General features: G+C 40.1%; 7 protein-coding genes and 2 long non-coding RNA genes across 18 annotated transcripts in view; 3 read left to right on the forward strand and 6 right to left on the reverse strand.

Moving 5' to 3' along the window:
* Positions 1 to 37,666: 37,666 nt before the first annotated feature.
* ccdc125 (coiled-coil domain containing 125) lies at positions 37,667 to 52,941 on the reverse strand. Of its 2 annotated transcripts, none has more exons than XM_037778509.1 (12): positions 52,676 to 52,941; positions 49,151 to 49,391; positions 47,484 to 47,542; positions 47,316 to 47,402; positions 45,219 to 45,296; positions 43,821 to 43,906; positions 43,643 to 43,725; positions 43,243 to 43,355; positions 41,875 to 41,979; positions 40,691 to 40,841; positions 40,064 to 40,170; positions 37,667 to 38,332 (listed from the first exon to the last, which is right to left on the reverse strand). In XM_037778509.1, exons 2-12 carry the CDS (start codon positions 49,389 to 49,391, stop codon positions 37,952 to 37,954), a joined length of 1,491 nt encoding a protein of 496 aa, XP_037634437.1. In that variant the 5' UTR covers positions 52,676 to 52,941; the 3' UTR covers positions 37,667 to 37,951. The 2 variants fall into 2 exon arrangements, with proteins under 2 accessions (XP_037634437.1, XP_037634436.1); XM_037778508.1 differs by having other exon boundaries at positions 47,484 to 47,545.
* A 300-nt stretch (positions 52,942 to 53,241) lies between these two features.
* On the reverse strand, positions 53,242 to 64,439 carry rad17 (RAD17 checkpoint clamp loader component). 4 transcript variants are annotated; one of them, XM_037778505.1, is made up of 17 exons: positions 64,249 to 64,438; positions 62,205 to 62,345; positions 61,648 to 61,881; positions 61,148 to 61,222; positions 60,688 to 60,826; positions 60,248 to 60,384; positions 59,968 to 60,020; positions 59,485 to 59,610; positions 59,137 to 59,206; positions 58,942 to 59,056; positions 58,559 to 58,756; positions 57,664 to 57,767; positions 57,399 to 57,545; positions 56,698 to 56,826; positions 55,932 to 56,052; positions 55,666 to 55,723; positions 53,242 to 54,533 (listed from the first exon to the last, which is right to left on the reverse strand). In XM_037778505.1, the coding sequence occupies exons 2-17, from the start codon at positions 62,244 to 62,246 to the stop codon at positions 54,353 to 54,355; spliced, it is 1,929 nt and encodes a 642-aa protein (XP_037634433.1). In that variant the 5' UTR covers positions 62,247 to 62,345; positions 64,249 to 64,438; the 3' UTR covers positions 53,242 to 54,352. The 4 variants fall into 4 exon arrangements, with proteins under 4 accessions (XP_037634433.1, XP_037634431.1, XP_037634434.1 ...); XM_037778503.1 differs by having other exon boundaries at positions 62,205 to 62,349; XM_037778506.1 differs by having other exon boundaries at positions 58,942 to 59,053; positions 62,205 to 62,349; positions 64,249 to 64,437.
* A 618-nt stretch (positions 64,440 to 65,057) lies between these two features.
* ak6 (adenylate kinase 6) lies at positions 65,058 to 68,835 on the forward strand. Its single transcript, XM_037778562.1, has 6 exons — positions 65,058 to 65,217; positions 65,301 to 65,377; positions 66,113 to 66,205; positions 66,423 to 66,481; positions 66,990 to 67,135; positions 67,719 to 68,835. Exons 1-6 carry the CDS (start codon positions 65,078 to 65,080, stop codon positions 67,906 to 67,908), a joined length of 705 nt encoding a protein of 234 aa, XP_037634490.1. The 5' UTR covers positions 65,058 to 65,077; the 3' UTR covers positions 67,909 to 68,835.
* Positions 66,594 to 66,979, reverse strand: LOC119493354. Its single transcript, XR_005207946.1, has 2 exons — positions 66,797 to 66,979; positions 66,594 to 66,705 (listed from the first exon to the last, which is right to left on the reverse strand). It is a non-coding gene; the product is annotated as an uncharacterized LOC119493354 (long non-coding RNA).
* Positions 68,836 to 71,760: 2,925 nt separating the features above from the next.
* Positions 71,761 to 81,282, forward strand: ydjc (YdjC chitooligosaccharide deacetylase homolog). Its single transcript, XM_037776814.1, has 6 exons — positions 71,761 to 72,078; positions 74,448 to 74,623; positions 75,558 to 75,717; positions 78,005 to 78,104; positions 78,731 to 78,908; positions 80,104 to 81,282. Exons 2-6 carry the CDS (start codon positions 74,460 to 74,462, stop codon positions 80,438 to 80,440), a joined length of 939 nt encoding a protein of 312 aa, XP_037632742.1. The 5' UTR covers positions 71,761 to 72,078; positions 74,448 to 74,459; the 3' UTR covers positions 80,441 to 81,282.
* LOC119492400 lies at positions 75,091 to 77,998 on the reverse strand. Its single transcript, XR_005207769.1, has 2 exons — positions 77,028 to 77,998; positions 75,091 to 75,760 (listed from the first exon to the last, which is right to left on the reverse strand). It is a non-coding gene; the product is annotated as an uncharacterized LOC119492400 (long non-coding RNA).
* Positions 81,283 to 83,693: 2,411 nt separating the features above from the next.
* Positions 83,694 to 93,700, reverse strand: ube2l3b (ubiquitin-conjugating enzyme E2L 3b). 2 transcript variants are annotated; one of them, XM_037776816.1, is made up of 4 exons: positions 93,611 to 93,700; positions 88,932 to 89,027; positions 88,663 to 88,849; positions 83,694 to 85,370 (listed from the first exon to the last, which is right to left on the reverse strand). In XM_037776816.1, the coding sequence occupies exons 2-4, from the start codon at positions 88,998 to 89,000 to the stop codon at positions 85,216 to 85,218; spliced, it is 411 nt and encodes a 136-aa protein (XP_037632744.1). In that variant the 5' UTR covers positions 89,001 to 89,027; positions 93,611 to 93,700; the 3' UTR covers positions 83,694 to 85,215. The 2 variants fall into 2 exon arrangements, with proteins under 2 accessions (XP_037632744.1, XP_037632743.1); XM_037776815.1 differs by lacking the exon at positions 93,611 to 93,700 and adding an exon at positions 91,072 to 91,193.
* pias2 (protein inhibitor of activated STAT, 2) lies at positions 93,630 to 106,397 on the forward strand. 3 transcript variants are annotated; one of them, XM_037776810.1, is made up of 14 exons: positions 93,630 to 93,808; positions 96,095 to 96,279; positions 96,887 to 96,974; positions 97,063 to 97,113; positions 97,491 to 97,581; positions 97,678 to 97,812; positions 97,953 to 98,058; positions 98,533 to 98,606; positions 99,535 to 99,695; positions 100,985 to 101,118; positions 101,349 to 101,535; positions 101,771 to 101,907; positions 101,989 to 102,026; positions 102,622 to 106,397. In XM_037776810.1, the coding sequence occupies exons 1-14, from the start codon at positions 93,768 to 93,770 to the stop codon at positions 102,838 to 102,840; spliced, it is 1,647 nt and encodes a 548-aa protein (XP_037632738.1). In that variant the 5' UTR covers positions 93,630 to 93,767; the 3' UTR covers positions 102,841 to 106,397. The 3 variants fall into 3 exon arrangements, with proteins under 3 accessions (XP_037632738.1, XP_037632739.1, XP_037632741.1); XM_037776811.1 differs by lacking the exon at positions 93,630 to 93,808 and adding an exon at positions 93,849 to 94,085; XM_037776813.1 differs by lacking the exon at positions 93,630 to 93,808 and adding an exon at positions 94,111 to 94,386.
* A 14,693-nt stretch (positions 106,398 to 121,090) lies between these two features.
* Positions 121,091 to 144,179, reverse strand: part of arid3c (AT rich interactive domain 3C (BRIGHT-like)) — an 87,499-nt gene continuing 64,410 nt past the window's right edge. Inside the window, exons 4-8 of one of the 3 annotated variants that reach the window (XM_037778070.1) lie at positions 138,795 to 138,978; positions 136,586 to 136,830; positions 132,804 to 133,109; positions 130,995 to 131,084; positions 121,091 to 129,491 (exon numbers count right to left, since the gene is read on the reverse strand). In XM_037778070.1, coding sequence (XP_037633998.1) covers positions 129,319 to 129,491; positions 130,995 to 131,084; positions 132,804 to 133,109; positions 136,586 to 136,830; positions 138,795 to 138,978 — 998 coding nt within the window. In that variant the 3' untranslated portion in view covers positions 121,091 to 129,318. The remainder of the gene's footprint in view (positions 129,492 to 130,994; positions 131,085 to 132,803; positions 133,110 to 136,585; positions 136,831 to 138,794; positions 138,979 to 144,179) is intronic. The other 2 variants (XM_037778071.1, XM_037778072.1) reach the window with 2 other exon arrangements.

Raw genomic sequence — 144,179 nt, forward strand, 5'->3', positions numbered from 1 at the left:
GGGTCAGGCTGTAAATAGTGCACAGACTCAAACCCTGAAGTAACTTAGCATATAAAAGTACTGAAGAAAAAAAAAAAAGAATCACAAACATGGGTACACATTAAGTGAGAAACAAATCTCCTTAACTGAATAGAGCTACAAAAATACTGAAGAAAGAGTTTGACATTTGGGGAAACAAGTTTGTTGAGATGCCAGAAAGAGTAAGATGAGAAGACTGATTTAGAAAATTGTATAGTAAAGAGAGTTTTCATTATGCTGTTTAGCCTAGTTTAGCATACGTATATATATTTTCCCCTATACGTAAGTATAGTTGGTAGTTAATTTCAACCTGAATACGTAAGTATAGGGGAAAACTGTCGCCTATATCAAGTGAAAAAATACAACTTCCAATGCCTCTAAGATTGTGTCTATACATCATAATATTAATATTAATATTCTATGTAAAAGATTTGTATTTTTCATAAAAAATAGTTGAGTGTGCTGAGGCTCTACTTACTGCCTTCCACAGAGGCACACTCCCGCATACACACCACTATGCCCACTGCCTGTCACTTAGTGTACAGAGCCCTGCAGTAGTCCATCTGACAGTTATATGTTGCTTGCCATGACATCTAATTTATCCTCTGCAATCATAATTCCTTTTTACACAGCCTTCCCTTATGCAGGTTCACCCATCCCCCACCTCTTTCCACTGGCACCCCTCCATCTCTCTAATCCTTCCATTCCTGTCATGTTAGATCTTAGTGGACGCCACGGGTCAGTGCCTCACTTTCTGAAGAGACTCCACCATTCATAGGGGAGCATAGTGGGAATTTACATCTCATGGCAGCGTTTTCCCCTCCATTTGTTATAATGTCAGGTCACTGCACTGCTCGGCTAGCAGAGTGGGAAAGATAATGGCTTCAGCACACTCCCTCCCGATTTATTACACACTCACTGGCTCTGACCTTGTCTGCAGCTTGGGATGCATTCAGATTTTTTTTTGTCAGCCTGCACTACTTTGACTTGCCAGTTAGCTGGCTAGCTAACAGTGATGCCAATCACAGATGCTTTCTGTCATCCTCTGCCTCTGTCATCCCTTGGCACTGGAGTGATATTAATTCAGCCTCCCCGTGCTATTTCAGATGAGCATAAATAGTATTGGGTGGACCTACTGCATATTTAGCTGTAACAAAACCAATAAGCTTAATTATACAGGCATGCTTTGATTTAAACAGGGTTCCTGCACATCCTGGTTGGTGAAACCAGGAATTCTGTAACATAGTTTTCCAACCAAGGAAGACCTCTCGTAAAAGTATCAATAGATTGACAGTATGTTGACCTGGAAACATTTTTGTTCTACAATGAAATTCCCATGACAGATTGCTACATGCACCGTCATAAGAATCACAAGCCCCACATCAATCCATCCATACTCTGCTGCCTATCGTGGTCCTGATTGTGGTAGCAGCAAAAGCTAGGTATGCCAGACATCCCTTTCCTCAGCCACACCCTCCAGCTCCCCCTGGGGGATCCCGAGGCAATCCCCAGACCAGATAGGATATATTATATCCGCATGTTCTGGGTTTGCCCCAAGGCCTCCTCCCAGTTTGATGCACCAGGAAAACCTCTAGAAGGAGGTGCCTGCACCACCTCAACTGGCTCCTTTCAATGCAAAGAAGCAGTGCCTCGAACCAGAGCTCATCCCAGATGTCTGAGCTCCTCAACCTGTCTCTAGAGATGAGCCAAGCCAACCTGCAAAGGAAACTCATTTGGCTCAATTTTAGCTGTGATCCATCATCACCCAAAGCCCAAGATTATAGGTGAGGGTTGGAATGTAGATCGACTGGTAAATCAAGAGCTTCACCTTCAGTCTCAACTTCACCACATCAGTCCGGTACAACACCTGCATCAGTGCAGATGCTGTACCACTCCGCCTGTTCATCTCACAAGCCCATCTTGCGCGCATCCATGAAGAAGAACCCCAAATACTTAATCTCCTTTACTTGGAGCAGGTCAAGGATGGGATAGGCCTTATCTGGAAGGAAGAGCAAGAAATTTGTTCTGTCACCTGGGGTTCAGACGAGGGAAAAGACAGAATCAGTTGAGTGTCATCTGCATAGCTGTGGTAGGAAAAGCCATGTGAGTGGATAACAGAGCCAAGTGACTTGTTGTAGAAAGAAAAGAGGAGTGGACCCAGAACCGAACCCTGAGGGATCCCAGTAGTGAGGCTACAATGTCTAGACTTAGATTCTCTCCACATTGCCTGTTAGTGCTGTCCTTGAGGTGGGATGTGAACAGGTAGAATGCTGAGCCTGAGACACACAGTTCTTGGAGGGTGGAGAGGAGGACCTGGTGGTTCATCGTATCAGACGTTGCTGAAAGGTCCAGCAGGATGACGACAGAGGAGACGGAGGCTGCTCTAGCAGTGTGGAGTTCCTCTCTTGACGGCAAGGAGGGCAGTACCAGTTGACTGATCTACCTTGAAAACAGACTGGTGGAGGTCAAGAAGGTTGTTCTGGTGGACATCATAAAGTTGAGCAACGACAGCACATTCATGAGTTTTAGAAAGAAATGGGAGAAAAGAGACAGGTCTGTAATTCTTTACAACAGAAGGGTTGAGTGTGGGTTTTCTTTAAAAGAGGGTTCTGCTTTAAGAGAGTTGGGAAAACAGTCAAAGAGGTGTTGATGAGTGTGGTGGGTGAGGAAAGGAAGGAGGTCAGGAGCAATAGACTAGAGAAGGTGAGAGGGGATAGGGTCAAGAGGGCAGGTGGTTGGGCGGTGGGATGTGACCAGGGTTAGTACCTCATTGGGAGAGAGGGGTGAAAAGAAAGTAAGAGTTGAGGAGAGGAAGAGGTGGATATAGGACATGTGGTGTCAGCAGATGGACGAGAAAATGAGGAGCGTGTCTTCTATCTTTTTCACAAAGTAGTAAAGAAAGACGCTCAACAGAAAAGAGAAGGGGGGGAGTGAGGGGGATCAAGGAGGGTAGAGAAGATAAAAAGGATTTTTCGGGAGTTGAAGAAGGAAGATTGAATTTTGGATTAGATTGAACTCCATGGACTTCCCTTGACCTTTAAATTTGAGCTCCACAGCTGGTTCCGCTCTAAAATTTGCTAAACTGTAAGAATGTTGTTGGTTTTATCCAAGGCCATCACAGTAACAAAGCTTTAGTAAAACATAAAATGTCACTGCTACTGCCGTGCATATCCATTAGCAACCAATGACAAAAGAATGAACAAAACCTCTGTTGTGAAAACAACATGGCATCATGGGAAAAAGATCAAACTAGAGGCTCTATCAGTATCTTACAGGTTGTCTCTTGGGGTGTTTGGTTCATTCCATTAGGGACAGCGGCTGCTGCTGTTTAGGAAATTATCCAGTCCCTTTGAATCCAGTCTATCCCGTATGTCTGCTTTTTTTTCTCCTAAATGATTGTGATTGAGAGTTCTGTGTGGAGGTAGACAGGGCCCCCTCGGAAAGGGTCTACGTGATTAATGACCTGGAAATGCCTTATCTTTTCATCTGATTAAATAAAATTGAATGGATTTTTACATTTTATAATAAAGTGACTCCACGGGGCTAAGATGACATTGTGACATGCTTGAGAAACTCTGGGGCGGGTGTGTGGGCGGGTGGGTGTGAAAGGGACTGCAAATTAGTGCAAAGTGTGTGCATGTGCATGCATGTGTACACCCATGTACGCATGAACAACTCCATGTATTCTCATGTATTTGTGAAGGGCGTGTGTGCGTATGCGCTTCAGTATGTGTGTGTGTGTGTTATTACTAGATGAAAGTCTGAAAATGCTTCAGGCTGCTGGTGTTGTGAAGCAGAAAACAACAGTTTGTCACCATCCAGTGACACTACCTGCCACAACCATGTGAATGCCAACAAGGCCTGCTGGCAGCACAACCAAAGTTTCTTTTCAATTTCCTGAGAGTCTAATTGGGCACTGGAGCATTCTTGTGTGACACTCCATCCCCAGACTGCGTGTGTGTGTGTGTGTGTGTGTGTGTGTGTATGTGTGTGCATGTGTGTGTGTGTGTGTGTGCTTACATAAGGATGTCGGAATATTTTGTTCATTATACATCTGCCAAAGTGACAAATCACTGTGCTTTTGTTCATGATAGAATTTAAATTCTGGCTCTGTCACAGTTCAAGCCTATTGCTTATTTAATATTCTAGTAGTAAGGGGCACAGCAGACATTGAAAGAAAAAGACAGTACTTTCACACGTGAACCCAATGTGTGTTTTGTCTTAGAAATGTACAGAGCTGCATGTGAGTTCATTTTTTCGTCTGAACTGTGGAAAAACTTTGATGTCCAATTTTAAGAACTGTGATGACTTTGATAGCTTGGATACCTCAAAACTAGGGATGCCACGATACCAGAAATCTAGTCGTCAATATCAATACCAGTGAATTTCCAAGATTTTTGATACCCAATTCGATACCACAGTAAAAAAACAACAACAATAAATCCCACAAACCCGCACTCTCCATATTAAAAACATTTGAACATTACAAAAAACAGAGGCATGTAGCCTTAAAGTAATAAATAAAAATAATTGACCCATTTAGCATTTGGTATATCAGCGGCATGTTATCAACCGATATTCAGACGATGGACACTACATACTGACCGTGAATGCCTCTGGTCCGTCTGCTCAGAGAAGCAGGTCTCATATTTCACAAACGTGGGACGAGAGAGAGTTGACAGACCGAGAAATGACAGAGGATTTGTTGTCGAAGCGAAAAGCAAACGCACCTATTTGGCAATATTTCACGTTTAATCCCAATGCTACAAAGGAACCATAACGTTAATGACATAATCGCTGCGAGGTGGATGGAGCTGTCACAGCCGGTTCGCACGGAGCAGCGGCGCCAGGTAGACCCCCGCAGCGGAGCCCCGCAGCAAATGCGCTACCGGAGAGGCCAGACACACCGCCACCCGACAGAAAAAGATCAGAGTCAGCGCTCTGCACATGTTGACGTCATGTTTTCTTGTAAAATGTCTGACGTAATCGGTGACAACGGTGTTGTCACAAGTTCATTAACCGGTGGGGAAATTTTCCTCACCGTCACATCCCTACCAACGACCATTACAGGCACCGTACTGTACCTTCAGTACTGTAGAAAAAGAGTACCGTCTCATTTTTAGAATTTTGGCATCAACTTGGTACCGAAGTATCGGTTCTCGTGACATCCCTACTTAAAACATGGCAAAAGGCATTACAGAGAAATTGAAACTTCATCGGTGCAGTGTTGTCAGTAATGCAAGCATTGCATCTGACTGTGTGCGCGTGTGTGTCAAACCATAAAGCCGAAGGTCATGATGTACGAGTTGACTGAAGGTCCGTGGCCTGGATAAGTGGCAGAAAAAGGATGGATGGACAGATGGATTTGTGAAACCTTATTTCAAGCTCCCTTCTCACAGTCAAAACTAGAAAGACATATTCCGAAAACCTGACCTTGTTTTCCATGGGCCTGGGTCAACTTTAGCCACATTATGACAAGCCAAGCCGTGATGACATGCGTTTCCACTACAGCAGAGCACAAAGCAGTCTTATTAGCAAATTAAGACGCAAGAATACGAGTTGGAGTTGAGAGACGACGTCTACGACCGGATTGTTTCACAAGTAGTTCGTTTACAAGCTAATTTCAAGCGAATAAAAAGCTAAATCATCATCAGACGATAGCCAGTGGGTTCCCAGATTGTATTTCAGCTAATGTGATCTGCGTCCTTTGCTCTCCACATGGACTGTTTCCCAGCGTTCAACCAAAGCGTGATTGGTCAATACTTCTTGAACTACAAACAGAAACCAGAACACTTCCAATACCAAAATCTTGTCCCCTTGCCTACAGATTCTGCATTCACATGCAGATATCTGTTCATAGATATTACAACCCCTCCCACTCTTCAAGGCATGACTTGGAGCTACTTCCCCTCCATAATGGAAAAACCCTATAACTTTCTCTCTCTACAGACTAATTAGGCTTTAGAATCTTTGTTTTAGAGGCACTGACCCAGTCCTCCACATGACATTGAAGAGGCGTGTCAGCCAAGACAGCCCAGCCTTCAGCATCTGAGGGCGAATCTCATCCACGCCTGGCGCCTTGCCACTGAGGAGCTTCTTAAGGGGAGACACCACAGGTCTTTTTGAGATTTTTGAAAGAATGATTGAAAGATTGAGAAAATCCAAATCCAAAATACACATTTAAGTGTGTATTTTACTACAAGTTGTCTATTTGCGTAAATAATGCCTCATTTACATATTTAAACATTAAATTTCATAAAACTTGTAATACAATTGTAAATGCAAACTTTTCAGTTTCAGTCCTACCTACAACCTTCTGACCACAACAGCGAGCTGCAGCCTCCACTGTAAATGTCATCATAACAAGCTTTTGTACAGAATTTTAAAATATGAATTTGTACTGTATACAATGGCTGATATATAATATGGTGGATGTCTATGGGATTGGTTTTAAAATTCAATTACACAGAAAGCATAAAGTATCGATACATTAGAAGTATTTATAGTTTAAACTGTGTTTGAGGGGAAAAAAGCACAGAAGAAGATCAATGAGAAAAACTATGCGAGACAATGTGAGTTGGGGCAACATAACATGCTGCCGAACAGCAGTCACACTAATTATTGATTTTACATGATTTCTCAAAAATAAAATGTATAATTGCAGCTGTAGAATTTACTCTCAGCGAATCAAAGCTGATATGCTGTTGAGCAAAAAAGTTCAGCAAGAGAATCCCTGCCTCTGCTTCAGCATATTCATTACCAGCATCATTATCTGCTGGAGTGGAAAAATGAAGCACAGAAGACAACTTTGTTCTCTATCTTTGTGGAAGAGTAAGGATTCCATCTTTTCCACCGCTTTCCGCCGGTGCAATAACTACCGACCTTCCTGGAAGTATCGATCAAACACTGCGCATCACTGCACTTTGAAAAGAAGGTCTCTCTTCATCAACATCAAACCCATTTGAGCAGAAAAACTGCAGTGTCCAAATGATGTTTACACTTCTGCTCTGATGTCCCTACTTAGTGATATAGCTGCTCTACCCGCCGTATTTCCCTCAGCCAGCCTGCACAGGAAAGATTAATGATCCTGTGCTGCCAGAGCCCAATAACATTATGTGACATTTACAGAAGGCTAAAAAGCAAAGGCTTAAACACAGCAATTTTCAAAGGTCAGCCATTTGTGAGTTTAGAGGGAACACAGCTTGGTGAGAGAAAGAAAAAAAAAAAAAACAGCATTCAAAGGCTTACAATTGTCTTCACTTGTCAGTGGAGAGACTTTGGTAAAGAAGCAATATAGATCCCGCGATAGGCATTTCATTCACTCAGTATTAATCATTCAGTGCGTGTTGTTCTTAACTCATATCCTGATACACCAAGCAGAATTTAACAAATAATGTATTTTAATTTTATTTTACTGACCTTTACAATAACTTCCATTTGATGAGATTAAGGTATATTTTAAAATGTGTGGGGAAAAAAAGATATTTTGGATGAATAGTAGCATACTGGAAAGATGTTGTAATTTATCTTGTGCTCATAACAAGGAGAATGACTTGTGATGCTTAAGCACCACTAATGTTTGGCTAATTTCGTTTTCACTGTGCCAGTTTGGTCTCATCATAGCATGCAATGACACAGACCAGGAGCACGTCAGAGGGGACTATCAATGCATAACATTTGACACAGTGCAATTTTACAACTCAAAAATAAGTTTGCGACTCCACGCTACTGAAGACACCACAGGTGTAGTGGTGCGGATACACAGGTATACAGTACGACATAAAGGCTACCCACCACTGGGCAAGGGGATATACTGTATATCGTATACTTATCCATAAACAGCCACATACATATATGGATCAGTAGGCCTATGTCTTCCATGTAAGCGTTATCATTGGCGTCTTTGTGTAAATGACCTCTTCTTCACCTGTTTGTTTTGTTCCGGTTTTGCGCCAGCCGCATGGAGATGTCATCCACACACCCACTTGCTCACTGTGAATCCTCCGGATAATGAGCGGCTCTATTCACACACGGGCTCAATTGGACATTGCACAGACTTTGTAGTCTACTTGGGAGCTTTACCCATAAAGTCTGTTTAATGTCCGATCCGAATGATTAGGACATTTGCGTTCTCACATCCAGCTCCTCTATTGTCTTCATTTTGTCACTTTTGGGATTGGAATATTGAAACCATCAGCAAGCATTGTTTTCCTATTTTGTAGAGAAGAGAAAATGCCAAAGTGCATCAGTCCATAAGGTTTTTTTTTTTTTTGGTTTTTTTACCCTTCTAGCACAGCACACAAGGGTTTAAAGTGACCAAACGTGTGTTGGTAATCTTGCCTTTGGACACATTTAGTACATATTTATGACATGTTTTACACATTTGAGCATGTAGTGGCTGAGTGGTGGGATTGTTGTCAGAGGGGACAGACTGAAGCATTTAGTTTAAGGTGCTATGCAACCTGCTGGCTTAATGGCATCCTGACAAACAGCTGCTCGTCCTCTGTCAAATATTGGTTCACTCTCGCTATCTGCCATCATGTCCCCGTATCATTATTCAAACAGCTTATATAAACACCTTTAGTATGACCCACAAGCTGACCAGGCCATTGAGGATGACTTGTTCCAAGCTTCCACGCTTAATGGGGCCAGATACTTTTAACACCACGTGGGCAGGTCAGATAGCACCATGGGTTCATAACAGCCGTGCAGAGTGCATGATACCCTGAATGAACTTGAGGCTATAATTCATTCACAGCCAGTGATGGAGTAGGAAATGAAAAGAAGATGATCTATTCCTATTTTATGGTGTTTTAATATTCCTAAGTCTATATGCCTGTTTTTTATATATGTTTATATGTTGCTAGCCTTAAGCACTTTGTGGTATGCTGCTCGTGAAAGGTGCTATAGACAAAGTGACTGTGAACTCCAGCCTCTAAGTGTCATGAGATAAACAATGATCAGCGCTGATGAAAAAAAATTATTCTATAATTTATAATTCTGTAATATAGAAAACTGTGTGTTAAAATGTTGGATCCTCTTAGTGCCTCTTTAATAATATTACTTAAAGATACATATTTTTCATAGTGCTCAGTCACATCCTCATATCTCCAAAGTTCCCCTCAGTTCACTGAAAGGTGAATTTTAAAACACCAATGGTCAAAGTATTTTGGGCCTCTCTACATTTTGCCTTCACGTGTGCATTTCAGTCGCTCCGTTGTGTCTGCCCTGTATAAACAATCATAATCTGCAGCCCAGTTCAGGAATTATCAACAGGTCAGAGTCTTATGACGGAGCAGTATGGAATCAGAATCAGAAATAATGTATTGAACACTGGGGAAAAATTGGGTTAGATTACATTACATTACATTTACATTAGAGGCATTTGTTTTATGTTTGTTATTGATTTATTTTTATTGACAGTATGCCAGTATTTGAGCACCTTAAAGGCAGGGTCGGTGATCTTGAGAAACTAGCAAAAGAACACTATATTTTTAAAAATGATCCAATCGAGTCCAGTGTTGCCAACTCTTTTCCAATGAAAGTAGCCAGCAGCACTAGCTCCAAAAGTCCCTATAAATCTAGCAAGAAAGTAGAAAAGTCGGCAACCCTGACAGTCCATCGCTTCAGCCCTCCCTCCAAAGCCACTCCCCCAAAATTATCACTACAAACATAAATATATCATTATGAACATGAACGGCGAACATGGCTATTGTTAGTACTCACAGCTGTCAAGCTAGCAGCTTGTGGAAGACTCCGGTGATGCGCAATGAGTTCACGGGCAGAGTGCACGCAGGCAGACAGGTATGGAGTGTAATTAGTGTCAAAATGGTCACAAATGTGTATTACATGATCTACGAATGAAAGATAAGATTTACAAATCTGTACAACGATTTATGCATAATTTGGGGTACTCACAAATGCATGTTCCAGTCCATCATTTTGAACACACTATGAATGCATTTGTGATTTCTCATTGTAGAAGCCAGAAGACAGAAATGTCCTTTTTTACTACCTCTGTTTCATGAGACCTAAACAAGCCTTTTGAACTTGATGATTCCAAGAGGTGTGGTGAGGCACAGAGACCAGGAAAACATTATGTAGCCTGTAAACATATTATGTTCAATCTCTATCAGCAGTATAGTCCATTCTGTCTCATATTGTGGGCTGGTGGATATTTTGCCCTGCTCATTTTGCACTAACTGTGCAGTATGAGAAGTTTACCTGATTAAAATCAGTTTAGCTTTAATCCTGTATCATCCACACAGCAAAGCTCTGCAGTTAGGAGAACAGCCATCTGTTCCAAAGAAATCTGACCTGGACAAGATGACCTGGTACCCTAGTCCCTCAGGTCATGACTCAAAGCTGCCTCCATGTTCCAAGGCTAATTTATGAAAACGATGGAAATACTGGGCTCTGCTAAAGCCTATTTCTTGAGGTATCTTTATTCCTATGTTTTATAATAGTTTATTAAATGTATTTATATCAGGGACTATGTACATTAATCTCAAAAGAGAGAAAAGGTGCTTTGCACCAGATTTAGCTTCTAGTTCATTTCCATCTGCGGTCCCAGGGCAGGTGAAAGGAAACTTTACAACACAGAGCAGAACCAATCATCTCCATTACAAATGGACCAACAAACTATTGATGCCATGCAGGAGTACAGTGATACACACACACACACACACACACACACACTTCATAGGAATAAATTGAAAACAGAATACAAAATATGTCTACATATGTACAGTATGTTAAGTAAGTTATGACAACAGGTCTTCAAAATGTCAGATGTCAAATGTCAAAAAAGTTATAAAAACAGGTATTGTATTTCAAATGAATGCTGACAAACTTAAAACTTAAAATCAATTTTTCTTCACAGGAAAAAAACACTTAAATCTGTGCAGGTTTTCAGATTGACTGGGATCTTATTCTATTCTTTAAACAGATTGTGCGAAGGTAAAGCTTCATTTAGGGACGCTACAATCTTCCCCTTGAGGCTGACCTTGACGCTCTGCACATTTGCTCAGAGCGGAGCTGAACAAAGCTCTTCAACGGTAGAGGTGCAGCATTATGAATTATCTTAAACCGGACATCTGAATACAACATTTTTATGTTAAATATTTTAATGATGCAAATGTACATAATGCAATGGAATGACAAGCATATGGCTTAAACATGTCATCACGTCCTTAGCACATTAACATATATAATGATGTGTGCTCCATGCCTATGAATCCTGCAGATCTGCCGCTGTACACATCAAATCCAGCTTGACCTTTCCTCTCTCCCATTTTAACCTGCACATCTTCCAGCCATCAGCAACAGATGCTGCTCCACTGTCAAATGGCCTACAAAGCAAACTGCACTACTTTAATCCTATGTGTAGCCAGCATTAAAAATTGGATTGAGACGGATAAGATTAGATTAGGCCTGCAGGATTTGAGAAAATGTAAAAGCCTCATTTAGGCTTTAACATAATCTCCTTTCACTCCCAGCAAGCATCAAGCCTCCCAGCAGATGCCAGATACACTTTGTATAGTTGTCTTATTTTATTTTATCCTCTTCTTCTTGGATTTGGTCCCTTTTTTTTTATTATTATGAGTACTGTACCTTTGCTTTTTCATGGGGATTGTGCAGTTTCATATCGTGAAAAGCTTTGGGGTGTTCAGACAGCAAAGCTCGCCGGATGTTTGGCCTCCGCAGTGCAGCTTCATCGGCTGAAGCTGGTAGCTTTTACACTGATTTCTATTTCTTCACAGCTAGAAATCTGATTCACATCAAGCACGGCGACATCGCCTGTAACCAAATCAAATTGAGTGCTTTTAGGAAAATTGCCTTCTTCTCCATCTGAAAGCAGTCTGCTTTGTGTCTGACTACAATATTAGGTCTGCTTCCACAGATCCACATTGTTTAGATGCATGGAAATCCTAAAAAAATGGAGATGTCAATATGTTAAATAAACATATTAAGGTTGAAAAAGTTAAAGATATGAAATGAATATGTTGAAGCTTAAATATATTTTGAAAAAAATATATAAAAACATATTCTCTGTTGTTAAATAAAGATGAAACATCACCATTAAAATCATATTAGATCACATTGAATAGAATGATAAACAAAAAATCACTTCACAAAAAATGTTAATGATGTCAAATAAACAAGTTTAAAACCCTTTCAGACCCATCATCCATTGTGATGGACACCAAATATGTATCAGTGTCAGCCAATGACAATGCACCGTATTAGATTGTAACGAATGACAGCATGCCAGACAAAGAAAACAGGAGGTGGAGGATGTTCGCATTTTCACGTTTTAAATATTAATGTATATACATGCAGACCTCGCTGTCTTCAAACTGGATGAATTATTAACATCCATCATATTAAATGTTAATTTAAAGATGTCCTCAATATGAAGAATACAGGATTGTTCCTACATTGAATGTCAGCGGACATCAGGTCTTTGATGATGTAAGAAGGTGGCTGATTACATCATTAATCTGATGGTTTATGAAGTTACAGGGCAATCATTTCAGTCATGTAACATGTTCTATTAAAACAACAAAGAGTGATTTTAGATTATATGAAGTGAATTCCAAATATTATTTCACTTTCAGAGTAGCATACAGCAACAGAGATTTCAGTCATGTCTACATCATTTGGGATGCCTCCAGATGAAGTCATTCAACATCTGAGCCTATGTGAGTATACAGTATAGGATGCGTCAGCTGGTATTTTTAACCTATAGTGGCAGACATGACCAACACATCTGCTCTATTGACATTAAATATAATATATTTAGTCTAATTTCTACATGGAACAAGTGAAAGAAAAAAAAATGCATAAAGATGTATGCAAGTTTTTACAACTACAGTATAGTTATTTTGTCATTTCGCATGCATTTTCCTACGAAATGTCCAGCAGCATGAGTGATCAGTGCGGCCTGCACAAGCTCCTGCAGTGTTTAGGCAACAAAAGTACTTGGTTAGGTTTAGGAAAAGATTGTGGTTTTGATTAAAATATCGATGGAAGTTGCGTGACAAATAATTTAACACTGACTTCTGGTTTCACAAGGGACAAGAACAGCGGTCTCCTGGGTGAAAGTCCTGTGTTTTTAAACCCGGCCCACCTTCTCCCTATGCAGACTTTTTCACTCATTATACTACGTCACCTGTCCTCCTGGCTCAGGATCATGTAGATTACATGCAAAGTGATTATGTGGGTTATATATACGAATTATAGTACATTCGTATAGGTACAAATGTGTGTGAATGGGTGGATGGATGGGTCCAACAAACACAGGACTTTCACCCAGGACACTCTTGTTCAGGACCCATGTGAAACCAAATGTCAGTGTCGACATATTTTATCTTACTTTTGTTACGTAATTAACGGCACCTACGTAAGTTACGTAAAACAAATGTGACTATTTTACGTAACAAACAGTTATTTTAACCTTAAAACCACGATCTTTTCCTAAACCTAACCAAGTAATTGTGTTGCCTAAACAAAATGGCGCACTGATCACTCGTCTTGTTGGACGTTGGTAAGAGAACGCACGAAAAAACTAGAAATAACTTTTCATAAGATGTCATACGAGCCGTGGTATGAGGATACGTTGACCTATGACTTGATCCCCACAGTATATACACCCAGTTGCCAGTTTATTAGGTACACCTTGCTAAAACTAATGCCGTCTAATACAACATTCCTGTAATACATCCTCCTTCTAATGTTCAGGGTGTGTCGATGCTGTTTTAGAGAGGTGTTGATATGATAATTTAAGAAGATGTAGTTGAACTGTATTGTGTTGTACAGAGAGGTGTTTATTTAGCCTACCCTCATTGATATTTGGGGTGTGCAAAACACTAGAAACACTTGTCAGTAGTTTTAGCTAGGCGTGCCTAATAAACTGGTGTGTATATCCGTGTGGGTTTGTGTTCTTTCTGCAACATGTTGGTTGAACAGCAGATTACAGAGCTGCTTCCATTCCCATGGCAGATCTTAAGCAGCTATAAGAGGCCCCGGCAGCTCTAAGTAGGACCCTGTTAAAGTGGCCTGCTGGTAATGCAGTCAGTATACAGTAGGACAAAATCTCTCTATCTCTCCCTCCCTCACACACACACATACACACACTCACACACACAATCATACACACGCCACACAACGGGCAGCCATTTGTTGTTTAGGCTGTAGCCGGTGCTCTTGGGTAACATCTTTATCCTTCCAGCTCAATCTGGCCTGCATCTGCCGGGTAGGAATTACACTGATCTGCTGTGACACAGTCCCCTTTTCCACCCACTACACCCACCCTCATCTCCCACACCCACCCACACCTCCCACCCCTTCCCCTGCTATTATAGCCATAGAAATGCACTACGTAGAAGAGGCAGAAAAGTCACGAACATGCTGAATCGCAATATACAATCAAATTAAGTTTTAATGATACCCATGGGAAAAAAAAAATCATGACACAAATTACAAAAAACAGGCTTCAGTGTAGATTTCAAGATTATTAGTAACAATACAGCCCAACTCTACGCATTCACTTAACAAAAAAATATTTATATTATTATATTATATTAATATATTTATTATCTCAGGATTTTAAGAAAAGTTTTCATGGGAAAAAAGAATCTGCTCTCCATCCATCATCTGCAACCGCTTATCCCATTAGGGGTCGCGGTTGCAAATCTGCTCTGTTTTTCTAAATTAATTAAAAAAATTAACACTAAATTTAAATCAATTTTAATAAATAAATATGCCTATGAAATAAATAAATATGTCAATGAAACAAATCCTGAAATAAATAAATGAGGCGATAATATCTAAATAAATGTAAATTTAAATTTATATATAATATAGTTCAATAAATAAAAAATAAAAAATATATTTTTTCTTTTTTTTTTTAAAAAGGACATTTGGCAAAACATTTATTTATTTCAGGGGACTTTTATTTCATAATTCCACTTTTTTTTTTTTTCCATCTGTTTTGTTTAAATGTATGGGGCATGGTTATCTCACAGATTCAGACCAACGCAACAGCACAAGAATCAGCTACCTAGCATAGGCCTACCCCCGGTCCCTCCGCTAACTGAAGGTCCGTCTCCGGAACTGCCGTCCGTTCTCCTCTGAGCAAAGTAGTCTCCTACAGCAGCTCGCTAGCTATAGCTGATTATTGTTTAATTTGTGGACTGATAAACAGTAAATTCATCAAATTCAGTGCCCCATATCGCTATTTTTCAAGCTACTGTAGCGGTCATATTTCGTGGAGACGGAGTTTCAGTTAGCAGTTGTAGCAACTGGAATTCAGCCAGACCCAGTGGCGGGAGTCACAGCGGGCCAGCGCTGGGTCTAACCTGTGTAATGCAATAACAGAAAGTTTGCTGATCCAGCGGGGAGTCGGGGCAGTCCGGGATTAGTGCTGGGTCTTTTGCCTTGATGAAACATTATGTTCAGAAAACATAAAGAATGAGAGAATATATGCAAACTGCTGTCTGACTCTGATTCCAGCATGATTGATCCTTGGCATCCTACATATTATATTATATTTCACTTCTACCAGCACAGAAATGATCACAGAATCCTGGTTAAAGTGACAACCTCCAAATATTGAGCAATGGGGAGAAGGGGATGCAAAATTACGGAAAAACTTAATAGAGAGATGGGCTCTTCTTGCATAGTCATATGTCAATGGCTCCTTGGTGTGAAAATGCAAAGCCGCCGTAACGATGGATCTTCTTTACGGCAGTAATATTGTGGAATCTCTGTTGTGTGAAAGGGGCTTATAGGTCAAATGAATACTTCCTGCTATGTGTTGAGAAGTAAAAAAAAACTGAAAGTTTATTTCTGATGACAGAATGAATTATTCATTATTCCATGCTGGTCCTCATGGAGCCATCTGATCTCTGAGGGATTGGGGTTATTTTTGAGGAGCTTTCCTTGCTGCTCGCTATGAGCCGGGGATAAACACATCCACACTTTCCCTCTTCGTCTCAGGCTGCTAATCCACCAGCAGCTCAGCCATTTAGCAGTGGCACAGGACCTCTCAACCTGAAGAGCAGCATGCTGCGAGGCAACGGGTGGGGGGGAGCAAAATGTGTGTGTGTGTGTGGGGTGGGGGGTGTTAATAGTTGAACAGCTGCTTGTGGAACAAGACTCCGCACACACATGTAGACTCACACACACACACACACACACACCACCCCCATATGGCAGGGGCCCAGATGACAAAACCTCAGCTAGGGTCACAGTGGGTACTGACTGATCTGCTTTCAGGGGTCCACTCACCAGAGGATTAAGACCACACTGTTTATGTTTTTGTATGAGAGTGTTTTTTTCAGTTTTTGTTTTCCTCTTGCGGTGGGGTATAAAATTAAAATAAAATGGAAATCCTGAATGAACAAATGCAATAATAACTGTTATTCTGTTGCTATTAGGAGTGGATGATATATAAAAAATCACTGGTATATGTCACATTCTATCATAATATCGATAAACAGTATATGGTGATATAGTAGATATTCTGGAAAATGACTTAAAAATTCATACAATAGCTACAGAACATGTGTGTTTTGGGCCAGTCCAGGAAATAAGATATCAAATCAATCTACTTCAATACAGGAATTCAAAAAAAAAAAAAACCTATACAAATTTCCAAATTTGCCATACAGCAGTATGTTGATTGCTTACCTGTTGATCGTGGTATATGTGTTAAAGCAAAACTGTCTCCCAGAATTATAACTAATTTGTAACAGCAAATACATTTTTGGAAAAAAAGTATTGCAGGCCGGATTATGTCTTTTATTAACATGATGATGAAATGTTGTTAATTACTGTAACAGAGACCCACATAGACCCACTTTTTTAGGTTTGGAACCGGGCATCTTCAGGTAAGCAGTATACTGTATGTCACATAGAAAACATCATCTGAAAGCTGGAAACTTGAAGATTAATTTGAGATGCACTTGGAGATTTCTGTAAGAATTGCTATTTTTGGCGATTGGATGGCGAGCACTTCTGTTGTGTAAACTGCTCAGAAACCCCCTTATTGTCAATCTACCTATTAAAGCCATCCATCCTCTGAATGCTCTAGGTCTCTAGTTTGTGGCTGTAAAGTCTCATGAGGCTGTGATTATCCTAGAGGTCACCACAGGTCATTTTATACAGAGAGGTCAAGTTTCAAAAAATGGTCTCACTATATGAAATGGCTACTATGGGGACTAACACCATCACACATGAATACAGTTGGGCTCTTTGAGTTGACAAGAGTCTCAGCTTTACATTGATACCTGATTTTATTCAATTGGATTATCACAAAGTGGGCATGTTTCTATAGGGGAGACCCATGTGTAAAGAAAAGGCGATGCCAGTTTTTCTCTTGTCCAAGTAAAAATAACTTTGGAGCGTTGTTTAGCGTCCTTCCCAACATGGTTGGTAACAATTCCTTAGGTCCTCTAGTTTCATATGATCTTCACTCTAGCTTTAAGACTGAGCCCGCTACAGCCTCTTAATGACAGTAATGTCAGTCGATCCCGCGGGTCTCAGAGGGTTTTACATATCTCAAATAATTGTTTAAATATATTGTACTCAATGTCCAAGCTTTTTGTGTGTAACACATTTTTCGTCTTGCACATAAAAAAAAAAATGCGTACAAATTATTGTGACTTAGTGTGTAAATGCATTTAGCCAAACCAGTAAATGAGGCTAAATGTGTGAAGATTGGAAACACATAAAACTTAAGGCTGTCAAAGTTAACGCGATAATAACGCGTTAACGCAAATATGTTTTAACGCCACTAATTTCTTAAACGCATTGACGCAATCGATCTTTCGGAGGTTGTAGCGGGTTAAGTTTTACAGCTGGAGAAAAACTATAGAAAAAAGGAATGCATTGCTACCAACCATGTCATACTAGGGGAGGTTAAATAACGCTCCAGACGTACACTATATTTTGGCAAGGAAAAACTGGCATGGCCATTTTCAAAGGGATCCCTTGACCTCTGACCTCAAGATATGTGAATGAAAATGGGTTCAATGGGTACCAACGAGTCAACCCTTTACAGACAAGCCCACTTTATGATAATCACATGCAGTTTAGGGCATGTCAGGATTTGAGAATTTTTTTTATGCTAAATGCAGTACCTGAGAGGGCTTCTGGACAATATTTGTCATTGTTTTGTGTTAATTGATTTCCAATAATAAATATATACATATATTTGCATAAAGCAGCATATTTGTCCACTCCTATGTTGATAAGAGTATAAAATACTTGAAAAATCTGCCTTTGAGGTACATATTGGAAAATAAAAAAAATGTGATTAATTTGCGATTAATCGCGATTAAATATTTTAATCGATTCATCCACTTAAAAGCCTGTGGTCTGCTGTGGAAAACGGTTGGAAAGGGTTGTATTTAAAGGAGAATTACAGCTTAGTCTTATTTTCGTAGTTTTGATCATCATTTTTATCAGTTAATAACATTGCATTCACCAAAGTAATAGCTGAGATGAGATCTTCAAAAAACATTCTAAACACACACCTGGTATTTTTGGGAAAGGGTAGGTGAAACATTGATATTTAAGGTCTTTTTTTGCTGTTATTTGACATTTTTCATTTTCATTCATCATTTTGACTGTCCATCTGTCCATCAAGAAAGCCACAACTTTGTCATCTATCTTCTCAATCTGATTTTATTTTGTTTTACCTTCCTCTGAATTCTTCCCAAATATGATTTTGAGTAGTATTTTGTTATGTTTTTGGAATATCAAGTTCTAATTTGTAGATATGAAATGTATGCACAATGATCCTAAACGTAATGAAATGTAATCCTGATATGTATATCGTCAATCGCATTTTATACCTTGATTATGAAGATCACAGAGTGTTATAAAATGATGGTGAAACATTTGGCTCCTTCCTGCCATGATGCCACTTCACTCTGCTGTTTTCACTACTGTGAAAATTAAATTTTTTTGTGTGTAAGCAGAATCTTTGTCGGCGCATACACATGTAACAGAATACTGCAGGGATACAGGCTGTGATCCCTGTTTTACCCAGTGTAAGCCTGATGTCATCCATAGAGATATCAAACAAGCTACTCAGATTAATAACAACCTGTCAGTGTGACCAGATCCTGGATTTATGGGATGGAGGTAGAGATGTTGCCTGTGGGCAGCAGTGCACTGGGATCGCTGCCATTACTTTGAAGTCGATCTTGCACAGAGATTAGTCCTGGACAAAGACCAGCGACCAACAGCGATGCGTCCCACCGCTGCCTCAGTTGTGACAGGCAGATTTCTCCTGTGATTAATCACTCCCTGTTAGCTGCTTGAATGGCCTGACAGACAGGCCCCGCGTGTCTCTGTGCAGGATACTGTATATAGATTATATCTGTAATAATGAGAGCTACACACACTGTCCCCCAGAGACACTGGGCGGGCACTCAAGTTGCTGATATTGTAGCAATATTCAATACTATTAAATGTAATCATTTTCATGGCAAAAAGTATTTCTACCAGAGCTGGAGCAGCATAATAGGAAACAAAAACCTTCTATTGAAAAAGACTAAGGACATTTTTGTCCTCCATGAGTGACACCCTACTCCAACCCTGTTGCCAGGCAGAACCTTAAGATCCAAAAATTCTGCAAAACCCTTCATTCACATTAATACATTAATACATTTTTACTGCATATTTAAAATTCTCGCTGGCTACAATATCTGAACTTGGCAACTAGTTTGAAGTTAAGGAAAGATTGTGGTTATGATTTTTTTTTTGATGCAGAAGATGCAAACTCCAGCTTCCTGTATGAAGCCACTGAACAAATCATGAGGTGCAGAATAGTCTAATATGAATGTAGGTTCTAGGGATACACGGCTGGGGAACTCTGGGACATGTTATGCCTTTAGATAAATATTACTGCAACTAGAAAGAAACATTGATTGATTGATTGATTGATTGATATGAAGAATCTAAATCTAATTTACAATCTATCTAAAGTCTAACTTACTGCTAGCCTGCTGTAGTCAAGGCTGTAAGGCTGCATGCTGTTCTCATATTTACCTACGAAAAGTAATGCACTATAATTTGTATATAACCCACATAATCAATTCGTATGTAATCAATGTAATCGTGAGCCAGGACGGGTGACGTAGTGAAAAGAGCAGCAAGTCTGCGTAGGGAGGAGGTCTGGGTGGACAGGTGGGTCTAAAACACCGGACTTTCACCCAGGAGACCGCTGTTTGTGTCCCGTGTGAAACCGGAAGTCAACATTGACTTATTTGTCACGGAACTTCCTTAATTAAGTAACGCCACTTCCGTTGTTAATTAACCCAAAAGTTGATTTATTTGTTACGTAACTTAAATTCTTAAAGGATAATTTAGGTATTTTTTTAATCTGGACCCTATTTTCCCATATTTTTGTGTCTGAGTAATGGGGACAACACTTTTTGAAATTGGTCTAGTATTTAGGGTAGAACGCTGCAGCCGCCAGCCGCTAAACGAGCTGTAATGTAATCGCTTGGGGCAACCTTGCATTGTCAGTTTAAGTCCACTGAAAGTGCTTGTTTTTATCACTGACAGGCTCAGATTCTTATTAGTGTGTCTGACAACATTATGGAAAGAACCCTACAGAGAAATAAAATGTTTTTCTTCATCTTTCACTTGATTTGTTTGTTTCTGTGTGTCTCGCTCTGAGAAGTGAAACCTTGTGTCACATCCACATTTGTGGCGGGTGTGGTATGACAGCCTAGTATGGGAGGTTTGGTATGACTTGGAAAGGATCAGCCCCCTCCTAAGGCTGTGGTTTCAGCCCAATTTAGTGACACCTGAAAAAAACCCTAATCTTCAAAACAGGGTTAAGATAAGAAAACTTGATATGGACCTCACTAGCCCTCCCAGTAGACCAGTCAGAGTTACTTTGACTGACAGGATCAGATAATGCAATATCAGCCCAAAAGTGACGCGTGTCATAGCGGAATACAGCCACCGCAGCATCTGGGATCACAGAACTCCTTTCAATTGTTTGTCATGGAGAGGAAAAAAATAAATGAGGTTCGATTTAATTTCAGTGTACCTCTCATCATGTGTCTATCACCTTTGGGTCAGGAGCATTCTACCAAATGAATCACAGGTGTGATGCATCTGCACACACTCACCTGATTTCTACTGACTGGGAAGGACACAGTCCACCTTTGCTATCCAGTGACCATGAATGATTCCAGCTTCACTTTCATTCACAAAACTCTGATTACACACAGAAACTTTTTCTGTGCCTGGCACCTTGCTGATCACCTCTATACAGCAAGCTATGATTGGTAGTCTGTCGTGTCTCTGAGCAAAGTCAGGGCAAGAATTTATGACTCTATCGTCACCTCATCTGACACGGTAAGCATCTAAAAAAAAAAACGTAGTCTGATCCCTGCATTAGACTGAATGAAAGACTAAAGGGGTTTATCTTCTGGGATGCTCAGATGTGCTCAGTAAATTTCATTATGATGTATCCAGTGTGAAAATGAAATGTTTGTCCTGAAGGTGCATGAAAGGTCAGGGGATCGGCACGCCATCAGGATTCATCCACTGGGAACAACGAATATCACAGAAAATGCCATGGCAAACCAGAGCATCCTGAGGGACAGACACCACCCAGCTCACTCTCTGTTCAGGTGGAGGGAATCAGGACACAACCTGAGGCACCACAGGCCAGAGAGTATCTCCACTCACAGAGCACGCTTTCACAACAGCTTCTTCCCAGCTACAATAAGACTGGTGGCAAATGACGTTAAAGAGGGACACAAATACCCCACACCTCACCTCCATACCATTATTGACACACAGTACACCTGAACTGAATGGACTGTAATGTTGTGCAACATGCTGCCTTCCACTGTGGAATTGTCTGAAATATATTAATTATTTTTTTTTTTAAATATTTTTGAGAGTTAGATGTTCTTTTAACATGGTCATGGAGCATATATAATATATTCTGTATATTTGTATTCTGGGGGTATCGTTACTATGCAGAGGGTAGTTTAGTTTATTTATTGACTACACTGAGGGTGCTTTATATTTTAATAATTTATTTATTTATTGTGTTGAGTTGAATGTGATACTTATTTTGTACTGTAATTACCTTGTGCCTTTTCTACCTTTTTTTCCTGTCTTAAATTTGACTCGGTGTAAACTGCTCAGAATTCCAATGTACTTAGGTGCAAATGGCAAATACAACTCTTGAATCTTGAATCTTGAAACCAGGCCAATATTTTATTAAGATGAATTATCATCGACCAATGCATGGGTTCTGATCTGACGGGGGCACTAAAAGAAAAGTGACGGGTCAATGTAATCACTAAACTTCATCCTTTTGGGACTATGAGTATCCAAAACCAATTTCAAGTCTGCTAGTTTAGAATATATCTCACTCTGGACAAAAACGTCAGACAGACAGAGAGACTGATGGCCTGCTATGAGTGGGGCTAAACCACTCCTGAATTATTACTTCCAAAAAATGAATAAGATATTAAATGCATACATTATACATACAAAAATATCCAGACTTCATCAGCCAGTGTGGTCAGACAGGAACATCCAGCTCGTCAGAGGGAAAAACTTGATTGGCCAGCCCCAACTTCTATATCAGCACTGTGCTGGAGTGTCTGCTGGTCAGATCAATAATCACATCCACCCAGCTGGAAAATTCACTCATGCCATATTCAGACAGGGCTCCAGACTGCCTTGACTAACTTGTCATTTCAATTTAATCTTATTCTGAAATTCACAGACACATGGCTACTGCACAATTATCCCCATGGTGAATGGTGAACATCGGTCACATATGCATGTTTTTTTGGGGGGGTTTAGTTTAGTTATGCGTCTATATCTGCTCTCTGAATGTAGCCAAACCCACACAAATCGCTGACTTTATTTGTTAACACTATCCTTTCCAGAAAAACAACAGCATTGATTAGGTTATTTGAAGCATTGTAAAACAACCACAATAAAAAAGCCATGGTCAGAACATCCAAATTACAAAACCAACCAAAATGACAAATTAAAAAGGAAAAGCTAAATTCCACTGACCTCCATTGTATTGGGGTGGCGTCAGAAATCTCAGAGATATAGCTCAGAGTTATATCGAAATTTGAAAACATAACATCCAAATTTTATGCGTGCCACTAGAAGGAAGAAAGAACATGTTTTTTATTATTTGGGTGATTGTTTATGTTATACCGACCATTATACCGACGGAGCAGCAAAGCGAAGCACTGCTCCTGGCCAGAGGAGGAGCCGCTGCTGCCGTGCACGGAGCTCTCCTCCTCCCGCCGGAGCTGCGACTGCAGGTCGAAGGCGGACGCAAAGCCGGATCTGAGTCTGTCCACAGTGGGCTGGTTGCTGCTGGATTGACCTGAAGGAGTTTCTGGTGAACCTGCATGATTTCTTCTGATTTCACATGGAATCATTTAGTGCAAAATATTTTGGCAAGAGCGGATCTTGAATGTGGGTACATCTTTGGACATCCATATGCAGCCCAAAATGTACGATCGCATGGATCAAATGTAGTACGAACAGTCCACTTTTCCTTGTCCGTTTAGAAATACAAGTGCAGTGCCCGTTCAAAACAGGCCTGTTGGGAACAGGCCCCAATCATCAGAAAAATGTATCATTGGACTGAAAGCCCATTTGTCCGACAGCCCGTTGTCCCGAAAACAAAACTCCCTGCAACAAACAGAAGCACATGGCTAATTATTATGCAGGATGACATTATTGGACCTTCCCGTTGACAATATTTTTTGCACACGCGGAGACGTTAGTCTCCAGGGCCGCCAGAAAGTTTCTATTTTAACCCAAACCATGTTCTTTTCCTAAACCTAACCAAGTCATTTTGTTGCGTTAATCTAAGGAAATTTCTGGCAGAACCCTGGAGGCTGACTTTTCCTATGTGCGAAAAAAAAATAGTTTGTCAGTCTGCATAATAATACGTCATGTGCTTCTGTTTGTGGCACAAAGTTTGTATTTTCGGAGCAATGGGCCTTCAGAACAATGGCCATTTGTTTTTGGGGACAACGATCTGTTGGACAAATGGGCTTTCGGTCCAATGGGACATTTTTCTGACTATTGGGGTTTTGAAATACTGGGCTGTCGGAACAATGGTCAGCTCCTCCGATTGCTTGGCCTCCGGTATTGCTGTTTTCAGCTTTCACGAGAACCTCCTTGGGTCCTGAGCAATACAACCACGACATAGTTGCATCCCCTAGCAACGCTAGAGTATACGCGTCATTTGAGGGAAATCAGCTCACACGAACATTGATGGTGCGTGAGCATGCCGTTCAGCGGTATAACTATTATTGTAGCGAGCGAGGTCCCCTCTCAATACACTACACAGTAATGCACTGCCAATAAATATGTCCCATAGATCTCAAGAGCTCGCACTCGACACTGCACTTCCTTGGGTCGATCCAATGAATGGTTGATGAGAAAAATGAAGGACAGACATACATACATACATACATTAATACATACATACAGAGACTCTTTCTATTTTAGTTAGCTATCAGGGCCTTTAGAGAGGCTTCAGGACAGGAACAGTTGCTTCTGCAGGCTGCACTGATGTGGCCTATACCTGTTGCAACTGTCAGTGCTGCCAATTTAATTATTTAAAATGCCTTACATTTTCCTTTAACTGTATTTAGGTCTCTTTGTATTTGCCTCTTCATTGTTATCCTCATCCTCCAAATGTTACTCCATGTTAATTATTAACATCAATGCAGTTGATTTACAGACAAATTGCTTTCAGTTTTACCACCTTTCCATCACACTGCACCATTTTGCTGGTTGTGTTTACGCGTGATGATAGTGGAAAGAGCCTTGATGTGTGCTGTCAAAGTGACATCCAGTAAATCATTGTTGACCTTTATGTTTACCTGTGTTTTATCCGAAGCTTTTAGTACGGTGCTATAGTCCAAGGAGTAGAGTCTTGATTGATGCCATTACTGAAACAGTCAGTACTGAGTCTTTCAGAGAGCTGTTCTGGACACAATGCTGGAAGCTTCTGGAAGCTGTCCAACCAACCAGCTTATTGATGTGAGAAAAATGAAAACTTACAAATTAGTATTCAACTTGCCTTAGAGGGCCATACCTGTGTTTCTCCTTTATGCATGTAAGTTAAATTAAAATATACAGTACACCTACAGCACTGTTAAAATGTAATAAACAATAAGCAATGAAAAAACTGCACAGCAAGATGCATCAGTGTTACTGAGTTTCTGTTATAATGTACAAGCATATAAATATGGAGTATGAGTGGGAACAAATATATTCAAATAGACAGCCTTTCAATCCAGTTTACAGCTTTGCCAATTTGAAATACTGTATTTAAAATAGTTACCATACAAATGATGACAGGCTCGGTTAACTATCAAATCTGCCCACGGTGATAAACATCTCGAAACAGAAGTTCAAATAATAGGAAAAATAAGGAAAAGAGCGTAACGCAATACAAAGACAATATTGCAAGAAAAGCATGAAATATATCAAATATATAGTTGTAAGCAACATGAAAAGAAAGATTTAGAATATCGAGCATCACAGAAAACATGCATACTTTAAAATTCATGAGATTTTTGTACTTCTGACTAAGTTTTTAATTGCATATTACTTTAATTGTTATTTGTTTTTAGATGTCTCACCCCATTGTTACATGTGTGTCATAAATGTATGGTATCTAAACACTTTGACCTGGCGAAGAACCAACTGGGATGAAAATGTTGTCTGTTTAAATAAATGTGTGGCTTGAAGTCAGAGTGCAGGTGTCACACTTTACTTGTTCAAGTCATTCTTTATTCTTGCCTACCTTTGTCTCTTGTAAATTCTACCACTGTGTGCATACATGAATGTGTGTCTGTGTGTGTGTGTGTCTGTGTGTGTGTGTGTGTGTGTGTGTGTACAATTCCCCTTCATTACCCCAGAAGCTGCTGCAGGGAGGAATCATCTCATCCTTTCCCTACATGGAGGACGACATTCAAAAGAGAGATGCCTCCAAGGGATATGTTTGAAATCCACTCAAACATCCTGCGATACATTAGGCGATAAACATGTGGCAACCATCTCTGTTCCCTCACCTCAGTACACAGTTCTCTGTGGGACACGAGCCCCTCCGAGGCGTGGGGTGCTACTGCCCCCTCCTGGCTAAAGGTGGCACTATACAACCAACACTTCCTGCAAAAAAGGTGAGCAATTTGCTGATGAACAAACAGCATGGTCACAAATTACAGCCTCCCCGTATACATGTGACATTTGGTTTCTCTAATTACTCTGTTTATTAGTTGTCTCGCTTCAGCTCATCTGAAAGCTTCATCAACAGCAGGACATGTCAAGGAAGGCACAGCCCAATCACAAAACACCAACTCCATTAAATGAATAACCAATGGAGCGTCTGAGCTCAGTAATGAGGGGCACAGGTATATGCAGGAGGGCACTGTGTGTGTGTGTGTGTTGTGTTCTTAATTGATCAGTGGTCCATTCAGAGTATTTACCAGCTCAGCCCTGTTGGGGATGATGTTTTATTTGAGGTGTGTCTATTAAAATAATGTCATGAAGACATTTATAAAAAAAAAAATACATATTCGTTCTGATATGGATTTTTAAAAAAAGGTTTATCATAAGCTATAGGCATACATGTGTCTGTATCTGTGATAAAATAGCATTTGTTTGTTTCTCCTTGTTTGTTATAATTATCGTTCACATATTGCACACAAATTCATTATTTTAAAGGGATACAAACGCACTCAAAAACCGAATGCAACGCTGTCGCGGCGCGCATTTATTGTGTCACGCCTATTTTAAAGCGCACCACAGGTCATGTGACAACAATTAACCAGTCTGTTCCACAGTACTTTCTTCACCCTTTCCGTCCAAGGACAACTGGTTGAAAGGTCAGCTTTGCTGAGTTTAGTCGGTAATGGTATGTATCCACCGGGGGTTTTTTTTATTGCGAGGGCACGCGCTGCTTCCCCAGCTTTGGTCGCTTGGTGGGCCGCCACTAGACACAACACACTCGGCGCCTGATTGGATGAACGCTTTCCCTCCGTGGGCTGCTGCTCCCAGCTTTCAAACCGGAAACAGCATGGAGGCTCGTTTGGAAACTTTCTTCTCTTATTTCGCGAAAATAGTTCACTGAAATGTGTTTCGGAAAACATTTGACGAGAGAAATAAGCCACGCAGTTGCTGAATCTGTCTTTATTTTTGGATCGACAACGTTTATTTTAAACGATTCTCGGGAGTTTTGAGAGGCGGCGAGTCGCGTCGGACGCCCGTGATTTTCATAAAGCATACTAGACCTCAACTTTATACAAATAAGGAAACAGCCGTCGTGACGCTCCGTCTCTCGAATCGCGCTGCCATGCTACCAGAATGCATTGACAATTAGACAATAGACAATGAATGGAAAGCGTGGAAAGGACGGATCCTGTGGACACGTACCATAAGGCTTACGCCTGGGCCACACTGGATGCAGCTTGTGACGGCTACCTCGCTGAACTACTGCGTCTCTCACGTGTCTGGTGTCCGCAGCGACGGCGTGTCTGCTGTTGCTGTGCTGCTTCTGCCAGCCCTTTCTTTCTACATTTTGCCTTTCATATTTCATACCCCCGACTACGTTATCGCTGGGGTATAATTATAGATATAAGTGATATAAATGAGATATAAAGGCCAGTCAAACAAAGTCAAAGCTGATTAAAAATTCTGTGAATCAAGTATCAGAGCTGTTTGTAAGTCTTTTGGGGGCTATACCAAGTCAATTAAGACAAGTGTAAGCAAGTCAAACCTCAAGTCTTTCAAATCTGAGTCAACTCAGGTGAAAAACAGCAATAAGAAATATTTTCAAAGTAGTCCGTTGGGAAGGATCTCCCAATGCTGCATCAGCCTCGACCTAGATTTCACTTATATCTGTTTTGAACATTTCTTTAAACAAGATAAACATGACCAGAACATGTGTGAAAGGCTTGCCAGACAATTGATTACCCCTATTATAGTCTGGCTTAACACTGCCATAGATTTTGAGACAGCATACTAGTACTCTTTAACCCTCTGACAATCCCATTGACCTGTGTTAGCAAATCAGATGTCTGAGCCTGATAATGGCCAGTATGCACAATGAGAGGCTGCATCTCTGTGGTTGAGAGAAGAAGGGAAGAGAAAGATACAGAGAATGAGAGAGAGAGAGCATGTGTGTGTGTGTGTGTGTGTTTAGCATTTCTGACATGTGGCGGCAACTTCTCCCGCCGCTCACCCACCTCTCATTCCTTCAAAGAGAAATCAGGACTCTCTGTGGAACTGTTTGATTCACTGGGCCTCTCTCCAGCTCTTATTGATTTATTAATCACTCCACCAATGAACTAACAGATACTGACCTTTTCATAGTCCCTGAACAGCACACCCACCCCCACCCCCAACTCCACTCCCCCCAAACCAGCTGAATCGATCATTTAATGGAACATCAAGGCCACACAGATTATTTGTCAGCGTTTTGTCATGCATGCTCCCATATCCAGATAGGTCAATACATTGACCTTCCCTAAGAAGAGTGTAAACAACAACAGACAGGACTGAATGCCATTATTAACCTCTGTCATCACATTTAAGAGCTATTTAGACTGCAGGCTAATGAGGACAGACTGGGGGTCGCTGCTCCATTACTGTGCTGTTGCTGTGGCTTTTCGTGAATATGGAAAACAGTCAGTCGTGAGCAAACATGTAACACCGGGCAAAGGCTTGTTTGTTTGGCTCGTGACATCATGAACATAAAACGACATAAAAACATTTTACTTTAATTTTTATTTTGGGTCCCTTCTCTAATCCCTCCTTCTTTTACAACAATTCCTTCTTTGATTGTACCCCACAGCTCTGTATTAGAGCCATTGCTTTTCTTATTGTGTATGTTTCCACTTGGCAACATGTTTATTTACTGTCTGATAACTCTCTCCATCTAAAGAAACACAATATATATATATATATACATATATATAAATATATATGTATATATATATATGATGATGATGGTAACACTTCATTTTACAGGTCCGTAAATTTCATGGTAATTAGGTGATAATTAGCAAGTAACCTATTTGAAATTTCTTTGGAATTACTGCCAAATTACCCCAATATTTACCTCAAAAATGACTTTATTATAAACATGATTTAATAATTATATGCTAAAATAGCATATAATGGTTAAAATAGGGCCCTTGGGCTTGAGAAGTGGCTGTGCGCTGCTCCTCATCGGAGGTGGAAAACCAAAACTAATAGAAGACACTTCTGATCAGGCACAAATCTCACCATTGTGTGACTTATTGTCTACACAAATGTAACCTGGTAGCTGATGTCATGATTCAGGAGTTTTTTTAAGAAATTTCAAATAAGTCATTTGCTAATTATTATCTATTTATCAGTAGAAATGGAAATAAAACATATCAATTAACTTTGTATTCTTTTCCTGGAAATGTATTAAAAAAATTACCAGCTATTGGGAAATAGTGGAATATAATTATTAAATAATGTTTATAATAAAGTAATTTTAAGGTAAATATTGGGGTAATTTGGCAGTAATTCCAAAGAAATTTCAAACAGGTTACTTATTAATTATCACCTAATTACCATGCAAGTGTTACCATAGTATATATACAGTATATATATGTATATATATATATATATATACTCTGTTGGATGATATATATGTTATATATCATCCATCAGAGTCAGATGTAGAAATTCTCATTCATGTATTTCCCTCTGGAAATGAACACTACTGTCTCAGAACGGTGCTTCTGTTTTGATATGACTATAGTCTCAAATGACATGACAAGTCCTTTCCAGGTGACTATTAAAGAAATACCAATACCCTACCAATAATTCATATACGTCAATGCTTTTGCATTTCCCCAGTTTCAGTTGAACTTGTGCAACAACTTAAATATAAGTATATCTGGCTCATATTACTCACTAAACATGACATAAAGAGTCTAAAGTAAATCCTTCTCATGGAGGTAACCCAAGTCCATATAGTGTCCTAAAAAAACAAAGTGGAAACAGGCCAGCTGGAGCTTACTGTAGAGCACAATGGCTGCTGTGAGGGCTTGGAGGTTGCAGTATTGTCCCCCGATTACTGCAGGCATGAACTCAACTGGATGCACAAGAAAAAGAGAAGGGGAGGGTGGGGGGTGGTGGGGGCTGAAAACAAAACAACAATGTGGCTACATCCCAGTCCAAGCATGCCACGCTGGCCCTATCAGCCGGCCAGTGTGAGAGAGCATTGGCTTTCTCAATGGATGTCAGTCACTGCTCCACTAATGGCGGATGACATGGAACATAATGCACCAACTAGATCCCGGGCCGGCAGGAGTAATGGCTCATAAATTTAGCAGCCCTGGAGCAGGGATCTGTCAAAACCCAGCAGTGCATTGTGGGTTAATGTTTTTCATACACCTCCCCTCACCCAGCAGTCACTGCAGTGTGCCAATCAGCTCGTGTGTGTGCGTGTGTGTGTGTGTGTGAACAGGTATGAATGTGTATACCGCCCCTTCCCCCTCTCTCTCTCTCACTGCTGCTGCCACTCTCCATGCAGCCAGCCATACTAAAAACCATTTTCTTTTTAATTAATCACGCCAATACTGTAGAGCAGCTTTAGTCAGGGTCCAGTCGCGTAGCTTAAGCTCCAATCAATGGCACAGGGTCAAGAGCTCAGGGAGTGTCAATATTTTCCGCGGTACAAAAAAATAAAAGTCCTGGAGGCTCAGGCCGCCCCATTTAAAGTGCCCTGAGGATGCAGGCGGCCCAAAAAAAAGCCCCCAACTGCAGCCTACATGCATCTCTGCCACTTGAGTGTAGAGGAGGAGAGAGGCTGTGACCCACAGAGCTGGGTCAGGACTGCCTGTGGCATGCCATTCAGCATGGCACACTTCATTTGACACAAAAGAACATGACAGAAGTCACACAGTTATTCACTTTCATTTGACGATGATGTGGTGTAATATAACATTTAACAGAAATTAGACGTTAAACTCTCAACCATTAGTGAACATTTACAATACAACCGATTCAACATAAAGAAATGCAGCCTTAACTTCCTAGAATCTGTCGCACCCATCTGTGAGTCCATCATTAAAAAACATATGTTGGATGGGCAGCGTTCCAAAATGGAAAGAATACAGAAAGAGGTTGGCACTACCTACAGTCCAGCCACAAAGTGATTTGCAATGAAACACTGGCTGTTCCACATAAAAAAAAGTCACTAAACACTCAGCCCTTTTCCCATTGGACTTGATATTACTTGTACTGAGCATAAATTGCCATTTTAGAATGTGTTTGGTCATTGGCATAAGCTGCTATTGCAATTCAATTCTTATTTTGTCCATTCGCTCGCTGTCAGTCCCATTCCCAAAATGCCTGCAATCATTGATGCTTAGCGCTTCGAGGACCTACAGATGCAAATGGCTCAAATGGCTCGTGGGCCATCCCAAGTGTGAAAAGCTTTGCCATTATCTGAAGCTAATGGGGCAGATGTGGGCAGTGAAAATGATACAGTGGCTCTGGTAATGCAGTTCAATTCCTGGGTATCAATTAGGGAACTATGTAGCCACAAGCTGATAAAAGGAATCCAGTCGTTTGCTGTTGTGACTGATGACTTGTGATGACTGATTCTCTTACTGGCTTCACTTGCTGTAGCAACAGCTGTGACAGCAGAGTAAAGTACATAATCTAGATCAAGTTTAAATTATTACTGGTTGGATTACCAAAAATAACATTATTAGTTTGTTAATCTGTACATTCAAATGTTTAGTTGGGGTGGACTGATGGGGCGATAGAGCATTTAATGTGACCTCAATATGCGTCGACATACAGCCGCTTGAATTTGCAAACTTTCTCTCTGCTTCAGCCCTCCTACCAGAGAGAGAAACAACTAAATCACTGTTTTAGACTTGTTTCATTGTCTGACAACAGAAAGAGGAAAACAAATATGCAAATGAGAAGAATTATGGTGAACTTGGCGGCACATTAAAACACAGTGAAGGTGACCACAGAGAGCAGGATCAACAGGCGGCGACTCAGCTGAGTGACCAGTTGTGTGTAAAGCTGTCCAGTCACAGACGTCTGTGTGGCAGCAAAGTTAAAGGACCAGAGTGTAACAATTTAGGGGGATCTATTGGCAGAAATGGAATATAATATTAATAAGAATGTTTTCTTTAGTGTTTAATCACCTGAAAATAAGAGTTGTTGTGTTTTTGTTACCTTAGAATGAGCCGTTTATATCTACATATAGGCAGCGGGTCCTCTTCACAGAGTTGCCATGTTACCCAGAAAGGACAAACCGAACTCTGTTAACTTTTCCTGCTTGAGCCGTAGTCGATAACGTTACTCACTGCTGCCATCGCCACCACTCTCTCTCTCTCTTGCTTCACCACTCACTTCCCACACACACACACACACACATTAAGCACTAGCTCTGCTCCAAATGACCTACGTTACTCTTACAACAACTGGCTCTAGAGAGGGCCATTCGCGTTTTCATGTCAGCTACCGTAGTTCTTCTACACGCTTGGCACACGAGAGAGGCTTCAGTTGGTTGCAATCTACAACTAAGATACTGCCAGATCCTACACACTGCTCCTTTAAGAAGAAAACTTTCTCTGTCATCAGGCATTTTAAATATCTAGCAGATCACACAGCAGAACGGTTGTAAGTAACCTGTTAACTATTAACTGCTGATGCAGTTTTGTTGTTTGCCAACTGAAAAGGCGTGAAGGAAAAGAGATCTAGGTGTATTTATGTTGTTCAGGTGTTTCACTGTGGACAGAGGTCTCTACAAAACCTGGAAACAATATAAGTTTTTCCTGTAATCAGGTCAAGTCTGATAGGGCCCTTAAAATAAGCCATGAGATAGTTATCACCTCAATCACTTCCATGGATAAGAATTCCACTTCCTGATCCTGTAACCCATCTCAAAGTGTTTTTCTGAATGTATTGACATTGGTAATTTATGCAAGATGTGCAGGGTGCTGTTTTACACACTGTAACAGATATCAAAGGATGAATAAAAATGAGCTAAAGGTTGATATGCACAGATGTGCACAATCTTATTTACACTTAATATGATTATCTAAACATTAACACTGCATTTAATCTCTGGAAGTCTTCAGAGAGTCTGATGCGAGGCCTCTTGCAGACTTTCCGAGAACATGTCCACACAGCAGTCGACAGGCATGTAAATGTGAAAAGTCCAGACATTTGGGTTCACCAGCTTATTTAGTATGTAGTACTTTCGAGTTCAGACAGAGGTAAATGAGCAGGCTAGGATAGCATTCAAATCAGTGTTTTCACCAGCATAAAGCAAACTGGACTAAAAGATCAAACACACCAGAGTTTCATTAAACTGCACCAAAACTAATATTAAAGGTCCCATATTATAAAAAAGTGTGATTTTCATGTTTTTTTTATTATAAAGCAGGCTTAAGTCCTATATTAATACTGTGAAAGTATCGAAACACTCAATCCAAAGGGAAATACACACAGCCCGTATTCAGAAACTCTGCGATGTCACGAATATACAATATTTAGACCCTTCACATAATTTTAAACGTAAACATTCTAAATGTGTCCCAGTTTATTCCTGGTTCCAGTGTATGTGAATGTCATCAGCTGACAGGAAGTACACATGGACCCAAGCTGTTGCCTAGCAACGCAATTCTGTTGCAATTCTGTTGCAATTCTGTTGCAATTCTGTCAAAATGCGCTAAAACAGAGCGTTTCAGACAGAGGGTAAATACAGGCATATTCAGCCTGACAGTATGAGGAAAATAACATTTTTTTTTAACATTAAAGCATGTAAACATGTTCTAGTAGAAACACAAAATACAAGTATGAACCTGAAAATGAGCATAATATGGGACCTTTAAAATAATATTTTTTTTTTTTAAATGGCTGGTATCTCTTGACTATATGCCCTAAAGATCGGTTTGCTAACATCAGACTCTTACACTGTCATAATTATACAGCACTGTAAGCCCTTCCCCAAAACTATTCTTTCACACACATTTCCACTTTTAGGCGTTGCGTCGGCTGTATTTAGCTCAATATACTGGCAGTAGCCAAACAAAGACACCTGTTTTTCTTTTTCTTTCTTTTTTTTTTTCTCCATGTGGCCTTTCCTGTTGAGCTATTGACCAGCTACAGTCTGAGCAGCTGACCCAGATTGATTTTTAGCTCAGTTTTCTTCTGGGCACCACTGGCCACTGTGGGACTAGAGGGCCCAAACACTCTGATCAATGCTCGCCCAACCCAAAGAGGTCAAGAGAAACAAGATGACAGACTGTGTGAGCCCTTGAACTGGCCAAACACGCAGCCAACACACATGTTTCATGTATCACTCCACTTGGGAGGGTTATCTTCAAACTCTATCCTCAAACTCGAACCATAACAATCTGCTTATACCCACCTAAAGGCAAGGCAAGGCTGCTTTATTTATACAGCACATTTCAAATACAGAGGCAATTCAAGGTGATTTACATGGACAAGTAAAAGCATTAGAGAGACATTTAAAAACAATAAGCAATAAATACCAGAATAAAATCAATTAAGATAGATCGATTTTGAAAAGTAGATTAGATTAAATAAAATAGATAAAATGAAATACAGATACAAATGGAACAAAAGTTACAGTTAGAGTGGACTAATAAGTTGCCCTGAATGCACCAAAGGAAATAAAAGTGCAGTAGAGATACCAATCAATCAAAGGCAAAGGAGAACAACAGAGTATAATGGAATATGGAATAATGCATCATATTGGACGTTAAGTGTGATCAGTGATAATGAGCCTGGAATTAACTCTCAGAGTTGTTATTCTATTGATGCAGGGAGCCGGACACAACACAAAGCTATACATGAATGGATCAGAGTTATGAATGCACTGTGATGGATTATACCATACGTGCACCGAGAGCAGCCGTTCTGATTCTGAGAGGGATATGTGTAGACAAACACTGCCCTCAGCTGGTCACGTCTTGTGCAACATCCTGTCATTCAACCAAACCGTCATTTGTAGGAAAATAACAGGAGCTCCAAGCCATTCTAAGGAGAGAGAGAGTAGGGGGGCCTCTGTTAGGAGCCAGAGCCTGTGTTTGAAGTAATATACCAAACACATCACCACATTTTTTACAACAACCTCTCTACATTTTGCACTTAGCAACAACATGTTACAGTAATCTACATAAATGAGAAAATGAACAAGTCAAAGACCACACATTATCATGTTTGGCTATTTTATTTTCTGAATGTGCTGTAGGTTCCAGTCCAGTATCAGCAAATAAGTAGTTGAAAAAAACATGTGTGTGCATATGTGAAGAACCTCCATAAACAAATATATTATTATTCACCCACACTCTAATTATCCTGTTTGATCACGTATGCTGCCTAATGTTTGCACATACTGATGCTTATGTGTTCATTTAGTTGTAATTAAGTTTTTGTTTAGACCAACTGGATGATTAGGCTTTCTATATGAAAAGGTGCACTTCTTTTTATGTATTATCATCACGTGACTACAACATAATTATCTCCTCCCAGCTCCCTGTCCAAAATGTGTAATAGCAGGATTAGATATCATCTTGAGAGGCTTGATTATTATTATAGAAGCTGCTGTGTCTAGCAGATTGCACAATAACTTAAATATTAAAACATCATGGAATATGTTAAAAGTATTTGCAGCACAGAATGGGCGTCCGTCTTTTGGATTTAGAACCACGCTGGCCATTTTTAAGGCTTCTAAAATCTGCATTTCAGAATAAAAGCAGAAGATATAATTCTTTAAAAAAAATAAGTTAGGAGAAAAAAAAAAGTACAGGCTGATAAGTGGTTCCAGGAAAATAGTGAAAATAGTATAATAACATGCTGAAAACAAGAAAGTCACAGCATGTTAGCTATGGTGAAATTCCTCTTTGATTGTTAAAGTACAAGTAGTTAGCCTATATATCAACATATCAACATCAACAATCAAATATGGCTTGCACAGTGTCTAAGTTATACATTGGTGATTGGTGGGCATTCTGTTATGTGTAGCGTACAGCAGAGGACATGTCAGTGTGTGGATGGCCAATGTGATAATTAAGGGGAAACCACAATGCATGTGTGACTGGTTGGAGTTAGGTATGGGTTAGGAAAGGATCAATCAAGTCATGTCAAATTTTATTAACCCATCCACCTGCCCGTCCTTACGGAAGTCCAGAGAGGCAAGTGAGAAGAAAAGAATTCTTTCCTGTGTTTATGACTTAAAACATCTGTGAAGCAGGTGGAAAAAAAGTGTTTTGCCAAGATCATTTTTGTAAGTAATTTTTTTTTCATCTGCAAAAACAGGTGAAAAAAAAATTGTTTTGTCAGGATCATTTTTCTAAGTGTTTGTTGTTTTAACACTCATTTCGAGCACAAGAGGCTGAAGTGCACCACTACACCATCTTCTAAATACTAAAGACTAAAAGCATTCCCGTTTTCCCTTACAGCAGATTAAAATACATTTCTAGCCGAAAGAAAGACATGGCAGTATTACTAATACAATATATGTAGTGTTTAGAGTGCATGGAGAAATTAAAATCATCTGGAAGAACACATGAATGTTTTTAGTTAGATCTTCGGGTGGTGGTGGTGGACTTCTTTTCCATCTATTCTTAAGTCATAAACACAACGGAGAGAAATCCATTTAGACAAGACATTTTTTTTTTCTCACTTCCATCGCCTCTTCGGGCTTACGTACACCCTCCTCCCTAGAACATTCTTAGAACGTCACACTACTTCCCACTTTAATAAACAGCAAGTTATTATTAAACTTTGTTTGTCAAAGAGTCACAAACCAGTGATTTCTCTCACTATGTTCTGGTAAGGCATGAAAGCCATTTGCATGGAGGACAGGGACTCTTCCTACTCCTACACTAGTCACTCATGACTGGACAAACTGTCACTGGTCTTCGCTTTTGATTTTCAAAGCAAAAAACATGGAAACTGTTGACAATTTCCTTCTAAACTATTCCAGCAAAAAAAAATGTTTTCACTTCAAAGCCTGAACAGAACCTGGCTTCATTTTATACCAATAACAGTTCAAAAACGTTTTTGAAAAAGTTTGGGATAATGAACTTTCATATCTTCATATGCTTGGAGGTCGTGTTGTTCGGGCTCTATCTAGTTGGCATGGAGAGGAGGTCGTGTTGCTCAGGCTCTATCTGGTTGGCTTGGAGAGGAGGTCGTGTTGCTCGGGCTCTATCTGGTTGGCGTGGAGAGGAGGTCGTGTTGCTCAGGCTCTATCTGGTTGGCGTAGAGAGGAGGTCGTGTTGCTCGGGCTCTATCTGGCGTGGAGAGGAGGTCGTGTTGCTCAGGCTCTATCTGGTTGGCGTGTAGAGGAGGTCGTGTTGCTCGGGCTCTATCTGGCGTGGAGAGGAGGTCGTGTTGCTCGGGCTCTATATGGTTGGCGTGGAGAGGAGGTTGTGTTGCTCTGGCTCTCTCCGGTTGGCGTGGAGAGGAGGTTGTGTTGCTCTGGCTCTTTCTGTTTGGCGACGCCGGGGAGCTGCTTGACATCCTCCTGGATCCACCTTCTCACATATAATCACATTATATGCATTCATTTTTGTCATATGGATTGTCTATGTTGTATTTTCATTAGGTTGTTACTCTGTACACACGACATCTATTGCACGTCTGTCCATCCTGGAAGGGGGATTTGGGTGTTTTGACTCCAGCAGTGAGTGGTCAAATCATACGCTTTCATACCATTCCTTCAGATAAAGCCCCTGTGTGACATCAGAGATGCTACATCCAACGTCTTCCTATACGCTCTTTCAGAATCAAACCCCTGACTGCTGCGTCTGTGGCTGAGGCATAGAGTCTGGTAGATCCTGTGTGTGGATCAGGACTCCGGTTGGTTTGATTGTTGGATTTCAGGCGTGTGGCTCTTGTGGTTAGACAGTGGCTGGATGTTTGACTGTGACTGTGAGTCTGACAGCTCCCGTGGTTCAGTCCTGGACTCTGACAGACGTGGTGGTTGTCCTAGCTGAAGGTGGGAATCCGGCAGCTCTAGTTGTTGCTGTTCTTGGGTGTTGGACTCTGATAGGACTTGTGGTTGGATCTTAGACTCCGATGTATCAGATGTTTGCTGAGGCTGGCTCTGGTTCTCTGATGGGCAGCAATGTGAATCTAGATGCAACTGTCTCTGCAGCTCCTCGGCACTGTGGGCTAACATGATGCTCACCTTCCTCTGGTGGGCCAGGGCCTCGTCCTTGTCGTTCAGCTACAGCAGGAAACACAGCATTAGTAACTAAGGAGACAAATCCTTCCCTCTGGAGAGATTAAAAAGTCTTAATAATGATGACTTCTTACACGATGACCTTTTATGAGCTTTAGCTCCACCAACTCCACACACTAAACTTTACTGCAGAACAGCAATGGTCAGTCTAAAAGGTGGTTTAGAGTTTAAGCTTGAAAGTAGGAAAGAATGTTTTAGATCACGAACAGATGACTGAAGAACAAGTAACTGACACATTCAAGAATTCAAGAAGTGCTGTAATAGGATTTACTATTGGCAGAAATGGAATATAATATTAATAAGTATGCATTCTTTAGTGCATAATCACCTGAAAATAAGAATGGCTGTGTTTTCGTTACCTTAGAATGAGCCATTTATATCTACATAGGGAGCGGGTCCTCTCCACAGAGCAGGCCATCATGTTTCTACAGTAGCCCAGAAGGGACAAACCACTGCGTTAACTTTTCCTGCTTGGGCCGGAGTCGATAACGTTACTCGCTCCCGTCGTCGCCACTCTCCCTCTCTTGCTTCACCACTCACTTCCCACATACACACACACACACACACATACTGTACCTTATGCACTCCAAAGGACCTACGTTACTCTTACAACAACTGGCTCTAGAGAGGGCCATTTGCGTTTTCGGGTCGGCTTGACACACGTGAGAGGCTTCAGTTAGTTACAATCTGCAACCTCGACGCTAGATACCACCATCCTACGCATTGCTCCTTTAAAGATGAGCACGGATGCTAGGGATTGTTGAAATAACAACCAATGGCTGACTTTAAAACTTTATTACATTTTTCCAGCAGTTTTTCAACTTCTTCTTTAATTAAATGTTTTTCCTCGTACTACATGTTTTAAATCCATTATACCTTTGCCTACCTGCAAAAAATATTGGAAGAGGCTGACAAGAAGAAGAAAAGTCTTAATACTGAGGACTGACTCCCACTCCCCAACTTTAAACTGTACGCTTGGAGTTCAGTTTTAAGGTCATTGTTGATACGGATTCTCCCTCATCATTCCTCATCATGGTGCACCGTGGAGCTCAACATTACCTATCCGTACCGGCTGGAGGCTTTAACACTTGCTAATGTTCCTTTACTGCAAGGGATAAATTAGGTCCCATTATTTCTTATTTGTTAGATACTTTATACTCAGTTAACAACCTTCTAAAATTAAAACCCAAATGGTTTTTGAACTCACCTACCATAAAACTGCAATTAATACCCCGGGCTTTTATTTGCTTCAGTCACTTAAACTCAACCGGCGTCTATATGGGACAGGCCTTTAACTCCTTTCGCACAAAACTCAGCAAAGATGGGAAATACTATCAAGTTGTTTATTTAAACCAGAATAAATATTACTTGTATAAAAATAAGACTCAAATTCAAGTACAAATCTATATTACGAGGCTATATTTAAGCAAAAAAACAAAGGTAAATGCCGCAGTTAGGCAACAAAACCACTTAGGTTTAGGAAAAACATCATGGTTGGGCTTAAAGTAAGTACGTAAACTAAGTAACATAAGTACAGAAAACACAACACAAACGTCACTAACGTCACTAACGTAACTTAAAAATCAACACTTTGGGACACGAACACCGGTCTCCTGGTTGAAAGTCCTGTGTTTGATTGACTCATTCAACTCCCATCTCACCCACCGTAAGCAGTCTTACTCACTTTTTATTCTAAATGTTAGAGGAGATACTAACCAAGTCCAGCAGTCTGTAGAGAGTCTCTAAAAGATCATCAGGCATCTTGGAAGGCAGCAATCCTCTCAACCTCTGGCTTACACTGATTAAAGGACTCCAGTTAGCACCTGGAAGGAAAAGGCAGACGCTTTTCTGATGGTCCAATAAATGGGAACTAATGAGGCACTGAAATCAAGGATTATTTAGAGCTCCATGGAGAAATCAGTGACGGTGTTAAACAAAATCATAGTAAATCCCTGGCTTTGACAGGGGAAACCTCGACTCTCATTTGAGAAGCACCCCTATCCAAGAAAAAAGCTCACCAGAATCTCTCTTCCTGTGTGTATAATTATTTTAGTGACATATTTCTGTGATCCATTCACATTTGGGGGCAAGAGATTTTTTCTGTACACCAGAATCAATTTGTAAATTCCATTTAATGCTAACAACTTGAGTTCCAAGTGTGTGTCAGGTTGTAGTAAGTCTGTCATTGAATTCATATAGAAATCACAGCCTTTTTTTCTTTCACCTTGAACATAGTTGGTTAGTCTAATAATTCTTGAAGTATTCCAAAATTCACTTCGTACCATGTGAATACTGAACCGGTTTGATCTAACTGTGTAACTACTGTGCTGATGGCAGACTTGCCTTCAGCCTTGCAGTGATGGGATTTCAGGATGTTGGCATCAGCCAGCAGCAGGAAGTGCTCACTTCGTTTCCTCAGCTGCTGTTCAAAGGCGATGCGAAAAGCGTCTGCAACCATCGACGCCTCGTCTCTCCTCAAGTGCTGAGCATCCAGCTAGAAAACACACACACACACACACACACATACTTACTTCATGGTTAACATAAATTTACACAGCCAAGCCAAAGCCTACTAATTTAACAAAAAATAAATAAAACAATTTATATTTATATATATATATATATAAATGTTATTTAAAAAAATAATACTAAAAATATAATTAGCTTACATGATATGCTGATTAATTAATCGCAACTAATTGCATATATCAATATTTGCTCGGAAAAGCCACCAAATGAAGATATTTCAACTCAAAAACATTAAAATATTGTGGCGCATGAGTGAAGCATTGAATAGAAATATTGAAAAAGGGCATTAGAAATAAAAAAAAATGTTTTATTTCCAATCATTATTCCAAATACAGTATATGTTTTTTTGTCATGAAACATAAGCCTATCACTTAGCCTAAAATGTGGACATAACGGGGTTTTTTTAAAAGTGATTAACATAAGCTTATCAGGCACTAATGTCACCATAACAGTCTTTTTTTTTAACTATTTAACATGCGCAACAAACACACTGATGAAGTCGCAGAAGGTGTCATTTTTTTTAGGTTAGGTTACAACCTGTTCACACATTGACAAAAAAAAAAATATTATTATCATTTATATGTGTAAAAACTTACATACAGTCCCTTTAACGGTAACATTGGTCCATAAATTAATTAACATAAACATTCAATAATATTATATGCATTCATTTGTGTTCATTTTTAACTCGTTATTATTTCAATTTTAATTATTAATATTATCTTCTTTTTCTTTTTTTTTTTTCTTTTCAGTCTGCACTTTCCCAGTGCCAGTGAAGTTAACATTGCCAAAAGTTGAATCACAACTTTGGTTATTCACACATTCTTTTATAAGTTGTAAGGACAAAATAGTTTCTATTAAAACAGACAGAGCAAGAAGAGCAGATCAGAAAGGACTGATGTTACTGTGCTATCTTATGGACCAAAAATAGAGGTTTGTGAGCAAAAAGAAGAAAAAGATGGAGCTTGGCACCGGTGAGGTGGTTCGATGTAGTTTACCTCCTGTTGTAGCTGGACGAGCTGCTTCCTGCTGGCGGCAGCAGTCCGACTGCACGGACAAGCTTCAGCAACACCAGGACACCGGCAGGCCCCCAAAACTGCCAGCTGGAAAACACAGAGAAGATGTAGACTAGTACTCAGTGAACAGTAAACTCAGTAAAACAAAACATTTGAGTTATAAAACTTCATTATTAAAGATTAAACTTGTTTCTTTTTTTTCCTTTGCTTGTGACCTCTTACAAAAAAAAATGGTGTATAGTTGTGTCTCCTCGTCATGTTTCGGATGTCTATGAGTTGTTTGCAGTTCAACTTAAGAGACATTTCCCCTCTAAACTTCTCACATGGTGTCATTTAAAGGATTTATCTGGTGACCCTTTGGAGGGGCCTGACCCCTAGGTTGGGAACCACTGGACTAAACAAGCTAACTGTAAAGTAGCTCCACCTGGATTAACTACAACAGTAACATGTTGCTCAGTGTTAAATGGACAATGTGTAGGATGTGGTAGCATCTAGTGGTGTGGTTGCAGATTGAGTACTCCTCCGCTCACTCCTCCCTTTCCAAGACTGCGGTAACATGAGCCGTCAAGTGTAAAACGTGGTAACGATGTTAACGCCTCGCTCAGAGGCCATCCTTACCATAACAACACTACTTTAGGGGCAACGGAAGTCAGGCGGCAGCTGGCGCTACCACGGTTTTGATACTTTTGTACTTTTACTTAAATAGGATTTTGAATGCAGGACTTTTACTTGTAATGGAGTATTTTTACCTTGTTATATTGGTACTTTTAATTAAAGGTCCCATATCGTGCTCATTTTCAGGTTCATACTTGTATTTTGTGTTTCTACTAGAACATGTTTACATGCTGTAATGTTAAAAAAAAAGCTTTATTTTCTACCTGAATATGCCTGTATTTACCCTCCGTCTGAAACGCTCCGTTTTAGCGCATTTTGACGGAATTGCAACAAAATTGCGTTGCTAGGCTACAGCTTGGGTCCATGTGTACTTCCTGTCAACTGTTGACATTCACATACACAGCAACCAGGAATAAACTGGGACACCTTTAGAATGTTTACGTTTAAATCTGTGGAAAGGGTCTAAATATTGTATATTTGTGACATCACAAATGGGCAGAAATCCTGACAGCTTGTTTCAAATGCAGAGTTTCTGAATACGGGCTGTGTGTATTTCCCTGTGGATTGAGCGTTTCGATACTTTCACAGTATTTATATAGGACTTAAGCCTGCTTTATAATAAAAATCGCACCTTTTTATAATATGGGACCTTTAATTCTTGACCCGACTGTAATTATCCTATCCTCCTCTCTCTCTCTGTGTGTGTGTGTGTAAAGTTGATTGGTGCTCTCTCACCTCCAGAACAGTTGCGTCTCTCTCTGGGCTGTACTGAGGTTTGGTTTCTTGGTAAGCTCTCTGCTCCTTCACACTCAACATGGAGAGAAGCTCCAGGTACTGCCGACTACGAGCTGCAAACACACACACACACATAATGTTCGTGATGACAACTAAATCAATTTGATTTGCTGATGAAGACCACAAAATGTGGTTGAAAAGCTCAGAAAAAAACACTCATAAGTGGATTATTTAGATGCCAGTTTTGAGTGTTGGTGAGTTGGAGTCGTACAGGGTTGGGAGGTGCATGAGGTTTGGTGACTCCACACACTGATTTCCAGACAGATCCACTTCCCTTCACAGATGGAGATAATCTGTGCAGACATGGCTAGTTCATGATTCTACAGTATTCAGGATTTACCAGAATGTTCTGCCCGGAGCTGCTGGATCTCACTCTCTCTTTTCTCCCATCTGTCAGTCAGAATCTTGTTCTCACTCGAAATTCTGATAACAACAACAACAATAATAGTCACAATATGAACCAATGAAAGTACCACAGACATGAGTGTGTGTGTGTGTGTGTGTGGAGTAAATCCAACCTGTTGTATTTCTCCTCCCAGGATTGCTGAGACTTCTTCATCTGGACCTGGGTGAAGCTGAGTTCCCACTGCAAGCTGTTCACCTCCTGCAAGAATTGGAAGCAACAGATCGTCCTCATTTACACCTGGCATTAAAATGTGTTTTGGGTGATCAGATTGCAATCAGATAGTGTTTGACCACATGAAAGTTCAGGTGTAAATTAACCCAAAACGCATTCAGGACGGATTGTGATCAGATCGGCAGTGGTCAGGGACACATTGTGACCACATTGAACATCAGTGTAAATGCAATTGGTTTTCAATCCACATACAACAACTACATGGGCGGAAATACGTAACCAGCAAGGAAATAGCTATTTGTCAGTTAACTAGCTAAGTACAGTTTTGCAAACAAGAGGAGGATGTGATGCTTGGTTGTTTGAGCTGGACAGAGCCATCGGATCTCAATCAGATCTCAATGTGGACACTGGACACACATATTAATACCAGGTGTAAATGTAATCAGGTTAAATCACTGGGCCACATTTTAATCCAAGGTGCAAAGGGGGTAATCATGATTCATATATTTTAATATGTTTTACTTTAATTATTACATAACACTGGGCCACATGCATCTCGTTTTATATATAAGGTTATATACACAGCCTTTAAGTCCCATGACTTTACTATGACGACATATTTTTATGGCCATATACACTACGTTCTTCCTTCCTGGCCCCAGTTTTCCAAGCATTAATCCAGACTAACATCGTGTTACTCAGTTCAAAGTATCCGGTTAACTCTCATGAAGCCAACTTAGTTTTTCACATACAAAAACAGAGGATTCATTTTCTGTTATCCTGAATAACCGACCAAGAGATTAGTAACTTCAATGACCCGTAATTTATCAAACTGAGTCACATTTAATTGAAACAAATTGATTGTTTCAATCCAGGTGTATTCACTGCAGCTATACCATTCAAGTGCATTTCATATGTCCAATCATTCATATAGGCTACTATACCTTTAGATACATTATGCATTTTCAATTTTGCTCAGGATATCCCTAACCTAATTTGAATTGGTCTTTTTTATAAATTGTATTTCATTGTATAGCCTATTTCATCAACTTTTTATAGTGAAAGTTGGGATACTTACACTGAGACATCTGAAAAATGCGTCCCTTATACTCATCTAAAAGCATAATTATATCAACATTTTCCTTTTTCCAATCACAGTGTAACTGTAAACAGAGAAATGTCTCTTTATACCACCGTGTCTCGTCATTACACTCGTGCTTCCTTTTGTCTTCGATAAACAAGAAAACGTAGCAGTTAGTTCCTGACTGCTGAGTAGAAACCTGCTACAGAATGTTAAAGCAAACAGACCAAGCCCTTATTTGAGCAGTCTTGCACTTACCTTCTCCAGAGCTTTGGCCTTCGCCTCACTTTTCTGCAGCAGACTTTGAGTGTGGCTCGTGGCTTTGTCAAGAATGGCCTGTGTGAAGAAGAGCAGTTTTTATTTATCAGCTGAACAGTTAAGACTCTGCAGGTTTTTATCTCAATCTATTACTTCCTTCTCTCTGACTGAAGGAAACTGCTTCAATACTTCAGAGACAAAGGACTTGTCTACACGATCCAGTCTTACTTTGCCTTTGTCACAGCATGTTGTTCACATATAATACGACGCTGGACTAGCAGATGTGTAGAACTGTCCAAAGGCGACTATTTTACAAAATTGCCTAAACTCTATAAAGGACTGGAAGGCATATCATTTGGAGCAACTTTATACTGATTAACCCTAAATTGTTACTAAGGTGAAGGAAAGTGTTGTGTTCTCATCTTTCATGAACTAATCTAACCTCTGGAATGCTGAACTGGAAAGTTTCCATCCATTTTATATCCATGTATATTGCTGCAAACAGTCAGGATATGATACTGACAACATGGATAAGATGTCCTTTAAGTGCTCAGGAAAAAAAATTGCATTTGAACATCTTCATTTTCATGACAACTGGGCAACTTCATCTGCTGAAGAAGAAATGCCAACATGATATTTTGCACGCTAAAACATTATGTGAGATTTTTTAGCATGTCCGAAACCTTAGTATGAAACCACTAGTACGCAAATTGCATTCTATTTAATAATAATTGCAATACTGGACACTACGGCGGCATAAATATCCCATAATGCAATGCGGTAGTAACAACAACGTTCATAGCAGACAATGGCGGACAGCTCTGTAACATCACTAACGCCTCAATTTCAGTATAAGATTCCACTTTGCTATAGAAGAAATCTAATTTTTAAATTAGTTCAGACTTTATGATTCTCACATGTCATCATTTGGTCACATGAGGTAGGCATGGGTTGCCGTGGTTACACATCTCGAACTGGCAAGGAGGCTCTGAGGAAGTGATGTGGTAATTGCAGAGTATGTTGAAGGATAACACACACATTGAGTATGTAGTGCATAGTACAGTATGTGTTATGGTTGATCATATTATATGATCCAAAGCTCCAGAACATCTAGCCTGATATATCTCCTTCCTCTAAAAACTCTCTAAAAACTATTAAAACACATAAATGAGCCATTACTGAACCTTTTTAAATTTTTTTTTTTTTTTAAACTATATATTTGTGAGCATTTTTTTAAAGATATACGCCTTCAGTATGGAACCAGTTGGCTTGGAGCTGAGAGCCACAGACAGGGTAGGAAAGTCAGGCAGTGTCCACCCATTCATTTGAGTGGGGGTAGTGCATTTGGGATGCAGAAAAAGTTGAACAGAATCAACTTTTGGGGAAACGCAGCCCAACAGTCACGTAACCGGTGACCCAGAGCTGTACAACCCAGCCATGAGGGAACAAAAGACGTAAATCGTCGTGCAGTTGCTTGGTGTGAATGGGCCGTACACTCCAACAACCCTGCACAACCCTGCAGTGAATTGCCGCTACGTCCGTTTATGCAGGTTTTTTTAAACGCGGGAAAAACCTCCTAAAACTAGGCAAAAACAGACCTCCTTTCCTATTTCAAGTAAACGAGTATGCCTTTCTGTTTATTTCCCTGGTGTGTCATGTTCGACGTCATGAACGCGCCGGAAAACAAGGTTAGTAAACAGTGAAAATGTTACGGTGGTCTTATTGTTTCTTCAAACTCTGTGCCGACTAATTTGGAACGATATTCCAGTGCCGCTTGGACGAAGACGAGTGAAATTTGAGGCTGTGATGACGAAGAAAGCGCCATAAAAATGGGTGAAAACTGGTGTGTTCACCTGGCTGTCATGTTTCCATCACTGCCGATTTTAACCTTTCCCACTGAAGACAGATGTTGGTGGGTGTTAGTGGGGGTTTTTGTCTAGTGGAAAAGAGGCTTTAGAGACCACTAGGTGGTACCAAGGGTGCCCGCTAAGCAGCATTCTTGATGGATACTTCATCTGCTGTCTGGGCACTCTTGTGATTCCAACTGAACTACAGAACAGATGCAGTACTTCAGTATGTGTGTGTGTGTTGCTCTACCTTCCCCTGCAAGATCTTCAGAGCTTCATATTTGCCTTCAAGGTAACGATGTGCCACCTCCAGCTCACAGCATAACATGTCTATCACCTGTCAACACAGCAGAACCATCAGCTACATTTAGCCAGGCTGGAGTCAAGTGGACAAAGTTATAGTTTGTCATTGTCCTACCTCAGTTGCTTCCTGTAGTCTGTCTTTCAGCTCCTCTTTGGACAGGTCAACCAGGGAGCCTGCTGATTCACAAAAAGTGTACTCGCACATTAGAGGTTTTAGAAAATGTGTGTGTGTGTGTGTGTGTGTGTGCGTGTGTGCGTGTGTGTGTGTGTGTGTGTGTGTGTGACACACACTACCGTTCTCTTGCACATAAAGCTTGATTGTGTCCAGTCAGGTGTGTAAGAGGACTACTCTATACAAAACGCTGTACAATGGTTCAACCAGACTGACGGTTGAGAGGGGCAGAACGAGACAAATATCCCTCTGAGCAACAGTTGAATAAGAATAGAAGAAATCACCCCTCATTTGTAAAAGAAACTGGAAGCTGAGCATCAAATTGTGTGCAGATTTAAACAGGAACAGGTTCCTGTTTCAGTGTCAAGGTCACGCTAATGTAGCCTATAGAACAAGCTGGAATTAAACATGTTGCTTTAGCCAAGCTCTTCTTCAGACTTCACAATAGAAATAGAAGGTTAATCTATGGTTATTGGAATATCAGCTGAACATACTATGGACTGACAAATCACAGTTTAAACCTCTTCAATCTAACGACTGAGTAGACTGCAGAGGGCCCAAAGAAAAATAGACAAACTAAATATTTAGAGCCCAGTTGACCTGTTGTGGTTCAATAATGGTCGAGGGTCACTGATGCTTTTCTGGACTGGAAAAGTAATTCAACATCCAAGTTTCAACAATATTCTCCACTGTCATGTGACACTTGACAAGTTTGAATCATTTCATTCTTCTTCTTTTGGGGACAAAACTATTTCAAACGTAAATAATACATTTGGTATATGTACATATGAATGTGTGTGTAGATATAGACATATGTATATACTGTATGTATATGTATCTATATATGAGGTTGGTTGTATGTATATGAATATGAACTTACCTCTTGACACTGCACTATTACAATGGGTAGCACTTTTGTTTTTTTTCCTTTCTTTTTTTTATGTTTTTTGTTTAAATATGTTGTTGCTGCTGTCTGTATGTCCCTTTACAAGAATGTGTATGTATTCCTTTAACCTTAAATAAAAATACAAAAATAATAATAATACATTTGGTGTCTGAATTATACTGTTTTATCTCTGATAAAATAGTTATTATTGAAGGAAAGAAGAAAAACATCAATATAACAGCTGATTACTAGCTTTTGAACAGTACAGTTCGGAAATTATTGTAGCAGAAAAAACCTCCTTATGGGTTCAAAGCCAAGTTTCAAAATTAGCAATTAACATTATAGAAACCGCAATGATCAGAACAACCTACCTATGAAATATTTCCCAAAATTGCAATCTTACTGAACTTAACTGTACGCTAATTGTCCAATTTGGGCTAGAGTCAGTTTAAAACATGTTTCCTGATGGAACACGATACAAATTATTTCCTGGTTTAAGACCAAAATACAAAATTGCTAGAAAATATATTTTTTTTATATCCACAACTTCATAGTATTGTGTATTCCTTTATCAACACATATATGTTTTGATTTATGTGAAATGATAGATGAAGTGCTGTCTGCTATTTCAATCGAAGATGAAATGAAATCATTTGACGGTATCTGATTCTTGTTTGTCTCCTGTGTTACAGTAAAGGGTCAGGTAGGTCACAGGTGTTCTTACTGGAGTGAGGCAGCGTCCACTTCCAGCGGGCTCTCTGCTGTGTCTCTGCGGCCTTCGGTCCGGGGTTGCTGCTGCACCTGAGCAGCTCCGTTGTGGACAGCAGGGTGTCTGTGAGACCAGCAAAGCTTTGGCTCTTCTTCCTGGTGGAGCTGGGCACTGCTCTGACTCTCATCCCGTCACCCAGGTCTCCATCCACCATGTCATCCTCCACCGGGCTGCAGGCCTCACTGACCTCCTGCATCTGCACCGAGAGAAACCTTACATTACATTCACCACAGTATGGATCTATTAAACCTGCCAAACCAAATATTGATTAGCTCAAACTTCAATGGTTAACCCAAAACTTACCACGAGTGTTATTGCAATCCATCAATCGGCAGAGATTTTAAACATTAAAGGTCCAATATTGTAAAAAGTGAGATTGTCATGTCTGTTATAGTATAAAGCAGGTTTAAGTGCTATATAAATACTGTAAAAGTATTGAAACGTTCAATATACAAAGAAATACGCATAGCCCATATTCAGAAATTGCGCGTTTGAAACAAGCCATCAGGATTTCTGTCCATTTGTGATGTCACAAATATACAATATTTAGGCTATTAAACGGTTTTAAACGTAAACATTCTTAATGTGTCCCAGTTTATTTCCAGTTGCAGTGTATGTTAATGACATCAGCTGACAGGAAGTAAACATGGACCCAAACTGTTGCCTAGCAACACAATTCCGTTGCAATTCCGTTGAAATTAGCTAAAACGGAGCGTTGAAGACAGAGGATAAATATAAGCATATTCAGGCAGACAGTATGAGGAAAATAAAGTTTTTTTTTAACATTACAGCATGTAAACATGTTCTAGTACAAACACAAAATACAAGTATGAACCGGACAATGAGCATGATATGGGACCTTTAAGATAATATTTACACCCAAGTAGCTATCTCTTAAATATCTCTGGTTGTATTAGGCCAGAGTGGATAGGACTTCTTTATGGTCATATTGGATTCTTTTTTTGCATCAATGTGAAATTCCTTTGATTTGTATTCTTTTTATTTTTCGCTTCATTGCCAATAAGTCGCCCCTTATCCTTTAAATGTCACAGAATCAAAACAGATCAAACTTAATTAGAATCATCATAAACATACAGGCACATACGTGCGATTTGACCTCTGCATTTAACCCATCCTAAGCATTTAGGAGGAGTGGGCTGCTGTGAAGCGTGCCGGGTAGAAACGTGGGGTTCAGTGTCTCACTCAAGGACACTTCGACATGCAGAGGAGGAAGAACCGGGGATCGAACCACCAACCCTCTAGTTAAAGGACTACCTGCTCAACCAACTGACCTATAGCCACCCAAAGCTCAAATGTCCATTTCCTATTCAGCAGTCCCTCCAAGTCCTCATAACTAAAAATGTTCCCAGGTATAGAAATAGGTATTTAATTTGCTGGATTAGCCCAAAAACAGACATTTCAATACCCACAAGACCTAACTGACTGCTGTGGTAAAGGTTACTGCTACCGATTGAGCTGCATGTGCTCAGTTAACCGGAGCGGTCAGTTGTATATTAACATAATAGCATGAGGGGAAAAAGTTGTGTAAATTCCCAAGATGAGTGTCTCATACAAATTAACTTAAATGCTGAAAATGTTCACAGATTAGATATTGTACAATACCACTGTGTTTTCTGCCTCCTGACTGTGTTGTAGGCCTACACTACAGTATGGAAAGGTTGAATCTACCGTACAGTATTTTCCATTTGAAGTCATCACGTGGATGGTAATTGGGTTTCAGCCATCACTTTTAGATTTGAAATCTTTAAAGGGGAACTACGTCCATTTTCAAAATTCATACATGTTATTCCTATATGGTCTAACACAGTCTAAAAATATTAGTAAACATGAACAACTCTCTCAAATCCAAACATTAGAGTTCTAAAACTCAAATTTGTGATGTCATCAAATAGAAAGAGTGGAACTGCTCCATAGACAATGAATTGGGAGAGATGTTCTAGAGACACTGAGAGCAGCCAGGGGAATGATCTGAGTATATGGGAACATTTTCTGTTTCACAACTGACAACACTACAGTAGAATAAAGCTCATTCGGGTATAAAAAAAGTAAGCAAACATTCTGTGGGTCCACAAAATCAGCCTCCAATTCATCATCTATGGAGCAGCTCCAGATGTTATACCTTATGACATCACAAGTTTGAGAATTACTTCTCTTGTTTCTGGCTTCTGAGAATGAGATGTTTTCAGCTGTTTTAAAAAATGTCAGATTGACAACTAGCATGAGGTTACATACATATGGTCTTACTTTAACTTATGTCAAATTTATTTTATTAAGTAACGTGTACTTGTACTCAGGAGTTGAGTGAGTACTAGTCTTCATCTAAACCAGTGTTCCAACCTTTTTGGCCTGTGAACCTTTGAAACCAAACAGTCTACTTTTAACCTCATTACAGGATATGATTGTCTTTACACCGATCAGCCACAACATTAGGACACCCTGTCCGGTCTGCGGCTACGCAGCCCCATACGCAACAAACTGCAATATACTGTGTGTCCTGTCACCTTTCTATCGGAACCAGCATTAACTTTTTCAGCAGTACAGTAGCTCTTCTATTGGATCGGACAACACGGCCCAGCCTTCGCTCCCCACCTGCATCAATTAGTCTCGGGTCTTACCCTGTCACCCTGTACACCGGTTTTCCTTCCTTGGACCACTGCAGACCGGGAACATCCCACAAGAGCTGCAGTTTTGGAGATGCTCTGACCGAGTCGTCTAGCCATCACAATTTGGCCCTTGTCAAAGTCGCTCACATCCTTACACTGGCCCATTTTTTTCTGCTTCCAACACAAAGTTCAAAATGTTCACTTGCTGTCTAATATATCCCACCCACTGCCAGGTGCCATTGTAACAAGATAATCCACGTTATTGCACTTCACCTGTCAGTGGTCTGAATGTTATGGCTGATCAGTGTATATTATTTTGATTAATTTTAAATAAACATTTCCCAACTTCTATTGAAAATTCTTATTCATACAGTGATAATGATTTCAGTCATAGCCTGCTATCCAGCTCTGCCTATTATTGACTATAGCATAGATGGTAAATGGACTTGCATTTGTATAGCTCCTTTCTAGTCTTCTGACCACTCAAAGCGCTTTATACACTACATGTCAGCATTCACACATTCATTCATACACTGATGGCTGCTATAACTTCCTCATCAGGATCTAATGTAAATACTCATTCACACACCGATGATGGCAAAGCCTTCGGGACACGTGGACTGGAGGAACCGGGGATCGAACCACGGACCTTCCGATTAGTGAAACGAACTCCGCGCTCTTATCTCCTTTATCACCCACATCCGGATGCATTACCGAGATGACGTCACTATAGTCTATAACTGTATAACTTATAGTAAAGACTTGGTGAAACACAAACACATCCTGAATTTTTACAATATTTGTTACAGAAATGTCCCTTTAAAGTGAGTGATTATTATTCATGACTTCCTCTCACCTGTAACTTGTGAAGCAGTAAAGGTGATTATTAACTCCTCGGTGCTTTTCAGCCTCCAGACAGACAACAGAGAAAGTTTAGTAAAGTTTGATCCGACGAAGTGAGAGCTCAACTTTTTAGTTAAACATATTAATCCAGCGTCGCATTACAAAGACTCCGAAGTGAATCCATCCCTTCCTCCACCTGCCGCCTCGTCTCTCTACCTGAACACCTGAACACCTGAACACCACCTGCAGCGTCGAGCTCACTGCGGTAACACCAGCTCCTTCCGGGCATTACCTTCAAAATAAACTCCACATATATTTTTTAATACAAAAACAAAGCTTCCTCACATAACAATAACTCAACTAATTAAAAATAACACACCGTAAAAGTAAAGTACTGTAACATAAAAGATACAAGAATGAAATAGCACATTTAATAAGTTGAAAGTAGTTTAGTGAGTCACCATCATCACCAGAGGGAATATTTAAAAGAGCTTCATGTGAAACGGTTGAGTAAATATTGGATGAAGGGGTGTGTGTGTGAAAGGAGAGTGTAACAGCAAGATAATGTTCAAGTAAAGATCAGCCTTTCACACATTTAGTTTATTTAGATTCAAGCAATGTATCCCTCAATAAGCATTTACTGTAATATTTCTTATTTTCCATCCATCTGTGGGAAAAAAAAAAAGTAAGTCAGTCAGTTAAAGGCTGGGCTTGTTCTCAGACAGCTATCCATTGCAGGTTAATATCTCTGCTCAACAGTCACTCAGCAAAACAAAAAGATGTGAAGTACAACAAAAAAACAAGTGCTGAACATGCGCTTAAAACAAATAAATACTGACAATATTTCAACTGGTACAAACTGAACTGTTCAAAAAATACTTCACTCCTACGTTGATCATTTGTATATCAATTACTCACCCTGTGTTACCTTGAATTCCTAAAGAAAACTTTGTATTTCTCTCATGCCTCCTCGTTTAACAACAACAGTACTCACACAAACGAAGTGTATTAAATAGTAAGGTTTAAGCGAAGATGCATGTGTTTGGGAAGTAGTGAGCATACGACTGGATAAATGACACGTGGATTATACTGCAGGAGTTGTGTGAGTGTTTGTAAACGGATGATTTGATATAGTTTTGCTGTTGTTAAATGCGGCCCCCCATTTCTTTAATTTCATCAAAACTTTTCTCCATTTTTTTGATTCTTTTCTTCAAGAATTCAAGGTAACACGGGGTGAGTAATTGATAAACAAACAAGTCATTTTGGGGGTGAAGTATTCCTTTAAGGGCTACTTTTGGAGATTATTACAATTAATCTCCATGCTTTCATATTATTATGAGCCTGTTTCAAGCTATAGAATCACATTCAATTCAGGTTCTACAAGACAACAAGCTTCTTTATCATATCTTGCCTATGCAAAAATACTGGCAATACCAGAGCTATAATCACAGTTATCAACATACTGTGGAGTATGGTTTCGAAGAGAATTATTTAAGTTCTGGGATCAATCTTACAGTGTATTGTGTAATTTAATGTAGAAAATTAATCTCAGAACTTTGTTATTTCACGTGGCACTAATCGTCCTCCATACAAAGCCAAGACTCCAAAAGTCCATCAAACGAAAAAGTTGTGCAATGAAAAAGTGAAACTGTGTCACAGTATGACTGGATGTATGGCAGAGCTGAGTGTGTTAGTCACTGGCATAGTCCTCTATGATCATGTCCTCCTCCTCCAACAGGGCTTGGCTTGTTGTGGGTTGGGGCTGACTGACTGGCAGACCGTCCTCAACCAAACCCTGACCTTCCTCTTCCTCCTCACTTTCATTCTCCAGCTGGGCTGGGTCTTTGTCTGTCAGAGCCTCAAGTTTTAATCTGCACACACACGCCGGACGCACGCACACACACAACACAAAGCCAAAGACAAAAACAAAGACAAAGCACAAATGTAAGTTGTTATACACTGACATTTATACACCATTATCAGGACACCACAAGCTCATTCTAAATCAATGGTTGAGGTGATGTATGTGAAACCACAGCTTGTGTAGCTTTGGTTTCACAGGTACAAGCAACACAACGTTGTGGGCTCTTTAACCAAAGAAAGTAAATACATTTAAAAAAAAAAAAATCCTAAAACTCTGTAACTATATCAATCTAACAAATAACACATGATGATGGAACTAGTTATCATGCTTTCAATACTAATGGTAGCCTAACAGAAGAAATATAAATACTATGTAAATTGTTACTATATTATTAATATTACCCTACTCTGTAATAAATAGAGTGTGGCTGCTTTACGTAAACAGCAATGTAATTAATCATTAGTAGTGTTCAAAAGTAATAAAGCTAGCAAGTAGTGCTGACCCGAATGCTTCGAAGCTTTGACCGTTGCCATGGTAATTGACCTCCAAATCAGTATTCGAATGCTTTTTTTAATTTATTTTTTTATTATATAAGTATGTAATAATAAAGTATAAATCCCAAAATAGCCCATGAACTACGGAATAATCCCATGACATTCATTATTCATATTCAACATCACTTATTATTAGTTATTGTCAAACGGATATCGCTGTTTGTTGTGTGTAGATGTGTGTGGAAGATGGAGACAGACAGACAGACAGAAGGCGCGCTGCAAAGCTTCGAATGCCTTTGAATATTTCTCACCGAAGCTTCGATGCCCAAAAAATGGTATTCGGGACAGCCCTGTTAGCAAGTAAACCCTGAGTTAAGATTATTTTGTCTAAAAAACATTCAGTACTATTTTAGCCGTTGAAATTACATGACTAACACAGAGTAATGGTGATGTCCCACGGTTTGATTCCGACTGTTTGGTCCTACTCATCTTATTTCTCCCTCTCTTCATATTTTCCACCAGTACAGACTGCTGCTGTAAAAGCCTGGTTGGATCTTTTGTGATTGCAGACTCTGGGGGTCATGTCGACCCACAGACACACTTGAATATAACTGCTATTGTGGGAACAGAAAATGTCTGCTGTACCTGCCGGGGAACCTCCTCAGTGACATCTGACCCACGTCCTGGATAAAAGCTATCTGAGCTGGGAGACACAGTGTAGCAGAGAACACTTCTGTTAATGGAATCCTCATAAACTTTATCAACAGACACACTCGTTCACATGAGTTTACAAAGCTCTGTTGATTGTGGCGAGATGCCCGTTTCTCACAGCAAAAAGGATTTAAGGGTCATAATAACACATTAATTACCTTTGTTTAGTACCTTTATTTGTGTGTGTGTGTGTGTGTTACCTGGGTTCCTCATAGGGTTGGTGAGTTTGGCCAGGTATGGCAGCAGTTCAGTCTGCAGGCTGACTGGTGTCAGACAGAAGCTTCTAAACAGGAACTGGGCAGCCAGGCAGTTCTCTCGGTGCTGACAGGAACAACATCACTCTCATTACAGTCTTATTAGAATCAGAATCAGAATCAGAATTGTGTTTATTGCCAGGTGTAAGAGATTTACACTAGGAATTTGCTTTGGTTATGTTGGTGCAAGTCAAACAGTATAATAACAAAATAGATAAAATATCTACTGTTGGGGATATTTGCGATATATATTGTATATACATAACTGTATATATTCGTTGTAAATATAATTTAGTTTTCCTCCTTATTTCTTCCTTTTTTTTATTTCTTCTTATTGTTTGTAATGTATTCTAATTTCATGTTTGAATATTTTCTGTGTGTGTAGTGTTGAGGGGGCTACAACTACATTTCATTGAGCAATCCTGTACTGTATAATGACAATAATAAATACGTGAAATGTCAAATATGTGTTTGTTTGACATTTAGAAACAGTGTCGTCGGTACATAGTTTTTCCACCAGACAGATCTTTTTTCAACTGTATGTATCTTGTTCACAAACCTGGCCACCTATGACCGTAACCAAAATTACTTTAGTTTGTCAGAGTTGCCCTCTTTAAGCCGCTAAATTTGAAAGACCACAAGTCTTTAATCCAGACAACACAGGTTTAAACCGGTCTTAAAATGACAGCGCAACATCCCCAATGAGTCTTACCTTCTTGTTGACCAGTAGCCAGCTGGGTTTGTGAAGTGGTCTGAAGCCAACAGAAACTTGTTGAGAGTTGGAGTGAAGGAGCCCCCTGGTGGCCACTGAAGACCCATAATACCCCATGGTGCTGCGACTCTGAAGAACAGCACAGCACAGCCCTTTTTACAGATTATTGTTCACAGACAATCCACCATGGACCATATATTGTTAATACACAGGTAATATCAATACTGATATATTCAAGTTGTCAGTCTCTACCACTTACCTGTCTTCACTGTAGTGCTACCTACTACGCAGGAGAAAGGATTGGTGTTGTTAAAAGCTTCCAGAGTTGTAAAATCCTGTCTCATTGTATTATAAACCACTGGGCTGTGGTGTCTGACAAGCCATAAAACCCTGCGGATGTATTCATTTAAAATATGCTTTCTGGTTGTCATTTCATCATCTCACAGACATCTTTTTTTTTTTTTAAACGTAGTGCTATTTTCAGTATGAATGCCTGCTGACATGAACACGCCAGTCTTGGTTTGCAGAGGTCCAAGATATATGTCAGCTTTGTTATAGGTCGGGGCATGGAACTGGTGGTATGCTATATTACTGTGAGAACAACTCCTTAAATATAGTATCCAAACAACAGGAACACTTCAGTTCAGATTCTATTGATCAAAGCATTCATATTACTTTTTAATGTCTGGGGAAAGACTGACCGTCCAATCCGAAGTGAGGAGGTCAGCATCAGACAGATACTCGCTGGCTCGCTCCACATCCTCCACCTGAGAGAAGAAGTCCAGGTAGTTCTGGTGGAGGTACAGGTTGAAGAACTCTCCAGACATGTGTGAACGCTCTACAACCAACTGAACAAAAGAGACACAGACAGTCCGGTTCTCAGTGTTCTCAAAGACTAAAAATGACATTTGGGCATGCTGCTTTGTACATGTTAAAAGCTAGTAAAAAAAAAAATCATGTGTGCACCTCAGGGTCTCCAAGTAATGCTTCTCTATGATGATGAGACAGGTGAGATGGTAGACCAGGTCCAGGTGCACATTCAGCTGCTTCAGCATCTTCGTGTTTCCCTCCTGTTAGTGACAAACAACCAAGCATACAAACTATTGGCCTCTCTGTCACTTACAATTACTGCAGTACTATAAGGTGTGATCGACCAAAGCCACAGTGCAGCGGTCTTCCTCTTCGGTGACCATATTATGCTTGCTGCTGCAAAGGACTTTCAGCAGGTAAATCAGCAGTGAGCACTGACAGAAACTGACTTTGGGGTTTATCACACACTGGAAATAGTGCTTCTTGTGGTCCTCATAATCCAAATGACTATCTGCATTAATCTGTATTAATTTAGACAATTTACGGTGCAAAATTGGGTCTGGTGACTGTCCTGACTAGTTAACAATCATCAACATGTTCCAATTAAAACACATTTCTATATCAGATTCCTTTTGTTGATTAAAGTTGATGATCTCCTCTGGAATCAAGACCTTAAAGGATGAGTTATAAGAGTTAAAATATGAGTTAAAAGTTATTGTCAACCAGTCCCACGAAAAGACTAAAACCAACAATGTGTTAGTACGTCCCTCAATACTTTCTGACTACCCTACCCTGTCCGTGGCTCTCTAGCGAGTATCTGTGGCAGCAGGACGGTGTATGTGGGATTGAGTCAAAGTAAACTACAGTGTGTGTGTTCGTGGTGATGAAGGAACATGTCACCCAGTGCAACAGTGTGGCTCATTGATGTGTTACAGCTTGTGGACAACAATGAAGCTATATGGCACAGAGGAAGAAGATATATCAGGCTTTGATGCACACACACAATACTTGTTAGGAGATACTTGTATGGAAACTGGGAGATATGACTCACGTTTGCAGTGCAGTATCTTTCCCAGTGCTCTGAACAGGAACAAAGAAGCATCTTTCCCTCCAATAGCCTGCTCTTCTTCCTGCTCCTTAGAGTGTTTGGACTTCTTCTTCCTCTGGTTTGTTCTGGAAACAGCTTTTCCCTGTGAAGTCGCATGTCTGTCCTTCTTCAGCCTCCACAGCCCCTTTTCCAACGACGTGTCTGGAAAGTTACAATGATGATAAAAGATCTTGGATGTCAGTTGATGACACAGGGCAACAATATTTGTTCATAGGAAAGGCCATGTGATCATTACAATCAAAATGTATTCATAGCAAAGTTCATGGTATGCATGTGTGTACACTCTTTACTACTCTGGTGTGGTTTTTTGCAGATTTACGTCTGACCTGGGAGGGACGAAAACTGGAGGCTGTTGACGGCACTGCGAATATCTCCTGAGCTTCCTGAACACAGCTTTTCCAACACTTCTTGGTCTGGGACGCACATCCTCCCACAGCTCTGCTTAGAATTATGGGAAAATACGCTGTAAAAAAACACAATTGTACTAATATGTGTAATCAAATTGCAAGGATTCCTTTCACCTTTCCTGCCTCCAGGGTTGAAATTCGAGTCAGGACCTTCATCATTGTGGTTGGAGCCACCGGATTAAAACTGCAATCACACAAAATAATGTTCAGTGGAATCCAGTGCCCCCCAGTAGAGGATCCTTTAGAGCAGTGGTTCTCAAGCTTTTTTCAATTATGTATCCCCTTTGAAGTATTTTTTTAGCAAGGAACGCCCTGGCCATGAATGTACAAGCACAACCTTCCTTTCTCAGTCCACAGCTGTGACTGAACTGTATCTAACAGGGGTCTCTGGGGTCTAATGTGGGTTTTTCCATAAAGGTCAAACATCGCTGTCAAAAGCCATCAGTGTGTGTCGCACGGAACCTGATGCTGCTGATGTCCAGCTCCTCCTGGATCTCTCTGGGGAAAAGGAAGCGCGAGCTGCTGTCTCCACTCAGACTGTCTGACACTACGAACACCAGGGGGCATCGACTGGTCTTCACAAAGCGCCTGGAAGACACACAGCAGGACACGATCTCACATTGAGCTGGGAAATAAAACAGATTAGATAGCACTAATTCATGGACACAGAACTGAATACAATTAATGAACACCCTGTATACTGTGTCCCGTAGAAAGGCCAATATGTCTTAACGTTCAAAGGCCTCCTATCATTCTCTTTTACACAAAAAAGGAGAAACTGAAAGCTGCAAAGTTAAACCAGTAGTGCTGGTACTGGTACTGGTCATTATGCCTCTGTCTTAACTATTACAGATGGCCTCAAAGATGTGCATCATCATAGTAACTTCTCCTGGTTTTCTGTGTGAAGGCATGAAAGGAATGTACGGTGATAAACTCTGATCTCACCTCAGGATATCGTGCATGCTGCCAGGCTGCCTGTAGAACTGGTTTGGGAAATCCTAAAGGAGGGAACAGGTGATGATCAAGTGTCAACAAAGCAGCGTTAGACCAATGTATCAGTCATCAGACAATATTATGAGAGGCAGACAACGCCTTATACCATGAGGAGTGCATTACAAAGAACAAAGTGATAGAAACACACAGTTGAACAAAGCACATTTCACAGTTAACATCTGACGGAATACAGGAACAGTGGCTTCAGTTGAAGGTGTAGTACAGAACATACCTCCACCAGTATGATTTTCCTGTCTGTAGCTCCTCCATCACCCAACATCTTCAGGCAGCTGTACTTGTTTGCTCTGAGGAGGAAGTCCTGGAACTGGGCTGTCTGGGAGGTGCAGGAAAAGCCGTTCATCCTCCATTCTGACAAAAAGACGGAGAATTAGAGACACGTCAGAAAAAACAGGGTGGAGAAGCCTAACATGGCTTTTATAAAATATTAGAAACAATTCCAATACATCAGCACCAACTCTCCTCTCTGACACAGTCTCAACAAAAGCAGTTTTTTGTTGTTTCAAATTTTTCTGATCACTTAGGGGGTAGTTTTTCCAATCAAAAAGCTAATTCATCTTTTACATTAATGATACTAACTTCATGCTAATTCATAGTTGGACAGTGAGAATGATAGGTATGAGGCGGGAAGGGCAGGAAGGGTTTTCTCCTCACCTTGCTGACTGCTGTTGTATGGCTCCAGGTTGGAGGGGTTGGTCCACTCCTGAACCCTGAGGCCCAGCTCCCGAGACAAAACCTGGACTGTGGCAGTCTTTCCACAGCCTGACGGTCCCGTCAGCAGCACTATACCACCCTGTAGAGGACAACAGCCAAGCTAACATTGAACCTTTATTTTCACTAATTAAGACCTCCACAGACAACATTTAATAGTTTCAAATCAGATGAGCTCCTGGTATATATCTTGGTCTCAGGACCCAATTACATGACTGACACTCCTGCCAGCAAAGCTCAGTTTTTTCAGTAGTTTGCTTGTTTTCTTTACCAGGAAGGAAGTAGATGTATTGTTATTCATATCACTAAATAAAAAGGTCATAACTTGGGCAAAATTCCTCACAGACGCTATGAGACAAAGTTCAGATACTGAAATCGTGAAATTTTATTATATTATAATTGCCTTTGATGTGTTTGAGTGAATTCTCATCCAGTTCTCCACTTCCTCTATCTTCTTCTTGTGAACAGCTAACTCCGCCTACACACAAACACACACAAAAATAATACAATTAATATAAACTAGAATATTCAGTCTTGAACATGTATCACAGCTAAACATATACAATTAGAGCCTTCAGCCTCCAGACACTCAAATCAAATAAACGTAAACCCCTGATCACTGCTGCTGCTGGGGGGGAATTAATGGATATCAGCTGCGAAGACATGCTCACAGGACTCTATGATGAACTGGCAGTAATCAAAGTTGAAGCACAGTGTAGAAAATGACTTCCTATTCATGTGGCCACTGCATGCCTGAATGGACTGGTTCATATTTTCCCCCCCAAGTACATTGAAAGAGTTAATATATAACCATTTGGGGCCATTTGGATTCAGACCAGTTGTTGGCTGTATCCAAATGTGTTCATGGATACTAGAACAAATGTCAAAAGCGATGATGCTGACCTGTGCACGGGGCCAGTATCTGTCCACCCACGGCTCATCCTGGTCCCTCTGGGCTGACTCTTCGAGCTGGTAGGACGTGCGTGGGTCTGATCTGCCGGCATCTCCTCCTGTCCTCTTCCTGGGCTTCTTAGGCTCAGCCTTAGAGCACAAAACCTGGCTGCCCTTTCTCCTTCTAGAAGGAGCAAAGCTTTCCCCCGGCAAGTCAGTGAAGGACGGATCCACCCAGCGGTTCAGCTATTATAAACACAGTCAAACAAAAATGATTTAAGATTTAAAAGGGACCAACTGAGGGAGGATGTCTACAGTAGGTCAAAGTTTATAAATTACAGCCAAGTTAAAAGTGATTACTAGACAGAACCAGATGTTAAATATAATTTACAGGAAGAGACAGGGGTCCTTGTGTGCTCGGTGAAGAGGAGGTACCTTACCACTGGAAGGACACAAATTATTCCTGAAGAAACATTATGTGTGATTAAATGTGTATGTGTGTATATATATAAAATATAAAATAAAGAGAGAGAGAGAGAGAGAAACATTAGGCCTCTTAAAGAACTTACTCTGCTTGAAGCAGCTTTATCTCCCACAGAAAGCTTGTCCATCCTTCACCGTGGTGCTTCACATTGATGGTAACATAAGCAGTTCAACAAAGAACTGAAAAGCAGCGGGACCAGTTGTTGTTGGTGGTGATGCTATTAGATCTAGCTAACATAGGGCAGCAAAAACAGGACATAGTTATCAATTCAATTTCAGTCTCTTCAGTCTACTACTACTTCACTATTACTAATACTATGTCAAACACAAAGGTCCATATCAGATAAAAAACAATGCAATATGAGGACAACAACAGAGAGATATACACATTGCAGTTCACAAGTCCACAGTGATAAAAAAATACACAGAACACCTTACAGACAGAGAAATTTGTTTCAATGCTTCCAAAAACAAGAGGAATACCTTGTGTCACTTTGTGTTTCCTCGGTTAAGGGCATTATGATTACATTTTTTAATCAATTGATCTACACATAGATTTATATATAAAATTCCTCAAAACAGCGTTAAAGATGTGAACATTATTCGTCACAAACAGATGAAGTTGCACTTGTCCATCTTGAGAGCAAGATTCTGAATCCATCCTAAATGCCACCTGAAGCTTTTTCATGTTTTGATTTACTACAACTGCACCACAAGCGGGCTGTGTAGAGTGGAGTACAGTAGGCTTTAAAGGTCCCATATCGTGCTCATTTTGAGGTTCATACTTGTATTTTGTGTTTCTACTAGAACATGTTTACATGCTGTAATGTTCAATAAAACCTTTATTTTCCTCATACTGTCTGCTTTAATATACCTGTATTCCCCCCTCTGTCTGAAACGCTCCGTTTTAGTGTATTTCAATGGAATTGCAACGGAATTGCGTTGCTAGGCAACAGTTTAGGTCCTTGTTTACTTCCTGTCAGCTGATGTTATTCACATACACTGCAACCAGGAAATAAACTGGGACACATTTAGAATGTTTACGTTTAAAACCGTGTAATGGTCTAAATATTGTATATTTGTGACATCACAAATGGACAGAAATCCTAACGGCGTGTTTCAAACGCACAATTTCTGAATACGGGGCTGTGGGTATTTCTCTGTATATTGAGCGCTTCGATACTTTCACAGTATTTATAAAGCACTTAAACCTGCTTTATAATATAAAAGACGTGAAAATCTTACTTTTTACAATATGGGACCTTTAAAGAGGGCTGCTTTAACATCATCTGTACACTTAGTGTGTTTTCACATATAGTCCTATTTAAATTAACCAAACTCAGTCCTCTTAAAGTGGACCAAAAAGTGGACCAACAAAAAAGGGACTCGGTTCCGTTTGTGTTCACATTGTTAGTTCATTTAAAAGAGGACTGATTTTATTTCAGCTACTTTAACAAATGTAGTAAATTTAAACAGTCACTGAAATGCTGTTAATACACATTCAGACTATACACAGCCTATTTAAAAACAAACTCATTCTGCAGCTGCAGCACCATCCTGCTCACCTGAAATATTAACAGGTAATCTACAATATCATTATGTTCCATCAGTGAAACCAAACACATCAGGAGTGATAGAGATCATCATTCACTGATGCTACGTATAAAAGGTGTACAAAATCCTATGTGTACATTCATGGTGCCAGCATATTGGCTTGTTTATACAGTCTGCAACACTGGTGCTGCACATCATCATCATCACATAGATCATTCCTGATGATGTGACCCAAGTAGCTTACTTTATACATCACATTTAGCGCTTAGTATACAAAGTATACAGCATAAAGAAAGGCTGGGTGGATAATTAAAGTTCCTTATAACACTATCTTTAGTTTAACTTCTTGTTTTTCCCTTGTTATTGTGCTGCCACACATGTATTAAGATGACCTTATCATCACATCTCAAACATACAGCTAACGTTACCCATTAAGTGACATTAAAAGTACATTACAGTCTATTTAAATGTCTCTCGGTGATATACCGGTACTGTTATGGTACTACTAACTAGCTAACGTCAACTAACTTCTTTGTTTATGTTGTTATAAGATGATATATATCCGTATTAACTCACCTTGTTTGGACCATTTAATGTGTCAGAAGCACACACGGTGTTTCCGTCACTTCAAACTCTTGTTCAGGTGTAATGAAAACGAATTAATAAACAACACTAATGTCACTAAAGAGTTAAAGGAGCTGCGACGCAAAGTGAAGTTTAACGTCAGGATTTAAACTCCGGTGACTCGCAAGTGCCGCAAACGGACTGTTCATTGACGTAAAACTGACGTGAAGCCTCAGTTAGTGATGGGAATTACGGCTCTTTTTAGTGAGCCAGATCATTTGACTCAGCTCACCAAGAAGAGCCGGCTCTTTCGGCTCTCAAACGGCTCTTCATTTTATCACTTCTTCCTTTTATAGTTCAGCCAAATTTAGCGCTGTTTTGACCTGTGATTAGTATGTGTTCACATATATCACTTAAATGATTCAATATAATTATATTAAACCTTATAATTTCCAGAATATCGTAATTTTACATGCTGCTTCGTTTCCGACTGTCACTCATCTCGTCTGCTATTCGCGCACTGCACTCCTCTCTCTTTCTCTCCTCCTCACCCTCCTGCTCTGTACCTGTAGACCGTCAGTGCGCCGCGCACCCCCGCCCCTCCCCGCTTGATGGTATGATCCTTGTCTGTCATCACCTGATATACAACATTCAGTCACAGTCAGTGCATGGAGTTCACGTGGCGCGGAGAACATTTTGTCCTATCATTCTGCCTTGAATTAATTAAACAAAAAAAATAAAAATAAATAAACGGCTCTCGGACGGAGCTGGCTCTTATCGTTCACTTAAGAGAGCCGGCTCTTTGAACCTACTCTTTGAAGCGGCTCTTTGAACCGGCTCAATGAACCGGCTCGTTCGCGACCTACACATCTCAAGCCTCAGTTCACTCACTGCAGTGTTTGCTCGACGTGTTAGCAAACATCTAGCTAGCTTTAGCTATCTACCCAAGACTTCCATTTTGTCCGATTCCTCTTTTTCCAGGTTAGTTTATTGACATGTAGAGAGACTAAAGAGTCCGTCTAGAGTGGCATTGATAGAGTTAAATGGATTATTCTGTCTTTCAGGTACCCGTCGTGGAGACACGTGTTTGCTGCTAGCAGAGCTATGAAGGCGAGGAAGAGACCAAACATCCTGCTGACAGGTGATGTAAACTTCATACTGCGTGTCTTTTAGGTAGATAGCTTCAACAAGATACCCGCGGCTGATAAATACACACCAGTGACTTTGTAGGAGTTTAACTTTGGGATGTTATAGCTCGCCAATTTGATCAGGAGAGTTGTTGTTGTTATTGATGCCATATTATTCGACTCATTTTGATTTGCATCACGACCAGGTGACGTATAGATGGAGCTTTACCCCTTTTAACTATGAGTTAATAACTATGAGATGCCAGGTGGGTAGTTGAAAGGTTAACATGTAGTATCTTCACTGCAGAGTCATTGGTACTACTCAACAACCTGATCAGATCACCATGATGATGCATTACTTCACCTTTAAAACAGGGCAACACTGAATGTTCTTGAATTAAATCTAGAAAGTTAATCCTCTCTCCTCTCATTTTTACTTCATAAATATTTTTACATATTTTTTTATAGTATTTTTAATTTTTTTATTATATTATTCTTGATTTTTGTGTCTGGATTTTTGCAATATTTGCTTTTATTTTTACTACTTGGCGATAAATGTGATTGTGATTTAATTCTTGAATTAAATCTAGAAAGTTAATCCTCTCCTCTCATTTTTACTTCATAAATATTTTTATATAGTATTTTTCAAATTTTTACTATATTTTTCTTTATTTTTGTGTCTTGATTTTTGCAATATTTGCTTTTATTTTTACTACTTGGCAATAAATGTGATTATAATTGTGATACAGGAACCCCTGGTGTTGGAAAGACCACTTTAGGAAAGGAGCTAGCCGAGCGGACAGGACTGAGCTATATCAACATAGGAGACCTGGCCCAGGAAGGTAAACCAACTTTCACAACAGACTGGAACGAGCACCTACAGGACAGAGCATCCTTCATCCTAATGATGTATTACAGATCATAACCCTCATTGGCCATGTGCTGCCGTAGCTGGCCCTAGTTTGAGTCTTCACCCAGTGTGTTGCTTTTAGTCTTAGTATGTAAATAACAGCAGATAAATGTCACAAACAGACATCCTGATTTTCTCTCTCTCCCCAGGAAACCTTTATGATGGCTATGACGAAGAGTACCAGTGCCCGATTTTGGATGAGGACGGGGTGAGTTAAATTCCACACACGTGATCTTTGAACCTGGTTATGATATGCTGATCTGTACTGCACAAAACTAGAAACAACCAAGTGTTCCATTGGATATGATTTGGAACCGCTGCACCACTCTGCTTCCTTATTGCACGTCTTGGTTAAACTCACTGAGCTCGGATTCCCAGTGTTCTTTCTGGTACACCAGCAACCTTCATTGCCCATGATGACGGTCCTTACTTCTGTGTTCACAGGAAATGTACAGGTTTCGCTCGTTACATGCATACAGTCTCTTTTCAAAATACATTTTTTATGTAGGTTTACTTAGGAAACAAAGATAGGCTTAGAATCTCATTCCTGCTGCCTCAAGGCCAGGCCAGCCACTCCTGACAGTAGAGCAGCACCTAGTAATCTGAATATGTTGGACTACAGATATAGAGTTCTTTTTAAACTTTTCTCACTACAGATTGAATTAGGTTGGGTGGGTGTCAAATGTAAAATATTGTGACTTATTGTGATCCTGCAGGTGGTGGATGAGCTGGATGAAAAGATGGTAGAAGGTGGTGCGATTGTCGACTATCACGGCTGCGACCTGTTCCCTGAACGCTGGTTCCACATCGTCTTTGTCCTCCGCACAGACAACACCCAGCTGTACACACGGCTAGAGAACAGGTAACTTCCATTTCATTCCCTCGTGTATACTGAACCTCAATAAATGTGTGACTCGTATCCAACTGTGGACCATCGAACTAGTGCCAGCATGATTTCAGGTTCTGGTTTGCATCTTTGAACAATTTCAAACCTTTTGCAGGTGCTAAGATCAAGAAGTGGCTTATGGTATGCCACTCTTGTTTTAGTGGAATGTGCAGATTCTGAGTGGTGTGTGTCACAGTTGGGGCACTTCTATTGGTATACCGCTGCTGATCTACCAGTACATGACACTTAAAAAATGGCATTTGTGTGTTCACTGGCTGATAACACGGTCCATACTTCTGTGTTCACAGGAAACGTACAGGTTCCGCTCGTTACATGCATGCAGTCTCTTTTCAAAATACATTTTCTATGTATGTTTACTTAGGAAAACAAAACTATGTGGTTAGGCTTAGGAAAAGTTTGTGGTTTGGGTTAAAGGAAATACATTTGCTTTATTCGCTTTACCATAATGAGGAAAACACTCCCCTCGTGAGCAGAGTTGTCGCGGTTTGTCTCCCTCTTCCTGTCTGACGTGGACTCTGTCCTCTGTGTGACTTGACAGGGGTTACACGGGGAAGAAGCTGCAGGACAACGTGCAGTGCGAGATCTTCCAGACCATCTACGAGGAGGCCAGGGAGGCCTACAGCGAGGAGATCGTCCACCAGCTGCACAGCAACACTCCCGAGGACCTGGAGCGCAACCTGGAGCAGCTGGTTGAGTGGACTGAGCAGTGGATGAAGGACCATAACTAGAAGCATCCACTGGCAGGACTGTCAACAAAAACTTATTTGGACAATTAAAAATGAATTGTAGTTGTTTGCCAATATGCATTTATTTTTCATAGATTTTGCCATCATGAAGACTGGTGATATAGTCAGAGTCTCATCACTTTCTTCAGTGGCTTCTTTTACCTGCTTCTAGTTTGCAGGGAGTACTGCTGGGCCAACTCGCTCTCCAATGGTTGGACTGTAAAGGGCCAGTGTGTAGCATTTAGGGAGATCTACCTTACATTAGAAGGAGACGTTTATATCTACATAGGGAGCGGGTCCTCTTTATGGAGTCCGCTATGTTGCACAGCCGTGTTTCTACAGTAGCCCAGAACGGACAAACCGTACACTGGCTCTAGATTCGACGTTTTCGCATCGGCCACCGTAGTTCTCCTACACAGTTGGCACGCTGGGAGAAGTTTCACTTGTTTGTAATCTGCAACCTCACGGCAAGATGCCGCCAAATCCTACACACTGGACCTTTTTTTAAAGCAGTTGATAGTTGTCCTTTTAAAAACTGTAACAAACACCGGGATGTCTGACACCAGAGGTCTGATTACCCATAACATTATTTTTTGACCATTTCAAACTAGTGTCAAGTCAAAACACTCATGTACTGCTGCATTTATGTCATACTTTTTTTATATATATAAATGGCCACAGGGAAACAACATTGTCAGCATGTCCTAGTGATAATTACACAGTAGTTGGGGCTAGATATCAAATCCCACTGAGTATTGACAGAGGTCAAGTAACAAGAACAATGAACCTTATTTACAGAGCACTTCTCTAAATGTTATAATGTGTTATAATAAAATACATAATGAAAAGTGATGCTGTAACTGGGTAAAAATGATAAAATATGGGGAAGTAGAATTAACCAAAATCAGAATAAAGTGTTTTGAAAGAGGACACTGGATTCACTTATTGATTTGATTTTAGAATTTAAGTCGTGGTCAAAAGTCACACCTAGATGTTTATCTAGTACTTATTCAGAACTATTCTGAAGGCCAATAAATCTGTCACAACAGCTGGCACATGTCTGGTTCTGCCAGGATTGTAGTATTGTAGCTTTCATCAGATAGATCCTGATTTAAATTGATAAAATTCCAACTCTAGGTAATTTTATACTAACAGGAAATGATGTAATACATGTGGCATCAGACAAACTGAATTTAGAATGCAACAGCAGATTATATTTCCTGTATTTCTTCATCCTGGAGTGGTTTCACCATTTAATGTTCAATCAATGTTAATGTGTGAGTAGCAGCTCATGTCGTTTATGCATTGCTTTGGCAAAATCAAGTGTTTTTAGTCTATATTTTAGTGCCAAAGCACAGAATATGTTGTCCCTTGTAGATGAACTGCTGATTTGCAGACCTTTTCTCATAGTTTAAAAAAAAATGCTGATAAATAGCCTGTAACCAATCAAGAGACACATTTGTAGCCGTTTGTATTTAAGTCATTTTTATTATTTCCTCTTTAGCAAGGCTAAATTACCTACTGGACAAAGCAAATAACTGTCCCAGTCACATTTTGTTGATTAATTGCAAATCCATTTGGGAACATGCACCAGTAAGTCACATCATTTGAAACAATGTGGGCCCAGCATTATTACCTGTGTTGTAGAGGGGCTGTGTGTCAAAATGTACGGTGTATATTCCCAAATTAATTAGTGTTAAACCAAGTGACCACAAACAGATGGTCAATAGGGGCCCCCTACAATCTGGTCATGTGGGTATGATGTATTTTTTTAATTTTTAAGTACCTTTGTTAAATGGGTCATTCTTGTTATGCAGCAGCATTTCAGCCTCATGACTTTTTAAAAATAAAAACAAAAAAAAAATGGATTGTTCATCTCTTTTTGCATTATATAAGAATAGTGACATGTTTAACTGTCAGGAAAACATTGGCCGATCTCAGGCACTCAAATAATAATCCTTATGGGTGAAGTGGTCTATATAGGTCTATAGACATAACAGGGTAGAGCCTAACAGAGTGTGACATACAGATTACCATCATGAAACATTGGGGAAAAAAAGACATGAGTGAAAGTTTATGTTCTCCCTACTTAACTCCTTTGAGTTCTCTCCCAAAAATAAGTCACTTCCTGAAAATTGTCTTATTGGAATAGCAGTTGTTTTTTTGGAGGGCAAGAAACTGGTGGAAAATGACTTAAGGGGCACAGTAAATGATTACAATGGTAAAAAAATAAAAAAATAACTTTAGTTCTTCCTACCACTTATATATAATCAGTGAGAGTTTAACATGGCCTATACATTAATTAAAAAATATTTTGTATATTTTATAATTTTATGGTTTATAGTTCTTGTAGAAGTTAATTACTTTGCACTGGCGACATGGTAACATTGAGCACATACCAAAAAAAGCTCAGTTAAGTAAAAACAAATATGCATTATTCTTTGTTTATTTTATAAAGAAGACCTTAAACTATAATTTAAGCCATTTGTTATAAATATTTGACACATTTTAAAGAAAATGTGAGGACGTAATTCATGGGGACAGAAATGTTGCTTCATTTAACAGGATATGACCCAAATACTGAAATCTGTTCATTGAAACATTTCTCTAGAGAGCAACTGTGGTATTTCTGCTTTTTACGTAATAAAGTAACCAAAGTGGAGGCTATGCCCCTCAAATGCTGTAATAAAAACACCATGTCTTCAGATGTGACCTTTCAGTGGTGGTATACCAGACTATAAAGCCTCAGGAGTTGTAGCTCCAGCTGGATCCTGTGTACAGTCTTTCAGACGCCATGGCATGAGAACACCTGAGGAAAGCCACACCTGTAACCTGCATATCTTGTATCATGTGTCATAACAACACAGGTTACTGAGCCCAGCATGCAGTGAGAAGCTGATTGACTGAGGAATGTATGTTCAGAAAAAATGTTCTTGCAGGAAAAGGTGAGTGAATTTAATCCTGACAGGTGGTGGTGGTGAAATATGAATGCTTTCTGACATGTTTACGTCATGGATATATTATAAGAACATCCATATGGTTTACATGTGTTTGAAATTTCAACATGTTTCTAAGTGTAGTTAAGGTTCAGGTGAACACCACGTGATGTCCAACATTACACTTTCCTGAAACAACAAACGTATCTACAGCAAAACATATTTACACTTTTTTTTTCAATTTTAATTTAATTTTTTTTTTTATGTATTTCCACACTTCTGCACTAAAACGATGACGTGCCTTCTGTGGAAAAAAATACGTTGGTTCCGTTACGATCTTTTCATAATAAAAGCTCTAAAAGCTTTGTCAAATGTACAGTGTACTCATTACAAAGTGGTATGTTTAATTTTATAATGATAGAAATCGATACGCCAAACATTAATAGCTGTGTTGGTAAATAACATTTGTAAGAGCAAATTTAGATGTGCTTAGTAAAACCAAAATACATGTTATCAAGAGCTTGTTAGCCTTAGAACATTTTAAAAGGAAATGATCATCATATTTAATTCATGATGTCTAATTATCTTTTGAAATGTTTAGATACATTTTCTTTTTTTCTGTACTGTTTTTTGTACGTATTTCATTGTTTTTATTGGATTGTTTTCCACTGCGTGGTTAGGTTTTTCTGCACATTTTGTATACTTCTTGTTGTTGTTTAACTTTTGCTGTATTTTTAAAATTATGTTAGTTTAGATCTTTCTTCCTTTTTCGTTATTGTTTTTTTTTCTCCTGGGGTTGGGGTCCTTTGTATAACCCTGTGGCTTCTTGACCTCTCTTGACACATTTCTTTTTTTCATTGAATGGATTTTGTGCAGTTTTATATATGTGCAAATGAAAAAAAATAGAAATAGGATTATCAATGGCAACATAAATATATGTTATAAAATCTATTCGCATATGCAAGAAATAATTTAACTAAAGGATATTTGACACTTCGTTGTACGATTTTGTGGTTTTTATCAGACTCGTTTTAGATAGTTAATGGAACTCTTATTTTGAAGTGTTTCCTGCCAGCTGGCTGGGCCGCCGTGTGTCCTCCAGCAGAGGGCGTCGTCCTCCAGTAGTCAACTCTCCAGCCAGCAAGCAGCATCAAAGCTAGAGGAAGTACAGCTTGTTTCCACAGTGCTGCTTACCGGGGTTTCGAACACATATGGACAAACGTGTGGAAAACAATGAGTAAGAATTATTTTAATTCGTAAAATAGTGTAATGTTCTTTAAGTCGGAGCCAGCAGGGCTCACTGTGTCTGTGGTGTTACACAGTATAACCCCCATGGTGACACCGGGAAGCAGAGAGGAAGCAGAGAGGACATCCAGCCGGCGAATGACGATACACAGTGTCGTCTTAATGTTCAGAGAGAGAGAGAGGAGCTGATTAAACTCTGGGCTCACTGCTGAGACCAGAGTTTAGTAGTGGTCTATTGAGACTTGTGTTTTTGTAATCATTTAAGCAACATAATGAACGACAGCTTCAATTGTCTCAATTTAAAAAGAGAGTATTATGTTGTACATGTTATTGCAGAGCTGTTACATTTGCTTCCACTGCTACTGGGATTTCTCTCCCATACACACTGGGATATATCATGGTATAACATCTTTAGAGCAGTGATGCCTCATCCTAATCTCAGGTTTAGATATTTATATAGTTTAGGTTGAGGTATTATTTTATACAGGGTTCAACTGTGAAATAGATGAGTCATAACAAAAGTTACATGTCACATGTGTTTGGGTAAAATTAGCTTATAGACTATCTGTATGTATACTATTTTTGTGTGACCTATAGGCTGTATCTGTTTCTGAGATGTTACTAATAATATACACTGTAAATCTCCTCACCTGCCACTGTGGCAGGTCAGTGAACATTTCTACCAATACTTTTGTCTGACACTTTTGAAATCTATGTAGAAATCTTTAGATTTGTTAAGACAGTAGAAATATGGAATATATCACGTAACCTAAAGCTAGAGTTGGTAATATCCTTCAAAAACATGTTTTATTATATTTGTTGAAATGCTCATTACACCCCGACAGCAATCGATAAATCAAATGCTCTGACAAAAAAAGAATAAAATCCAGCATCTGTTGCTGTCGCAGGACTGTAAGCCCATCCAATCATTTTATTCGGCTCAAATATTCTTAATATAATATTTGTTATTATAAGGAAACCTATCTGCCATGGCGGCAGGTGACCTGGAATTTGTACCTGCCACAGCCAACACTCAGCCTGTATTTGGCAGGTGGCAGGTGCTAATTTCATTCCCTGGCTGAGGCATTGCTCCAGATTGTATATTTTCTATAGGTGGATGTTAAAACTATGTTTAAACATGACATTACTTTTAACAGATATTTGTATTTGTTGTACTTTCCTGCTACACAGTTCCTGACAATATGTCATTGTTTTCCAAAAGCTCTGTTTTCCCCTCGCCCACACTAAAACACCACAGGGCTGGTGTTTTCAGATTCAGCCACTTCGGAGACCGCTTTTTTTGGGTGGGAAAATGCTGGTCTAGTGTGCACGGATGGGCAAATTGGAGAGGATGTTTTCAAATTTAACCAAGCTAGTGTGGACGTACTTAAAGAGGTTGCTGTTTCGTTTGTAGTTGGTTACTACATTTATCCATGACTGATAACCACCTGTATCAAATACCTGCAGGCTCAGTCTGGCCTTCAGATTCACTCAGTGGTTCCCAAACATTTTCCGTACTCCATGCTTCGGAGCAGGCCACTGCGTCAATCAGGTTTAACTAAAAATGTGTATCACTGCCACAAAACTGTGTCAATCAATAAAACATTATTTACGGTTTTATTTCTGTCAAAGTTCTGTTGCATTTGGACTCCACCTGACAGGATATAGCCAATATTTCAAGTTAAAAACGTTCAGATAATGAACATTACCAAGACTGGCGTATAGTCCTAATAAATCCAGATATTTAAATTGACTTTCAGTAAGTGCTTCAACTTTAAAATAATGAACCTATTGCTGTGTGTCACGATCATATCAGAGTTTCTATTGGGCCAAAGCTAACGTGGGTGAGAGTAATGGACACAATATGCTTGTTTTAGTGGTGCAAATGGTCCCCATCTGTACATAAGCACTTTTTAATGATACAGCACAATTTTATAATTTATAGCAAATTGTTTTGCGGACCACCTGACAGAGTGCCATGGACCCCAATTTGAGAATCACTGTTGTAAGCAACACATATGTGAGTTGAGACAATATAAAAACAGAAGACGAATAAGGTATTGACTAGCTACTGTGGCTAAAGTGTTGATTCTTGGTGGTGTGTGTCTCACTGGCTAGTTGCTGCTTGCAGTGATGAACGGAATGTTAAATGGACTGCATTTATATTGCGCTTTTATCAAAAGCACTTTACAGTTTACGTCTCATTCAAACATTCCCACAGACACTCACACACTGATGATTGCAGCGAGCTACCAAGGAAGGCACTGGCCTAACCATGGGGAAGCAATTTGAGCTTCAGTGTCTTGACTCATAGCCGCCCGTATGATGAGTGTTAATCTGTCTCCTGTGTGTCCTCCACAGAGACCAGCAATAATGCCTCAGCCCAGAATGATGCTGGTGGTGACGGGAGATGACTTTGGCTACTGTCCCAGGAGAAATCAGGGGATTGTGGACTGCTTCCAGGCTGGAGGCATTTCCAATGTGTCACTGCTGGTTAACGCCTCTGCTGCCAAAGAGGCAGCAGATCTGGCTAAAAGGTAAGGCAGGTGCTGATAAAATGCTGTTAAATCCTAACACACTTCACAGATCAGCTAAATATGGCAGGTGGTGATGTACCTGGTCCTGTGTTCATTGGTGGTTTGTGTGTATTTGTCTTACTCCCTCACATAAGTGGCCAAACATCTATAGTGTGATGTCACATTGAGACACCTTTAGCTCAGCTAATTTTGAAAGCAGTTCATATTTTAATTCTCTAAGACATCAACAGTAAATGTGACGTGTAGTTAGCAGCGTAAAACAAAGGAGCGGAGGCTTGTTTGTACAGCATTTTGCACCAGGAATGGGGTTTGAATGGGGGTCCAGACTGGGACACACACTCAAAGAAGGGGGGCACATCTGCAAAATAAGTAAAAAGTTGTGACAATCAATTTTACAACAACGCTCTTAGGAAATAATAAATGTTCAATTGTTTGGTGAATGTAGGAAATGCCAACGTCAGAGCCAATTTAGTATATTCATTCTGTTTATTCCATTTTAATGCAAATCACCGGTCAGCCTTCTGTTTGTATCCAAATGCACACACACTTGGTACAAAGTCCAGCAGCTACACAGAACACGCAATAAATACACACAGTGATAAGGACCATGCGCCAGATACCATGTGCACCTGGCCGGTACACACACAGGTTTCAGAATTGCCATCAGCAATCAGTGTGCGTTTTGACCAACAACGCAACGGTAACCTGACACATTTTAGTGGCAAATCAACTACAGATTTTCCAATTACACAAAGAATACCAAGTTGTTGAGGCTCTGTTTGTTCTCTGTGCTCTTGTCAATTCTATTAGATGTATTAAAGTCATTGGAATTCTGTAGCTCAGTGGGTAGAGTGGTCATCCTTTAACCGCGGACATTTTCAGCCAACATCATGTGACAGAATGATGTGACAGAAGTTTCTCTTTTTCTTGTCAGGCACAACATCCCCATCGGCCTCCATGCCAACCTGTCCGAAGGCATTCCAGTGTGTCAGAGCCTCCAACAGGCCTCCACGCTGATAAACCAGCGTGGCTTCTTCCTTGGGAAGATAGGCTTCCGTCAGGCCCTGGAGAGAGGTCAGCTCTGCTTGAAACAGGTACACTGCTCCCGAGTCATGTTGTAAGCACGTATTAATGAGCCTGTTAAAGTGCACATGATCCATCAAGATTTTGGTGAAAATATGTGTTTATGCTCATGTTTTTTTCATAAAGAAAATGCAACAAAATGAATACAATGAATACAAAACAGTTAATTCGATAGAACCTGCAGATACACCATAAACTGTCCAGAGATGAGAGAGGCAATATACTGGATCAACACCTATAAAAACTCTTCTGCAGTCTGTTCAGCAAACTTGTGAAGTTTCTTTAGAAGGAAGAAAAGAGAAGTAAACTAAAAAGGGAAACCGTAATTTGTTTTAAATACATTAAATTTGAGCCAGTAACGAATGGAAAAAATCAAGCATTTTTGTATTTGTGTGCATCTGTTGAAACTCTTATCTCGTTCACTGAGCACTATTTGCCAGAACATGACGCACACTGGAGGGTGGTTACTGGCACGGAGTCACTCAACTCACAAGACACACACGTTTGTTTGTGGTTCCTGCTCAAGGCTGTGTGTTGGTTCAGACTTAAAGTGGCAGTAGGCAGTATATTTTTGGCATCATTGGGCAAAAAGTCCATAATAACCTTTCATCATATTGTAATCCAAGTGTTCCAAGAGATAACTAGACTTCTGCTCCACCTCATGGCTGTTTTCAGGCTTTAAAAAATCTAGCCTGTGACGGCAGACTTTGACCAATCACAGGTCATTTTATTGAGAGAGCGTTCCTATTGGCTGTGCTCCGGAACTTGGCGTTCCTTCACCAGATTTCACAATGGCGGTGGCGTCACATTTTGCAGCTAAATCGTGCACTGCAAGATGATTCTGAAAACATTTGTGGCGAGAAATAGGCATTAACGTAACATAATATTGATTCATATTTGATCAGCGCTGCCTAGTTTGACTGTTTGGTCGGAGTTCGCGAGTGATTGACAGCCAGCCGGCTCTCATACAGACAGCAGATGGATAGCTCTCAGATCACCTCTTACTGCTTGTTTTCCTCCGGTCTGTGAAATCTTGCAGATGCCGTTAGGAGCACCGGAGGACACAGAGGCACATGATTTTTTTTTCAGGTTACCTGTTTCATGTACTACTGTCACGATATAGTGACCGTTTTATAGAAATAACTTTTTTTTAATCATATTTGCTCCAATCTCGCCTACTTCAGCTTTAATCTCTTTATTTAGTCCTCCCAACACAAATAATCTTGATACATGGTCAGAAAGTGAGTGAGCAAGAGAGACACACACAGTAGAGAGAAAGAGGGTGAACATATGTCAAAACTAAACAGAAAACGAAACTTACCTTAATTTGGTAGTATTTAATTGTGGTTACTCGCTTATTTAAAAAAAAAAAGATGAAACTCAAACAGATTTCTATAACTGTTTACATTTACAACCTGTCCTTGCAACCTCTCTTGTCCTCTCCTCTCTGCTCTGTGTTCAGCAGCCTGCAGTTCAGTCCAAGTTCCACTGAGTTTTTTCGTCACGTGACCGTTGGCCTGAGCCGAATCATTCATGGCTTCACAGTTGCGCCGATGAGTGCAGAGTTTAATGTTTTTTTTACAGAATCTGGTTTATGCAAACAGTTTATTTTGGACCTAATTTTAAATGAGACTTGTAGAATAGCCTCATCTTAAGCTTAGATTTTGTTGCGTTTCCTGAAAAAATTTGGAAATCCAACGATAGTGTCTGTTTTTACAGTTTCTGGCTCTAATAAATGGTGTAATTTTAGTAATTTTTTTAAAGAAAACATGCTTTTCAAACCCTCTGGCGGGTTGTGAGGTTCAGTGGGTATTTACTGCTGTTGAATGCTGAGATGATGGGGCGACAGGATCCGTATGATACAAGAGGGACTTGATATAGACATGGTTGCGTCGCTGGGTGAACAGCAGGTCACTGACCGTCTCTCAGCAGGTGGAGACGTTACTTGTGAATGTAAGGGAGCTCTTACTGTAACAGTGAAGGGCCCAGGCCTCCTCATTTTCTTGGACATTCTCCTCGTGCAAAAATGTGAAGAGGAAAATAAAAATATATATTTTTAGATTGACAAGTTCATTTTTCAAAGACAACACCAATATTAAGAATATTCATTATGAAGACGGGTGCAATGCATAGAGACAAACATTTGGTTCCACTGTAAGTTCCAATGTCCTCTAGCTTAACCCCGGCACACCTGCATTTGCACAAAATGCAAAATGAAAATGCAAAAATGTAACTAACTAAGAGAAGAAGAGGAAGTCAATACAGTAACTTCGAGGTGTGATTTTTTTTCTCCCCCAGGTGGAGCTCGAGTTGAGGGCCCAAGTCAGTCTGTTCAGGGAACTGACGGGTCACCTGCCCCACCACATGGACGGACACCAACACGTCCATGTACTGCCAGGTAATGCAAAGTAGAACCAAAACAAAGGCAAACTGTAGCTGCTATTGTACACTCCTCCACCGATGCCGAGTACATTTCTCAATAAGTAACATAAGCCAGGTTTCCACTAAGATGTTCTTGGTAATTTAGTTCCAGGACTACTTTTCAAGGAACTAAAGGGTTCCTTTAACCCATTGTTGTCTGCGTTTCTATAGCGGTCTATAAACCTGCAAAGATTAGTCTAATTACGTATGAAATATGACGTGACGTGACGAAGGCTGCTGGTGGTCGCAGCGGTAAACACACTCTGCACTTGCTTGACTGTTTGATCGGAGTTGCGAGTGATTGGCAGCTGCCTCCATTGAATGAACAGCCAATAGGAATGTTCTCTCTCTCTGAAATGACCTGCGATTGGCCAAAGTCTCCCGTGACAGGCTATATTTTTAAAGTCTGAAAACTGAGCCATGAGGAGGTGTAGAAGTATAGTTTTCTCTCAGAATACTTGAATTACAATATGCTGAAAGGTTATTATGGAATTTTTGTCCAATGACGCCAAAACCATTCTGCCTACTGCAGGTTAATGTGGATGAAATGAAATCTGTGCTCCTGGGCAGGGAGAATTGATGCTGTTGTACTGTGTGTTGCAGAGGTGTGTGAGGTGTTTGCTCAGGTCCTGTCAGATCTCAAGATTCCGTACACTCGTGTTCCAGTGGAGCCGGGTTTACACAAGTGCCCAGCGCTGCCAGCACACCTCCACAGGTTCTACACACAGGTGGAGAAGGACGCTCTGGACTCCATCCCTGTCTTCACACGCTATGGAATCAGGTCTGAATCTTTTCAATGTTTTCACTAGTCTGAGAAAAAACATTTAGAGGAGCTTCTCTATGGGGCCAGATGGATAAACAAAAAAACATGCATATGCCATTTTCAGTGCAAACATGGTTTTCTTTCTAATATTTTAAGTGTAGAATACAAGGAAGTAAAAAAGCAAAACAAGACACGTTACGATTTGAGCATATTGTTTATGCTAAATGCAGTACCTGTGAGGGTTTCTGGACAATATTTGTCATTGTTTTGTGTTGTTAATTGATTTCCAATAATAAATGTATACATACATTTGCATAAAGCAGCATATTTGTCCACTCCCATGTTGATAAGAGTATTAAATATTTGACAAATCTCCCTTTTAAGGTACATTTTGAACAGGTAAAAGGTGTGATTCATTTGCGATTAATCGTGATTAACTATGGACAAGGCAATTAATAGCGATCGATATTTTAATCGATTGACAGCCCTACTCTAAATTAGCAGATTTTTTTTTTAGATAAAGCAACTTCCCAGTACGAACACTTGAATAGCCCTTATATAAATCATTAAGTCCTACAAGTTGTAAAATGCACTAATAACCGAATCCAGAGTTTTTTTCCTTCCTCTGTTCATGTTACTGGACGGAGCGAGGGAGGAGGGAGAGTGCAACATCTATTGACTGAGATTAGTATTTAATTGTGCATCAGAGCTCCGCTTATTTTTAAATCTGGATTTACTTATTTAAACCTAGCTTTGCTAAACTCTGATTAGAACTAATATTAGATTAAATTAATCCTTGTTGGTGCAACCCAGGCCCAAACACCAGACTGAGGGTGACCTTCAAACTGAGGTCTGGTCTGAGTTCTCCTCCTGATTCCAGGAGTCAAACCCAACATTAACAGTAAACAAAGCAGTAATGCTTTTACCATACAATATACTGTATACCACACCATGCCAAATCTGTCACCCTGATCTCTGTAGGTCTGCTCCTCACCATCAAGTATCATGTGAAAGTTCGATTAGTTTAGTGTGAACAGGATCTAAAAAATCCTTGTTACGTTGGTATCATGTGTTTTAGTAAATGTTCATCTATGACGGTGCTTGTCAGTCCGCTGCTTTGTGGAGTGGACGGATTGATTCTCTGAAGAGTGTCCTCCTGGTCAATAGCTGACAAACACTAATCAGGGTCTAAACCTTTTTTCTGTGTCCACAGGTGGCCAGATGTGTACCTGGGACTGACCACCATGGGCCAGAACATGTCCGTCCCCAACCTGCAGAGGGCGCTCAGCCACGCCTTGGCTGCGGGGTCCTCTTCAGGCACTACCTCCAGCAGCAGTGCATCAGGCTCTACTCAGCCTGTCGTCACAGCAGAGCTCATGGTCCACCCGGGTTACCCCAGTCACCCCCAGGAAGGAGGCTGCGGAGAGGGCCCCGATGACTTCTCCCAGTCGGCCGACAGACAGCACGAGCTGAACGTGCTCAGAGACCCGTCCCTACTGGCTCTGTACAGCCAGGAGAGAGTGCAGCTCTGTGCCTTTAAAGACATCTGAATACTGCTGCTGTCTAAATAGAGACAACCATGTATGAATACTGTAGAGAGACAAAGTGAGTGAGTTACATCGATATTATATTTTTTGTGCTCATTTATGACCGTTATGCTCAAGGACTTCTCGTGGTTACAGTGATTCACACTCATATTTTATTGACAAAATATTTTTTTGTTTTATACCGTCACTGACTGCTGACTCCTCACTACTCTTAACGCGGTTACTTTTCTAGTTTATTTCAGTTTTAGAAGCCTTTTAATGAACATCATTTCCCATAAGCCCAAGGCAGTCACAGGTTAAAGGTCATCAACTGTCGAGTGGGCGCTATGTGAATGGAGTTGTCTCTCTCTTTTAGTCCAGACATGGCTATAACAATAGCACATCTTATCTTTCTTATCGCTGGTGAAACTTTATGACAGCTGCTTTTTTTAATGCCAACTAATAAATCATTAACTTTGTTAATAATAATAATGTTTAATATATAATAAGTAGTGAGTTACAGAGGCCAGACAGGAGGTGGCGTCAGGATTTCAGCTCTTTCTAGATCCTTGCAGTTGGGCACAAAATCCACTCTTCACATTTACTGAGTAAATGTGACGGTGAAGCACAGAAACACTACAAAAAAACTACACTTACCTGCAAACTGGAATGCGCCGCTCTCCTTGGAAGTGAAGAGGTGTTTGTTAAAGTTGACAGAAATGTTTGAGGAAAGTGTGTTCTTTATGTAAGCCATACTCAGTGCTGCTTTGCAGTACTCTGATACAGATCGGTGTATTGCACCACCCACATGCCCGACAATGCACATACACATTACAACATTGGGTTTTTAATAATGTCTCACTCACCAAGTACAGTGAGATTTGGGACAATCAGACAGGCTGGAAACAAACCAACAGGCGAGTCAAACTTATTCAGAAGAGAAAACAGTGAAATGATGTCTGTTGCAAACATCCGTCACAGTTTAAAGACTTACTTCCTGCTTCAACTTTCACCTACTGTACTCACTCTACTTGTGTTCACACCTTTTTTAATGAGGGAATGAGCAATGTGCAATGAGGGATGATCAGCAACAATTCAGGTGTGCTCACTTTCAGTATGACCTCCAGATAAAAGTGGTTTAGATAATCTGGATAAACTGTTGGTTTTGTTTCCAACCTGTCTGGTTTGTCTTGACTGCTCTGTACTGATGTTCCCAGATGTCGGTAGATGTGGGTAGGGTACTAGGCAGAGGTAGAATCATGGAATAAACTCTGCATAGTGTAAAACAGTGGAGGGATATGATAATAGGGGCCCAGCAGCATATTTCTGCCTCGGGACCCCCCTTAGCAAGTTAATGAAGCCAAGCCATTTGTGTTTTTTTATGTCAGCGGGTGGAGGGATGATTTCAAATGATCTCAGGTCTGTTATAGCACAAGTAGCACTGGACATCTAATCACCTGCCAAGTGAATTGTTTTAACATTCACATTTTAAATCTCCTGTAACATGACGGTATGTTTGTAATATTTATAGCTGTTATCGAGGTCTTTGAAAACATTTTTGCTAAAGTTTCTGTTGAAACTTTTTTATACATTGCTATATTTGAATTGTTAAAAAGATCACTACTGAACAGCTGAGCTAATAAATGTGAAACAAATTGATGTCTCGTGTTTCTCTTTCTGTAATCTGAAAGCAACATGTTATTCAGGTTTCTACACATTTTCAATTTCAAAATTCCAGACTTTTCAGACCATATTTGACTTTGTGACTTTGTGACTATGCTGAAGACCTTCAAGACAATTCATAGTGGATGACACCTCCTCAGTTTATATGAGCAAACTGAACTGAGTCAAAAAAGACTGGCCAGGCAGGCTGAGGTGAGCTGGAACACTAGTCACAGCTCATCCCGGTCACGATGTAAATGACTGAACCAATCAGATTTCAACATAGACGGCCCAGTCTGACAGGCAGCGTTTATTGCTATTGGTTACTTTTTATTACTATATTATTATTGTTATTTTGCTCATAATGAATAGTTGGCCCACATTTTGCTGCCCTTTCCAAAGTGCCACCCTAGGCGATTGCCTAGTGCGCCTATATATGGACGTGCTAGCCCTGGCTGTGATGTACAGCTCTGTAGGAGTGCATTCAGTCACACGCCACAGCCTACTTCTTGCCTTGCTTTTCGAAGACATCAAGCTCGCTCTGGTCCGCGCTCTCTCACACAGTAGTAAACATTTTGGCTGCACTGGCTGCTCCAAACACCGTGAAAAACACTCTGCTGCTTGTATGATCAATTTATTTTTAGAAATTCTGAATTTTATATTCTAGAAAACAGAAATGTTTTTCCATACTCTTTTCTTTTTACCATACTTATCCAGACCTGGAAATTACTAAAATCAAATTCCATACTGCTGTAGGAACCCTGGTTATTTTTATCTCTACTCTGATAGCACTTCCTAACATTTTAATTTTCACTGGGACCAATCACCAATACCAAATGTGTTGTCTTCTTTATGAGGGCCATATTTTATCCAACTAGTTGTATTCATCGGTCTCAAAGAGCGGAAAAACTCTGGAATGATCGCTAGTTCAAAAAAGTCATCTCACCTCTTTAAACCCCCCCCCCCCCCCCCCCCCCCCTCCCCACCAAAAGTCCAGTCTGCTCTGATTGGCTTGCGAGAAAAATATGGTGCACCTTTGCAAAGGTAGTTCTCAAGCTGTGGGTGGGTGCATGTGACATAGGAAGGGGAGCCAAATCTGAATGGCTTATTGAATCGCATGTTTTCTGATCTAGAAAGCCCACAAAAAACTAACTGGGTTGTCTTATTTCACAGTTTGTGGGTTGGTAGGCGCCCAAGTGCATTGATAGTCAGTTTTTCATATGTCCCCTTTAAGGATAATAATCACCATATGAAATAATGTTGCATACATGGGATCTGTAGTACATTGGATTCAACCTGGAAAATATTAATATACAGTTGAACAGGTTCATTCTTTACCTTGGAAACTCTTTGACAGAAACATCTTAACTCAAGGTCCACTTGCTGGCTTTTTCATGAGCCATCAGCTGTATTTCCTGATGTAGGAGTCAAGATTTTTTGTGAAACTATGGTGCAACTGTTTGTAATGTAATATTTGTTAATTAAATTACACATTTAAGGTCACTTCAACCTGATTTCTAGAAAATGGTTAATCGAATCATGTTGATGGGTTTGCATTAACTCCACTCCTCTGTCTAGTCATCAAAAGCCAAAACACGAGCAACATCCACTGGACTACCAGGCAGACAGTGAGGCCAAATGGTTAGCCATCTTTATTATGAAACAATATTGGGACCAGATCAAACAGCTGTTACATGGTGTTTTTTTGGCCACTGCAGTCCCTTTCCGTGTCCTGACACATCCCCCGGACAGCCAGCCCTCTCCCAGCTGCCTTCAAGGTGCTTGTTTCTAGGACCGCCTCCAGGAGCTGAGCTTCTTCATTCCAGCTGAGTGCATCCTTCTCCAGCTTCTCCTTCCCCCCCTCCCGACGAAGTTAGGTCCCTTTCAGCTGGGCAGCTGACAGTCCATCTGCCGCTGGAATATGTCTCATTGTGGTAAAGGGCTCTGTTTCTGATGTGATAGGGTGGTTATTATGGGGGGCCCAATAGTGGGAGAGGAGACATGCGTAAAAAGATTCAAATTAATCAAACAGGTTCCTCCCCGTTACCAATTTTGTGTATTAAGTGCCAATCTACACTATTTCAAGTGGAGAAAGCAAATTATTAATAAATGAAAAAAATCTGTTTTAACAGAACAGCATGGTCTGATCCGTGTTGAAAAAAGCCCATCAAATGTGGGCAGAGTCTTTAAGGGCCTGCTGATGATAACTGCATGTTTGGAGTGTTTGGAAACCAATTATTTTTTTCTTTAACAGTCAAAAATATTCTGCTGCATTTTCAGCAATAACAATTCAATTAATGTATGGCCTGCCATGGTTTTGTTTTCTGCCCAGTAGGTTACAAACTGTGGGGAAGGAGATGTGAGAGGGATTGTCCCATAGAGTACAGTGCAAGTCTAGAAGCAGTGGAGGTGAGTAAGGGGAACATTTCAATCGGCACAACACCTCCAGGTCCTACCTACAGCTTCCCTTCTTTCTGTCACGCTTATTTATTTATTTTTAGCTTAAAAGATTATTGATGGTGGGGCCAAAAGAAAAAAAAAAAGAATAATCAACCAGTTTTCCTGCTCTGCAAAAAATAAAATACTTCAGAAAAAATCCTGTCTAAGTGAGATCTATTTAACACAAAGAGTTGTTTATATAGAGGAAAAGCAAACAGAAAATTAACACTTTACTCAGTATTTCCATCTAACTCTCCATCTGAACATCATGTTCCCTTAGCATTTCCTTTTCCATTTCTCACATTAAGAAAAGAGTAGAAAGTTAGAAATGGTCTGGAGATTTATGGCCGAGGAGGAGCAGTAGTAATAAGGGGGGTGGGGGGGTGGGGGGGAGGAAGCTGTCTGATCCACAGAGAGTCCTGGATGGGGAGGGAGGCTGAGGCTGCCGCTGCCCGGCTTCAGCTGGGCGGCTCCTGGACTGCAGGGAGGATCGGTGTGGGGGAGAAAGGGAGGGAGGGAGGGAGGGGGGAGGAGAGAGAGTGAGCGAGGAAGGTGGTGAGGAGTGGGGGGGGGGGGGGGGGGGAGCAGAGGAGGTGAGAGGAAGATCGGTATTTGGTCGGGGCAGGTGAGATAGGAGGAGAGGTGGGGTGGGGGGGGGGAGAAAGAGACAGAGAGAGGGCTACAAGCTCGTCAGGTGATCAGTCAGTTGGCCGCTTTTCGCCGTGTTTCTTTGTAAACTCTTCAGCGTTCTTCAAGAATTTTTTACGGTCCTTTGAGTATTCTTCTGCTAGGTCTGCCCTAAGGGGATGCTCCGGCTGGGGGTCGTTCACCAGCGCAATGAGGGACTGAATTACTGCAAGACAACACACAGAGCCAAAGAAATCAAGTTAGATTATGAACAATGCTTTTCCTATCAACACTATGGCCACTATAGTTTCACAGCGGTATGTGCTGGCAGAAAAGAGCAGCAGCAGTATGTGGCAGTGACAACACTGGAAAGGTATAGAGTTAATTAAGGGACCATACCCGCCCAGTAAATCCTATGTGCTTACAACTTACATTACTGACAACCATCTACCAATAAATGCAAGTGGTGTTGTAATTTTATATTTTTTCCTTCCCTCCAGGGGCCAAATGGCCTCAGTTCAATATAATACGCTTACAAAATCACACTTGACACTTGCTCAACATAGCTAATGCATAAAAGGGAACATACGTCTGGTTTCCTTAAAAGTGTCTTCATTTTAGATTTAAAACTGTTAAAATGTTGCCGTGATCTGTGACTCTCTCCTGGTGGTGCATTCAGGTGCTGAAGTGAGGGTCTGGCAACAGAGCGTTGCAATTATTCAGCTGCCACATAGCATTGCTTTCATAAGCTCTGATGTTTGTTAACTCAACAGGGAATACAAATAATTATCAGAGGTGAATCACTGTAAGATCTTGTCAGTTGTATTGAAGGGTCTATGAAAATGATTCTGCTGACTGAGTGGAAGACATTTTTAGCTACACGACAGCACACAGGCACCGTTCCTCTACGTGGATCTCAGATGTGTGCGCTCATTGGATGATAGGGGCTAGAAGACCCGCATATTAGTTAGTAAACAAAAAGTATTTGGCAAGAAAGTAAATCTGCAAGGTAGAGACGCTTTCATAAGAAATTGTCAGAGGCAATATGATGACGAGGAGCTCCAACGACAAAGACGATTACACTGTCTATCGAATGACTTTTGTGGTGCATCAGTAGTATTGACCTTATGCAACAGGTTTGTTCCATTTCTGGTTTCGTCTTTTAACTTCCTCTCACTACTACCAGCTATAGTTACCTCAAATTAATATACTGTAATTACTTGTTACACAATAATAAGCCCATGTCATAAAAACTGGACTGTGTGTAACTAACCAAATGAGTCTCTGCTATAACTGTGTTTTGGATGAAGAAACAGTGTTTTAGCATGTTTTGACAGCTACATTCAGACAACTTCTGTTATAATATCATATTGTTACAGACGCATGATAAAACACAAATACTAGGGCTGGGCGATTAAACAAATTACAGCACTACTCCCCCAGACATCGCCACTTTCCGGGGCCATGGACTTGATGTGCCCTCTCTCCCTGCGTAGAGGCGATGTCGGCAACCCACACGACCCGTCTTAAAACTTGGACCCCGTATCGTTTACCATGCTTTGTCATGCTGAGTCATCGCCATTCATATCTATACAACCAATGTGTTTATGATTAAATTGTTTACTAGAGCACAACGTTTCTTTCTACATGCATGGTGTTTCCAAAGTCAATGAGCAATCGCGTTAAATAATCGTGATCTCCATATTGACCAAAATAATCGTGATTATGATTTTTGCCATAATCGAGCAGCCCTAACAAATACCAACGTATTCTCAGTCCCCACGGCTGTTATAGCAGTAGGATAACCAGCTGACCCGAGAGCTGTGTGGGTGGAGAACTGGTAACTTAATTAGTGATGCTAGTATGTACATAGCAGTCCATGTTTGTCAGACTGTCTCTCATTTTTTTCCAGCTCTGTTAGTCCTTCACACCGTCCGTAAGTTTATAAAACTTCTCAGATATTCGCTAAAATGTGGCCGCACGGTGATAATAAGCAACAGATGTCACGGATACAACCAGACACATTCCCACTTCTGGTGTAGGTCTGAGCACTCCCTCCCTTGTAGCTGAAATGCATAAGGTCAATACTAAGGAGGAAATGGTGCTGAGGCGAGCAGAGGAGACATTGCCGCCCGCTACATCATCAGATCAAGTAGATCACCAGCCTCTGGTACCAACAGAGAGCAGCTGGTGGTGTAAGTTGTGAGTAGCACATGCCAAATTATGAAATCCAGTGTTTCTGCAGCCCTGAGCGGGACATTTAGGAGCCACATCGGAGGCAGCGATGCAGTGGATGATCCTACATGTGTGACAGGCCGTCCTAATTTCAGCGCTCTCTTGCAGGTACGCAGTAATGTTGATAAAGTTGTCCGTCCCTCCTAGCTAGAATGTTTTGGTCAGAAACGTGGTGTGCTTCATGGAGCAGAGTCTGTCCCATCAGAACTAATCATCTGTCCCGCACTGAACTACACAAAAGGAATGTATAACTCTGCCTTGGAAATTAAAAGATTGTATTACAAGCAAAATCATAATTACCGTGAGATTTAAATGCAGACGTGTTTTTTCATGAGCGAAGCACTGGATTTTAGGGTGGGTGTATCGCCTGAACGTTTCATTATGAAAATGTAAACACTTCCGCAGAATATTACAAAAGCTAAAATATGGCTGTATGCTTTGGGAAATGACTGGCACTAGCGGAAGGTGTAAGCAGATAGTAGTAATTTTAAACATGCAAAACCACTGGTATGGTCCATTAAATATAATGATCTGTGTGGGCTGTCCCTCTACCAGCCATCTCAATTACTGATGCTCACTTCACCACTGAGATCCATTAGCCTCCAGACAATAGAGCATAATATTTACGTCCAGCTGCTGACAGAAATCAGAGGAGAAACACTCCATCAGCTGAGATTAAGGAAATGTGTCGACTACACATCTAAATAGAGCTCAGTTACCTTCAGTGGCTTATTTCAAAGGTTCCTAACTCCCGTGCCTTGGAAACGTCTACAGAACATCAAAAAAAACTGAATAATAATTAAATAACCTTATAGGCTATTACTATTTTGCAGTAACTACTTTGATATTGGTGCTGTATGTTTCCTGTCACACTCACAATAAGAATAAACTGATTTTAAATGAATGTAGGTCAACAGTGCACAAGGTAACCAGTCCATCACCACCACCTTTCAGCATTCAGCAGTACATGAAATCTGTGTGAGAACACCACTTGAGTGCTGCTGAGAGCTATAACCATAATGTTTTAATTTACTAAGTAACCACAATGAATCACCAAATATTTTTATGTTTCGGTTTCTGTTCAGTTTAGTACACAGAGTAAGGTACTGAAACTGTTATATTTAGTATTGGGGCTAAAACTTGTTATTAGCTGATTTATTGAAAAATTGCAACCAGCCCTACTGTAGACACATGGACACATAATAATGTGAGATTTAATACAAAAGGTTATTATTTAGCATCAGCTTACCTACAGAGGCCCCCTGTAACACTAACACACCCACCTTGGTCAGTTTTGGTGGCAGGCTTCCAGTTCTCTGCACTGATCACAGGCAAGCACACCTGGCCCTTCTCATCGATGTTGGGGTGATAGATCTTTGTCTTGAATGTGATCTTGGGAGGCTTGAAGGGGTACTCGGTGGGGAAAATGATTTCGATTCTGAACGCACCTTTGTCATAAGGAGGGTTGTCCTAGAAGTGAACAAACAAGGTCAGTAAAGGGAACTGTGGGCCAACAAATGGCAGAGCAGTCAAAAGAGGAGCAGCTACTTACAGGAACGATGAGCCCTTGCCATGACAATAGGTTTGATTCCTCAACTTGAATGTTTCTGAAGTTTTTCATTCCAGACCTCTTAATCTCTTCAAGTTCCTGAGAACAAACAAACAATGTATATTACAGAAGTGAAAAAGTCCATATTCATAAGGCTTGAGTTGTATAGTAAACCAGTTTTGAATCGGAACCAGTTCAAAGTGTATAATTAGGGGGTTTATTAAAAAAAACATGCTTTATTGTTTTTCAATTTCACTTATTGACATGTGAAGGTCTTACCGTACCTTCCTTGTCATGTGTGTGTCAACGGCAATGCACATGTACTGTATAGCGTTAACAATGTGGCAGAAGAGAGGGAGGTGATGGGTGCCGCAGGCTGTAAAGTTCTTGCCCACCACCTCAGAGACCCCTGGTTCAATTACTGATAGTGCTATACCTCCAGCTTGCCGGTAGGAAGCCAGCGAGGGTTCCCATCATTTTTGCTGCACTTGTGACCTCCACAGGTTGGTCGGACTGCATGCACAGTGTGGAATGGAACTGAGGTGATTGTGTTAACCTTTGTGTCACGTGCCTGTCTACACTGTCTGCCCGATGTCAACATCAGAAGCAGCGCTCAGAAATTGGGCATTCCATTTTGGGAGATTTTGGCACAAATATATGCTAAATTAAATGTGGCTACATATTCTCAATATAATGTCATCTATAAATAGCTGTTTATGACCTAAATCTGCATAAAATAATTTATTTTTTGCTTTTTTCTTTTCAATAAATGTGGCCACATATCAGAGCCACATTCTATAACAATTGAAATAGATAAGCAGAATATATACACAATACCCAAACCTACACGTCATTTACATAACCGTTTTAGTTAATTTTATAGTATACATAATTACATAAACACAACATACAACAGGCTCGTCATATGTGATTTCTAGAGCTTGGTGAAATGTTTGGCCTATCAGAATCAGAGTCGTGTTTATTGCCAGGTGTAAAAGGTATAAACTATGAATTTGCTTTTGTTTTGTTGGTGCAAAAAAGCAGTATAACAACCAAAGAATAGATAAAAACGTTAGAATAAAAAAAATAAAAAATGTACTTTCAGTTTCTATTCTCTCATAATTGCAGTGGGCTGAGAAGCCCGTGACTGGCTGGTTAGGGAATAATTTGTAGTCACCCTCCCTATCTTATAAACAATGGTGCTGGGTGGGATTGGTCAGGGCTCTCCCCAGGATCTTGTATGGTGGGGGAGAAGTAAGGACGGGGAATTAACACTGTCATCTGCTGAGAGCCGCGTCTGACAAATCCTATTGGGAGTCTCATCTTTTGTGATCAATTTAGTTAAAAACTAGGTAACATAATGGTCTAAACAAAAGCCCGTGAGTCAGTGGTGTTAATTAAGGCTGTTTTACTCCAACCTCAGAGGCCGATTTCCTTATTGTGTCCTGCCAACTACCGGTGGCTTTGAAGGCTTAATATTGTTGTGTGTGTGTGTGTGGCTCCTGGACAAAGTCTCACTGACTTGTTGACTGGTAAAAGGGCACATCCTGTCCTGACATTTACGGTCTGGTGTTTTCACGTAGTAACACCAATCAAACATGTTAGCTGTTGATTTACACTCAGTTCATCCCCACCCACCGCCTAGTGACGAACTCACAGACCTGGGTTTAGCTGACGCTGGCTAGCTTAGCTTAGCTTAGCTTAGCTGTAACGCAGCTGGTCTGATGCTAGCGTGTTAGCTGGTTAGCACCGTATTGCCGTGGAAACGGACCCGGGTCTAACGTCAGCTCCATCTAAACCCACCCCCTCGGCCACACAACACATGAACCCGATAGTGTGCTAGTACAGGAACCCTGCGTCCCGCGGTGGTCTCCGGTAGTCTGCCTCTCTCTCTCCGGCCTAACGTGCCGGTGCTCCGCTGCTTCCCGTTACCGTGCTATCTCTGCTCGGCTAACGCGCAGCTCGAGAGCCGCTAGTGACCTCTCGTTCTTATCAACTTTACAGCTTAGAAATAGGAAATAAACGTATTTTCAAACAACATTATGTTGTGTGAGTGCTGGCGGAGGACGGACGCGTCCGTCAGCCGGTGATAAGACTCGACATGTTGGTATTTATGAGAGAATAACGAGATCCGGAGATTTACCTTGGCCAGCCTCCTGCTCGCCGCCATCTTGAAACTGCTGTGTGTTCCCACAATACACCGCGCGGCGACTATGGGTCTGGCTCATCACCCAGAGTCTGACTGAGGATCAGGATCAGCCTTCAGCCTGGTTAACTACATCTGTTAAACACAAATCCAGAGTTTCATATGATAATGTAACGTCATAGATTAATTTATATATATATATATATATGAATTTTAAAGTAAACTGGATGAACTCTAACCCTGGGCTACTTCACAGACTAGTTTAGGCTATAGGTGTTACCTAAAGTAGATGATAGTAGATGATTTTTAAAGTTTTCTTTCTTTCTTTCTTTTTTCTTTCTTTCTTTATTTGTTTATTTATTTATTTATTTATTTTTTCTTTCTTTAATTTATTTTTGTCTCCATTTTGTTTCATCTATATTTCATTTTATTTTATTTTGTTATGAGGAAAAGGAAGAAAAAGAAAGATTAGAAAAAAATTAAAAAAACTAAAGCAAAAAAATATTTGTATTTATTAATATGATATGTAACTTTATTTATTTATATATATATACTTTTTCCACGTGTGCAATTTTGTTAATAGTCTGTTTATTGTCTGTTAATACTGTATATACTGCTCCTTTTTTATACTTCCTTCTATTTAAATGGTTCATATTTTGTTACACTTTGTTTTGCTCTTTTTTTACTGTGTTAACTGATGCATCTTGTTTTTTACACTATCCCTGTTGCTGCTGTACACTGCAAATTTCCCCACTGCGGGACTGATAAAGGAATATCTTATCTTATCTTATCTTATAGGGCTCCCAGAAAAGCCCCGGACAAGAAGAACACTTGAATTTTTAAAGTTAACCTGTTTCATAACTGGATGAACTCTAACCCTAGGCTACTTCTCAGACTAGTTTCTAGGTGTTACCTAAAGTAGATGATAGACCTAAATTAACTACATAGGTTATTGCTATTTGTATTTATATATATATATATAAATATATATATATATATATATATTAGTATGATATATAACTTTATTTATTTATATATATATATATATATACTATTCCACGTGTGGAATTTTGTTAATAGTTTATTGTCAATACTGTATATACTGCTCCTTTTTTTATACTTCCTTCTATTTAAATGGTTCATATTTTGTTACACTTTGTTTTGCTCTTTTTTTACTGTGTTAACTGATGCATCTTGTTTTTTACACTATCCCTGTTGCTGCTGTACACTGCAAATTTCCCCACTGCGGGTCTGATAAAGGAATACCTTATCTTATCTTATCTTATAGGGCTCCCAGAAAAGCCCCGGACAAGAAGAACACTTGAATTTTTAAAGTTAACCTGTTTTATAACTGGATGAACTCTAACCCTAGGCTACTTCTCAGACTAGTAGGTGTTACCTAAAGTAGATGATAAATGAACTACATAGGCTATTGCTATTTTTATTAAACAGATTTGACATATGCCAAGATATAGTCTTGCTAATTTAAATAAAAAGTTCAACACTCTATCAATATAAATCCGTAAATCCTAAAATGTTATTGCATTATTGATGTATTTTAATAGAGCTGGACTTGCATTTGAATTAAAGATAATTATTGACCATGGTTTGGGCCACACTTTTACCATGTACTCTCATTTCAAATGGGCTAAATAATAATAAACAAATCAAAATGTCTAACACTGACCCATTTTTATGGTTTATATATCTGTTGAAGAGGGAAAGTTTCACTGTGCTCACCTTAAATCTCAGTTCAACACATGGACATATACGACCACAACTATAGGAAGCTTGTGTGGTCCAATATGCAATTTACGCAGGTGTGATGTGGAAACTTGAAACCACCAGTGCCCATACACCGAGTGAACTTTTCAGTCGGAAACATATGGTGTCCAGTATGACTTTTAAACAAAACATATTTACTTATTCATAGATTCTGGGTTTTTAATTGGGAGTGAGAAGGAGTAGTTTTATTTTGTAAACATGAATAAAACATTATGTAGGCCGATTGTTTCCATCTTTTGGCAGCTGTTTCATCACAGATGTAGCCTACCGGCAGGGTATGTGTGTCCACATTGTCCCCTTCATTTAGCAATAAATCATAATTCAACTCTCACAGGTTAGTCCTATTGAAGGCCTATGTAGGCAATACTAGTATGCAAATAAAAAAAATAGAAAATAGAATACTAATGTTAAATGTGTGTAGTTGAAAAACATGTTTTGCATAATTTTAGATGCCACCTGATCCTGCTTTAAAATGCCATGCTTTAAAAAAAATGTAAGATAAAAGATATCTAAGTGTGTACTAAGTTAGATGTGAACGTCTTGACATTTTAGGGAAAGTGGTGATTATTTTGTTTTAAAAACATGTTTTGCATAACTTTAGATCCTGCTTTGAAATACCATGCTTAAAAAAAAATGTAACTGTTATATTTTCAATAACAGCATTTTAAAGGCAATACAAACATGACAGTCAACCTGAAAACCTTGGAGGACCTGGACTTGTGTTTATACGACTTGTGTTTTTTTACCCTACCAAGTAAAGATGCAGTTGGGCCACTTTAGATGTTGGTTTGTGGCACCATCAGTCCTCCATACAGAGGGGTCCCGCCTGGACCTCCATACAGAGGGGTCCCGCCTGGACCTCCTCTGCCCAGCTGTGGCGTCACCCGGAAGTACTCACGCTGGGCGGGATGACCGGAACAGCAAGATGGCGGGCGGTGGAGAGTTTCGGGTAGGCTAAAAGAACAACACTCATCATGACTTACTCCTGTCAGCATCGCAACGTGTAACGAGAACCTGCACCGAATAAACCGGTCGATGTGTGACGCTCCCAGCTGCCGGGCCGTTGCTAGGCAGGAACGTTCCCTCTCAGAACGGACCGCTTGTGTTCCGGCTGTTAGCATCGATGCTAACAGCCGCTAACAGGTCCCTTGTTAGCTCGATGCAACCAGCTGCAACCATCACGGAACTGGGTTTTTACTGCTTCTAGTTATGTTGTCATTGTCTAAGTATGTTGGCGTTTGAAGCTGTGAAGTAACCTTTTAGTAATATTCATGATTTCTGTACGAAATCGCTGAAATGCAGCTAAAATGAGGATGATGCACCCAGTTAGCCAGTAGGTGCTTAACTAACTGTTAAATATCACAACTCTATGGAGCTACACAGGTTTAAAACTAGATCTGTAATATCTGTTTAATAACTAACGTTACTTTTTAAGTGTCAGTAACTTTCCAAACACAAAGAGGAGTGCTGTGTGAACGTGTTGGTTCTTCATGTAGACTGCTGAAGCGACGCTGGGAACCCTTCATGGTGACTGTACTGGGCTGACGTCACTCTGGCAGACGAGACAATACAACTCTATTGTCAGTTTGCACTGAAATTCATTTTGCATCCCTAGGCAGCTCTGTTTGAGAAAAAGTACACATCCAATAGGCATACTGTTAACATATACAGACAAGTAAGACCCATCAGACAAAAAACAAATCACATCACAATTATTCATACATAACCCATTTACAAAATGAACATCTGTCCTCTGGATTTACATGTCTTTAGCAGCACATTCATTATTTATTTACTAACGAGATGGACTGATGGACAAAAGCCTTCTTCAGCCTGATGCGGTTAAATGTACAGTAGGGACTCTGAATCGCCTCTTGGAGGGCAGAAGTTGATATTCCCCATTTAAAACATGCAAGGTATCAGAGGAGATGCTGTTGGCAAGTCTGAGCATGCTCTTGTTGTGAGCTGCTTGAAACGAGGGTGTCACAGGTTGGCCAATGATCTTCGCGCAGATTTTGATTTAGCTATAAAGTTTGGTTTTAAGTTTTACAGATATACTGCTGAGCCAGGCTGTGCTGCAGTACAACAGGGCACTCTGAATCACTGAACTGAAAAATAGAAAAATAATCTGGCTACTGGCTCCAAATGATCTGAGTCTGCGAAGAAAGTAAATGCGCTGCTGTATCTTCTGACAGGTAAATTCAATGTGAGGAGTCCATGATAGGGTGGAGTCTATCATAACTCCCAGGTATTTGTATGAAGAGACCTGTTTAATTTCTATATTATGAATTGTAACTGGAGGCAGTTGATGGTTAGGAGGAAGGCCAAAAATGATAATACGTGTGTCGCGTCCCACTGTCTAATTTACGTATTGTTCGTGTCAGCTTCCAACTCAAAATCCAATTTTCACATAAGTACATAACTTATGGCAGTTTCAAGCAGTAGGAAAGAGGTGGCGTGTATTAACAGGAATAACAACTGCTATGAATGCAAAGAGCTAAAGTCTCAGTTCCTCCAGCAGCTGGGATTCAGAGGCTTTTTTCTATTAATGTTTTTTATCCATTAGTCTTTCTAAACACCTGACACTTGTTCCTGTGCATTTTTGTGCACTTAGTAAGATAAAGGATCTCTACGTGTGTACTAAGTTAGATGTGAACGTCTTGACATTTTAGGGAAAGTGGTGATTATTTTGTTAGCATTGAATAACAACATATTCCATGAGTTGCAGTAGCCCTTCAAAACCTCATTGGAGATGTATTTGTTGAATGCCATCAAACAACAAGGTGTTCAAATGAATCAAGTGCAGCAGTAGATATCAATTCAGCTTAGAGTATGGACAGAAAATCCCAGGAACTGTTGCTGCTGATGAAAACCCAACATTTCCGGATTTTTGTTCCTTCATAATAAAAGCTTTTAAATGATAAAGTAATGGGAGGCTTTTATTGTGAAGAATATAAAAAAATGAAATGTGTTTATCCACCGTTTTACAGCCGCTCCTTTGACCACTAGTCACAGCCATGGTTGCCCACCCTCAAGCAGGTAGCTCTGTTGTAATGGAGACGTAAATCCCTGCCGTGCACGCCGAGTCATGTATGGAAAAACCCTACAAAACACGGGAACTTGGCTTGTGTCTTGAGGAGTTACTTGGCCGGTGGATCCCAACTGGCCGGTGAGTCAAAAAGTGAATTCAGACACTGTCTAACTGTAGTTAACACACAAACATCTCTGTTTGCAGGAGTCAGTCCTGTAACACAGACTTCAACCCTTTGACCGGTGAAACAGCCGCGTGGCACGACTCCAAAGCCAGCATGAATCTCCAGCAGCCAGCACCTCCCATCCCCCCCGTCCACCCTGATGTGCAGATGAAGCCCCTGCCCTTCTATGATGTGTTGGACGTTCTAATCAAACCTTCAAGTCTAGGTCTGTTTTCTTTCCTTTTTCTAGTCAGAGCCATGCAATGCTCATGACACGTTTAGTCGCAGTTGACAGACTTTTGGTTGCAGGAGTGACCCGGGTCTGGAGCCCTACCAAGGCCATGTCCAAATATCGTACAATAAGTTGATAACGTAATTATTGTGACAGGCCTACCATATAACGTGAATGCGGCATTAGTAAACAACATCTGACCAAAGCAGTGCCAGCTTCCATTAGATGACAATTTGTATTATATGGTGCTACGGGCCCAGTTGAGGCCTAACCATAGTTGATTGTGCAGAATTTTCTCAATTGACCGTAGAGTTTTATATCCCACCTTTGTCTTCAGTGAAATACTGAAATTCTGAACACAATCAGCCTTTGAGATCAGTGTTGGAAATTAACTTCATTGTCCACCTGTCACTGTGGCTGGTCTATGGATGACGTCTGGATTACTGCATCTATTGAGACGAAAATGAATGCAGAATTACCATCTGAAAATGAACCAAAATGTAAACAATATGCTCTATATAAAGGTCACAAATTATACTATGTGTGTTTTGAGCCACGATATTTATTTATTGTAACTAACAGTCATCATTTGTGTTTTCAGGAGCGAGTCCTGCACAGAGGTACCACCAAGAAAAATATTTCATCTTTGCCTTGACACCACAGCAAGTTCGTGAAGTATGCATATCCAGGTAAGACTGTTTTGAGAAAAAAACATGTCCAAGTCTGTGATGTAAATGATGAATATGTGTAGTATGTTTAACCTTGTTTGTTTTACAGGGACTTTCTACCAGGTGGCAGAAGGGACTACATGGTTCAGATTCAACTGAGGTGAGAATGTTCAGAGTTTTCTGACATGTTAAAGTTACTACAAGGAACTTTTAACTGGTTATGAAACGGTCTCAATGTAATACCGATGCCTCTATATGACCTACATAAGGCCGTATTGCTGGGCCCGCTGGAGGGAAGGGAGGCACTGTAGAACCAGAACCAGGACTAGGACTGCACGAGCAGGTTGTCAGACTCTGCTGCAGTGAAATCAATCTGCCAAAATCAAAACAAAATGACAGTCCCTTGTAGTAACTTTTAAGAAACACACTTAATTTCTTAGTATTAAGGGAGCTTAAACTTATTCTTTTTTATATTAGTGAAGAGTCTGATCATTCTTTTCTGTATTCAGGCTCTTAAATGGTTCTTTTTGTTGCCAGGTTTTGCTTGTCAGAGACAAGTTGCCCTCAAGAGGATAATTACCCAAACAGTCTTTGTATAAAGGTCAACGGGAAACTTTTTCCTTTGCCAGTAAGTACTTGTTTTACTAGAACAGTTCCAATAAATATCCAATCCGACTTAAGTATTCTACCATGAAGACACTAACAAAGCATTTTATTCCTGTAGGGTTATGCACCACCACCAAAAAACGGTGTGGAACAGAAGAGACCAGGAAGACCTCTGAACATTACCTCCCTTGTCCGACTCTCCTCTGCAGTACCCAATCAGATTTCAGTGACATGGGCACCTGAAATTGGAAAAGTGAGAACAGAAATAACCTCATTCAGCTTTTTGTTTTTTCACCTTTCCCCCCCACCCCACCGTGCTCGGGTTGGACATCATGTTTGGGGACAGTAACAGTGACATCTCTGTAAAGCTTGTTCGATCATATCGTTTTTCAGACCTATTCTATGTCTGTGTACCTGGTGAGGCAGCTGACATCACCACTGCTCCTGCAGAGGCTGAGGATGAAGGGCATCAGAAACCCAGACCACTCCAGAGCACTAAGTAACTATACAGTAAAACACCATAATGTTGCCCACTAGAAGCTCTACAGCAACAGGTTTACCATGAGGTAGTCCCACTTGTCTAGAGGTTAACACAAATCCTAAACGTTTACCTGACATGAAAAGCGCCTGTCAGTATGTTTACATGCACACAAGAAGCCAGGTTACTTAGAAAAAATGATTTACAGATCAGACAATGCATTTACATGCACTGTAGTATCTTTTACCCCCTTTACGCTAGGGTTGGATCATTTTGATTTTAGGGTGATTTGTCCCTTTCGCAAAATGGGTCTCAAACAGATTTGAATCAAGACATAGGGATCAACACTTTAACATTTGTTAAAAGCCAGTGTGGAGTGGGCCCCTGGTGATATCAGGTTCATAGAACTGGAAGTTTCTTTTTGTATTTTGGCATATTTTATACCTCTAAATTAATCTTTTTGTTTCCCCTTCCCTCTTGCCCTCTGTGTTCCAGTTAAAGAGAAGCTGACAGCAGATCCAGACAGCGAGATTGCTACAACAAGCCTTCGAGTCTCACTTATGTGCCCGGTAAATGAAGCGTCTGTGTAGAGTGTTTATGTGATTACAGCAACGTTCAAATGATTCGACAGCATGAATTATAGTTTTTGTAGAGAAATGTTAAAATAGTTGATGCACTGTATGTGTTGTGCCCATGGATCAGATCAAGGTATAAGCATGCATTACTTTCTGCCACAGTTTCTCCTTTGAAATTCCACTGGGGGTTGCCAACGTCAAATACATGCCATACCTTCACATTTTAAAGGCACTAAAACTGGAGACCACTGACCTATCTTTTGCCCAAAAAGAATAAATGGGCACCTTTAGAAGTCATGTTTCACTTTTATTGGCTGTTATGACATAATTATTATGTTTATATAAATGTAGCCACTGATAACAGTGTCCATTACATCTGTCATTGCCATTATTGAAATACAACAACTTCTCAGTTTTGGTGAAGAAAACCGTTTTTCTCGCATGTCTCCAAGGTGCAAACTCTCACACAACTCATGCAGTATAATCAAAGTATCATTTATTCACTTCCCAAAACACATGCATCTTGGCTAAAAAGTATTCCTTTAATGTTCTGCAGATGTAAACACTTGTTACAATAAATAAATAAATACAAATGACGTTTTGATATCATGCCCATTGGTATATAACCAGAGTTAATGATCAAACTTTGTCCAACTAACGCTCACCTCTTGCCGTTAGCTGTAATGTTCATCACTGAGTCAGTGACTGTTGCCTTCAATTAGTGCTGATCCATGATGTTATGGCATTAGCTACTAGTTTTACACAGTACCACATCTACTGGTGACATACTGTTTTCATGTGTCATACATCTGGATGTAAGACTTGCAAGAATTTTGTATTAAGTGTAACATTATGAATTTGGATGAATTTGGATGAATTGAACTTGCACAAGGGACTGACCTCAGTATGTCTTGTCCTCCAGCTGGGTAAGATGCGACTGACGGTGCCATGCCGGGCGGTGACCTGCTCTCACCTGCAGTGTTTCGATGCTGCCCTCTACCTGCAGATGAATGAGAAGAAACCCACCTGGATCTGTCCTGTGTGTGACAAGAAGGCTGCATACGAGAGTCTTATCATTGACGGGTTAGTCAAACTAATTCAACCACATCACGCACAAAAAAAAACGACCTGTTGTTGCTCTTCCTGAGGAGGTTGCACATTCAGAATTTGATAGATTGCCCAGTTAGTCTGGTGCCATGTTCATGTTCATGTTCATTGTGAATGTTGAAACTAGTAATGAGAACATGGCACCAGAAAAATCCATTTGTTCCTGTGCTTCATCCTAATATTTAAGTATACACAAGTTTCTCACTATAGCGATTGGAGCTCTAATTTGGTTTTATGTATTTTAACTGGATATATTTCCTGAGCCAATCCTAATAATCAGTATCAAGGCTGATCCGGGCATATTTTAATGGATCGTATCGGCTAAAATAAAGCCAATCAAAATCTGATCCTTTCTTTACTGTACTGTTTTTTTGTCCACCTCAACCTGCTAGTCTTTCAGTGCTGCTCTCCTTGATGACAGCGGGGCTCTCCACTGTGAGCATTTCACTGCATAATGTGAGAGTGAAAATTGTAGTGTGTATTTTGTAAAGTGTATTTGGTTGCACCCGTGATTGACTCTGGTCTGACACCCAGATTGGCAAAATTTGCTAAGCTCTGCCAAAGATTGTTTCCGTGGTAAAAGAAGCATCCCTCTGTTACACCGCTGTACTAACAACAACTCCAGCAGAGTGATACATTATCTCTTAGGTGGATCACTTCATGCCAATTTCAGGAGTCACATTTTTCCAGGTTAAAGCTGCAGTGGGTAGAAATGAAGCAAATATGAATAAAAAAAAGTTATTATTATAAAACACTGTCACTATATCCTGACAATAGTGTATGAGACTGGTAGTCTGAAAAAAATCATGTGCCTCTGTGTCCTCTGTCCTCCGGTGCTCCTAATGGCATCTGCAAGATTTCACAGACTAGAGGAAAACAATCAATCAGAGCCAAGCTGGAGTCCTTCCGTCTATGAGCCGGCTGTCAATCACTTGCGAAGTCTGATAGTGTTTACATCATGTTTATGCTTGTTGAACAGGTGAAGGCCAATTGATTGATTGAAGTATTGGCTTTTTACTCGCAACGGTTTCATTGCAGTAACGAGCATAATTGTTATATTTATCTTCACTTCACCTGGTTCACTGTCTCCACCGTGGCCTCTCTGATCTGTAGTTAATAAGTGTCAGTGTGCTTTTGTGTATATGTGTAGTTAGAGGATCTCAGCCCCGACACACAGAGTAGAGGAGATGCGTGCTGCAGCGTGATAATAATAACCAAAACTACCCACCCCTACTGGTGATTTAAGTGTTTTGTTCTTTGTACAGTTTATTCTTGGAGATCCTGAATGACTGCTCAGATGTGGATGAAATCAAGTTCCAGGAGGACGGAACCTGGTGTCCCATGAGACCAAAGAAAGAGGCCGTCAAAGTCCCCTCGCAGTCAATTCCAAAAATTGAAAGTAAGTACATCATCTTGATACCTGGGCAAGGTTTGAATTGATCCTACTAACAAGTATTATGTGTGTATCATAGCCTATCATAGCCTATCATAGCCTATCATAGCCTCACAAATGTTCCGCAGGGCTGTGCAAGCGTTCATAAGAACCCAAAAAAATCCGTGCAATTTTTTTTGGACGGAAATCCGTGCTTGGTGTGAAATGGCTTTTAACCTTGACCCTGTGACTTTTAGCTTCAGCTCCTTTACGCCAGTCTTCAGTGGTCCCCCATTCAACTGAGCCCAGCACCACCAAGAAGGCCGATGTGATTGATCTGACCCTGGAAAGCTCCTCCTCCTCCTCTGATGAAGAGGACACAGACCCTCCACTGAAGAAACGCTGCGTTTACATTTGCAAGAATGAGGAGATGCATGCGAAGGGGTGAGCGAGCCGCTGTGTGTATTCGCTGTGTAAATACTGTCAATATGTAATTTCATCTCCATGTATTAGTCCCAGTGGTCTACACAATATCCACAATACATTAGTCAGTGTTTTCTATTACTGTTGCCATCCAGTGACATATTGGACAACACTGGACATTAGATATTCAGTGTTCAATGTTTGCTGAGATCTGGAGCACACTGTTCTAATAAAAGCTTGTCGTTTTTTCTCTCAGAGTGTTGACCTACCAGCCCACTGTGCGCGTGCCAAACGTCCAGGCCCTGGACCCGTCGTATCTGACCTCTACGCTTGCTGACTATGCAGTCCCCTTCCACCCATCCACCCTGGCCACCATCCCAACAGAAATGCAGAGTGAGTCAGCTGTACTGGGGTGACTGTAAGCACTATCACTATGTGGCACTGTAACTAATTTGTTTGTTTTCTTACCTATAGGTCTGGATTTGTTTTCCTTAATTCAAGCAGATACTCAGGTATGTTTATTACAGTTTTTCTACTATTCAAATCTGCATGAAAACAATCAAAAAGTTGTTGTTTCTATTCGTCACTTAGTCACTAAAAACATGGGAAAATAGGGTCCGGGTTGAAAAATACCAAATATAGCCTTTAAGGCATCAAATGTGTCCTGTCATTGCCAAACAAGTAATCTGACTAGTTTTTTTTTGGTGTAACAGCATCATAACCAATAAACAACAATGGCAACTCCTTTCAAAAGCAATAATGTATTCCTATACCAAAGTGAATGCACACATGCTGTTTGAATGGCATAGCAACAGGCAACCAAGCATGCTAGCCCAATTTTGTTTGTAGAGTGACACTAATTGAGATACACTAATCAGGTCACGCTTAAACCAGACTCACTTCTTGTGGTACTGAGGCGGTTAAATATTTTTTGGCTATAATAAGCCCATGGCTGATAAAATTAAAAAATGAAGATTGTAGAAACTGATCGCCATACATTGGATTGGAGAGATTTTATTGGAGCAGTTCGTACATACTAAAAGCTACCGACATTTCAATGGACGTTAATGATGTTGATCACAACCAACTTGTTTTTTCCCCGCTCAGATTTACCGGCCACAGATGTTCCTGGACAACCTCACAAGCAGCATGCAAAGCACAGCTTCAGCCAGCACCAGTTCGGCACTGGTTTCCTCCTCGAGCAGCCACTATGACACCAGCAGCCACGCTGCCAGCTCCATCCACGAGACTCGGGTCATCACGGGAGGAGGGGGCGCTGGAGGAGGGACTGACAGCAGCATATCAGATATCATTTCACTAGACTGAGCCACATCTCACTGGACCTTTTCAGGCCTGTTTTCTGTGGCCTTTTTAGTACGGACTACGTTGTACATGCCATGTCAGTTTTTACACAGAAGCCCCCCCAAATTGCTATACATGAGCACTTTGACGGCCTGAACATTTTCATGGTGTTTAAAACTGTATCCAGGCATGTTTCTTTTTTTTTCCCTTGGGTTTTCAAATGGGGTTTATGTATTGCTATCGTAGGATGATATATGGTTTGATGGCCAAGGACAACATTGTGTGTCAGTAAATTGTCATTTCTCTTGAAGTTCTCCTGACTTCAACATTTGGGAAATTTTCTCATGTGCCGTCATACATACCTTAATCACGTTAGATCAAAACAAAGAGATTGATTCAGCCTTTGTTTAGATCAATATTCGCTGGTGCTTTGGTCCTGGTTTAGTCCAATATTTCTTGGAGTTTTAGCCTCAGTATAGTTTAATATTTCCACAGTTTTTTAGCCTTGGTTTAGTCCAATATTCTCTGGTTATTTCATCTTGGTTTAGTCCAATATTCCCTGGTGTTTTGGCCTTAGTATAGTCAAATATTTCCCCTTGTGTTTTAGCCTTGGTTTAATCCAATATTCCCTGGTGTTTTATCTCTGGTTTGGTCTGCCACCTCCTTAGGAAAATCTCTGTATCCCATCACTCTGTTCACCCACCACTCGCTGACTTCAGCTCTGTGCCATTTTGTGCCAGGAAGTGAGTATGCACTCAGCGGAATCAATGGAAGTGGCAATTCTTCCACGTTACGGGGAGTCATTTGTTTCAGTGTTCATGTAAAAAATATTTCCTGGGGAACTTTAATCAGTTAGTTTCTTTGTCTTTCATCATACAGTATCATTATGCCCTGAACAGCTAGTCTTTTGGCCGTCCTCAGCTCTGTAGAGGTTTTGCCGGCAGAAAGATAAATGTCTATAATTCTTAATACCCCAGTTGCTCCAGTGTTGGAAATATTTAGAACATTGATCTCTTTATTTATACCAATTTGTTTACTTGAAATTATAACATGTACTGGCCTGTTTGAACTGAACCGTGTGCCTCATATAGCATGAAACGGAGTCAGGTCGGATGGAAGAAGAGCTCGGAACTCACTGCTCTCAGCAGGACCTTGTTACACACAACCATCCACGCGAGCGAATGAATGGTTAGAAGTAGGAAGCCCCCGCGGTGAAAAAAAGACTTGTGGACTGATAGACATACTTTTGACTGTGAACATGGAAGGCAGGTCAGTAATTCAAATGTTTTCATCGGTTCATACAGCTGTCAAGTCAGTGCTTCAATGAGGTTTTTTTATAGGGCAGCTTTCATGTCATACCAACGTGAAATGTTCCTTTGTAATTTAGTCAGAGCAATAATAATTTAACTAGCGTTAGGTTAAATAAAGTTGTAAATGTAGTTCAGACTACTCCGTAAATGATTCCAGCTGGTCCGTACTACTCTGCCACCCAAATCAAATCCATTTTCCTTTGTGTATGGTCAGTCTGTTGGCTTATATGAGTTGCAAACATGAGTTGTTGTTTTTTTGTTTCAAAACTTAGGCAAATACACTCCGTTGCGTTCTTTCAGAGATTGTGATGTTCAGATGGGTATCGGTTTCACGTCTGTGTAAGTACAGACCTGGAGTCAGGATGTGGTTGGGGAAACGGCTATTTCATCTTCTCATCTCACGCTCAGAAAGAAAGTCAACAAGTGTATTTCCCATCATGTTGAACTGTTCCTTTTAATGTGTGTTCATCAGCTTTGACTAGCATGAGACGGTTCAGTGGATTTTGAACATAATGTGAATGACAGAGTTGGTTTTTTTGCCTCTTAAGTTGGTGTAAAACATCTGAAAAGTCAGTGCTGCCAAAGGTCTGATCTCTCTCTCTCTCTCTCTCTCTCTCTCTTCTGACCTTTGCCCTCTGCTATACTTGGATTTTGTTGTATGTGTATGATGATGCTGTGTTGGTATGGGATGGATGGATGGACGTGACATGAACATTCGCTCAGTGTCAACACCTACACTTTAAGCCCATTTTCTCACAGTTGACAGCAAGCCGTAAGATAAAGAAAGATAAACAGGGCAGCTACTGTGTCATTATCTGGATAGCTTGCTGTTGCACGTGGACTCCCAGCCATCAGGAGCTCAATCTCAGGGACCTACTGTACACTTTTCTGGGCTTGACGGACTGAGTGAATTAAAAATACTGACACATAGAAACAGCAGTATCTGTAAGTGATACAGATGGTGATGTGAAAGTTAGGCTTTTTATGTCACTGTATATCTGTTTTATTCAAACATTATACTAATGGATGTTGACAGTTTCAAGTGTACATGTTAAAGGAATACTTCACCCCCAAAATGACCATTTGTATTTATCAGTTACTCACCCCGTGTTACCTTGAATTCTTGAAGAAAAAGTCATTCTCGCATGCCTCCACGGTGAACGAAGAATCCAAAAATGGAGTAACTCGTGCAGTATAATCCAAGTCTCCCGTCGTATATTCACTATACTTCCCAACGCCAACATGCATCTTCGCTAAAACCTTACTATTTAATACACTTCTGCATAAACAGTCTCACGCTTGCTCAGGCGCAGTACTTGTCCGAAGTGTTGATTCATGGTTCGCCGTGGAGGCATGCGAGAAAAATAATGTTTGGTCAACAAATGGTCATTTGAGGGGTGAAGTATTCCCGTAAGGCTGTGATAACGGTCACTTCACCTAAATTACAAATAAAAACCCTCACTTAGCTCTAGTGGTATCCAGTCAGGCAGATGTTTTTTGGTTTATGTGAACAGGTTTTGAGACATCTGTCTGAGATTTCAGTCTCCATGGAATTTAGTTGACAAGTGACATTTAAAAAATGCAACACCTGTCTGTTTTTCTGGAAACCGTATCCCTGTTACTCTGGATAATTCACAGACGAGACAATCTTGATTGGAACTACTATGAAAACTCAGCAAGACTACATTCTGTTCTCCTTCATTGTATTGGGGTGATGGCAGAAATCTCAGATGCATATGTCAAAACCTGGACAAATAAATCCCAAACTATCTGCATGCACCACTGTTAGCAGGAGAGAAAATATTTTTTTTTGTAATTTTGGGTGAACCAACTCTTAGTAAGTATTCTTTTTGATGTATTTTTTCTCTCTTTTTTTGCAGCATCTTTACTCACACAGAAAAGAAACACATTCGTGGGGAGTGTTTGCATTGAGGTCACTGTTTTTGTGAAATTACTGATTAGACTTTTGCCACTGTCTCTATTCACCTGCGGGCAGATGTTGGTGATGTATTTTTTTTTCTTTTTCTCTTCATACTTTATGGACTTTGAAACATAATCCAACATAATCACTTGGATGTTTCTCTTTTGACACCATGTTAAGAAAACTACTCATTGTTGTTGGCTTCAGATTCACAAGGTTTATTACAGGATGGTCTAATTCAGAGTTGTCTGTTTTCCTGTATCTGTAAACTCGCAGCATTTTGAATTGTGGTACCATGTGTGGGTGTTTTTTTATTATTAAAAAGGTTTCTTTTTTTTATTCAGTTCAAATCTGTCACTCTATTCCCTGCAGGAGTAAATCACTAAATGTATAAAATAAGACACATTTATTAAGCAACTCATTCCTACTTTCAGTGAAGTGTAACTTCAAGCGGTCAGACCGGTGCTTGGGAGCAATGCAACGCCTTGCTGTGGTAAAGCCAGAGGGAAGGAGAGGCGAAAGCTATTTTATATTCACTTATGTTCATATTTAAGCCCTAAATTTTACCTGCACTGGCATTTTATGCCTTAGGTTATCATTTTGAAGAAAAAAGTCACTTTATCAATCCCCGAGGGGAAATTCAATTTTTTTCACTGTTATATTTTACATAGTACACACAGGCTCGAAATACACACACATGCACAAACAGGACCTACATGCATTAATGGAGAGATGTCAGAGCCCCTGACAGGCGCCCCGAGCACTTGGGGGTTTGGTGCCTTGCTCAAGGGCACTTCAGCAGTGCCCAGAAGGCAAACTGGCATTTCTCCAGCGACCAGTTCACACTCAGTACTTGGTCCATGCGGGGACTTGAACCAGCGACCCTCCAGTTTCCAAGCCAAGTCCCTATGGACTGCACTACTGCCACCCCCAATTTTGCTTTTATTTTTACTCATGTGATTTCCCCTTTTATACATACATGTTTTATGAGCATTGTTGAAGGAACCTGAGACTAAAGATTGTCATTGCCAATGACTGCTCCGCTGGAATTGACAAATAACAAATACAGAACCTTGAACCTTGAAGTGCACCATTGCCTTTGTTGGAGCAGGAGAGAAGCCTCAGCTCCAGCCAAAGGCCTCGGGTGGTCTGCTCCCAACACCAAGAGACTGACAGTACCTGCTCGACCTATAGGGAGACAACTGAGCTTCCTGGATATTATTGCAGCTACCAACCACACCCAGGCCAGACATGATCCTGATGTCTGTGGCAACCAAGCAAGAGGTTTTTCCTACAGCTAACTGTCCCCTGGGAAGATCGGATGGAGGAGTGCAAAAGAAAGGAAAGGCTGCAAAGAAGAAGAGCCATCAGGAACATCTGGGAAGCAACTGAAAAGGTTTCCCGTTGTTGGCTCTGCTTGAAGAGAAGGTGACACGTGGCATAATGCGCTATACCTGGACACAAGTCTGGGCTTGATCACCCCTGACTGGGTCGCCCGGGTGAGGGTGTCTGATGTTGAGACTAAAACCACCTGATGACCCCGGGTCCCATCACTGATGAGGTGTCCAGGTTGCACCACAAGGTGTACCAAAGAACTATAGGAGGAACACTTGTGAACGGCTCTCAAGTGATCACATGACTAATTACATGTATAAATAGCCAATCAGATACAAGGATTTAACCTTCATCTGCCCCATTGTTGATTCTTTAAAAACATTCTTACTTTTTCTCAGTGATGCGTTATTCTGAAATATAAGTGAAGTTTATTTTGTGAAATCTTTAATGTCTCACTATATCTATAACATATGAATATATAGGCAGAAGACAAAGGAAAATGCATGGAAAGTGATTGCACCCAGGAAGAATGATAAAGAATTTGTGTAGAATCCTTTCAAATGTGTTTGAAGAAAGAAGCAGCTGCGACTGGTTGGCTAACTCTACACTGAATTATTCATATTACTTCAGATAACATACTACTGTATTGTAGAGTAATTCCAGTAATCCTAATATTGGTTCTGTACTGCAGAAACATCATAGTTTTTATTATGAATTTGACAATTTGGAGAAAAGTGAAGGATTTTTACCTTTTAGCAGTTTGATAAATATGAACTTGTCGATAGAAAAGTAAAATGCGATGGTCTATTTTAAATGAAGATGACACATCAGAGGGTTCAAGTCTCAGTGCGAGCCAACAGACTACAGCTGCAGCTGTCTTTACTTTCAACTTCCACAGGAGAGCAGTACAACCTCAATACGTGACACAGACCACAGCTAACCCACACGTGTGAAACAGATGAAATGCTGAAGTGGAGTCCACAACTCATATTTTTTAACAATCAGTCTAGATAAGATTAGATTTTTATTTTTTTAGATTTTTTATTTTTTAATCTAACTTTATTGACATTGCAAATTGCAGATAGCAAAAGTGCTTATAGTTACAAAATAAGGTCAAAGATCCACTTACTAGCTTCTGGAGCTTTCAACTACATCTCAAGATCTTTTTTCAGCTGATGGAAATGATACTTACGGAAGTGTAATGCATTCACTTGAGAAACAAAAAAAGATTTGCCCTGTTTTTTCTGAATTAACAAGATTATTATCTCAGAATTATGAGAAAAATTGTCTTGTTTTTCTGAATTAACAATAAATATAATAAAATATTAAAATCCCAAGAGAGGCTCTCGAGAGCTCGATTTCATGGAAGGAAACCTGTCCCGCCTGTTTAGTTTAATCCAGTTGTATTTTGGTTTGAGACATTGGGAGACTTGTGTCTTTAAGGATATAAAAGGATGCTTCTGAAATGCATTCAGGCTGGCGACGTGGTGACTCAAGAGACGATCTTGAGGCACTTGTGCCTCAGTTGCACTCATGTTATTCATAGGTTTCTCTGTGCTGGATTAAACTAAGCGGGCGTGACATGTTTGCTTCCATGAAATCAAGGATTTCTTGGGATTTTGAGGTATCTCGTTTATTCAGAAAGATAACAGAATTTCTTTCCCCGTGAAAATGTTTCTCCGAATTCTGAAATAATTCCTCGTTAATTCAGAAAAACAGGGCAAATATTTTTTTCTGAAGTGAGTGGTAGGCAAGGTGCATGATAATTTTCAAAAGGTCTCTGATATTTTGCAAATTTTCCAACAAAGGAAACAGAAATTAATTGTTTTTTCTTTCTTCAAGGTCAAATCCCTCGTATTGACTTTGTTCACCCCCCAAAAATTAACCGGTTGTTTGAAGCAAATAATCAATGACTCAGAACTTTTGAACTTGCAAACCTAATTCTCAGCTCTACGGGGCTTTTCTTGAATTCAGTGAGCCCTCAAATCTGAGAGAAAATGTAACACTAATATCCCCACAATGACCTCCTGCCAACTGCGGAGAAAAGTGCTGTTTTTAATCTTTGTGAAATGGTCAGGGGGCCACGAGGCCAAATTAATCATTGTACACTCAACATGTCAGATCAGATGACAACCAGAGCGCAGGCGGGACTGCGGGGCAGAAAATATGGGGAAAGCAGAGGCAAAATGGGGGAAAAGTCAACTTGGGAAATCACATTGGACTATCAGACGTGGACTCAGTGAAGGCTGAGTTTAAGTTGAGGTCAGAGCCATCCTCAGGTGTTTGTTTGCTGGCTGTCAAACAGCAGACATTACAAAAATAACACAATTTGACTTTAATGTGAATATTTCTAACATGTAGATGTGATTACTGTCATGGCATTCTTAAACTGCTTGGGGGCCCAGGGGCAGAAATTAGTATCAGGCTTCAATTGACCACTATGCATTGTGTATGTACCCTGTCACCCCTCGCATGCACGCACACACACACACACACACACACACACACACATACACACACTTGTGCTGACAGAAAAGAGCTGAAGTGAACGTGCCACACATGTTTTACTGGTAGTAACGTTACTACCAGGCAGCGCCTGCGACGGTTAAAACAAGGGGAAATATATATTAATTAAGACAGGATGATAGTCGCATAAACTAGTCAATTTTTCATAATTTAATGAATATTCGCAAAATCGAAAATCATGACCCATCCCTATATACTGTGACTTTTTTATCACTTTAATTCGATATACTATACTATGACTCTTTATCACTTTTTTCGACATGGTACACTGTGACTTTTTTTTTATTAATTATAGAACTGTAACGTAATGCATTCTGAAATTTAACATACTAGAAACGCATGCATGGTAAAGTATGTCGTAAAAAGTCACGAATGAGTCAAAATGTTCAGAAAAGACATAATATACTTTTTTTGGCATACCACACAATGACATTTTTTGACATACTATACAATGACTTATTTAAGACTTTATCGACATTCCATATAGTTGGGTATCGGCCGATACATGAGTACCGATCTGATACCAGTGTTTCATTAATAAGTTGTCTGCCTCACTGTGTGGAAGTGACTGGGATCATTCTTTTATGTGTAAGAAAACATCATTACTGAATTGTTGTTTATTATTAAAATAATAAATCATGCTCCAGTAACTTGGTAAAAACAATCTTCAAAATTTCTTGAATTCCTTGGCATGATGCTTCTGGAGGTGCTTCTTTACTGCGAGTTGCTTGTGTTATATTTTGCAGCGCTACTACCACCCCTCGAAACATTAGCTTTGCAGATGTTGCAACTCAAGTAGCAGTAAAACTTGTAGGCGTAGCGATCGTGAAATACCTCCAAACAGCTGACATGTTTGTCGCTAGCTCCCTGAGCTATGCGGTTTACCGGCGTCCTGTTGACGCATGATGTGCGTGTGCTATGTCTAGCTTAAACATAGAATTGGATGGAATAGATCGACCCCATTGTCACCGATACCCGATGCAACAATTTGAGTCAGTATCGGCCCGATATCCGAGGTCTGAACGATGCATCCCTAATAACAACATGACTGTGACCTGAGGACACCTCTACTGTTGTAACCCCTATCTTAAACCCTTACTTTAACCTTAGCCTGATCCCAGTTTTAATCTTAACCCTTTAGTCAAGTCCAAATCCTATAAGACAGCCCCTTGATCGGCCAAAATGCACCTTAATTTGAACAACAACAACAAAGAGCCTTTTCACGACTGTAATAGGTTCTCCAAAAGACAGAAGCAGAAGAGGTTACACACATACATAGGCCAGAACAGCGAGCCTTTATTACGTGTGGCATTGTTCTGACTGGCAGTGGATGGCAGACGGAGGCAAGATCCCAATTATTGGTGGAATGAACAGCAGCGGTTGCTCTCAGTGAGGTGGCTGGGAGGCTTGTTAGGTGTTCTGCTGCTGCAGGAGCTCCTCCTCTGGGGAGCTTTCCTCTCACGTCGGTCTGGGAGGCTCGTTACCCCGTCAGCCTCACCACAGCCCTGCTAAATGAACAATTATGGTTGAAACCAGTTAGCCAATATTATGCTTAAACTATGTTGCTTTGTGTATTTGTATTTTCCATATATGTTTTTTTTTAACTTTACGTTTTACTCAGGTATGTGTTGACTGACACAGCGCTGTAATTGCATCACTTACACAGTTTGTAGACTATAGTGTCCATTACGAGAATCAATTCCGACTGTGATTCTGACTGTGAGAATCCAACAGAGGAAATCACACCAAGCTATTTGAGACTGTTGTGTGTTTACAGCACACAAACAACCAGCGGAAGTCTGGAATTGCATAACGGTAATTAAGGAAAATTAAGAACTCAAAATGATGTAGTAAGGGCGCTTTCACAAGCCAACATTTAGATAGTTTTAATCAAACTCTGGTGCAGTTCAACTGCTGGGTCACAAACGTTCTCATTTTACAGCTAAACAGTACACTACGAGATGTTTCTGAAAACATGTGAGGAGAGAAATAAACATTACAGTGGCAGAATATTGATTCATATTTGATCAGCGCTGCCTAGTTTGACCGTTTCATCGGAGTTTGAGAGTGATTGACAGCTGCTCAGAGAGGACAGGCTCTAGCTCGGCTCTGATTGGTCGTTTTCCTCCGGTCTGTGAAATCTTGCAGATGCTATTAGGAGCACCGGAGGACACACGGCGGCACATGATTTTTTTTAGATTACCTGTCTCATCCACTATATTGTCAGGATATAGTGACCGTTTTATAAAAATAACTCTTTTATAATCATATTTGCTCCATTTCTACCTACTGCTGCTTTAAGAGGACTGTTTGTGCCCACTCCCATAGTGTCTGTTGTTGTGTTGTGGAGTAGCAGCGACCATGACCAGGCTCTGTCTCCATTTATTTGTCAGGCAAAGCAGACCCACAGCTGTGTTTGTTAGGCTGTCAGCAGTTTTTTCATCAGTATCAGGCCCATGTGGCCTCTTTGTGCTTTTTTTTTGTAAAACCTTATTTGCATATTAAATGTTCCGTATCCTCCAGTCCGGTGGACACACTGGCAGGTGCACACGCAGGACTGAGCTCTTCATTCAGGAACTCTGCTCCCCCCCAAACAGTCACCTATTGGGTGTGGTGAGGGCTCCTTTAAGATTTGTAATGCAAAGTGGGAACTATGAATGTTAAATATTGTGCTGATAAATCATCTGCAGGTTTTCTTAGATGAGTTTTTCCTAAAGTCTAAGACTTAAGGCATTTACATCGGGGGCGTGAGGGATTAATTAATCACACTGAGAAAAAAAAAGCCCCCGGTGTGTAAAGACCTGTAGACTATACATCAATCAGTGACCTATATTGTATTACAGGAGTTGTCAGGGATGCATTGTGGTCCATATAGGTCTGTAGTTACTGGGAAGGAATGGGTCAAGGTTTGGCTATTTTAAGAGTGGCTGAATAATCACATCTTTAAAATAATCAGGCACACAGCCAGAGCTAAAAGAGATAGTCACACTGTATGTATGTCCAGTATGGTCCAGTAGATGGTGTGTTTTCAACCCATAATAAATTTGGTACGAAATGTCAATATCACTTCCAGCATCGGTTTGTTTCATAACAGTACAGTCATATCATTTAGCTTGAAGCTAAAAAAAAACATGTTTAAGTATGCAGTACCTCATGTTGTATAGGGCTGTCAAAGTTAAAGTGATAATAACGCGTTAACGCAAATTAGTTTTAACGGCTCTAATTTATTTCAACACATTAACGCAACTTGCGATTTTATAGGTTGTAGCGGGCTCAGTTTTAAAGCTAGTGTGAAGATACTGGCATCATATGACACTAGAAAACATGTCAGAGTATCTTGTTTGCGAAGTAACGAAATAACGCTCCAAAGTTAATCAAAATTTTGGCGAGGAAAAACGGTCATGGCCATTTTCAAAGGGGTCCCATGACCTCTGACCTCAAGATATGTGAATGAAAATGGGTTCTATGGGTACCCACGAGTCTCCCCTTTACAGACATGCCCACTTTATGATAATCAAATGCAGTTTTGGGCAAGTTATAGTCAAGTCAGCACACTGACACACTGACAGCTGTTGTTGCCTGTTGGGCTGCAGTTTGCCATGTTATGATTTGAGCATATTTGTTCATGCTAAATACAGTACCTGTGAGGGTTTCTGGTATTTCGCGATCACGATTTACTATGGACAATCGTGCGATTAATCGTGATTAAATATTTCAATCGACAGCCCTAGATGTATCTAATGTTTCATTGTTGGTGGGAGACACGATTGCACAATTGCAAAGCACTGTCACTGGCTGATATACAATAAACCCATTAGTTTAGAAATTGCTCAAACATGATCCAATAAAAAACTGCAGTGACTAGTAAAAGCCAAATAACTTCTATATGGTCAAAGTCAACATGTTATACATTTGAATGCAACGTAATGGATGGGCAGACATTTCTGGAAAGCTCCGAGACAAAATGACTGGATGAAAGTTAATTTTGGTTCAAGGGGATGATGAATGAGCCTATCAGGTTGCCTTTGAAGTGCTTCTTTGCTTTTGGGTTTTTTGGATCGCTCCAATAAATGTGATCTCAGACTTGTGTTCAACATGCCGCCCTGGACAGCTCATAAAGGAAACCTGATCTGACAAACAGGGGCTGGCTGAGGCATCTCTAACATATTTTTGAACTGTTGCTGAACCGCTGCTTTTCAGACTATACGTTGAAACAGATGAGAAGGAATGTATTCACCTTTCTTCTTCTCAGGTTGCATTATTTAGAGAGAAACAAGAAGAGACTGTCTTCAAAGTATTTTTTCCATCACACAAAGCTATTGGCAAACCATTCCATTCAGTTGGTCACAATGGTCATTGTAATATACAGTATGAGAGAACAGTCATGTTTAGGTTGCTTGTGATTGTCTGTCACAACCTTCAGAGTCTGCTGAATGAAAGCATTCCTTTATCTTTCATCCTCACATCGTCTTAATAAGACGTCTTTCATCCGCACATTTTTTCATCTTTCATCTTGCTCCTACGGAGATGAGATGTGTTTTGTCTTCCTAAATCCTCAATATATCCTTGAACTGATTAAGGGAAAGAAAGCTTGGACAAGCCTCCACTTTTATTTAATAGCACATTAAAAGAACATTGAACAAAACATTGTAAATAATATGCAAAATATGCAAGTGGGGTGGTGCTATCTAGACAGAGAATGTCTAAGGGGCTAACATTAGAACCTATGCTCATGCTTTAACCTTCCTGTTGTCCTCGGGTGAAATTTGACCCGTTTTCAAACTTCATTATATCATGAATATGGTTTTCTTTCATCTAACTGCCCCCAAATAACATGAATGAAAGTAATTCATAATTTCTGGGGGGTTTTCTCAATCAAAAATGAGGTATAATTTCATGTAAATGAGGTTTATTGACCATAAATTACAAAGAAAAGAGTTTAAAACTTGTGATAATGAGTTGGAAAGCAGTTGGCTAAAAAGGTGTCATTATGTGCTGCCATTGAAAATGTTTTATATTATAATATTTATAATATTATGACTAAACTTTGACATATACCAGTCCGTGATAATCCCTCAACATTATGTTCCTCTGATACTAACTATAGTCAAAATAATTAATAATTTCTGCTTTTTTTATTCAAAGATTAGGTGTTATTTCATGGAAATAATGTTTATTAACCATAAATTACGAAAAGAAAAGTGTAAAACTTGTGAAAATGAGTTGGAATGAATTGGCTACAAAGGTGTAATAGAATTGGGTGATAATTTTGGGTGATAATTTATACCGTATACTTTATAAACCATCAAACCAGACCAAAAGTTGCACGGTCGACAGGAAGACAACAGGATGGTTAATGTTCTAAAACCCCCCCTGAAAAACAACAAACAACTGAACCAAACTCTTCGACTCCAGCTCTACTCTAACTAGCTTTGTTTGAGGGCGTGCTAAACATGCCGCTATGCAGGTATTATGCAAATGTATTACTTGGTGACATCACCACTTTACGTAAGAAAAGGCAGGACTTCAAGAGAGGCGTTTCAGGGATTTCAGGAGGCAGTGTTTCTGTGGGGCAGAGTTACTCCCTTTGGCCTGGACTTTGGACTTTGTAACTTTGCATGTACAAAATACTATATAACACACTATAAGAAAGGGAAAACGCACAAAGGCAAAGTAGTTCCTCTTTAACTGCAAAATACATCCATACAATACAACATACAAACTATTCGGACCCCAAATTTGATGCTAACACTAGCAGTCCTGGCGAGCCCCATTCTGTGACCGATATATAACGTTAGCAACGTCTTCACCGTCTTCATTGTATCCCAGCTGCTGGGCGATCTCAAATCATAGATTGTCCTTTATTTGGTTACTGAGGTATTTGTTGTTGTGCATATCGTACAATATTGGGTGCTGAGAAACCACATTGATATATTTTTTATGACGTCAGCATGCGGAAATCTGCAAAAATCGAGGTCCGTTCAAATATTTTTTCGCCCCGCACAAATGTTTTTAAAAGGGTTTTGAGCCTCAATCCATAAAGCATGTATATATCAAGGTCCATTATTTACCCTCTTCTGGTGCTTTCCACCAGATCTTAAAATGTAACCTTTATTATATTTGTCATATACATACAGGTACATGCATGACATTTGACCCCTGCATTTAACCCATCCTCAGGATGCAGTAGGCTGCTGTAACGCGCCCGGAGAGCAACTTTGGGTTCAATGTCTCGCTCAAGGACACTTCAACATGCAGAGAGTAGAAACCGGGGATCAAACCGCCGTCCTCGGGGTTAAAGGACGACCACTCTACCCACTGAGCTACATCTACCCATCTCTTGGCCTTCATTATCAGATATGGCGCATATCCGTCTCAATGACAGCTGAGCAAACTCTATCCTCTAATGAAGACCATGAGATGGACTTGAAATCTCCAGAATGAGCTAGTAGTTGGATCTCGAGTTAAAGATTATTTTGTCAAATAGCAACGCAGTTAATTTTTTTAATTTTTTTTTATAGCTAACAGTTTCCCCGTGTTCCTCCAGTTATTATGCTAAGCTAGGCTAAGACATGTGTCCGGAGCTGTGCATCTGCAGGTGTGCGCAGTAGTTGCTAATTGGTATCGACAGAGCAGCATTCAGTCATTCAGATCACCGGTGCAAATCCCTTCCCTGACGGACGAGGTGATTTTATTCAGTGAGGATTCCACCGTCCGGGTCAAAGGTCCTCATCACAATCAATGGCCACTGAGAGAGCAGAGAGGAGAGGCTGTACCTCTGTGTTTCTCATATCGACGGGTCATTACTAAAAAAACAAGAAGCAGTTGATGTCTGACAAAGACGTTCACATATGAGAATGAACGGTCTATCCCTGTGGGAAATGGATAAATATATATATATATATATAATTAGATAATTGATTTCATTCTTTAAAAAACAAATCCCTTATGAAAAAGATCTAATGCTAGTCATGACACATTACAAAGCCTTAAACAATACATACTGTAGGCTTCACTTCCATCAGGTCACTCAGCATGTATTCACACATCATACATCACATGTGCTGCATTTCAGACCACTGTATCAAAGTGGTGATTGAAACAAACAACATACTGATGATTGAACTATTCTTAAAGATTAGGTCCTGTTTCTTTTTTTTAACATTCGATCTTAGAACAATACTCACATGCCAGCTATAAGTTTGAAGACTATACAGTCATTCCTTCGTGGTAGCGTGACTAACAGATTGTAGACAAATGTTCAGCTGAAGCTAATATGAATCTCCAGCAGTCTGAGTTACACAAATCAAGTGGAAACTTTGAAAGTTTTACTGGAAATTTGGAATTGCTGTAATTGCATCCAATGAGAAACTTGAAACCATAAAAAGCTGCACATTATGAAGTACCTTAAAAACTCAAATTATTAATCATTAAATACATTAAGTGCATCTCCTGGACCTATACACTCCAAAACAAAAATAGTAATTACAAAGTTTACTGAGACACAAAAGCATATAGTTTGATATATTGAATAATTTAATACACTTTGTATTTAATCCATAATAATTCAGGAGATCTACATTTTCTTTTCAAACCTTTGATTGATGTCTTAATGCCACAATTGAGATGAATAAAATCTAATACTTGCAACTCTCCCACTCTCCCTAAACAGAGTGTCTCCTTCTTAAAATGCTGATGTATACAGTATATTTTCACCATAAAAAACAAAAATGTATTTTTTTCTTAGCGTCGCCCAAGATGATTGTGATTGTGAGTTTAAAGAAATACAAAAAAGCCAGAGCGTTTTCATCCCTATAGCAGAATGATAACGTGTGGAGCCAGACCTTTGTTTAGCGCTGACACAGCGCTGTGGAGATAATTTAAGAGTTTATCTTAATGAGTGAGTTTTAATCAATTTGCGCTGTACACTTGAATCTGCAGTAAGATCACTATTAAACTTCACTCAGCAGTAAATATTACTCCTAACAGGGAACAGTCTTGTAGCAGAATTTCAAAGGACACCAGGCAGGTGACTGTCAGTCGGCTTGGATCACAGTCTGTCATATACTGTATTATGTAGAGTCAAATAATCTGAGCATCCGTTTAACATAGTGCTTCTGACAGAGGGAGCTGCTGGTGGAGACTTCATCACATTACATTTCTATGGAAGCAAATAAGAGACATAAGTATTTTAATTTCAGCAGCTGCTGAATACTTAATATTTTCACTTTGAAAACCATGGATCTGAATTTATTTGTTTTGTAATCACCTCTCTGATATTAAAATATGAAATTTCTTGATTTGCGATTTCAAAAGCTGAATTTGAATATATATATATATATATTTTTTTTTTTTCAGTGTCCACAAATTCAGATAAAAAAATTCAAGTTTCATAATAAAAAATAAATAAAAATAAATAAATAAATAAATTCAGGTTGCTCAAATTCGATCGGTCAGATTCAGCTCTGCAAATTCAAGTCGAAAAATGTCACACAACAGCAACATCCGGGTTACCCAGGACAGGATGAGAAAATCGAATATGAAACTTGAATTTTCGGATCTGAATTTATGAACGTTGAAAAAAGTATATTCATATTCAGCTTTTTGAAATATTTTAATTTCAAAGAGGTGAATTCAGAACAAATTAAGATCAGATACATGGTTCTCAAAGTACAATATTTCAATGCTATGAATTCAATGGTGTTTAAATTTCAATATATAAGTATTCAGTGGCTGTTAAAATTCTCTTATTTGCATACATTTCAATAAGCTCCAGCAGCTTCCTCCACCTCAACAGAGAAAGGCTTTGACAACAAGGGCATGTGCTGGTTAAACTCTGTGATCGGTAATGTGAGCACAGACACTTATTTCCACATTGTTCGGGGAAACTGGAGATAATTTCCTGCAGCCTTGCTGTCATTGGTTTGCCTTTAAAAGTCGAAGCTTCACAACAGCCGAGCCCTGTCTTTTCTCTGCAAGCTTTTGTTCAGACAGTCGGTGAGATCAACTAAATAAAGTGAGGTCTGCCAGGGTTGCTGAGTTCAACAAGGCTGTGACCTTCTTCCTTCAAACAAATCTATTTCAGATCTCCGCAACTAGAATTGTCTCACGACTAAGCCAACGCACATTTGTGGTATAGCTTACGTCCCCGTATTGTGCGTCAATTTCTGACCGGACATCCGGAAACTCCTGCTGATTAAGTTCTTGATTGGATGAGATCAATTTGTGGCCTGCGGGCCGTAGCTTGTACGTACTAGTGGATGTAATGAGACTGTTCGGAAATGCAATCTGATTCTGAAATAACAGAACAGTTTCAGAACAGGACTCTTGATCTCCCACTTGAGCCAGTGTTATGTCGGAATCTGCCTCCCCTTCGAATAGTGTTTCCCTCCTGTTAAAATGATAGCGCCCCGTCGGTGGCTAGGGTTAAGGATAAGGGTCAGTACAGGTTTAGTTAGGGGGGAAACGCATATCGAGGGGGGAAACAGCGTTTGACACAACCCCAGAACAGTCAGCTCTCACTGCTTCCTTCCTGCTGTGTCAGTCTTTTGTGGATGTAACACACCGTGCACAGGCCTCATTATGTACGGAGCGACTAGTAAATTTCCCCAAAAAACACTGCTGACATTTTTCTCTCTATCTGCTCACAGCTCCATCCAACACCTTCACCGCAGATTGATGCTTCACCTTATTTTATAGTAGTGTTATTGATTAGCACTGTGCTTGTCAGTGGTGCATAAAATTAACACTGTGTTATAGGGGCATGGATTTCTGTCAACCCTTGACAAGATAACCCATTATTGGACAACCGCACCTAATTTGTTTTTGTTTATTCAGAAGTATAAAGTAACATTCAGCAAGCCCCGATAATAAGTCTATTACCTGCAAATCCTCGCCGCGCCATCGACAGCCACTAATCTTCGCTGCTCCTAATTACATCAGGATTCTCAACCTTAATTAACCAATCTTTACCCCATTTTACCTGCTTAATGCTGCACTCAACCAAACTGCATTCGTTCAACTGCCTCCGTTTGCTGAATAGGAGTTTACAGTTCTCCACTTGTCACTGTTAAAGAAAGTTTTTTTTACTACTTATGAGATGTGTTTAAGATCTCTTCGTTTTTTTTACAATCTTATTATTATTATTATTTATTATTATTATTATTATTATTATTTGTTCAGTTTTTCAGCCTGCAGTCACATCCGAGGTATTTAAAGTCACAACTTATTTTATAATAATAATAAAATGGTTGTCTGTCTCTATGTGTCAGCCCTGTGATAGTCTGCCGACCTGTCCAGGGTGTATCCCGCCTTCGCCCAATGTCAGCTGGGATCGGCTCCAGCCCCCCCACGACACTGAACAGGATAAACGGTTACAAATAATTTATGGATGAGTATCTTATTTTTTTTAACTAGATACAGTTCAGTGTTCCTCCTTGATCCAATCTTCAAATTTAGGGGTCGAGACATGCTTCCATTTCAGAAAAATAAGCCACCTTACCTGGAAGATAGTGAACGTCATGACCATTTGAGATGAGCCAGACAGATTTTTGTCAAAGGGAATGCCATAATCACCACACATTTGGGAGTCATTTTTTACATCTTGCAGTGTTTCAAACATTTTAGTCCAACACTCCAGAGCATGTGTAAAAGAAAAGCTGGTGAGCCCAGATACATTTTTGCTAATTTGGCGTTAGTAAATATAATTTTACACTGGAGTAGCCCATGTTGTGTGCAGATAGATGATGACTGTACCAAGTCAAGGATATGTTCCCATCAAGGGGCAACCTCTGGTTCTGAAAAGTGAAGCCAATGCAGAAGTGCCTTAATCTTGCATTCTTTCTAACAGCCAGCAGGGGGCGACTCCTCTGGTTGCAAAAAGAAGTCTGATTGTATAGAAGTCTATGAGAAAATGAGCCTACTTCTCACTTGTTTTATTAACTCAGTAAACATTTTCCTAAGGACACTACACCTCTGGTGTGTCAGTGTTAAAAATATGCAGTTTGATGCGCTGAAATGATGTGGGATGTATAGCCTGCTGCAGTGATACAATTTTGGCCAGAATTTTATAGTCTACTTTTCAGAGGGAAATGGTTCTGTAACTAAACAAAGTGTTTGTTTTTTTATGAGGATTCACAGTAGTATAATGACAGGAACAAGAATGACGCAGAAAACGTTTCACTGAAGTTAAAAGCATGATTTTATTTCTAAATACGCTACAAGTCAAATGGCAAAACAGGAAAATCTCTTTCACCTCTTTTTTGTACATTTTTAACCCCTGAGCACCACAATCCAGCATTCACATAATGCACTGGATTTATCCAAGATGAACGAAAGGGAAAATAAAAGAAACATTTAAAGCTTCATACACAGCTAATAAAGCGATTAGTGTCTAAAAACTACCAGCATAGCATAATACAAAGTAAACAACATGTTATTTGATTACATAAGTCAATTATTTTTCTTTTTTTTCTGCATGCAGAGCTGTCGCTTTCTCTTTGCTTGTCTGCTCTGCTGTTGGTTATGACCTAAAAATCATGTGAGTGTGGTCACAACTTGGAAAAAACTCTTTGGTGAGAAGAATGCCAGTGATTCCATCTGAAGTGTACAGTGATTGGCATCATTCAGCAGGTATGTACAGGAGGAGAGGCTGGAGAATAGACTGTGCCGGTGCTCCGTTTACAGGATGTGAGACAGGGCTGTCCTATGAGGAGCTCCTGGATCACGGAAGTAGAAAATGTACACTGTCCTGAATGAGGCCCCGATCCAGGGGCATCACACTGTGCATCACGATCTTGGATAGCCATCTCATGGACATTTGAGTTGCTCAGATTTTTAATATTTATTTGGGGGGGGGGGAATGTTAAAAATACAAACTCACCGGGTGGTAGGCAATCTCCTTTGCAACTTTGGAGATTTAAATACATACTATAAAATCGAAGATTTCTTCCCCACCCGCTGACTGAATTTGTGTTTGTATTGACTGAAATGGAAGACGCCCACCTGCTTCGAATGTTATCAGCCGATTGAATGGGTTTTTATCAGCGGTTATTAGCCTCATGGGTTAGAAGGGGCCTGCAACACCTACTAGTTTTCTATTCACATGGTTGATCACCGATACAAATACAAGAAGACCATGGCGACCTCTAGTGGCCGTAGTAGCCGGGCGCAAAAGAGGAATTGGTGATGTAGCGTAAAGAACGACAAAGTCCTCATAGGGAGGAGGACAATGTGGATGGTTGGGTTAAACAAACACGGGACTTTCACCCGGGAGACCGCTGTATGGAACCAAAAGTCAACGTTGACTTATTTTACTGTAATTTTGTTACGTAACTTATGTAATTAACTAACGCCACGTATGTAAGTTACGCAACAAATTTAATTATTTTATGTAACAAATCTTTTCCTGAACATAACCAAGTAGTTTTGTTGCCTAAACCTAAAGGTGCAGTGTGGCCCGTCAGAATGGTATTGTGATAACCGCTGATCACGCCCATTCAAATGGCTGATAACATTTGAAATAGGTGCGATGCCTTTCTCTGTTGAAATAAACCAAGTTTTTCTTGTTACTTCACGTCTGCCTGACGTTGTTTGATTTTTTCCACTTTAAAAGTCTCCAAACCACCCAATGAGTTTGTATTTTCAATATTCTGAGCCTCAGATTGACTGAAATGTCTGGGTTCCTGGTCCAGTATGTACATAATTCATCATCACAAATGGTAATAATAAGGTGAATGGACCCAAGACAATCCTACAGAATCTGGACATTAGCCGTGACACAGAGTTGTGAAGTGGAAGAAGCAGCTACAATTTATATGTTTCTTTTTAATGATCTCCTCCTGTTCACCTTGACAACAGACTGGACTGGAAATGTATCACCGAGGCTGTTTACAGGAAAGGACAGAGCGGACTCTATACTTCCTGAGGAAACTCAGTTCCTTTAATGTGTGCAACAATATGTTTGTTTTTTTACCAGTCTGTTGTTGCAGGTATAATTTTCTTTGCAATGTGCTGGAGCAGTGACATCAGACCAAAATAATTCATACTGAAAAGCACCTTGAGAGTCGTAGTTGACGCATCTCCCTCAGGTTTTAATGTCCACATGCTTGTAAATTTGAGGGCTGCAATTGTCTATTTTCTATGTAAATGAACTGGGCTTTTACTTCCACAATCCTGGATGCCTAAAATAACTTCTCCCACTTTGCAACTCTGTTAAGGGTTGATAAACATCTGTCTGTCCAGCTGCTTTGAGAAGACAGAGTACTTAAGTCCATTAATTATCATTGCTTCAGTGTTAAAGGATGCAATGCCAACTTTGATGGTGCACAAGGAAGTGATTCTTTCATTGGACCTTCGCTGTGTCTACCTGCAGAATTGTCTGATTGCTAAAGAACACATTTCAAGTAAACATGAGATTTATAAAGCACAACCACCTTCAACAGCTCAACTGACAGCTGAGGAGTCAGCTCATCTTATTGGCTGAGGATTGTCCTCTGCTTCAACGATTGTGTTTGTACAATTTCAACATCACCATCTATACATACAGTCACACAATATATTATTAGCTTCATCACCAGTAATCAGCCTGGAGCGTTACACTGTCATCATGACACCGAACTAGTCATAGCATTTTAAATCAACAACTGTGAACAATCTGCGTGAAAAAATCAGACGAGGAGATCAGGTGAGGAGGACAGCAACCAAACGAGCACACATCAAGGCTGTTCTTTATCAGTAGTGGAGCTGTTTGTCCTGAGGGTGGCGTACACAAAAGGTCACGGTGTCATTAATTGTTTTTTAGCATCGTACGTTTCTGCAAACCACGGACAGGTTGTCAACGTTTTTGCATTCGGTCAGAGCATGTGACGTAGTATATTGAGCAACTGTTAAGGTGGTATGAAAGTCACGTAGTATTAACAACTGTAACAAGCGACAAAATCAAATTCAGAAACATCGATATTCAGCGTATCCTGTGGTTTGCAGAAACAGGCCAACACTGTTGAACATAACTTCATGGAAATCTGGCCAAACCTCATTGTTGTTGCTTGTACACAACTATTGTGTGAAAAATGGCACCCAGTCCATTTAGCTGAATACTAGAGTACGACCTTGAGATGCTGTTATTATGGAACTTGTGGAATTAAATTTTTCTGAGCTGTGTGGACGAAGCAGAGAGCAAAACTGGCAACGCGGGCAATGAACATGTCTAATCGGACATGCAGGAGGTACTTTCAAGACTTGAGCATGGAGGTTCAATCCTAACTATAGCCTCGGGCAAAACTGGATGTTTGAGGTAGATAATATCAATGTTTGTGAGTTAAAAAACAAATCCAATTTAATATTGGCCTGTATTGGTTTTAACTATAAATAAACACACAACATACATATTTTTAACAAGGATCCTTATATGTGGTTCTTATAGAATTGTGACCAACACACGAAGTGAGCGGGACATTTTATAGTGTAAAAAAACAACTTGTCAGAGCTCTCTGGTGGACAAACTCTGTAATGTGGAAAGTAGCTTGAATCCATTCACATATTTTTTATTTGCATTTTCGTATTAGAAAGTTGTATGGAAACAGCTAAATTCAATAAAACTTTCTAAATTGCACAAAAAACTTTTTACGCTCACTTGAGGTGTTTTTTGTCTGAATTAATTCTGACGTAGCGAACATTTAAGTCACATGATTGACCAGCTGTTTCCGCTGTCGACGTCTTCCCAGATATTCCAATAATGTGCAAATGCTTGTCTTCGGACAACATGAAACATGGCCGATACTCGCTGACATGAAGGAACTATTAAAACTTGCCCAATTGAACGAAATTCCTGAAGACCTCTCTCCATTTTTCTATCGTACATGGGTTAGATGGCCAAGGAGAATTGTCTTGTTTCTGGTTCGCAACCCTCTACTTCTTCTTCTCTGTTTACTGGCGGATAACAGCCATGCGTAGCCTATAGCGCCGACATCTGACTAAACGGTGTAGCCGACTTCATTTGCGCCAAAGCAGTTGATGGATACGCGCCTAATTTGCATTTTTGTTTTGCGACATTTCAAAAGTTTGCTTAAAATTCACTTGAAGTCGAAATGAAACACGACACACGGCTACTGTTTTTTTATAAATCCCCTCAAATATCTTTCACATTTCGTATTACTTATCAGCCGGTATGATATACTGGACTATAAGTTAATATCGGTTGATAATATCGGGCTCTAATCTTGACTTTAGGAACAGTGTGACAGCATAATCTCAGCTCGAAGGTCCACTTGCTAGCTTTTTCAACCGCATCTCACAGTCTTTATCGGTGAAAGAGGACATTTAGAAGAACAAACATTGTTACATAAGCACATTTGCTTAACCATGACGGATGTGAACAGCGCCATCCTCAGGCCCCACTGCCGACAGGACAAATATCAAACCTGTGCCATTCATTGTTACAAGGTGCTGTCTTCCTCTTTACTGTATAATCACGTTTTCATGCAGATTGGACTCATTTTGACAAGCGTCCCTACTGTGTCCCACAAAAGGCTGTTTTGTTGCGCCGGCACAACACCCAACGTAAAAAGCACTTTGAACATGTTGCTGAATTCTTTAGCCTAATCTATTGTTTTTTTTTTTGTTTGTTTTTTGACTGAAAAGCATTTTGTGTTCACACAAATACATGGATATGAAACACCATGAATACACTGGCAATTAAGATTGTGGACATGCTTGTTGGCACAGTCTATAACAAATGAGGTAGATGTGTGTCAATAAAATATTCCCTTCTTTGGTATAATCATACAAAATATGAAAAAAAAAAAAAAATCAAAAGTAAAATCCAGTGATCTGTTGAAATAAAACATTGATTTTCAGGTGGCTGTACAATAAAAAATAAATGAAATTTATGAGGTATATCTTGTATTCATACTTTACTATGACTATATACAGGTAGATTGGTGAGGTAACTGCATTCAAGAAGACTCTTAAAAAGGGTTTTGCAAACAAAGTGGTGGAGCTGAATGCAGCGTTTGCAGGATCGAATATAAAACATAATAAATAAAATCTGCAATTAAATGCTTTAACAGACTTAATAAAAACCCATATATCTTCAAACTGGTTCCCATTTCCCTTCACAATAAAGAAAATATTTTATATCTTTATGAAAGCTGAGAAAGAAAGAAAGAAAGAAAGAGAAGAAAATGAAAGAGGGAGAAGTTCTCTGATGTTAGACACAAGTGCATTACTAAAAAAAAGAAAAAGAAACCTGGATTCTATTCACAATATAAAAGTACAGAGTGACTGATGACAGTTTCCTTCAGACTACATGTCTTTGTATGTCCTGTTGTCACCTCCTTTATTTCTGATCACTTGCTGCCTAAAGGCTGAAGTGCTTCTACTCTTTCCGTCACGTCGTTTCTACAATGAATTCAATGCCGTTCGAGGACTCTTGATTCATTTCTTCCCGTGGACTCTGTCACATCAGCTTTGTGCTTAACAAACATTACTGATATTTTTCTACATGATAGTGGTCCTGGCTTTTTACTCAATGTGCGTTGCAGAAGATTTCTTCAAAGAACAATGCAATCTCGTGTGCTGTCGCTCTACCGCACTCAGCCTCGGCAGAGATTTTTTTGTAAGTATTTCTGACCACGACGGTGGAGCAATGATGTCGATCGCAATATTTACTGTAATGAGGAAGTGAGGAAATCATTGGACCGCAACAATGCTCGCCATCACATCAATTTAAGCTGTCAATGTCTGCGTACACTCTGGAAGGCAGAGAGGACCGGATTTTGAAAAAATGTACTTTGTCTGGTCACCACGAGAAAGATATTGTTTGATCTTGAGCTTGTTTTAAAACTAATTTATGTTTTTATATTTTTGTGATCTCTACTTCCTTCTTCTAAAGAAATGTATTCTATGATCAAAACGACATGTTCTTGTGATCAGGCATGTCAAAATCCCTTATTTTGTGATCACAACAAAAGAAAACTGAGAGGGGAATAAAGGCTATATTAGTGTCAGCAGCAGCCTTCCACAGTAAAGTGATGTAATACTTCTTCCAGTGGCCATATAGGAGGTCCTCTTTAACACATTATTTCATCATTGATTCGTATGAAGAATTCTCTGTTTAGCTAATGATCTGGTCAGCTAACATAGTCGTTGACAATACATTTGATTAGTACACTAACTAACGTACTACAAGCCAATAACTGTGTCCCAAATGCATATCATGAACTCATCCTAACTGTTTAAAAGAGTTTTTTTTTTAATGCTGTGTTTATGTCCCAGAATGCAATGCGCAACATAACAGATACGTTGCTGCCTATTTGTCCCAGTGGCTATAACCTCACTACTGCTTTAACAAATCCCTCCTCATAGACCACCATTATAAAAGAGATGTCTGGTAAACTGTTGAGGGTCAGTTAATACATTGTATTAAAGAAATCAAACCATGAAAATGTAATAATTGTAAAGCCCTACCAGAGCCTACAAAATATTTTTTTTGTGCGTGACATCATATGAAAGTTTATGAATAAATGGATGTCTGGCATTGAGTTCTTATAATAGGACATCATCCACATCTGGAAAGATGTGGAAAACTGGTGGCTGGCGTTGTTAATGATAAATCTTTGGTTGGATCTTCTAATTTGAAATGTCCGGTGATGTTCTGCTCAGAGTAATTGACTGTGCTCATGTGCATTTCCTCATTTTCTTCTTGTATACTGTGTGTTTTAGTGGTGCAGAGCTGGCAACTGCCCTGGGGCCCGAAACTACTACTTTGGACTCATTTGATTATTACTAATATTAATATTATAATTTCCGGTACTGTGCACCACTAAAGCCCAAATTAAAAAAAAACCTGTCTTGTCGAGGGACCCTGTGTGAAAATGAAGTTTTAATACATATTTGAGTTGATATTGTGCTTACATGTGCATATCCTTAAAAAAAAACATGCTCACTTAAATTAAACTAACTGACACACATTAGGCCTGGGGCAGGGTAGTAATCCAGTGTAATACTTGCTGACTGACAGCCCATTTTTGCCACCAGGGCCCCTAACAGATCCCTAATCTGATCCTGATATGTATAGTATTAGTTTTACAATATGGGAATGGGACATACGGTTTGTCGCTCGTGGATCGATCTATGTGTTAACTTTAATTTGCTTTGGTTCCATTGACCTGCTGGCTAGTTAGCTAGCTAACAAGTTGCTGATTGTCTGTGGACTGAGCTGACTATGTCAGGAAACTGCACTTGAAAGAAATCCACATATTAGACTCTCCACTCTCCCTTCTAATGTTACTGCGCGGATGTTCACGTACATTAGAGTTGTTCCAATACCGATGCCTCCGATACAGCCGATCGTGAATCGGCGAATATGCGAGTCTATGCACTGATCGGATATCACATTATCATATAATTTATCTGCTCATTTACACTACAAAGGAACAGGAACAACAACACGCATCACTCGCTATCCGATCCATACATCTTGCATATGCAGTTCTCAACAGAGATGAGAAAGAAGCGAGATGGCTCACACATTATAGCTACTTCCATCATCGGCTCCTGCGTCTGGAATCGATGATGGAAGTAGTTAACGAGTGACCATCTCGCTTCTTTCTCATCTCATGTTAAGGGTTGCACATGAAGAAAAATGGCGACATGTTTTTAGCGCACTGGTATGGGATTGTTAGTCAGTATCGGCCAATATGGTATTGGAACATCTCTAACATACATCACTTTTGTTGGCTATATGTTGAGACATTATTAACCAACTGTCCAATGGAACATGAGACCGTACTGTTTCTACAGAATACATGATGATTTCCACTTGGGATGTGCTCTTGGGTCTGTTTGTATCGGAGCTCTAATCTTCAGGTTTTGATCATCGACACTAAAGCTCACTTTAAATGCTGGACGTGTTGAACCAGTATAGATTTGTTTTCTTCTTTGGTATCAGCTGTAAGCGGTGAGTTTCTGAGGTCTGTCATAAAGCCTACAAACATCATCAACGACTGTAATTTCTTGCCGAAGGTCAGCTGCTCAGCTGCCCTCATCTTTTGATTGAAATGATGCACAAGTGGGAAGTCTTCATTTGGCTTCATCCAGGTTGTACCTTAAGCCTTTTGAAGTGTTCCACACACAGAACAGATGTCTTTGACGACGTGAAAGACAATGTTAACACACAAAGGTTAAATGTCGGAGCAGGACGAGTGGGGAAAAAAGGGGGACTGGAGGATTTCTTGCCGGTAAATATGGTTGCTGCGTTTCAACCTGTTGTTAGCTGAACTAAAAGGAATCTGATCGAGTGGATGGAGAGAAAGGAGGCTTTCTCTGATGATCACGTCTCCAACTGCTTGGTGTCTTTGAGAAGAGAGTGGATCTCTTCCCTGATGGAGTGGGGGAGGAGGGACAGGAAACTCACGGGGAGGAGTTTTTGTGTCCGTGGAGTGAGGAAGAGGACGAGGACGAGGAAGAGGAGGAGCACGAGGGCTGGAACTGTGGACTGGTCTTTCCCTGAGTCTGACAGTTGCTATGTCTCCCACGATGACCCGTCATCGCTGCTATGGCCGACTGCCGAGCAAACAGGACGCCTGAGGAGCAAACATCAAGTCTAAAGTCAGCCTCAAACGCCACACTGTCCACGGCATCAGTTCTTAAAGGACCATGCCAGTGTTTTTATGTATTCTAGCTGTTAACTACAAATGCACGATGGCCGACAAGGGCAAACACACTACAATATTACTACTACTAACCATTTTCAATCAGGAGAACCATGCTGCAGCTTCAGAAGCGATGCCAACTCAAAAATCCACCAAAACAAATCCAACAACGGAAACGTGCTACAAAATGTGCTGCAGAAAGCCAAAACAAATACATCAACAGCAAACACGCCGCGGATACGGAAACGATGCAAAGTCAAAAACACACGAGCGGGAAGCGGGAAGAAAAGTGGAGCAAGTAGGCGAAATGTTTTTTACATATGGCCTTAGTCTTTTACAATACCCGCTTCAAAAACAAACACACCCGTGTGGTCTCTCGTTTTTGACTCAAACATCAAGCTGCTTAGCGCTGCCCCTTAGAGGCCTGGAGAACTTCCGTTGTGTTGGCTGGATGTGCAGCGTTTTTCTGTTGCATTTGTTTTCGGGGTTTGTTTGTTTTTGACTTTGCTGCATGTTTGCCGTTTATGTGTTTGTTCTGGCTTTCTGCACCACGTTTTTTCATTTTGCAGCACGTTTCCGTTGTTGTATTTCTTTTGGTTTTTCTTGGGTGTTTATCAATTAGCATCATTTCTGAAGCTGCAGCACGTTTCTCCCAATGAAAATGTTTTAGACCGTTGTAGCGCATTTGCCCTTGTTGGCGTGTTGAGTTACAGTTTTATGGTAATAAAGACTTTTCAAAAAATAATTAATAGTCCAAGAGCAATTTAACACAGTTTTTTTTCCACTTGAACACACAACCCTCACATATTAAAAAAAAACAGGAACCCCATCCTGTGGTTACCCCTGACAACCAATTTGTGATTATGCTGCTTGTATGTTTAACAGGAGATCAAAACGGAATAATTCTGACAAAAAGACAAATAAATAAAACCATTTATAATTGGCAGTAAATTACTTTTGTACTTTTGTACTTAAGACATTCTAAGACGTTTTCAGGCAGCAGTATTATATAGATAATAAAAAAGACATAAAAGCAAATTAAAGTGAGTGTCAGCTGGTGGCAGGATGAGCAGGTCAACACTCTGGCTCAGATATGATGTGACGGCCACCGGGCTTATACCCTGACATGAATGGCCTATGTTAAAGCAGAGAGGCAGTAATTACCTCAAGACACAAGCTACCTCCGTTTACACACACACACTTACACACACACACACTAGGCAGGCACATAAGACAATAAGCCCCATCGACCTCAAATCCACAGGCCCAATTTTGAGATATTTAACTTTTTTAACTCTATTGGACTGCCACTTCATTACGATGGATTTTATAGCAAAGACATCAAATTGCGTAGAGGACTAAGCACCAGGGTGCTGCTATAACTTATTGAATTTCCTGCCTGCAATTACATCAGCAAACGGCCCCTCTATTTACCTGTGTAGACAACTCCATTTATTTCTATTGACATGTTGATGCTGCTAATGCCGTTGGTAGACAGGTTCAATGCGGTCTCTTGTCTATCATCTGTCAAGAGAGGAGGCAGAGAACGAGAGAGAGAAAAACTCAATATGAGCATTTAGAAAGGGAACAGAAGAAGCAAGAGGAGCGCCCGCTGGAGTATTGGTGATAATTCAGAGAGTGACAGGATAAGGAGAGCTTTATTAAAGAGTTCTGGGGAGAAAGAACTGTCAAAAGATGTTACGGCCATTTGTACATGTCAGTTATAGATGGATCGTACAGCGGCGGCACACAGTTGGAAAAACTTGTCTTGAATAAATGTGACTGGTTGTGAAATAACAGAAATGTCTTAAGTGATCTCAGCGGGCTGCTGTGATATCAAACCATCTGTAAACACAAATTTATCTGTCTAAGGAGTGCATCTGGGTGGAGACAAATAATAGTGTTTGGCTGTAATCTTTAAATGACAGTGTTTATATGTGAGGGCCAGAGCCAGACGACCAGCGTGGGAATTAAGCTGAGAAAGATTCCCACTCATTTTTCCATCACGTATCAAGTGCAAAGCCTGCTATTATGACTAATATGAGAGAGGCAGTGATGCAGACAGAAATGATATCACACTTGAGCAGATAGGCCCCTTATTCTTCCTTTAGCCTCTATCATTAAGTCATATGTGACTTATGGCTTGTCATGAGGCGTGCTGGCTGCAGCCACAGCCCAGCGAGACGGGCATTTTTACTCATGACGAGCTGGATTCTGCCTGCGGTCAAGAAGAAAACTATTTCTTCATAACATTTATGGGGCTTGAGCTTTTTAAATTACACATGTTATATGATGAACTATGTGCACATTAGTGGTTCAGGCGTTTCACAGCTGGATCTCAGGCAGCCTCTCTGGCGGGCCCATTAGCTGTTTTTGACACACCACCCACTGCGGTAGACACACTGTTATTTAAGTCTGATAGGGAGGCAAGCTAACAACCTCAACATTACAGTAACACCCGATTTTAAATTATACAGTGAAATCAGGCTTTTACTTGTTGAATGTTTCAACAAATACTGAATGGGCATATTTTGTCTCATTGTTTTACATGAGATGCACATCTAAATGTAATATTTTAAATAACTTTCAATGAGTTGACATAAGGCATTAGTCTAGATTTTAACAAATCCCGTGAAAAGATCTCAGCCAACAATGTTAGTCTGCCTCTAAATGCATTCTTACTCAGTCTGTGACTCTCAGCTCCACGCCCATTGGTTCCTACTGAAGACATACATCACAAATATATAGTTTTCATTTTTATGAAAGGCTCAGTAATCTCCTAAAGCAGCTGGTCACTGTAGTTTTTATCAAACGTTACTCAAACAGGAGGAAATAGTGCATTTGTTGGGGACTATTTTCAGCGGCGGATTAATCCACATTTGATGCTCTAGTGAGTATTTGTGGCAGCAGGACGGTGTGTGTGGGACTGAGTCAAAATAAACTACAGAGTGTGTGTTCATGGTGATGAAGGAACATGTCAGCCGGAGCAACAGTGTGGCTCACTGATGTGTTTTAACAACAATGGAGCTCTACGGCCCAGAGGAAGAAGATATATCAGGTTTTTGATACACACACCATACTTTGTTAGGAAATACATTCACTAAGTTTGGCTCTTTTCAGGAGATTTGTTGACAATAATCAAAATATTCCTCAGTGTTTCTAAAATCCAGACTTATTGCAAATGATAAACACAGAGAGAACATATACAGATCAGTGTTCTCAAACCTTCCGTGAGCGTCTCACCTCTGTTGTTGAGTTTGATGTTGAGGGGCAGCTGGGTGGCCATCGCCAGCAGGTTCTGCTGCAGGGCGTGTTGCATGATCCTCTGCTGCTCCTCCGCCACCATCATCATCTTCTTCTCTGGCGGTTCGCCGCTCTCCAGCTTCTCTCTGAGCTGTTCCAGGGCCGCAGCCTGGACGGCCGCCGCTGCCTGAGATGCGGCTACCTGGGCGGCCACAGCTGCTGCGTGATGGCCGCTGGGTGACATGGGGAGGGCCACGCGGCTAGGCAGGCAGCTGGCCATCATGGACTCCTCTGGAGAGAAAAAGACTATTAAGAAGGTGATATCTGACTCTTAACACATGTCTGCATGCTTGTACCTGTGAAAAGTAATGTACATATGTCACCTGTCCTTAGATTAGTCTGACAATGTAGATAATACTGTGCAGTTAACCTTCATATTTTGTATTTTGTCTTAGAGCTCATTGAAATATACTTGATCTTGTGAATATTTTTCATAATGCATGTCACATATCCATTTTCATCCATTGCTGCTTACTGCTAAGATGGTTTACAAAGGCCAACTTACTGGTACTTTTAAAATGAAGTTACTGGGAGTAGTATTTTGTATGGATGCTGGATGGTGAGTGTTTTTACAGCTTTCCATATTCATATTGGACTAACCATAAATTCTATGTCTGACTATAAAGTCTGTCTTTCTGTACATCCTTTGACCCAAGAGAGTGCAGTGTCAAATGTGATGCAATTTGACCAAATGGTGGCGCTATAGCAATAAACTTTACATCTTGGCGCGTGACTTATGAACCGTAACTCTCAGAAACTAAATTGAAGATGAATATATCCAAGTAAGCCACGCTCAATTGCGTGTAGATTGTTTTTTTTTCACCATTTTAAATTGAGTCCGAATCAGATTTTTTTGCTATACTCCTCTTACACATTTTGACCAATCGTCACCTGGTAGAGAACATCTCTGGACTATCTTAATGAACTTCACACTTGACGGGTCCAAGCAGCCATACCACCGTTCTCGACACCGCTGCAAGCAGAACTTCTAGGGGGGCAATCGGCCCGTGTCAGACGGGCACGCGCTCTGAACGGGGCTGCACTATAGTGATATAAAATATAAAAGCCTCTGTCACGTTTAGGTCACTAAACAGGAATGTCTCTTAGGCAAATCTAGCAATTTAAATACCTGATAAATCTAAGTATTGCATATCCATGCAAAACTTGTCACAAAATAGTCTTGCGCATTGATTTTCATCATTGCCTCCAATGGACTTTTTACACACAGACACATTTATAAGAGAACTGCCCCAATATAAACAGTATGACAAAATGACTAATTCAATTATCTCACAGTACATATTATCATATCATATTTTTACTACATTATGGTTAGTAAGCAACTCAGATAGTAAATAGTGTCCCTTCGAACGATGATATGAGATTGTTCTTGGTGATCATAGATTGAGCCAACATGCCAATGTGGGCCGCACATCTGCAGCTTACCATGTGGGGTAAATATGGTTTAGCATATGCTAATGTGTTTTATACAATACTTTCTGTTGGTATTGCTGGCATATAGCGACCAACAAAGGCACACATGGTGCGGATGATGAGACATAACACAGATCCTAACCCTTCAATAACGCACAATACTGGCATACTTCAATTATTCAACTTATTAATGGAAATAATGGAGCTTATATAATACCTCAACCTTGCAGATGAACTACACTGACAACACTAAAATAACTTCAAATAGAACAACTGTGCTTTAGACATGGCTGATGTCTCCGTGGCACGCTACACAGATCACTTTTTTTTCCTGTAATCAAAGAGCTCCACATGTTCTTCGTGGTACATTGCTGTGTCTCGGAAATTGGTGGAGCCGATAAGAGGAAGTCCTGCAAGATGTTTCCTCTTTGGGGGAAATGACCATACTACCCACATGTTGCATGAGTATAAATGAAACCTAAATACGGCAGCTGTTGTGACATATATGTGAACATACCGACTTCTTCATTAGTGGCCGGGTAATAATCACGCAACAATTTCTCAAAAAAGATGTTGTGATCTCTGTACTACATCACATGCAACCTTTTCTTTGACAATGTATTCATGAGGGGGACATGAATCATCCTACAGGGTGACAGAAAAAGAATTAGTTTATTTAGGATATGGCCTGCTGTTTGCATCATGACCCGAATGAACCTATTATTATTTTGTGACCATAGTGGACCATATATAACCACATGTGACCAACTGCATGCTTATGTGCCAGATTTTTGTTTTGCAAAAAGGAACACTGCACAATGATTGTCGAAGGGTTGGTTCGCCTGAATTTAAAAAGTACTTATTTTCTTACTTTCCTTAAGGAGTATCCAGCCATGCTTATCATATGTTATCCTGTCATATGCCATACATCCTTTTAAGGCCAGTTTTTAAAAATTGGCAAATAATGTCATGGTAAATCTAGTATAACATATAAAATGTACACTGCATTATTCCATTAGTATATCAACAGATTCACACTCATCACTCTGCTGCTTTAAAGTATTTTTAAACAGATCTACTATGATTATTTACTAACTATTTGTAATCACATATACTTTACTTTTGAGTAAGTTAAGTTGAATAAGTTGAAGCCAATGCGGAAGCGTCTTAAACTTTCATTCTTTCTAATAGCCAGCAGGGGGCGACTCCTCTGGTTGCAAAAATGAGTCCAATTGTATAGAAGTCTATGAGAAAATGAGCCTACTTCTCACTTGATTTATTACCTCAGTAAACATTGTAAACATGAGTTTATGGTCTCAATCGCTAGTTTCAAGTCTTCTTCAATACAGCATGATGTTCATTTAGTAAATGATGGTCCCTTTTAGAGTCAAATAGACCATAAAGCAGGGTATGCTTTAGGACGTGGCTATCTTGTGATTGACAGGTCGCTACCACGGTGTTAGTTGTTGCAGGACTTTTCGTCTTACAACTTGAACCCTTTCACAGTGTGTTTTCAGGTCATGAAAGTTAATAAAGTCGCCTAAAAATGTATTATTCAGCGTTCGGTTGTACTTAGCTCCACCCTCTCGTGTCACCTCTGGTTGCAAAAAAACAAGATGGTGACGGCCAAAAAAGGCAAACTCGAGGCTTCAAAACCGTAGTCCACAAACCAATGGGTGACGTCACGGTGACTACGTCCACTTCTTACATACAGTCTTTGCATAAATGCAAACCAGCAAAAAGGGGGCACTTTACCAATTTAACCACGTGAAATATCTTTTAATGTGAAATATCTGCACAGGAAGTGTAGAGTTTCGTAGCCAATTCAATTAAATTCAATTCAATTTATTTTTATATAGCGTCAAATCATGACAGAAGTTATCTCGAGACGCTTTTTTTATAGAGCAGGTCTAGACAGTACTCTATAGTTTACAGACCCAAGCCAGTGGCTTAACTCTCCGGAAAAAAAAAACAGCAGAGTAGAACCAGATGCAATTAATCATTGAATGAAAACAGTACTTTGTGTTAAAAAGAGAAAGTGAGAGCAGTAGATTACTGATGTTACTGATGAATTAATGCTGTGGAAATGGACATTATACGGAAGACAACAGGTAAACATGGAGGAAGTGTTGAGTTTGCATCAACAGCAAATAGGTACAGATCAGACTCTAAAATATGATGAAATATACACTTCTCTCTGCAGGTTGAGGTAAATAGTAACAAAATCATATTTGAGACTTTTTCTTGTTTTATTGTGTCATGTCTTAACATATTGTGTCTTATGTTACCTTTCTTGATCACAGGCACCTGGGAGATATGGCCACTGTTGTGAATGGGCATAGATAGGTGGGACATGTGCATCTTTGGTGAGGACAGGAGGGTGGGGGTGCCCACAGGAGAGTAGTTGAAGATGGCGGAGCCGTAGCTCTGCCGACGGCCTTCCCGCCGGTTGCTGTCGATAGCTGCCTGAAGCTCACCGGGGGAGCTCAGTCCCCGCTTTTCACATTCATACGGGTAGAGGTACTTCATATACCTGCAGGGAAGAAGAAGAATTCATTGATTTACTTGGCTTTTTGTCAGTGCGTGTCACTTTGTCACACATTGTCAATCAATCATCGACCAATCGATTTTGCAAGGTGGGACTGGGATCGAAAAAATATATATAAAGAAACGGTTTAATTTCTAGTTTAATTATTTTGGTTTCAAGCATTGATCACAATTTACAAATGATAATAAATACTCTATATCAGATAGTTCCTCTGTCCACATCATCACCCAACGCCACAGACAGCTTCTGTCAGTGTGACAACAGCGTGCCATGTCTCCCTCCTTTTAATCACAAATAGGATCAGCAGCATGTCACTTTGTGATGACTGCATTCTGTGCATTAACATGCATTTAAGTAACCAGACGGCTTTCTCCAGTAAGCTGATTTCTTAAATGTTGTGTAAATGAGAAAAGCGTTCCATCGTCGGGGTAAGGAAATAGAGAAACCTGCTTGATTTCTCCTGGAGAACACAGATATATCTCTGCCATGCATACAGCTAACCGGAGTTCTAACTGGCTTTTTTACAACAAAAGACTGTAGACGCGGGGAGTAACGGGTAAAGGGTGAAAGGAGGGAGCATTACACGGAGCGATTGGTCCTCGAATTTAATTTCATCTAAAGTGTTATTGAAAGTGAAACTACCACAAAGAAAGACTGAAAGTCTGAAGCTTGTTTCCGCTGCTGAACATCTGAGCATTTGTTTAATTCAGAAACATTTGGGCTGTGAGGAAAAGCTTTGTCTTCCTGTAAAAGAAAACATCCAAAATACAGATGTAGGTGTTTATTTTACTACTTTGTCTATTTACGTCTGTAGATTTCTCCTGGATTCACCAAAAGTTAGCATAAGATAATGCCTCATTTGCATATATAAACAGAACTTTTCTGAAAACTTGTAATACAAAAAAATAATGTCTTAATGTAAGTAATCCACTGGGGAAGTTTCATGGTGATATTTATTAGTTTGCAAAATGTAAGGAACTTTACAATCCATATCTTTAAAGGTTGTTTCCTCAAAATTATTTTTTTCTCTCAGACTCTGAGCAAGAAATCTCCACTTCAGCAGCACTTACATCCACCAAACTTTTCACTTTCATTCCTATCTCTATTCTGAAGGTTTCTGCTGAAAGGTTTGTTCATATATCATTCATAGCCTGATTTATGGAACATTGTATTCCTAAAAACATGGTCAAAATAGATTTTCTTATGGCTGTTGAGATTTTATTTACGATTTATTGAGTGATACAGAGAAATATCCAAAATCCCCACTAATAAAAGATATTTGCAGTTTAAATATGCAAATGAGGCATTATCTAATGCTAGCTTTTGGTGAATTTAGGAGAAATCTACAAACGCAGATAGACAAAGTAGTAAAATAAACACCTACATCTGTATTTTGGATGTTTTCTTCCCACTAGTCTGATTGAAGTCTAACTTAAAAAAATTCAACCAAATATGTCATTAAACAATAACGATTAATAGCATTATAGCATATTATAGTATATATGTTTACCACTTTACTGTTAAAAGGCGGGATCGTGAGGGGAGGAATCGTGTGCACACACAGTGTAATCTAACAACACTGAGACTCCACATTAAATGCCAAGCCATCTAGAATACTATAATTACCATAAATCACAGCAAAGACCACACATGCCACCACACTGCAGGAAATGAAGATGACTGTGCTTTTCACCTGTCTGGACACGTATAATCAAATAAGCCTTTGATAGGCATTTCAAGAAAAGAAATTAACATGTTTTTTAATCATAGCAGATGGATTAAAGCAATGGAGGCCTGACCCAAAAAAAATCACTACAACATAAACAACAAAGTATCTCATCTATCTTGGACACACACACGGAACACTTGTGGCTGGCCCGGCGTTAGGAGTGCCGAGTGAGTGCAGGTTATCAGTCATCTGGGGTTATCGTCCGTGCTCGTATACTCACTGTGTTCGGAGAGTGAAAGCTGCACTGGTAATGGAGGTAGGGAGGTTAAGGCCTTTGGTGATCTCACGCCATATTTTCTTATTGATGACTTCCACTAAGCCGCCTTTTTCTGTGACGAGCTTGTAGAGCATGTAGAGATCCAACACCTGCTTGGCCATGATAGGAATCCGATTCACTGGAGTCCCTGCAGAAAGCAAACACAATATCCACAATCAATTCCATTAACTTTGGTTCCTCCCATCAATAGGCTTCTGCACCTTCTTATAAGGCCAATTTATCTCGAGCCAGTCAAATGTCTGACAGCTCTGTTAAACAGGAAATATAACTTTAAAAAAAAAAAAAAAAAAAGTTTCTAATGTCTTATCTGTGCATCCACTGGAAACTGGCTTCATTGATTATAAATGCATTATTTTTATGACAGGATGAAATGATCTCTTGAGGGGAAACTTTGAACAAATATTTTGTGACAAAAATGGTTTCATCTCATTTAATTCATATAAGACAACAAACTTAACAGCTGCTCCTAATGCACTGTTCACAAGATATACATATCCGGCATTAAACAAAGTAAAAAGTAATTAACGTGGGAACAACAGAAGCACAGATAAATTAGTCTGGACCTGTTTAAAACTCCAAGTACAATCTGTGGAAAATGGGAGGTAATCTTCTATTAATGGCTGCCAACCTGCCCCCTTATTAGCAAAATAAAGGAGCTCAGACAATCATTTTCATTTGCAATTTAATGTTAGGCAATAAAGAGAGAACGGACGGCTCTTTGTGAAGATTCCAAAGTGGTTGACCCTGAGATAATTAACCTGCATTTTGCTGATAGAGTTCCATTGTGCCCATCGGATTTACCATAATAGAGATCAATAGCTGCAGAAATATAGTGCAAACAACAGCAGTGGGGCCTATACAGTGAGGAGGGGGGGGAGCTCTGAAGTATCGTCTGAGGTGGTAAAACCGCATCAATTAAGGCCAGTAATTACGGCTTCATTTCGCGGCGCTGGCATGTGAACGGATGAGACACTATTAAAACAAAAGATTGATGTTCCCCTCTCCCCGTGAGACAATACCAGCAGTAAATCTGAAGCTGCAGTGCCTCGACATCACATTTTGGTGAAGGCTTGATTGAGACAAAAAAATATTTCAGCAGGTAATGAATTAACCTTCACAACAGGCATGAGTCGGTCTATAGAAATGAGACAGTACAATTCAAAGGAAGACAGTTCTGGTGTTATAGTTGGAGTGCTTTCTTTACATTAAAGAAAACCCTGACAAAAACCTTAAAGATACATAACACCAGTCTTTTCCTTCAGTCATTTATTAAAACTCAGTTATGAACAAGCGGCAACCTCCGCGGCTGAAAAATTAAGCCAACGCAGAAGTGCCAAAAACGGCAGTTTATCAAATGGCCACTTGAGGCTGGCTTCAAAATCCCATAGAACCCCATGTTAAAATGCCTAACTTTGCTGAGGTTGCTGTAGCACCCCCTGTTTTTTTTCTGTAGACCTATAGTTTACCGCCTCATTCCCTCTTCCTCTCCTCGCAGGTCTCATGCATTAGCTCTGTGTTGACTGTGTTGCTGTGGCTGCTTCCACATACAGTATGTTGATGTTACGATACGATACGATACGATACGATACGATACGATACGATACGATACGATACGATATTGTCCGCTTGGGGAAATTTGTTTTGGACTCAGTGCTGCTCACCATCAGCTGCCTCCACAGCAGCATCAATAAATAAAGACAAATGACAATCCACATGTAAACAGAGAAACACAAACAATGTAAACCACAAAACAACATGTATTGCACATTACTCATATTGCACAAGATCTATATAAAAACGGAATAAATAGAAGATAAGAATACCATGACGCTATTGCACAACCCTCAGCCTCAAGAAACATTATTCAAATTTAAAATGTTGATCGAGGTGGGCACAAACGAGTTCTTAAAACGGTTCAGTTCGCATTTGGGGACTCTGTATCGTCTGCCAGATGGTAAGAGAGCTCATACTCACAGTGAAGGATGTGAGATGGGTCCGACAATACTCTCTGTGCGTGCCTAAGAACAGACTGCTCATATGTGCAAGTTTGCTTTCCTAAAATCAGGGTTTTCTCAGCCATTGCAGCTGCTTTTTAATTGATAGTAGTTGCTACAAGTAATATATTAACACCCTCTTTTGCAAATGGTTTAAGACAACTTATTAGCTCAGTAAGTTTCATTTAATGAAACAGTAAATTCAAGATGGTTTTAGTGAGGAGAGGATTGCAAGAGAGCACATCCTCTTAAGCAAAAATTGTAATCATATGTAACCTTAACTTCCCACTGAGCCAAACTTCAACTAAAAACTGTTGTTTGTATCATTTGCTTGTAAAATTGAAAATAAATGAGAGCATACACTTTTCATTTGGTATGAAAAAAACATTTGTGATTTTCAAAGGGCATGTATGAAGGACAGTTAATGGCTGAGAGAATTGAGTCCTACAGTATAATACAAAACAAAACCAGCACTAGAGATCCTCCGCCTCCACCTTCCTCCTTCAGCTTTATCTTTATTACCACTGATTATAATGTGCATCCGCGCTGATCTATAAAACTATTATTTTGTTGAAGACACAATAGCCAACCAAACAAGGATTGAGGTAATAAATAAAAGCGTCAGCCATTGTCTGACAGAATCTGAGGAGAGACAAGCCTCTTAAAACAAGATTTATGTGCTTTCAATACCGAGGGTGATGTATTTGGCTCTCTGATTCCCTGAAAGAGATATAAGGAATAAAAGAGAGACGATGGAGGCCTTTTGTCAGCACAAACTATCTCATCAGGTCATGTATCATTATGACAATGAGCAATGGTGGACAAGGTGGAAGAAATCCACTTTGCACAGAGTCTAACGGTCGTCTTCAGTTAATCCCTCAGCTGCGAGAAGAAGAGGAGTTTGTAATTGGAACAATGTGGAGCATCAGGGGCTCTAGTAGTGCAGTAATCATCTTTATGCTTGGCTTCATCGCTGATGCGCTCACTTTGCACCTCCGAGCCGATAATGGGATGAGAATTTCTCCTCCTCATTGACTTTGCTCTTTTAACCCATGAAATGAACGATTAATGCAGCGTCACAGGGGAAACCAACTGTTTATCTACCTCGGTTCAACTCAAGAAAATGAAGACGAGGAGGAAGATGGAACACACAGACTGGCAGACATCATCGTTTTTCTTCTTGTCGACAAATCCAATGAAAAGCCAATATGAATATATGAATTGTTATGTGTGTATATCACAGCCTGATATAGTAGTTTAGCAGCTATAAGGTTTCCCATGTTCAACATCATACTCTAGCGTGCTACCATTTGCATTAAACACAAATTAAAGCTGGTGTTAGGCTGATGTTATTACTTTTGCAGGTAATTTGTCATAAAGCCAACTGTATTGGACAAATTTAAATTTTGTCCTAGATGAAATGTCTGAAATATGACAGGGATACTGTAAATTATTGGTCTTACATTGCTCCTAAATATTATGCGACAATGAAAGACAACATAGTGGCGTTAGGGTTGCGGTGAACAGAAAATCAGAGTATTAGACATTTATGCTGGGTAGCGATTTTGATGTTTTAATTACCAACACAACAATTGGTTGACGGTTACAAGATTGATTACAATCAGTGAAACATAATGTAAAACAATATATAGCTCCGGCAGCCTCCGGGTCTGAAAAGTGAAGCCAATGTGTGCCTTTAAAGTGCCTTAAACTTGCATTCTTTTCAATGGCCAACAGGGGGCGACTCCTCTGATTGAAAAAAAGAAGTAAGATTGTATAGAAGTCTATGATAAAATGGCGTGGCTACCTTGTGATTAACAGGTTGTTACCACGACGTTTTACGGTTCGGGCATCATCCGTGTTTTCATATTAGAACTTAAACCCTTTCACAGTGTGTTTTCAGTTCGTGAAAGTTGATCGTAACCTTTTTGGTCACCTAAAATGTCTCATTCAGCGTTTGGTTTTACTGAGCTCCACCCCTCTCATCTCACTTAAAAAAACAAGATGGCAACGGCCAAAAAGCCATACTCTAGGCTTCAAAATGGCAGTCCACAAACCAATAGGTGACAGTCACAGTGAGTAACTACGTCCACTGATTACATATGAGCTAGAGGCGAAGGTGGGGCAAAGCTCCACCTGCTGGTAGCAGAACAAAGTGTGGTTTAAGTGGTACTGAGTAACTTAGAAATGAATATAATTCTGGATTAATGTGTGACAGAAAGAAATCTTTAATTGCTGTTGTTATGTTCTCAGTGGGTGATAGAATAGTTTTAAAATGGAGTTTTTTTTTAATGCGCTTGGCTCCAGAAGCCACTATGTGAGGATAGACGCACGCTCGCAATGTCAAGAGCACAGAGTGTAGGAACAGTATGCATGCCCACACAGTCTTTGGCAATGAAAGCAGATTGCACAAATTTGATGCCAAGTGAGGCTGATCGCTTGTTGCAGCACTGTAATTTGATTGGCTCTTTGCTAAGTACTTTTGTCGTTATTTGCTTGTCATGTAGTTGGAAGAAATTAGTATTTCTTTTAAAAAAGATAGTAACTGTGGTCACCATGAACAATGTGGATTCATTTCTACAGCATTAATTTGAAAGTCTGCCTTTTGAAGAAAACTTGAGATGAAACACCTCGGTGTCCACCAGAAGTGGGATATTGTCATAAACCAAAATAAATAGATTTAACGTGGTTCTCCAGGAACTTTTCTAGCTTGTCAGAGAAGATGCTTTTTTGCTTCCCATGTGTTAATGAGAAGGGATGATACCTGGTCAAGAAAGAGCTTTCAGGATCTCAAGCATCTTTCTAAGAGAATTACCAAAAATGAAAGCATGATAATGCGGTAATATTGGTCAAACATAGCCACCCAAACTTGACAGCACATACAATAAGGGAAGTGAGCAGCTTAACAGAATGTTGAGGACAACAGGTACAGTATGTGCCCAGTTGGATTATCACCTGTATTAAACTGTGTGGGAAATGTAACATTATATCCAGTTGTAATTTGTGTAAGCTCCTGGTTTTACATCTGTCCAAAGTAGTTATTGCCAACCAATGCTGGGTAGCATACTTTTTTCACATTGAGATACGAAACCAATTGCCTATCAATACTGATACCAAGACGTACTTTTTTTACGATGCCTTACTTTAAGAAATGTAAATGTGTTTTTTCTACAAAAGCCTTTTATCCATTTAACAAAAGAAATCAAACATTGCCTAAATACAATACAGTCTAAAAACGTGCGGAAACTTCAAATATAGAAACATAAGATCAAATTTACTTAAATAAATAGTGACAGAAAATGAACACAGACCTCTGCAGTTGCAGAACTTAAAA

The sequence above is a fragment of the Sebastes umbrosus genome, chromosome 8 (genome assembly GCF_015220745.1).
Source record: "Sebastes umbrosus isolate fSebUmb1 chromosome 8, fSebUmb1.pri, whole genome shotgun sequence".
In the NCBI taxonomy this organism is placed as follows: domain Eukaryota; kingdom Metazoa; phylum Chordata; class Actinopteri; order Perciformes; family Sebastidae; genus Sebastes; species Sebastes umbrosus.

What these genes read in the sequence shown, in the direction of transcription:
- ccdc125 (XM_037778508.1), bottom strand. Translation starts at nt 49,391, where the DNA reads ATGCAGGAGGTCAGTGAGGCCTGCAGCCCGGTGGAGGATGACATGGTG. An exon ending in TGAAGATCTTGCAGGGGAAG is followed by an intron (nt 45,297 to 47,315) that starts GTAGAGCAACAC and finishes TTCTTCACACAG; the next exon opens with GCCATTCTTGACAAAGCCAC. An exon ending in TCTACAGACTGCTGGACTTG is followed by an intron (nt 38,333 to 40,063) that starts GTTAGTATCTCC and finishes TTCCTGCTGTAG; the next exon opens with CTGAACGACAAGGACGAGGC.
- rad17 (XM_037778505.1), bottom strand. Translation starts at nt 62,246, where the DNA reads ATGGACAAGCTTTCTGTGGGAGATAAAGCTGCTTCAAGCAGA. An exon ending in ATAAAGCTGCTTCAAGCAGA is followed by an intron (nt 61,882 to 62,204) that starts GTAAGTTCTTTA and finishes TGTTTATAATAG; the next exon opens with CTGAACCGCTGGGTGGATCC. An exon ending in GGCTACTGGTCAACAAGAAG is followed by an intron (nt 56,053 to 56,697) that starts GTAAGACTCATT and finishes TGTTCCTGTCAG; the next exon opens with CACCGAGAGAACTGCCTGGC.
- ak6 (XM_037778562.1), top strand. Translation starts at nt 65,078, where the DNA reads ATGAACCGGCTCGTTCGCGACCTACACATCTCAAGCCTCAGTTCACTC. An exon ending in AGGAGACCTGGCCCAGGAAG is followed by an intron (nt 66,206 to 66,422) that starts GTAAACCAACTT and finishes CTCTCTCCCCAG; the next exon opens with GAAACCTTTATGATGGCTAT. An exon ending in CGATTTTGGATGAGGACGGG is followed by an intron (nt 66,482 to 66,989) that starts GTGAGTTAAATT and finishes GTGATCCTGCAG; the next exon opens with GTGGTGGATGAGCTGGATGA.
- ydjc (XM_037776814.1), top strand. Translation starts at nt 74,460, where the DNA reads ATGCCTCAGCCCAGAATGATGCTGGTGGTGACGGGAGATGACTTTGGC. An exon ending in ACACGTCCATGTACTGCCAG is followed by an intron (nt 78,105 to 78,730) that starts GTAATGCAAAGT and finishes TGTGTGTTGCAG; the next exon opens with AGGTGTGTGAGGTGTTTGCT. An exon ending in TTCACACGCTATGGAATCAG is followed by an intron (nt 78,909 to 80,103) that starts GTCTGAATCTTT and finishes CTGTGTCCACAG; the next exon opens with GTGGCCAGATGTGTACCTGG.
- ube2l3b (XM_037776815.1), bottom strand. Translation starts at nt 91,098, where the DNA reads ATGGCGGCGAGCAGGAGGCTGGCCAAG. An exon ending in GGCAAGGGCTCATCGTTCCT is followed by an intron (nt 88,850 to 88,931) that starts GTAAGTAGCTGC and finishes GTTCACTTCTAG; the next exon opens with GACAACCCTCCTTATGACAA. An exon ending in TGCCACCAAAACTGACCAAG is followed by an intron (nt 85,371 to 88,662) that starts GTGGGTGTGTTA and finishes GTTGTCTTGCAG; the next exon opens with TAATTCAGTCCCTCATTGCG.
- pias2 (XM_037776810.1), top strand. Translation starts at nt 93,768, where the DNA reads ATGACCGGAACAGCAAGATGGCGGGCGGTGGAGAGTTTCGG. An exon ending in GGGCACCTGAAATTGGAAAA is followed by an intron (nt 97,813 to 97,952) that starts GTGAGAACAGAA and finishes ATCGTTTTTCAG; the next exon opens with ACCTATTCTATGTCTGTGTA. An exon ending in GAGTCTCACTTATGTGCCCG is followed by an intron (nt 98,607 to 99,534) that starts GTAAATGAAGCG and finishes CTTGTCCTCCAG; the next exon opens with CTGGGTAAGATGCGACTGAC.